Source organism: Heterodontus francisci, chromosome 1 (genome assembly GCF_036365525.1).
Source record: "Heterodontus francisci isolate sHetFra1 chromosome 1, sHetFra1.hap1, whole genome shotgun sequence".
Taxonomy (NCBI): domain Eukaryota; kingdom Metazoa; phylum Chordata; class Chondrichthyes; order Heterodontiformes; family Heterodontidae; genus Heterodontus; species Heterodontus francisci.
This window is the reverse complement of record NC_090371.1, coordinates 227,138,654-227,282,832: the sequence shown is the minus strand read 5'-3', so window position 1 is coordinate 227,282,832 and position 144,179 is coordinate 227,138,654. Positions and strand designations below refer to the sequence as shown.

At 44.6% G+C, this 144,179-nt stretch overlaps 1 protein-coding gene across 1 annotated transcript; it reads right to left on the bottom strand.

The window, feature by feature from the left end:
- Window positions 1-25,243: 25,243 nt before the first annotated feature.
- gucy1a1 (guanylate cyclase 1 soluble subunit alpha 1) lies at window positions 25,244-133,234 on the bottom strand. Its single transcript, XM_068034114.1, has 8 exons — window positions 132,977-133,234; window positions 130,132-130,193; window positions 127,113-127,172; window positions 124,183-124,879; window positions 97,402-97,887; window positions 62,071-62,214; window positions 40,483-40,637; window positions 25,244-25,370 (listed from the first exon to the last, which is right to left on the bottom strand). Exons 1-8 carry the CDS (start codon window positions 133,220-133,222, stop codon window positions 25,244-25,246), a joined length of 1,977 nt encoding a protein of 658 aa, XP_067890215.1. The 5' UTR covers window positions 133,223-133,234.
- Window positions 133,235-144,179: the final 10,945 nt, after the last annotated feature.

The window sequence follows — 144,179 nt, the reverse complement described above, 5'->3', positions numbered from 1 at the left end:
AGACTGGGCCTCGATCCTCAGGTTCGATTTATAGGCTTTGCTCTTGGCATTCTCCCCACAGGTCCTATCCGCTCCTCTCCACTTTGCTCCGGGAAGGTAAGAGAGTAGTGGTGAAACAGAGAGTAGTAGTGAATGGTTGTTTTTTAGACTGGAGGAAGGTGTATAGTGGGGCTCCACAGGAGTTGGTGTTGGGATCCCTGCTTTTCTTGATATATATTAATGACCTAGACTTGGGTGTACAGGGCACAGTTTCAAAATTTGCAGATGACACAAAACTTGGAGCTATTGTAAATTGTGAAGAGGATAGTGATAAACTTCAAGAGGAACATAGACGGACTGGTAGAATGGACAGACAAGTGGCAGATAAAATTTCAAGTCTGAAGTGATTCATTTTGGTCGGGGAAGTGAGGAGAGGCAATATAAAATAAAGGGTGCAATTCTAAAAGGAATTCAGGAGCAGACGGAGCTACGGGTATATGTACACAAATTATTGAAGGTGGCAGGGCAGGTTGAGAAAGCAGTTAATAAAGTATACGGGATCCTGAGTTTTATAAATAGAGACATAGAGTACAAAAGCTGGGAAGTTATGATAAACCTGTATAAAACACTGGTTCGGTCTCAACTGGAGTATTATGTGCAGTTCTGGGCACCACACTTTTGGAAAGATGTTAAGGCATTAGAACGCATGCAGAAAAGATTCACGAGAATGGTTCCAAGGATAAGGAATTTCAGTTGTACAGTTAGATTGGAGAAGCTGGGGCTGTTCTCCTCCGAGAAGAGAAGATGAAGAGGAAATTTGTTAAGGTGCTCAAAATCATGAGAAGGCTGGACAGAGTAGATCAAGAGCTCCTTCACTGTGGTTGGGTCAAAACCCTGGAATCAAGAAGGCAGCTCACCACTACCTTCTCAATGGCAATTAGGGATGGACAATAAATGCTGCCCTAGGCAGCAATGCCCACATCCCATGACAAATAAAAAAAAGGAGAAACTGTTCCTGTTGGCTGAAGGACTGAGAACTAGAGAACACTGATTTAAGGTGATTGGCAAAAGGAGCAACTATGACACGAGGAATTTTTTTTTTCTGCAGTGAGTGGTGAGGATCTGGAATGCACTGCCTGAGAGTGTGATGTAGGCAGATTCATTCATGGCTTTCAAAAGGGAATTGGATAATTATCTGAAGAGAAAAAATTTGCAGGGCTACAGGGAAAAGGCTGGGGGAGTGGGACTAGGTGAATTGCTCTTGCAGAGAGATGGCATGGACACGTTGGGCTGTTTGACCTCCTTCTGTATTGTAAGCACTTTATGATTCTACGATTCTGTACTCCATCCACCAAATTTTTGCCCACTCATTTAACCTATGTATATTTCTTTCCGGACTCTTTGTCTCCTCCTCACTACTTGCTTTCCCACCTATCTTTGTACCGTCAGCAAATTTGGCTACAATACACTCAGTCCCTTCATCCAAGTCACTAATATAGATTGTAAGTGGTTGAGGCCCCAACACTGATCCATGTGGCACCCCACTCTTTATGGTTTGCCTGAAAATTATCCATTTATCCTGACTCTACGCTAATATATTACTACCAACACTAAGAGCTCTTATGCAGTAACCTTTTAGGTGCAGTCACCTTTTGAATGCCTTTTGGAAATCTAAATACACTTCATGTGCTCATTCCCTTTAATCACCCTGCCTGTTATATCCTCAAAGAACTCTAATAAATTTGTCAAACACAATTTCCCTTTCATAAAACCACATTGACTCTACTTGATTGTATTGTGATTTACCAATTGTACTGCTACTAATTCCTTAATAATGGATACCAGCATTTTCTTAATGAGAGGATGTTAGGTTAACTGGCATGTAGTTTCTTGCTTTCCGTCTCCCTGCTTTCTTGAATAAGGGCATCACATTTGCAGTTTTCCAATCTGCTGAGACCTTTCATGAATCTGGTGAATTTTGGAAGATTACAACCAATGCATCCATGATCACTGCAGCCACTTCTTTTAAGACCCGAGGATGCATGCCATCAGGTCCAGAAGAGTTGTTAGCCTTTAGTCCCATTAGTTTGCGTAGTACTTTTTCTCTAGTGAAAATGTTTATTTTAAGTTCCTCCTTTCATTTTGCCCCCCGGTTTTCTACTCTATTTGGGATTCTTTCAGTGTCATCTACCATGAAGACAGATACAAAATATTTGTTTGAGTTCTTTGCCATTTCCGTGTTTTCCATTATTAATTCCCCAGCCTCATCCTCTAAGTGACCAAAGTTTACTTTAGCTATTCTCTTCATTTTATATATTTGTAGAAGCTCTTACTGTTTGTTTTGATATTTCTTGCTGGTTTACTCTCATAATCTCTTTGCTCCCTCTTTTTTTCAGTCATCCTTTGCTGATTTCTAAAATTTTCCCAGTCTTCTGGCCTACCACTGATCTTCACAACATTATATGCCTTTTCTTTCAATTTGATACCATCCTTACCTTCCTTAGTTAGCCACTGATGGTTCATCCTTTTTGTAGTCTTTCAGTCTCAATGGAATATATTTTTGTTGAGAGTTATGAAATATCTCCTTAAAAGTCTGCCATTGCTAATTGACCATCTTACCTTTTAATCTATTGTCCCAGTCCACTTTAGCCAACTCTGTCTTCATACCTTTGTAATTGCCTTAATTTAAATTTTAAGACACTGGTTTCAGACCCAAGTTTCTTGCCCTCAAACTGAATGTGAAATTCTGGGCTGAATTTTACAAGCCCCTCAATGCCGTGGGTCGCGGCGGGTGGGGGGGGGGGGCCCGTAAAATTCTGCGGGGAGAGGCCCATCTCGACCCCCAAGTTCGAGAAGGGTCCGCTGCATATTACATGGCAGCGGGTAGACCTCAGTACGGCCTTCGCCTAAATATTTAAATGAACATAAATTAGATGTCAATTTACTTACCTGCTGGCGGCGGCCATCCCAAGTCGATTTTACGGCCGCCAATCGCACCGCACGGGAGTTCTGGGTTCCAAGGCGAGAACCTGGTGGTGAGAGGGGAGGAATAACGTTTTCAGGACGGCAGGGGTGGGGGAGCGGGGAAAACAATTTTTATTGGCTGTGGGGATGGCGGGAAGGGGTTGAGGGTCAAAGGGAACAAATTTCGGGGGGGAGGGAAGTTCAGGATATCAATAAAGGTTTATTATGGAGGAGAGGGCAATTTATATAATAATTACCCATTGTGGGGTGGGAGACGTGATTTAGAGTTGAAAATAAAATTTTATTTTGATTTATGTTACTGAAGGGCTTGAAGCCCGTTAAAAATGGCGCCAGGTCCTGCGCGGTGGTGCAGACGCCATTGCTGGGGATGCGGTGTCCGCCCCCTCTATGTCATCGGAGGAGGTGGCTTCGCCTCCTCTATTTAAATGCACTCCGCGCATAATATCGCTGGGGCTTGGTGGCGGCACTTCCATGTCGGAAGGCAGCCCTCAATCTTCCTCTATCTTCCCTAGAGGGTCCTTTACTATGAGATAATTTATTAACACTGTCATATTACACATTAATATGCTCCTCTTGCTCTATGTGGGAAATCGGGGACGCTTGAGTGTCCCTGATGACCATGTGTGCAGGAAGTGTATCCATCTGCAGCTACTGGATACCCGCATTACAGAGCTGGAGCTGTGGGTGGATACACTGTGGAGCACCCGCGATGCTGAGGACGTCGTGGATAGCATGTTTAGTGAGGTGGTCACACCATAGGTAATGGCTGCACGGGCAGAAAAGGGATAGGTGACCACCATGTGGAGTAGTGGGCACAGGCATGTAGTGCAGGAGTTCCAAGTGGCCATCCCCCTCTCAAACAGATATATCACTTTGAATACTGTTGCAGGGGATGACCTCCCAGGGGAAAGCAGCAACAGCCAAGTTCGTGGCACCACGGATGGCTCTGCTGCACAGCAGTGGGGGCTGGGGGTGGGGGAAGACTGGGAGAGCCACAGTGATAGGAGATTCAATTGTAAGGGGAACAGACAGGCATTTCTGTGGCCGCAAACGATACTCCAGGATGGTATGTTGCCTCCCTGGTGCTAGGGTCAAGGATGTCTCAGAGCGGCTGCAGGACATTCTGAAGGGGGAGGGTGAACAGCCAGTGGTCGTGGTACATGTTGGTATGAGGTTATAAGGGATGAGGTCCTGCAAGATGAACTTAAGGAATTAGGAGCTAAATTAAAAAGCAGGCCCTCAAATGTAGTAATCTCGGGATTACTAGTGAATATAAAAACAGGCAAGTCATGCTGCAGCTGTACAGAACTTTAGTTAGGCCACACTTAGAATATTGCGTGCAATTCTGGTCGCCACACTACCAGAAGGACATGGAGGCTTTGGAGAGGGTACAGAAGAGGTTTACCAGAATGTTGCCTGGTCTGGAGGGCATTAGCTATGAGGAAAGGTTGGATAAACTCGGATTGTTTTCACTGGAACGACGGAGGTGGAGGGGCCACATGATAGGGGTTCTCAAAGTTATGAGCGGCATGGACAGAATGGATAGTCAGAAGCTTTTTCCCAGGGTGGAAGAGTCAGTTACTAGGGGACATAGGTTTAAGGTGAGAGGGGCAAGGTTTAGAGGGGATGTGCGAGGCAAGTTCTTTACACAGAGGGTGGTGAGTGCCTGGAACTTGTTGCCGGGGGAGGTGGTGGAAGCAGGTACCATAGAGACGTTTAAGAGGCATCTTGACAAATACATGAATAGGATGGGAATAGAGGGATACGGACCCCGGAAGTGCAGAAGGTTTTAGTTTAGGCAGGCATCAAGATCGGCGCAGGCTTGGAGGGCCAAATGGACTGTTCCTGTGCTGTACTGTTCTTTGTTCTTGTGCCACGTGTTAGTGAGTATAGGAACAGGAGAATAGACTAAATGAATGCGTGGCTGGAGAAATGGTGCAGGAGGGAGGAATTTAGATTCCTGGGACATTGGGACTGGTTTTGGGGAAGGTGGGACCCATACAAGCGGGACGAGTTACACCCAGGCAGGACCGGAACCGATGTCCTTGCAGGGGCGTTTGCTAGTGCTGTTGTGGGGAGGATTTAAACTAGAATGGCAGGGGGATGGGAACCTGAGCGGGGAGACTGAGGAGGAGGAAACAAGGATAGAAATGAAAGACAGGAAACAAAAAGGCAAAAGTGGAAGGAATAGAAATCAAGGACAAGAAACAAATAGGGCCATAGTGTGAAATAATGCTAAGATGACTAACAATGTTAAAAATACAAGCCGAAAGGCATTGTGTCTCAATGCGCAGAGTACTCGCAATGAGGTAGGCAAATTAACCATGCAAACAGATGTAAATGGATACGATATAGTTACGATTACGGAGACATGGCTGCAGGGTGACCAAGGATGGGAACTGAACATCCAGGGGTATTCAATATTTGGGAAGGACAGGCAAAAAGGGAAAGGAGGTGGAGTAGCATTGTTAGTAAAAGAGGAAATCAATTCAAGAGTGAGGAAGGATATTTGCTCAGAGAATCCGAATGTGGAATCTATGTGGGTGGAGCTAAGAAACACCAAGGGGCAGAAAACATTGGTGAGGGTTGTATATAGACCCCCAAACAGCAGCGGTGATGTAGAGGATGGCATTAAACAGGAAATTAGAGACGCATGCAATAAGGGTGCAACTGTAATTATGGCTGTCTTTAATCTACATATAGATTGAGAAAACCAAATTAGCAATAATACCATAGTGGAGGAATTCCTGGAGTGTGTACATGATAGTTTTTTTGGACCAATACGTTGAGGAACCAACTAGAGAACAGGCCATCCAAGACTGGGTATTGTGTAATGAGAAAGGATTAGTTAACAAACTTGTTGTGCAGAGTCCCTTGGGGAACAGGGAACATTACATGATAGAATTCTTCATTAAGATGGAGAGTGAGAGAATTGATTCTGAGACTAGGGTCCTGAATCTAAATAAAGGAAACTATGAAGGTATGAGGCGCGAGTTGGCTATGATAGATTGGGGAACGTTACTTAAAGGATTGACAGTGGATAGGCAATGGTTAGCATTTAAAGAGCGCACGGATGAATTACAACAATTGTTCATTCCTGTCCAGCACAAAAATAAAACAGGAAGGGTGGCTCAACTGTGGCTTGTAAAAGAAATTGGGGATAGTATTAGATCCAAGGAGGAGAAATAGAAAATGGCCAGAACAAGCAGCAAACCTGAGGATTACAATCAATATAGAATTCAGCAAAGATGGAAAAAGGGATTGATTAAGAAGGGGAAAATAGAGTATGAGAGTAAGCTTGCAGAGAACATAAAAACTGACTGTAAAAACTTCTATAGATATGTGAAGAGAAAAAGATTAGTGAAGACAAATGTGGGTCCCTTACAGTCAGAAACGGTGGAATTTATAAAGGGGAACAAAGAAATGGCAGACCAAGTAAACACATACTTTGGTTCTGTCTTCAGAAATGAGGACACAAATTACCTCCCAGAAATGTTGGGGAACATAGGGTCTAGTGAGAAGGAGGAACTGTATGAAATCAGTTTTAGTAGGGAAATGGTGTTCGGGAAATTGATGGGATTGAAGGCCGATAAATCCCCAGGGCCCGATAATCTATATCCCAGAGTACTTAAGGAAGTGGCCCTCAAAATAGTAAATGCATTGCTGGTCATTTTTCAAAATTCTATAGACTCTGGAACAGTTCCAACGGATTGGAGGGTAGCTAACGTAACCCCACTATTTAAAAAAGGAGGCAGAGAGAAAACAGAGAATTATAGACCAGTTAGGCTTACATCAGTAGTGGACAAAATGCTAGAGTCCATGGTAGAAGATGTAATAACAGAGCACTTGGAAAGCAATGACTGGATCAGACAAAGTCAACATGGATTTACTAAAGGGAAATGATGCTTGACAAATCTACTGGAATTCTTTGAGGATGCAACTCGCAGAATAGATAAGGGAGAACCAGTGGATGTGGTGTATTTGGACTTTCAGAATGCTTTTGAAAAGGTCTCATGTAAGAGATTAGCGTGCAAAATTAAAGGACATAGAATTGGGAGTAAGGTACTGACATGGATAGAGCACTGGTTGGCAGACAGGAAAGAAAGAGTAGGAATAAACGGGTCTTTTTCTGAGTGGCAGGCAGTGACTAGTGGGGTGCCACAGGGATCAGTGCTAGAACCCCAGCTATTCACAATATATATTAATGATATAGATGAGGGATTAAATGCAATATCTGCAAGTTTGCAGATGACACAAAGCTGTGTGGGAGTGTGAGCTGTGAGGAGGATGCAGAGAAGCTCTAGTGTGATTTGGACAGATTGAGTGAGTGGGCAAATACATGGCAGATGCAGTATAATGTGGATAAATGTGAGGTTATCCACTTTTGTGGCAAAAACAGAAAGGCAGATTATTATCTGAATGGCGATAGATTGGGAAAGGGGGAGGTGCAGCGAGACCTGGGTGTCCTTGTGCACCAGTCGCTGAAAGTAAGCATGCAGGTGCAGCGGGCAGTTAAGAAGGCAAATGGTATGTTGGCCTTCATAGCGAGAGGATTCGAGTACAGGAGCAAGGATGTCTCGCTGCAATTATACAAGTCCTTCGTGAGACCACATCTGGAGTATTGTGAACATTTTTGGTCCCCTTATCTGAGGAAGGATGTTCTTGCTATGGAGGGAGTGCAGCGAAGGTTCACCAGACTGAATCCTGGAATGGCAGGACTGACGTGTGAAGAGAGATTGGGTCGATTAGGCTTGTATTCGCTGGAGTTTAGAAGAATGAAAGGGGATCTCATAGACACCTGCAAAATCCTAACAGGACTGGACAGACTAGATGCCGGAAGGATGTTCCTGATGGCAGGGGAGTCCTGGACCAGGGGTCGCAGTCTAAGGATAAGGGGTAAGCCATTTAGGACTGAGATGAGGAGGGATTTCTTCACCCAGAGAGTGGTGAACCTGTGGAATTCTCTGCCACGGAAAGCAGTTGAGGCCAAATCATTAAATATATTCAAGGAAGAGTTAGATATAGTTCTTAGGGCTAAAGGGATCAAGGTATGCAGGGAGAAAGTGGGAACAGGGTACTGAGTTTGGATGATCAGCCATGATCGTATTGAATGGTGGTGCAGTCCCGAAGGGCCGAATGGTCTACTTCTGCTCCTATTTTTCTATGTTTCTATTATCTAAAATAGCCTGTTCCCTGGTTGTTTCAATAATGTATTGTTCTAAGAATATACTCTGTTATTTCTTGACTTATGCTCTGTCCTACAACGTGGCTGCTGTTAGGGCACATACACTCCCACCAGTGACTTTTTTCCCTTGCTATTTCTTATCCCCACCCAATTTGATTCTACATCTTCATCTTCTGAGCCAAGATCATTTCTCACTATCAGACTGATCTCATCCTTTATCAACAGAGCTGCCCCACCTCCTTTTTGCCTATCCTTCTGAAATGTCAGGTACTCCTGAATATTCAGTTCCCAGCCTTGGTCACCATGAAACCACATTTCTGTAATGGCTATCAAATCATACCTGTTTATTTCTATTTGTGCCATCAATTTATCTATCTTGTTATGAATACTGCATACATTCCGTTAAAGAGCCTATAATTTTGTCCTTTTATGACTTTTCCCTACTCTGATCCCATTTGCTGGTGCACTCTTATATTCATATGCTCTGTCCATTCCTGCCACAATCTGGCTATTCTATACTATTTCCTTGTCCTTTCTCTTTAACTTTCGAAATTTCCGCTCACTTGAACCCTCCTGCACTAATTATTTAGTTCAATTCATCTTTAAAAATTTACACCAGTAAATTAAAGGATGCCATGCTGAAACTGTCTAATGCTTCGGGTAGATTGCATCTTAGAGTCAATTTTCATTTGTTGTATTTCTCGTGCAGAGCTTCATTTGAATATGATAACAACATGTTTTATGACTGCGAGTCAGGCAGATAAGAAGATCTCTGGTGCAATGCTGGTGGAGCCTCGGCCTTTGCCCTTAACATAGAAACATAGAAACATCGAAAATGGGAGCAGGAGTAAGCCATTCGGCCCTTCGAGCCTGCTCCGCCATTCATTATGATCATGGCTGATCATCCAACTCAGTAACCTGTTCCCGCTTTCGCCCCATACCCTTTGATCCCTTTAAACCCAAGAGCTATATCTAACTCCTTCTTGAAAACATACAATGTTTTGGCCTCAACTGCTTTCTGTGGTAGCGAATTCCACAGGTTCACCACTCTCTGGGTGAAGAAATTTCTCCTCATCTCAGTCTTGAATGGTTTACCCCGTATCTAAATTATGACCCCTGGTTCTGGACTCCCTCACCATCGGGAACATCCTTCCTGCATCTACCTTGTCAAGTCCTGTTAGAATTTTGTAGGTTTCTATGAGATTCCCCCCTCACTCTTCTCAACTCCAGTGAATATAATCCTAACCGACTCAATCTCTCCTCATACGTTAGTCCTGCCATCCCAGGAAGCAGTCTGGTAAACCTTCGCTGCACTCCCTCTATAGCAAGAACATCCTTCCTCAGATAAGGAGACCAAAACTGCACACAATATTCCAGGTGTGGCCTCACCAAGGCCTTGTATAAATGCAGCAAGACATCCCTGCTCCTGTGCTCGAATCCTCTTGCTGTGAAGGCCAACATACCATTTGCCTTTTTTACCACTTGTTGGACCTGCATGCGTACCTTCAGCGACTGGTGTACGAGAACACCTGGGTCTTGTTGCATATTCCCCTCTCTCAGTTTATAGCCGTTCAGATAATAATCTGCCTTCCTGTTTTTGCTACCAAAGTGGATAACCTCACATTTATCCACATTATACTGCATCTGCCATGCATTTGCCCTTATTTAGCAGGTGCAAGTTCCTCGCTACCTGTGTGGATGAGGGCAAAGTCTGCAGGGTGAATGAGCAAATTGACCATGGGGTAGGAGGCCATTCAAGTGGGAGGAATGAAAAGGAATGTGGTAGTGGTAGGGACGGTGTAGTCAGAGGGATAGAGTTATTCTCTGTGGCCATGACCGGGAGTTCCAAGGATTGTGTTGTCTGCCCAGTGCCAGGATTGACACCACCTCACAGCTGGAGAATAATGTGGAGTGAGAAGGGGAGGAGCAAATTTTTGTTGTCCTTTTAAGAATTAAGTTGAATGAAGTATGAGGGAGTTTGAGAAGGAGGGTCAAAATTAATAAGAAGAACCTCACAGGTAATAATCTTTGGACTGCTACCTGAGCTACAAGCAAATTGACATAAGGTCAAACAGATCAGAAAGGTGAATGCACAGCTCAAAGAGTGGTGTGGGAGACAGGGGTTTTGATTCATGGGGCAATGCACCAGCACTGGGGCAAGAGTGAGCTGTTCCATTGGAACCGGCTCCACTTAACCTGGGCTGGGATTAGTGTCTAGGTGAATCGAATAACTAGGGCTATATATATAGGTCTTTAAACTAAAATGTGGGGGGATGGTAATGAGTGTTGCTTGAATGCACAGAGTGTGAAGTCGGGAATTTGATGAGTGAGGGAGTTCAGTGAAGAGGTGAACTATAAATTAATTAAAAACAATAAATTTAATGTAATTAACATAATAAAGATGGAAGGACAGATGGTGTGTCACAGCTGCAGCATGTGGGAGCTCCTGGATGCCACAGCAATCCATGGTAACCACATCTGTAGTAAGTGTCTGTGGCTTGAGGAGCTTCGGCTCGTAGTTAATGAGCTGTAGGCAAAGCTGCAGACATTGTGATGCATCAGGGAGGGGATAAGCGCTTTGTTCCAGAAGGCAGTCACACCCCATAAGATATGGTCATCTGATTTGGTCAGTGTTCAGGGACAGGAGGTGTGACTGCGAGTCAGGCAGTTAAGAAGATCGAGAAGGTAGGAGTGGAGGAGCCTCAACCTTGCAATTGAGCAGCAAGTTTGAGGTTATTTCTGCTTGTATGGACAAGACTGAGAGCTGTAGTGTGGATGAGCAGGCTGCTGACCATGGCACCATGCTAGTGGAAGCTATTCAAGTGTGGGGAGTTAAAAGGAATGTCATGGTAGTAGGGGAGAGTATAGTCAGGAGATAGACACAGTTCTCTGCAGCCAAGAGCGAGGGTCCAGAAGGCTGTGTTGCTTGCTCGGTGCCAGGGTTCAGAACATCTGCTCAGGGCTGGCGAGGAACTTGCAGTGGGAGGGGAAAGATCCAGTGGTCATGGTCCATGTGGGTACAAATGACATGGATAGGACTATGAAAGAGGTTCTGCATCGGGAATATGCGGAACTAGGCACTAAATTGAAAAGGAGAACCTCAAAGCTAATAATCTCTGGATTATTACCCGAGCCACGTGCAAATTGGAACAGGGTAAATAAGAACAGAAAGATGAATGCATGGCTCAAAGACTGGTGTGGGAGGAGTGTGTTCCAGTTTGTGGGGCACTGGCACCAGTATTAGGAAACGTGGTTACTGTTGGGGGATGGACTTCACCTGAACTGTGCTGGGACTAGTGTTTGAGTGTGTCATATAGCAAGGGAAGTAGAGAGGGCTTTAAACTAAATAAAGGGGGGAAGGGATCAGGTAGGGGAAGATTGACTAAAAATTAAAGGGAAATGACAAGGCAATAGATCGAGGAAGCAACAAAGGGAATGATGATCAGAGTATTGCAGGAAAGGACAGTGATTGCAAATTTAAGAGTGTGCCAGCAGATAGGGCCAGAATTTACAAAAACAGTAAAAAAAAAACTGCCTGCAGCAGTCGTAATAAGACAGATAAAGTGTCAGCTCAAAGAGAAATTCATATGTATGACCTAACAGCCATTACAGAGACGTGGTTACAAGGATACCAAAGCTGGAACCTGAATATCCAAGGGTATGTGACATTCAGGAAGGACAGGAAGCTGGGAAAAGGTGGTGGGGTAGCTCTGTCAATTAAAAAGGGCATTAGTACTGTAGTGACAGATGACCTTAGTTCTAAAGATCAAGATGTAGCATCAGTTTGGGTCGAACTAAGAAACAACAAGGGGCAGAAAACATTGGTGCAAGTTGTTGAGAGGAAGAAGGATATGTTTGGCAAGTTTCGGGAACCTTGGATAACGAGGGATATTGTGAGTCTAGTCAAAAAGAAAAAGGAAGCATTCGTAAGGCCTAGAAGGCTGGGAACAGACGAAGCCCTTGAGGAATATAAAGAAAGAAGGAAGGAAGGAGTCAGAAGGGCTAAAAGGGGTCATGAAAAGTCATTGGCAAACAGGATTAAGGAGAATCCCAAGGCTTTTTATACGTATACAAAGAGCAAGATGGTAGCCAGGGAAAGGGTTAGCCCACTCAAGGACAGAGGAGGGAATCTAAGCGTGGAGCCAGAGGAAATGGGCGAGGTACTAAATGAGTACTTTGCATCAGTATTCACTAAAGAGAAGGACTTGGCGGATGATGAGTCTAGGGAAGGGAGTGTAGATAGTCTGGGTCATGTCGTTATCAAAAAGGAGGAGGTGTTGGGCGTCTTGCAAAGCATTAAGGTAGATATGTCCCCAGGGCCTGATGGGATCTACCCCAGAATACTGAGGGAGGCAAGGGAGGAAATTGCTGGGGCCTGGACAGAAATCTTTGTATCCTCATTGGCTACAGGTGAGGTCCCAGAGGACTGGAGAATAGCCAATGTTGTTCCTTTGTTTACGAAGGGTAGCAAGGATAATCCAGGAAATTTTAGGCTGGAGAGACTTACGTCAGTGGTAGGGAAATTATTGGAGAGGATTCTTCGGGACAGGATTTACTCCCATTTGGAAACAAATGAATTTATTAGCGAGAGGCAGCATGGTTTTGTGAAGGGGAGGTCGTGACTCATGAAATTGATCGAGTTTTTTGAGGAAGTGACAAAGATGATTGATGAAGGGAGGGCAGTGGATGTTGTCTACATGGACTTCAGTAAAGCCTTTGACAAGGTCCCTCATGGCAGACTGGTACAAAAGGTAAAGTCACACGGGATCAGAGGTGAGCTGGCAAGATGGATACAGAACTGGCTCGGTCATAGAAGACAGAGGGTAGCAGTGGAAGGGTGCTTTTCTGAATGGAGGGCTGTGACTAGTGGTGTTCCGCAGGGATCAGTGCTGGGTCCTTTGCTGTTTGTAGTATATATAAATGATTTGGCGAAAAATGTAGCTGGTCTGATTAGTAAGTTTGCGGATGACACAAAGGTTGGTGGAGTTGTGGATAGTGATGAGGATTGTCAGAGGATACAGCATGATATAGATCGGTTGGAGACTTGGCAGATGGAGTTTAATCCGGACAAATGTGAGGTAATGCATTTTGGAAGATCGAATTCAGGTGGGAAGTATACAGTAAATGGCAGAACCCTTAGGAGTATTGACAGGCAGAGAGATCTGGGCGTACACAACGCAGGTGGATAAGGTAGTCAAGAAGGCATACGGCATGCTTGCCTTCATCGGTCGGAGCACAGAGTATAAAAATTGGCAAGTCATGCTGCAGCTGTACAGAACCTTAGTTAGGCCACACTTGGAATATTGCGTGCAATTCTGGTCGCCACACTACCAGAAGGATGTGGAGGCTTTGGAGAGGGTACAGAAGAGGTTTACCAGGATGTTGCCTGGTCTGGAGGGTATTAGCTATGAGGAGAGGTTGGATAAACTCGAATTGTTTTCACTGGAACGACGGAGGTGGAGGGACGACATGATAGAGGTTTACAAAGTTATGAGTGGCATGGACAGAGTGGATAGTCAGAAGCTTTTTCCCCGGGTGGAAGAGTCAGTTACTAGGGGACATAGGTTTAAGGTGAGAGGGGCAAAGTTTAGAGGGGATGTGCGAGGCAAGTTCTTCACACAGAAGGTAGTGAGTGCCTGGAACTTGCTGCCTGGGGAGGTGGTGGAAGCAGGTACGATAGCGACGATTAAGAGGCATCTTGACAAATAAATGAATAGGATGAGAATAGAGGGATATGGAAGTGCAGAAGGTTTTAGTTTAGACAGGCATCAAGATCGGCGCAGGCTTGGAGGGCCGAATGGCCTGTTCCTGTGCTGTACTGTTCTTTGTTCTTTGTTGTAATCAAAGAGCAGTGGTCATGTAAATCACAGTATAAATCAGGAAATTAGAGGTGCATGTAACAAGGGAACACAGAAATCCTGGGGGATTTCAATCTACATATAAATGTTATTTGTACTAATGTGGACGACAAATTTGTGGAATGTATGTGAGATGGTTTTCTAGAGCAGTTCATTGAGAAACCAACTAGTGAATGGATTATGTTTGGAAGACTTTACACAAATCAACGATTCTCGGAAGACCGCCATCATCAACAACAAGCTCAGTAGACTCAATGTGGACATTGCAGCACTTCAGGAGACACGCCTCCCTGCGAGCGGATCTCTAAGAAAGCAAGACTACACCTTCTTCTGGCAGGGTAGGGATCCTGAAGAACCAAGACAGCATGGAGTGGGCTTCGCCATCAGAAACTCTTTGCTTAGCATGATAGAGCCACCCTCAAATGGCTCGGAACGCATACTGTCCATCCGACTGTTCACCACCTCTGGTCTAGTACACCTACTCAGCATCTATGCTCCAACACTCTGCTCCCAACCTGAAGCTAAAGACCAGTTCTATGAGGAACTCCATAACATCAATTAGTACCATCCCAAACACCGAACACCTATTCCTGCTGGGGGACTTTAATGCCAGGGTTGGAGCCGACCATGACTCATGGCCTGCCTGCCTTGGGCGCTATGGCATTAGAAGGATGAATGTGAATGGACAGAGACTGTTTGAGTTGTGTACCTATCATAACCTCTGCATCACCAACTCATTCTTTCACACTAAACCCTGTCACCAGATTTCATGGAGGCACCCAAGATCACGTCGTTGGCACCAGCTGGACCTCATCGTCACAAAGCGAGCCTCTTTAAACAGTGTTCAAATCACATGCAGCTTCCACAGTGCGGACTGCAACACCAACCACTCCCTGGTGTGCAGCAAGGTTAGCCTCAAACCAAAGAAGCTGCATCACTCCAAGCAGAAGGGCCGCCCACGCATCAACACGAGCAGAATTTCTCATCCACAGCTGTTACGCAAGTTTCTAAATTCACTTGAAAAAGCCCTCCAAAACACTCCCACAGGGGATGCAGGGACCAAGTGGGCTCACATCAGAGACGCCATCTATGACTCAGCAATGACCACCTATGGCAATTGTGTGAAGCGGAATGCAGACTGGTTTCAATCTCACATTGAAGAGCTGGAACCTGTCATAGCCGCTGAGCGCATTGCACTGCTGAACTACAAGAAAGCCCCCAGCGAGTTAACATTCGTAGCACTTAAAGCTGCCAGAAACGCTGCACAAAGAACAGCCAGGCGCTGCGCAAATGATTACTGGCAACACCTATGCAGTCATATTCAGCTGGCCTCTGACACAGGAAATATCAGAGGGATGTATGATGGCATTAAGAGAGCTTTTGGGCCAACCGTCAAGAAGATTGCCCCCCTCAAATCTAAATCAGGGGACACAATCACTGACCAACGCAAGCAAATGGACTGCTGGGTGGAACATTACCTAGAACTGTACTCCAGGGAAAATGTTGTCACTGAGACCGACCTCAATGCAGCCCTGTCTCTGCCAGTCATAGATGGGCTGGACGTACAGCCAACAAAATCGGAACTCAGTGATGCCATTGATTCTCTAGCCAGTGGAAAAGCCCCTGGGAAGGACGGCATTACCCCTGAAATCATCAAGAGTGCCAAGCCGGCTATACTTTCAGCTCTGCACGAACTGCTTTGCCTGTGCTGGGATGAGGGAGCAGTACCACAGGACATGCGTGATGCCAATATCATCACCCTCTATAAGAACAAGGGTGACCGCGGTGACTGCAACAACTACCGTGGAATCTCCCTGCTCAGCATAGTGGGGAAAGTCTTCGCTCGTGTCGCTTTAAACAGGCTCCAGAAGCTGGCTGAGTGTTTCTACCCTGAGACACAGTGTGGCTTTCGAGCAGAGAGATCCACCATTGACATGCTGTTCTCCCTTCGCCAGCTACAGGAGAAATGCCGTGAACAACAGATGCCCCTCTACGTTGCTTTCATTGGTCTCACCAAAGCCTTTGACCTTGTCAGCAGATGTGGTCTCTTCAGACTACTAGAAAAGATAGGATGCCCACCAAAGCTTCTAAGTATCATCACCTCATTCCATGACAATGTGAAAGGCACAATTCAGCATAGCGGCACCTCATCAGACCCCTTTCCAATCCTGAGTGGCGTGAAACAGGGCTGTGTTCTCACACCTACACTATTTGGGATCTTCTCCCTGCTGCTCTTACATGCATTCAAGTCCTCAGAAGAAGGAATTTTCCTCCACACAAGATCAAGTGGCGGGTTGTTCAACCTTGCCCGTCCAAAAACGAAGACCAAAGTACGGAAAGTCCTCATCAGGGAACTCCTCTTTGCTGACAATGCTGCATTAACATCTCACACTGAAGAGTGTCTGCAGAGACTCATCGACAAGTTTGTGGCTGCCTGCAATGAATTTGGCCTAACCATCAGCCTCAAGAAAACGAACATCATGGGACAGGACGTCAGAAATGCTCCATCCATCAATATCGGCGACCACACTCTGGAAGTGGTTCAAGAGTTCACCTACCTAGGCTCAATTATCACCAGTAACCTGTCTCTCGATGCAGAATTAAACAAGCACATGGGAAAGGCTTCCTCTGCTATGTCCAGACTGGCCAAGAGAGTGTGGGAAAATTACGCACTGACACAGAACACAAAATTCCAAGTGTATCAAGCCTGTGTCCTCAGTACCTTGTTCTACGGCAGCGAGGCCTGGACAACGTACGTCAGCCAAGAGCGACGTCTCAATTCATTCCATCTTCGCTGCCTCCGGAGAATCCTTGGCATCAGGTGGCAGGACCATATCTCCAACACAGAAGTCCTTGAGGCGGCCAACATCCCCAGCATATACACCCTACTAAGCCAGCGGCGCCTGAGATGGCTTGGCCATGTGAGCCACATGGAAGATGGCAGGATCCCCAAGGACACACTGTACAGCGAGCTGTTCACTGGTACCAGACCCACCGGCCGTCCATGGCTTCGCTTTAAAGACGTCTGCAAACGTGACATGAAGTCCTGTGACATTGATCACAAGTCGTGGGAGTCAGTTGCCAGCAATCGCCAGAGCTGGCGGGCAACCATAAAGGTGGGGCTAAAGCATGGCGAGTCGAAGAGACTTTGCAGTTGACAGGAAAAAAGACAGAAGCACAAGGAGAGAGCCAATTGTGTAACAGCCCCGACAACCAATTTTATCAAGAGCACCTGTGGAAGAGTCTGTCACTCTAGAACTGGCCTTTATAGCCACTCCAGGCGCTGCTGCACAAACCACTGACCACCTCCAGGCACTTACCCATTGTCTCTCGAGACAAAGAGGCCAGAGAAGAAAGAAGAAGAAGTATTGTGCAATGAAAAAGGGCCATCCTTTAGGAAAGAGTGACCATAATATGTAGAATTTTACAAAAAGCTTGAAAGTGACGCAGTGCAATCAGAAACTAGAGTCTTAAATCTAAGCAAGGAAAGTATGACGGTATGAGGGGTAAATTGGCTATGGTGGATTGGGAAACTACATTAAAAGGTATGACAGTAGACAGTCAATGGCTAACATTTAGAGAACTACATAGTTTACAACAAAAATACATTCCTTTAATGCACAAAAACACAGCAAGGAAAGTGTTCCATTCGTGGCTAAGGAAAGAAATCACGGATTGTATTAGAGCAAAGGAAGAGGTACATAAAGTTGCCAAAAAAAAAGGTAAGCCTGAGGATTGGGATCATTTTAGAATGCTGCAAAGGAGGACCAAAAAAAGATTAAGGAAGGGAAAATAAATTCGAGTAATCTAGCTAGAAACATAAAAATGGAGTGTAAAAGCTTGTAAATAAAAAGGAAAAGATTAGCAAAAAATAAATGTAGGTCCATTACAAGTGGAGTCAGGAGAAATTGTAATGGGGAATAAGGAAATGGCAGAGAAACTAAACAAATACTTTATGTCTGTCTTCATAGAGGAAAATACCAAAAACCTCCCAGAAATAATGGAGAATCAAGGGACTGATGTAAACGATGAACTGCAAGATATTAAAGTTGGTTTAAAAAAAAAGTACTAGAGAAATTAATGGGGCTTTGAGTGGATAAATCCCCTGAACCCGATGATCTACATCCCAGTGGTGACTGTAGAGATAGTAGATTCATTGGTGGTCATCTTGGAATGGTTCCTGCAGATTGGAAGGTAGCAAATGTAACCCCACTATTTGAGAAAGATAGGAGAGAGAAAATGGGGAACTACAGACCTGTTAGTTCAACATCAGTCTAAGGGAAAATGCTAGAATCTATAATAAAGGATGTGATAACAGGACACTTGGAAAATAATGGTAGGATTGGGCAAAGTCCACATGGATTTATGAAAGGGAAATCATGTTTCACAAACTTGTTGGAGTTTTTGGAGGCTGTAACTAGCAGAATAGATAAGGGGGAACCAGTGTTGTGGTATAATTAGATTGTCAGAAAGCTTTTGATAAGGTCCCACACAAGAGGTTAGTAAACAAAATTGGAGCACATGGGATTGGGGGGAATATACTGGCATGGATTGAGAACTGGCTAACGGACAGAAAAGAGAGAGTCGGAATAAATGGGTTATTTTCAGGTTGGCAGGCTGTGACTAGTGGGGCACCACAAGGATCAGTGCTTGGGCCCCAGCTATTCATAATCTATATCAATGATTTGAACGTGGGGGCTTAAATGCAATATTTCCAAGTTTGAAGAAGGCACAAAACTAGGTTGAAGTGTGAGTTGTGAGGAGGATGCAAAGACGCTTCAAGGGGATTTGCAGAGGCTAAACAAGTGGGCAAAAGTTTGGCAGATGGAATACAATGTGGAGGTTATCCACTTTGGTAGGAAAACAGAAATACAGAGTATTTCTTAAATGGTTGGGATGTATTGAACTTCAAAGGGACCTGGGTGTCCTTGTTCTTGAGTCACTGAAAGCTAACATGCAGGTACAGCAAGCAATTAAGTAGGAAATGCCTTTATTACAAGGGGATTTGAGTATACGAGTAAAGATGTCTTGCTGCAATTATAAAGAGCCTTGGTGAGACCACACCTGGAGTATTGTGTCAGTTTTGGTCTCCTTACCTAAGGAAAGACATACTTGCCATAGAGGGATTACAAAGAGCCTTGGTGAGACCACACCTGGAGTATTGTGTCAGTTTTGGTCTCCTTACCTAAGGAAAGATATACTTGCCATAGAGGGAGTGCAATGAAGGTTCACCAAACTAATTCCTGGGATGGAGGGATTAAACAGACTGGGCCTTTATTCTCTAGAGTTTAGAAGAATGAGAGATAATCTCATTGAAACGCAAAATTCTTACAGGGCTCAACAAGGTAGATGCAGGAAGGATGTTTCTCCCGGTGAGGGAGTCTTGAAACAAGGGACATAGTCTCAGAATAAAGTCAGAATAGGCCATTTAGGACTGAGATAAGGAGGAATTTCTTCACTCAGAGGGTGGTGAATCTTTGTAATTCTCTTCCCCAGAGGAGGACTGATCATAATATGATAGAATTTCAGAGTTAAACAGTCACATATATCAGTCTAAAACTAGAGTATTAAACTTAAATAAAACCAATTACTTAGGTATGAAAGGGAAGTTGGCTGAAATAAATTGGTAAATTAAGTTAAAAAGTAAGATAGGAACATAGGAGCAGGAGTAGGCCATTCAGCCCATTGAGTCTGCCCTGCCAGTCAATATGATCATGGAAGATCATCCACTTCAATGTCTTTTTCCCACACTACCCCCATATCCCCTTATGCCATTGGTATTTGGAAATCTGTCAATCTCTACTTTAAACATACTCAACGACTGAGCCTCCACAGCCCTCTGGGGTAGAGAATTCCAAAGATTCACAACGCTCGGAGTAAAGAAATTTCTCCTCATCTATGTCGTAAGTGGCTTCCTCCTTATTTTGAAATTGTGTCCCCTGGTTCTAGACTCCCCAACCAGGGGAAACGTCTTAGCTGCATCTAACAACATGGTAGATAAACAATGGTAAACCTGGAAAGAAATTTTTTTTAAAAATTCATTCAGGGATGTGGGCGTCGCTGGCCAGGCCAGCATTTATTGCCCATCCCTAATTGCCCTTGAGAAGGTGGTAGTGAGCTGCCTTCTTGAACCGCTGCAGTCCATTTGGGGTAGGTATACCCACAGCGCTGTTAGGAAGGGAGTTCCAGGATTTTGACCCAGCGACAGTGAAGGAACGGCGATATAGTTCCAAGTCAGGATGGTGTGTGACTTGGAGGGGAACTTGCAGGTGGTGGTGTTCCCATGCATTTGCTGCCCTTGTCCTTTCAGTTGGTAGAGGTCGCCGGTTTGGAAGGTGCTGTCTAAGGAGCCTTGGTGCATTGCTGCAGTGCATCTTGTTGATGGTACACACTGCTGCCACTGTGCATCGGTGGTGGAGGAAGTGAATGTTTGTAGATGGGGTGCCAATCAAGCGGGCTGCTTTGTCCTGGATGGTGTCGAGCTTCTTGAGTGTTGTTGGAGCTGCACCCATCCAGGCAAGTGGAGAGTATTCCATCACACTCCTGACTTGTGCCTTGTAGATGGTGGACAAGCTTTGTGGAGTCAGGAGATGAGTTACTCGCCTCAGGATTCCTAAACCTCTGACCTTTTCTTGTAGCCACGGTATTTATATGGCTACTCCAGTTCAGTTTCTGGTCAATGGTAGCCCCTTGGGTGTTGATAGTGGGGGATTCAGCGATGGTAATTCCATTGAATGTCAAGGGAAGATTGTTAGATTCTCTCTTGTTGGAGATGGTCATTGCCTGGCACGAATGTTACTTGCCACATATCAGCCCAAGCCTGGATATTGTCCAGGTATTGCTGCATTTCTACACGGACTGCTTCAGTATCTGAGGAGTCACGAATGGTGCTGAACATTGTGCAATCATCAGTGAACATCCCCACTTCTGACCTTATGATTGAAGGTAGGTCATTGATGAAGCAGCTGAAGATGGGCCGAGGACACTACCCTGAGGAACTCCTGCAGCGATGTCCTGGAGCTCATGTGATTGACCTCCAACAACGCGGCACAGTGGCGCAGTGGTTAGCACCGCAGCCTCACAGCTCCAGGGACCCGGGTTCGATTCTGGGTACTGCCTGTGCAGAGTTTGCAAGTTCTCCCTGTGTCTGCGTGGGTTTTCTCCGGGTGCTCCGGTTTCCTCCCACAAGCCAAAAGACTTGCAGGTTGGTAGGTAAATTGGCCATTATAAATTGTCACTAGTATAGGTAGGTGGTAGGGAAATACAGGGACAGGTGGGGATGTTTGGTAGGAATATGGGATTAGTGTAGGATTAGTATAAATGGGTGGTTGATGGTCGGCACAGACTCGGTGGGCCGAAGGGCCTGTTTCAGTGCTGTATCTCTAATCTAATCTAATCTAAAACCACAATCATCTTCCTTTGCGCTAGGTTTGACTCCAGCCAGTGGAGGGTTTTCCCCCTGATTCCCATTCACCTCAGTTTTGCTAGGGCTCTTTGATGCCATACTTGGTTAAATGCTGCCTTGATGTCAAGGGCAGTCACTCTCACCTCACCTCTTGAGTTCAGCTCTTTTGTCCATGTTTGAACCAAGACTGTAATGAGGTCAGGAGCTGAGTGGCCCTGGCAAAACCCAAACTGAGCGTCACTGAGCAGCTTATTGCTAAGCAAGTGCCGCTTGATGGCACTATTGATGACACCTTCCATCACTTTACTGATGATTGAGAGTAGGCTGATGGGATGGTAATTGGCCGGGTTGGACTTGTCCTGCTTTTTGTGTACAGGACATACCTGGGCAATTTTCCACATTGCCGGGTAGATGCCAGTGTTGTAGCTGTACTGGAACAGCTTGGCTAGGGGCACGGCAAGTTCTGGAGCACAGGACTTCAGTACTATTGCCGGAATATTGTCAGGGCCCATAGCTTTTTGCAGTATCCAGTGCCTTCAGTTGTTTCTTGATATCACGCGGAGTGAATCGAATTGGCTGAAGTCTGGCATCTGTGATGCTGGGGACTTCAGGAGGAGGCCGAGATGGATCATCAACTCGGCACTTCTGGCTGAAGATTGTTGCAAATGCTTCAGCCTTATCTTTCGCACTGATGTGCTGGGCTCCCCCATCATTGAGGATGGGGATATTTGTGGAGCCACCTCCTCCAGTTAGTTGTTTAATTGTCCGCCACCATTCACGGCTGCATGTGGCAGGACTGCAGAGCTTAGATCTGATCCGTTGGTTATGGGATCGCTTAGCTCTATCGCATGCTGCTAACGCAGTTTGGCACGCAGATATTCCTGTGTTGTAGCTTCACCTGGTTGACACCTCATTTTGAGGTATGCCTGGTGCTGCTCCTGGCATGCCCTCCTGCAGTCTTCATTGAACCAGGGTTGGACTCTTGGCTTGATGGTAATGGTAGAGTGGGGGATATGCCAGGCCATGAGGCTACAGATTGTGGTTGAGTACAATTCTGCTGCTGCTGATGGCCCACAGAGCCTCATGGATGCCTAGTTTTGCATTGCTAGATCTGTTCGAAATCTATCCCATTTCGCACGATGGTAGTGCCACACAGCACGATGGACGGTATTCTCAAAGTGAAGCCAGGACTTCGTCTCCACAAAGACTGTGAGGTGGTCACTCCTACCAATACTGTCATGGACAGATTTATCTGCAGCAGGCAGATTGGTGAGGACGAGGTCAAGTATATTTTTTCCTCTTGTTGGTTCCCTCACCACCTGCCACAGAACCAGTCTGGCAGCTATGTCCTTTAGGACTCGGCCAGCTTGGTCAGTAGTGGTGCTACCGAGCAACTCTTGGTGATGGACATTAAAGTGCCCCACCCAGAGTACATTTTGTGCCCTTGCCAACCTCAATGCTTCCTCTAAGTAGTGTTCAACATGGAGGTTTACTGACTCATCAGCTGAGGGAGGATGGTAGGTGGTGATCAGTAGGAGGTTTCCTTGCCCACGTTTGACATGATGCCATGAGACTTCATGTGGTCCGGAGTCGATATTGAGTACATGCAGGGCAACACCGTCCCGACTGTATACCACTGTGCCGCCACCTCTGCTGGGTCTGTCCTGCCAGTGGGACAGGACATACCTGGGGATGGTGATGGCAGTGACTGGGACATTATCTGTATGGTATGATTCCGTGAGTATGACTATGTCAGGCTATTGCTTGACTAGTCTGTGGGACAGCTCTCCCAACTTTGGCACAAGCCCCAGATGTTATTAAGGAGGACTCTGCAGGGTCGACAGGGCTGGGTTTGCCGTTGTCCTTTCCGGTGCCTAGGTCCTTGCTGGGTGGTCCGAACAGTTTCATTCTTTTTTACTGACTTCGTGGCAGTTAGCCACAACTGATTGGCTTGCTATGCCATTTCAGAAGGCATTTAAGAGTCAACCACATTGTTGTGTCTGGAGTCACATGTAGGCCAGACCAAGTAAGGACAACAGATTTCCTTCCCTACAGGCCATTTGTGATCCAGATGTGGTTTTACAACAATCGACAATGGTTTCATGGTGATCATTTGACTAGCATTTAATTCCATATTTTATGAATTGCTTTCAAGATGTTAGGAAGCCTGGAGTGTCGTAGGATGAAAGTATCAGGTCAGCTGCCCGGGATTCATTTTGTGGTTGCACGTCTGCTGAGCATTGATGTAGTAGAAGCCCTTATGGCTGACATTACTCCTAGGTAATCTCTGGGCGCCTTGATTGCCATGTGCAGAGTAGCAGATAACACCCTGCACCTGTACAAAGCCAACCAGGAATGCAACCCTGAGCACCAACTCATTCTGACTAGCATCATTTCATGTAAAGTTGACATAATTGGCAGCCCCAATAAACAAGTCTGATGCATTTTTCTGCAAATGTCTACAAATGTCTCCAGTGGAGCCCTGGAAAGAGCCAGAAGCAAAAAAGTTGAGGGCGTTGGTGATTGTGACAACCACTGTTTCAGCTGGCAGCAGGACCTCTTCCAGCAGGCTGCAAATATCTGCCACCACTGTCGCGATACCCTGATCTTCTTGACACACTGCTGTTTCGACATGTCAAGGAAGTTTGTCCACTGCCTGTAGACCCTGTGTGCCAGGTATGGCTTTCAGTGAGCTGCACCTTTCTGCTTCTCCATTCTCTGCTGCTCCCTTCTCCTGTGAAGCTGTAGGTCTGTAACCAGCAGGCTGTTGCTGGTTGTACTGCTGGCACTGTTGCTAGTAATCTTGGTTCTTATCTGAGGTCCAACCTAAGTCAGCATAAGCAGCACCCATCCTGATCTGAGAGATCAGACCTCCAAAGTACCAATGAAACCTCCAAAATATTGAAGAAACCTGCAAAGTATACAATGTAAAATCTCAGCAAAAATACTGTGAGCAAATCCTTTCCTACTAGCATGTAAGAAAGCAACTATGAGTACTGTGTACTTATTGATATCTTTCCCTGAGATTGTTTTAGCCCCCTCAGGTACCACTATATAGTTGCCCTACTTACACTGGCGAGTTCCAAGAAGCCTGGGAAACCCATTGACCTGATATTAAGCACAAAATGCCAGGTCAATATTACTCTTACTGAGCAATTTACATATGTGGATTGGCAATCAGCTGCTCCTGAGGGGTTTGCACATCCATAACCTAACTCCAGTATAATGTGAAAGTTGGCAGGTGGAGCCGGCTTGCCGATGCACTGACATTTTTGCCAATTTTAGCTCCCCATTCGAACCCAAACACATGGGTATTCCTCCAGGTTAAAATTCTCCCCAAACTAAAATCCACAATTTTGGCACTTCGTTCTTTACTCTTAATGTGAGTGCAAGTTTCTATTTTTTAACTTATTTGTCTCAATTAGTTTGCATCATATACTCCAAACACATGATTAAAAGTAAGGCATGCCTTTAACGTAGAACAACAAGTACTTTATGCCATTGATAACTGTTCAAAAATGCTAATTCAGGGATAAATTATAGATTTATTTACAATTCTTAAATTCAAGTTTGATACATAGCCTGTCTATATAAAATACCAGTGAAAATAGGTGAACAAAATTGTACCTGTCACCAAAATAACATTCCTCGCTTTAACAGATTGCTTTTCAATTGATCAAATACAAAACCAAATCGGCAATCAGCAAAAGGCTTCACAAATTCTTTTGAAAGCTTCATCAAACATTGTTTAATAGCCGACCTACTACTTTGTGATTTTTCATGAAAACAGTGTTGTTTTGTTGCCAATGTCCTGTAATCCAATGAAAAAAGTTATTCCTTTGAAGGGTGGTAAGCATCCAGAAAGTAACAAGTTCCAGAAATATCATCAGGGAAGTTTGGAGGCAGGTCTTCTCTAGAACGTGGTGTGAACTTGAACCCAGGGTTGACCTTCAACAGCCTGAAACAAAAAAAGCTTGGAGAAGTAATGTTGTGCCTTTATTTAAGAAGGGCAGCAGGGATAAGCCAGGGAACTACAGGCCGGTGAGCCTTACATCAGTGGTGGGAAACTTATTGGAAGGGATTCTGAGAGACAGGATTTATATGCATCTGGAAAGGCAAGGTCTGATTAGGGATAGTCAGCATGGCTTTGTGCATGGGAAATCATGTCTCACGAATTTGATTGAGTTTTTTGAGGAGGTGACCAAGAGGATTGATGAGGGCAGGGTGATGGACGTTGTCTACATGGACTTTAGCAAGGCCTTTGACAAGGTCCCACATGGTAGGCTGGTCCAGAGGGTTTGAACACATGGGATCCAGTGAGAGCTAGCAAATTGGATACAAAATTGGCTTGGTGATAGGAGGCAGAGGGTGGTAGTGGAGGGTTGTTTTTCAGATTGGAGGCTGGTTACCAGTGGTGTGCCGCAGGGATCAGTGCTGGGCCCTCTGTTGTTTGTCATATATATTAATGACTTGGATGTGAATGTAAGGGGCATGATTAGTAAGTTTGCAGATGACACCTGACACCAAAATTGGTGGTATAGTGGACAGTGAAGAAGGTTGTCTAAGGTTACAACAGGATATAGATCAACTGGGAAAATGGTCAACGGATTGGCAAATGGAATTTAACACAGACAAGTGTGAAGTGATGCATTTTGGGAAGTTAAACCAGGGCAGGACATATACAGTTAATGGCAGGGCCCTGAGGAGTGTTGTTGAGCAGAGAGACCTTGGGGTGCAAGTACATAGTTCCCTGAAAGTGGCAACACAGGTAGACAGGGTGGTGAAGAAGGCGTATGGCATGCTTGCCTTCATTGGCTGAGGCATTGAGTACAAGAGTTGGGACGTCATGTTACAGTTGTACATGACGTTGGTTAGGCCGCATTTGGAGTACTCTGTGCAGTTCTGGTCGCCGCACTACAGGAAAGATGTGATTAAGCTAGAGAGGGTGCAGAAAAGATTCACAAGAATGTTGGTTGGTTTGGAGGGCTTGAGTTATAAAGAGAGATTGGATAGGTTGGGTCTGTTTTCCCTGGAACGAAGGAGGCTGAGAGGGGACATGATTGAGGTATATAAAATTATGAGAGGCATAGATAGAGTAGATAGCCAGAGTCTGTTTCCCATGGTAGGGGTGAATAAAACTAGAGGGCATAGATTTAAGGTGAGAGGGAGGAGGTTTAAAGGGGATCAAAGGGGTAAATTTTTCACACAAAGAATAGTGGGTATCTGGAATGATCTGCCTGAGGAGGTGGTGGAGGCAGGAACAGTAGCAACATTTAAGAGGCATCCGGACAGGGACTTGAATGAGCAAGGCATAGAGGGATATGGAATTAATGCAGGCAGATGGGATTAGTATAGATAGGCATTATGGTCGGCACGGATGTGGTGGGCCGAAGGGCCTGTTTCTATGCTGTACGACTCTATGACTCTAAGTAGGAAGATGCAATGCACAAGCATGAAGTACAGGCACTCCCAGGTATGAATCACTACCAAACATGGCATTGCATTCATTTATCGCAATATATTGCTAGCAATTAGAGTCATAGAATCACACATTTATAGAGGCATTATGGCACAGAGGAGGCCATTCAGCCCATTGACTCTCTGTACAGCAATCCAGTCAGTCCCATTCTCCCAATCTCCCCCCATAGCCTGTAACTTGCTGCCAGGGGAGGTGGTGGAAGCAGATACGATAGCGACGTTTAAGAGACATCTTGACAAATATATGAATAGGAAGGGAATAGAGGGATATGGGCCCCGGAAGTGCAGAAGGTGTTAGTTTCGGCAGGCATCAAGATCGGCGCAGGCTTGGAGGGCCGAATGGCCTGTTCCTGTGCTGTACTGTTCTTTGTTCTTGGTTCTTTTTATAGCCCTGCGAGTTTATTTTCATGAAATGACCATCCAATTTCGTTTTGAAATCATTCATCATCTTGAATTGCACCACCCTTGTTGGCAGCGAGTTCCAGGTCATTACCACTCGCTGCACCAAAAAGTTCTTCCTCACATTTCCCCTGCATCTCTTGCCCAAAGTCTTAATTCTGTGTCCCTAATCCTTGTACAATAAGCCAATGGGAACGGTTTTTCTTTGTCCACCTTCGCAAAACCTGTCACAATCTTGTACACCTCTATCAAATTTTTCCTCAATCACCTTTGCTCCAAGGACAGCAAAACTAGTTTCTCCAACCGAACCTTGTCGCTAAAATCCCTCTTCCCTGAAACCATTCTGGTAAATCTTGTCTGCACTCTCTTAAGGACCCTCACATATTTCCTAAAGTGTGGTGATTACATTAATTCATATTTTGAAGCTTATTTGTTTGAAATGGGCATGAGTTAAACCTGGAAGTAAAGTCAAAATGATTTTTAAACTGCAAAGTTCTAGAAAGGAATGCATCTTAATTTGCTGACAAAAATAAGAGTTGGTTTATCAGAAGCTCTAGCCGCAATGTTTCAATCCTCCTTAGATACAGGAGTGGTGACAGAGGAATGGAAAATTGCAAATGTTCAGAGAGATAAATCCAGCAGCTGCGGGCCAGTCAGCCTAACACAAGTGGTGGGGAAACTTGCAGAAATAATAATGCAAGACAAAATAAATTTTCACTTCAAAAAACATGGGTGAATCAATGACAGCCAGCAGAGGTCTGTTAAAGACAAATAGTGTTTGATTAACTTGATTGAGTTCTTTGATGAAGTAACAAAGAGGGTTGATGAAGGTTCCTGTTGTGTACATGAACTTTCAAAAGGCAACTGATTAAGTCCCACATAATAGACTTATTAGAAAAACTAAAGCCCATGGGACAGTGTGGATACAAAACTCTTTAAGGTACAGAAAGCACAGAGTAGTAGTGATATAGACTAAGAGATAGCAGAGCAGGTTGTGTGTCTCGACTGCAGTATGTGGGAGTTTGTGGACAGCGAGGCCATGCAGAGCGAACACATCTGCAGTAAGATGGCTCTGGCTCGAATCTCTCTGGCTCAGAGTCATTGAGCTGGAGTGCAAGTTGGAGACACTCTGACATGTAAGGGAGGGGAAGCGGTATCTGGACAGCTTACTCTAGACATTGGTCATTCAGTGTAGAGAGGTGCAGGTTCAGAATGGGGTTGGTGTGAGTGATAATGGAAAGATAAGATTGAGAACAAGGATTCACAGAAACTGATCCTATTCAACAGGTACAAAGTACTTACTACCAGTAAGGAGAAGGATAAAGACTGTCAGTAGAATAGCCAGAATTTGGACCTTGGCACCTTGGAGCAGGAGGCTGTCCAAAATGGGAAGGAAGAGGAGGAGAAAAAATGTGTAAGTTGTAGAAGATTCAATTTAGAAGGACAGATAGTATCCATTGTAAGCATGATTGAGAGCCTCACATGGTGTGTTGCCTGCCTGGTGCCAGGGTGAAGGACATTACAAACCAGCTTGAAAGGATATTGGAGAGGGAGGGGAGGATCCGGTCATGATGATCTATGTTGGGACAAACAACATAGGGAAAAGTCGGCAAGAGATCCTGTTGGAGTACTATGAACTAGGAGCTAAATTAGACACCAGGATCACAGGAGTTATAATCAATGGATTATTACCCGAGCCATGTGCAAATTATTGTAGGAATAAGCAGATTAGGGAAGTGGCCACATAGCTGAAAGCGTGTGTGGGAAAGGGAAGTTCCATTTTAGGGGACACTGGCACCAGTAATGGAACAGAAAGGAACTGTACCATTGGGATGGGCTCCATGTGAACTGGGCTGGGACCAGAGCCCAAGCGGAAAAGATAAATAGGATGCTCAAAAGGACATTTAACTAGAAAATGTGGGATGGGGTCCAAGTGGAAAAGGAAGTATTAATATTAGTTCAATAACAAATAAACAAATAACAAATGGGAACCTAAAATGTAGTGCCAGTGTACAGGATGTTGAGAGTAGTGAGGTCAGGGATAAGGTTACAAGGACGCAAGAGGGCACTGGCAAGCAAGAACCTGGTTTAAAGTGTGTCTACTTCAACGCCAGGAGCATCCGGAATAAGGTGGGTGAGCTTGCAGCATGGGTTGGTACCTGGGATCTCGATGTAGTGGCCATTTCGGAGACATGGGTAGAGCAGGGGCAGGAATGGATGTTGCAGATTCCGGGATGTAGATGTTTCAGTAAGAACAGCGAAGATGGTAAAAGAGGGGGGGGTGTGGCATTGTTAATCAAGGAGAGTATTACAGCGACAGAAAGGACGTTTGAGGACTCGTCTACTGAGGTAGTATGGGCCGATGTTAGAAACAGGAGAGGTGAGGTCACCCTGTTGGGAGTCTTTTATAGACCTCCAAATAGTTCCAGAGATGTAGAGGAAAGGATAGCAAAGATGATTCTCGACAGGGGCGAGAGTAACAGGGTAGTTGTTATGGGGGACTTTAACTTTCCAAATATCGACTGGAAATACTATAGTTCGAGTACTTTAGATGGGTCAGTTTTTGTCCAGTGTGTGCAGGAGGGTTTTCTGACACAGTATGGAGACAGGCCAACCAGGGGCGATGCCACATTGGATTTGGTACTGGGTAATGAACCTGGCCATGTGTTAGATTTAGATGTAGGTGAGCGCTTTGGTGATAGTGATCACAATTCGGTTAGGTTTACCTTAGCGATGGGCAGGGACAGGTATATACCGCAGGGCAAAAATTATAGCTGGGGGAAAGGAAATTATGATGCGATTAGGCAAGATTTAGGATGCGTAGGATGGGGAAGGAAACTGCAGGGGATGGGAACAATCGAAATGTGGAGCTTATTCAAGGAGCAGCTACTGCATGTCCTTGATAAGTATGTACCTGTCAGGCAGGGAGGAAGTTGTCGAGCGAGCCGTGGTTTACTAAAGAAGTTGAAGCGCTTGTCAAGAGGCAGAAGAAGGCTTATGTTAGGATGAGACGTGAAGGCTCAGTTAGGGCGCTTGAGAGTTACAAGCTAGCCAGGAAGGATCTAAAGGGAGAGCTAAGAAGAGCAAGGAGAGGACACGAGAAATCATTGGCGGATAGGATCAGGGAAAACCCTAAGGCTTTCTATAGGTATATCAGGAATAAAAGAATGACTAGAGTTAGATTAGGGCCAATCAAGGACAGTAGTGGGAAGTTGTGTGTGGAATCAGAGGAGGTAGGGGAAGTGTTAAATGAATATTTTGCGTCAGTATTTACAGTAGAGAAAGAAAATGTTGTCGAGGAGAATACTGAGATTCAGGCTACTAGGCTAGATGGGATCGAGGTTCACAAGGAGGAGGTGTTATCAATTTTGGAAAGTGTGAAAATAGATAAGTCCCCTGGGCCAGATGGGATTTATCGTAGGATTCTCTGGGAAGCTAGGGAGGAGATTGCAGAGCCTTTGTCCTTGATCTTTATGTCGTCATTGTCGACAGGAATAGTGCCGGAAGACTGGAGGATAGCAAATGTTGTTCCCTTGTTCAAGAAGGGGAGTAGAGACAGCCCTGGTAATTATAGACCTGTGAGCCTTACTTCGGTTGTGGGTAAAATGTTGGAAAAGGTTATAAGAGACAGGATTTATAATCATCTTGAAAAGAATAAGTTCATTAGCGATAGTCAGCACGGTTTTGTGACGGGTAGCTCGTGCCTCACAAACCTTATTGAGTTTTTCGAGAAGGTGACCAAACAGGTGGATGAGGGTAAAGCAGTGGATGTGGTGTATATGGATTTCAGTAAGGCGTTTGATAAGGTTCCCCATGGTAGACTATTGCAGAAAATACGGAAGTATGGGGTTGAAGGTGATTTAGAGCTTTGGATCAGAAATTGGCTAGCTGAAAGAAGACAGAGGGTGGTGGTTGACGGCAAATGTTCATCCTGGAGTTTAGTTACTAGTGGTGTACCGCAAGGATCTGTTTTGGGGCCACTGCTGTTTGTCATTTTTATAAATGACCTGGAAGAGGGTGTAGAAGGGTGGGTTAGTAAATTTGCGGATGACACTAAGGTCGGTGGAGTTGTGGATAGTGCCGAAGGATGTTGTAGGGTACAGAGGGACATAGATAGGCTGCAGAGCTGGGCTGAGAGATGGCAAATGGAGTTTAATGCGGAAAAGTGCGACGTGATTCACTTTGGAAGGAGTAACAGGAATGCAGAGTACTGGGCTAATGGGAAGATTCTTGGTAGTGTAGATGAACAGAGAGATCTTGGTGTCCAGGTGCATAAATCCCTGAAGGTTGCTACCCAGGTTAATAGGGCTGTTAAGAAGGCATATGGTGTGTTAGCTTTTATTAGTAGGGGGATCGAGTTTCGGAGCCACGAGGTCATGCTGCAGCTGTACAAAACTCTGGTGAGACCGCACCTGGAGTATTGCGTGCAGTTCTGGTCACCGCATTATAGGAAGGATGTGGAAGCTATGGAAAGGGTGCAGAGGAGATTTACTAGGATGTTGCCTGGTATGGAGGGAAGGTCTTACGAGGAAAGGCTGAGGGACTTGAGGTTGTTTTCGTTGGAGAGAAGGAGGAGGAGAGGTGACTTAATAGAGACATATAAGATAATCAGAGGGTTAGATAGGGTGGATAGTGAGAGTCTTTTTCCTCGGATGGTGATGGCAAACACGAGGGGACATAGCTTTAAGTTGAGGGGTGATAGATATAGGACAGATGTCAGAGGTAGTTTCTTTACTCAGAGAGTAGTAGGGGCGTGGAACGCCCTGCCTGCAACAGTAGTGGACTCGCCAACTTTAAGGGCATTTAAGTGGGTCATTGGATAGACATATGGATGAAAATGGAATAGTGTAGGTCAGATGGTTTCACAGGTCGGCGCAACATCGAGGGCCGAAGGGCCTGTACTGCGCTGTAATGTTCTAATTCTAAAAACAGAAGAGAGTAGAGTAACTGTCAGTGAACAGTCAGTAATAGTGAAAAGGATAGGGCCAGAAGCGGGTCAGACCAATGAAAAGAGCAAAGCCGGAAAAAGACCAGTGAAAAGGGCAAGGCTAGGAGTGGGCCAGTGAAATGAGTGAGGCCAGGATAAAAGTGGAGCAGTGAAAAGGGCGAGGCCGGGAGCAAAGCAGTGAAAAGGATGAGGCCGGGAGTGAAGCAGTAAAAAGTGGGAGGCCGGGATCAGAGCAGTGAAAAGGGCGAGGCTGGGAATGGGGTGAAGCAGTGAAAAGGGCAACACCGGAAGCAGAGTAAAGCAGTGAAAAGGGTGACGCCGGGAGTGGAGTGAAGCAGTGAAAAGGGTGATGCCGGGAGCGGAGTGAAGCAGTGTAATGGGCGTATCATGCACACCGGAAATGTGATGATACAACAATCATGGACTAACTCTGAAGAGTTATGAAAAAATGGACTTTGTCTTTAAAAAATTAAGCTTTAAGAAGTGAACAATGGTCCAAAATGGCCACTGAAGAAAAAGAGAATTGTCCTTTTGTGTATTCAAAATGTCTGACAAAGACAAAGGACACGTCTTCAAAGCTAAAAGGTGTTAATGGAGCCCATCTTAAACCAATACTAAAACATTCTATAATTGAATGTCTTTTTCCGAACCAAAGGTGGTGCGAAGTAGCCATGGCCTGGGCCATTGTGTGATCACCATGGGGAAGAAACATTCTATCTGAGACTTGCAACCATCTAGAACTTGATTTCCAAGAGAATTCAACAGGTTTATTGTAACCTTTCCCCCCACTAATAGCCACCTTCCATTTTCCCTTCTTTATCTGTTTCTTCTTGTGTGTGTGTGTGTGTGTGTGTGTGTGTGTGTGTGTGCGCGCGTGCGCGAATGAATACGTGAGTGGATATGGTTGTGTCAATGGCGGGATAAGGCATATTGATCAATAAACAACTGAATTTCTGTTTTTAAAACCAACAAGAAAACCTGTTGCTGTCTGTATATTTGCTGTCACCATGGCTGCAGATACTAGTGCTCAAAGGGGCTGCAGAGTCTCACAACAGTACAGTAATCTGTCCTCCAACAGTGTGACATCATTCATGTTCCCACCATTGCCACTCCACCAGTGCCTTTGCTGTTGCCTGTCAACCAGCCAGCCCAGACTGCTGCCTCCCATGTTGAGGTGGTGCAGTCCAAAGTCAGGCCTTCTAGGCCCAATATTACTCAAGAGTGCCCAGCAAGGCCATCTGTAGTCTTCACCCTAAAGGTCAGTAGCCTTCCACCAGCTATGCTGTAGCCACTGAGGCAGCACTGTGTAGGAGCACTAGGCCAGGCAAAGGTACCCAGAAGACAGGCACACAGGGAATGCATAAAGGTGACTAGTTGACTTTTGTATGAAATATTAAATGGTTTGTTCGATAAAGTTGGTTTGGAATGATTGTTTTGTGTAGGCTTTTATTTCAGCATTGTGGCCAAGAGGATGCCTTGATGCTCCATGAGAGAGGGAAGTTAAGGTGAGTTACTGTTGTTGAATGGGGAGTTCGGGTTGAGTTCATTGGTACTGTATCGGATGAACTGTCATGATCTGCCTATTCTGCATGCTTCTGGAGTGCACTCCCTGTGCCTGTGCTAATGCCTTCATGAAAATGGCATTATGCAACTGAGTTTTGTGGCCTAAATAGAAGAGATTATTTTTTCTACATAGCGTAGTGAGACTGTAGAATGCACTAATGGGGTTAGGGATTGAAACTGAGAACATGGGCTGGAATTTATGGTGGACAGGGTGGAGCTATCCACCGACACAAATGGTGGTGGTGATCCCGCCTCCAACGGGCCAGGGGATGCCGACTGGATTTTCCAGTCCCCAAGCCCTTAATTGGTCTTGGGCGGGACTTCCACCTCATTGAGGCAGCAAGTCCTGCCTAATGCAGCTGCCAGACAAACAGTGGCCGGCAGTTCATGGTCCCAGCAGCATCACCGAGAGGTGCCCACTCCTGGGACTGCAACCCAGCTCAAGGATGAAGAAGATGGAGAGCACCAGAAAAATAGTAAGTGGCAATCGGTCAGGCCCTGGCGACGCAAAGGGTTGGTTGAGGGGGGGGGTTGCGGGTGGTGTGTTGGGTGTTGGGGGCGGTGGCGCTTCGGGAGCGGCCCTCCATGGGGCACAAGGTGCCCGATCAGGAGGGTCCACCCCGGCTACCAGAGGACCGCCTAGACTTCTCTGAGGCCTCAGCCACCCGCCAGCTAACCATAAAATCCCCGTGGTGGCGGACGGAGGCCCTTAAGTGGCTGTTAATTGGCCACTTAAGGGCCTTGATTGCCCTGGAATGGGTGGGTCGTTTCTCGCCAGTGCTGCCGCGGGTAAATTAGCAGTGGAGGCGGGAGCGGGTCAGGAAGGACCCCACCACTGCCCTACCATCAGCCCAATCTTTTGGGGGGCGTAAAATTCCAGCCCAAGTCAACATTTTAGAGTAGGTTATATAAGCAGTGACAGGAAAAGGGAGATAAAGGAATTTGAGAACAAGAAATGTATAGAATTAGGACTACTTCTTATATGGACTGGTTTAGCCAAATGGCCTGTTTCCATACTATAATTTCTATGCAAGTCATTCTTTTCTAACATTCTGGAAGCAAAATTCAAATCCATAACTCTCCTTGGGATGTCACTACGGCACTTGAATTTGAGCCTACACTCATTGGAGTTTAGAAGAATGAGACGTGATCTTACTGAAACAGAAAAGATTCTGAGGATGCTTGACAGGGTAGATGCTGAGAGGATATTTCCCCTCGTGGGGGAATCTAGAACTTAGGGCATAGTTTCAGCATCAGCAGTCTCCCATTTAAGAGGGAGATGAGGAGGAATTTCTTCTGTCAGAGTATCGTGAGTCTTTGGAATTCCCTACCCCAGAGAGCAGTGGAGGCTGGGTCATTGAATATATTCAAGGCTGAGATACAGATTTTTGAAATATTGGGGAATAAAAGGTTTTGGGAAACAGGCAGGAAAGTGGAGTTGAGGTCAAGATCAGATCAGCCATGATCATTTTGAATGGCGGAGCAGGCGCGAGGGGCCATATGGCTTGCTCCTGCTCCTACTTCTTATGTTTTGATAACCCCTGGGAGTAGCTCACATGGCATATCATGTTGAGAAGGACACTTGCGTGGGCATCTCCTGCATGCAGCAGAACCAGCTGAAGCGGTGCTATCCTTCTGGCTGATGTGACGCCTAATTTCCAAATTTGGACCACCCAGGTCCATTGGACAAATTCACTCATCAAAGATCAAGCATTAAGCTGTAAGATAGGCCCAGCACAGGCGATATTTAAAGGCACAGGTACCCAACTTGCAGGTAAGGTAATTTTGAATAACTTCTGTTATTGCAAGTCTCTGGAAGTACTCTGCATTTTTTTTTGGAAACATTGTTGTGATTTCCTAGATTTGGAAGGACGGCATCCTCACAGGGAAGGCAGAGGATACTAAAGCAGTCCATGTCCATATGCAACAAGACCTGGACAAGATACAGGCTTGGGCTGATAAGTGGCAAGTTACATTCGCACCACACAAGTACCAGGCAATGACCATCTCCATCAAGAGAGAATCCAATCATCTCCCCTTGACATTCAATAGAATTACAATTGCTGAATCCCCTACTAACATCATCCTGGAGTTACCATTGACCAGAAGCTGAACTGTAGTAGCCATATAAATACCGTGGCTACAAGAGCAGGTCAGAGGCTGGGTGTCCTGCAGCAAGTAATTCATCTCCTGACTCCCAAAAGCTTGTCCACCATCTACAAGGCACAAATCAGGAGTGATGCAATACACCCACTTGCTTAGATGAGTGCTGCTCCAACATCACTCAAGATGCTTGACACAATCCAGGACAAAGCAGCCCACTTGATTGGCACCCCGTCCACCACCTTCAACATTCACTCCCTCCACCACAATTACATAGTGGAAGCAGTGTGTATCATCTACAAGATGCACTGCAGTGACTCACCAAGATTCCTTCGACAGCACCTTCCAAACCCACAACCTCTTCCACCTAGAAGGACAAGGGCAGCAGATGCATGAGAACACCACCACCTGCAAGTTCCTCTCCAAGCCACACACCATCCTGACTTGGAACTATATCACCTTTCCTTCACTGTCACTGGGTCAAAATCCTGGAACTCCCTTCCTAACAGCCCTGTGGGTGTACCTGCATCACATGGACTGCAGCGGTTCAAGAAGGCAGCTCACCACCACCTTCTCAAGGGCAATTAGGGATGGGTAATAAATGCTGGCCCAGCCAATGATGCCCACAGCCCATGAATGAATTAAAAAAAATTGGTTACCTGTCCATACAAAGTCTGCAACAAGTATTAGGGCTGCAGGTTGAGTGCCTCTGGGTGCAGCATGACAGGGAGATGGAGCAGAGACTGCGGAGCAGGGAAACTCTGATAGATGCCTTCTGCCAAATTGGAGCCAAACCCCTCCATGCTACTTGGCAGTGACAGGAGACTGTCTAGCAGGCCAGCAAATGGAACCAGAATCTCAGAGTGTATGTCCATCGGTATTCTCCTGTATGCTGCCCCAATGAGATCCTCATCTGAGTCTCCTGTAGTAGAACTCATTTGCGACCTTGCCCTCTGGTGAGTTGTCAAACAAACTATCCTGTACACAGCAACATAGGCCTCGCTGCAGCCTATTTGTGCCCAGTGTCTCACCACATGGTGATCCCAACTCTATATTACCTTCCAAGGTACATTCAGTACCAATATCTGAGCTGGAGGTTGCAAATGTCAGGGCAAACGACAGGGCATTGTGATCAGTGCTGTGATGTTACTTGCCCTCCTCCTTCTGTGGCTGCTGCGGCTGGACAGGCAACAGTTTTCAGGTGTCTGATGACAATGTTGAAAATGCTGCTCCCTTTAATTAACCAGGACTTACTTCAGAATTAATAGAGAGCAGGTGATGCTCTTGGCAGTTTGTATTTAAGAGCTGGGTTTTTCCCCAGTCAGGGAGTTACTTCTGGACAGGGAGTCAGTCCAGAAGGGAAGAGTGGAAACTGGTATTTGTACTGAACTGTGGATTGAGAGTAAAGCTGTTGTGGATCGGAGACTGTCTCCTGCTTCCTGATTTCGGTGAATGGATATCTGCCAACTGATCATCTGAAATCAGACAATCAGTAGAGGAAGAGTGGGGTGGAGTAAAAAGTAAGAGGTCCATGGTGACACCATCTGCAGCTTGCTAATCATCCAAGATAGCAGGTTGAGGGTGAGCTAGCAGTTGAGATGGGGCACAAAGCAGGAACAGACCATTATCCTGAATATTCTCAGCAATACCAGATGTCTCAGGCTCTTCTGCAGCTGGCCCCATGATGCTGAGAGCCATCTCCTCTGTGGGGCTCAGGTGATGCAGGCATCCCAGTCTCCTGCTGACTCTGCTCTGCTCCTTCTATCGTGTGTCACCTTGCCTTGCAAGAGAGGGGGACCGTTGTCAATGATTGTGCAGCACTGTGTTTGAGTGATGTGTGTGCCAAAGCTGAAAAGCCAGAGTATGTGCAGCAGCAAGAGGTGGGTGTGAGGCTGGCAGCATTGCTCAGCATGTAAAGCTGAGGTGGAGTATCTGCATGTTATTCTGAGTCCCAAGAGCCAGAGACTGATGCTGGGTAAGTGAAAGGGCTGTGATGCATTGAGCAGCATGAGAGGTTGGTGCAGTGATGGGTATAAGAGCATAAGAACTAAGAAATAGGAGCAGGAGTAGGCCATTCAGCCTCTTGAGCCTGCTCCACCATCCAATACGATCATGGCTGATCTGATTGCGGCCTTCACTCCACTTTCCTGCCTGCCCCCATAACCCTTGACTCCCTTCTGGATCAAAAATCTGCCAACTCAACCTTGAATATATACAGTGACCCAGCTTCTGTTGCTCACTGGGGAGGAGAACTCCAGAGATTAACGACACTCTAAGAGAAGAAATTCCTCCTCATCTCCGTCTTAAATGGGACACCCCTTATTTTGAAATTCTACTAGATTCCCCCACGAGGGGAAACATCCTCTCAGCATCTACCTTGTCGAGCACCTTCAGAAGCTTATATGTTTCAATTAGATCACTTCTCATTCTCCCAATGAGTATGGGCCCAACTTGCTCAATCTTTCCTCATAAGACTACCCCTTTGTCCCAGGAATCAACCAAGTATACCTTCTCTGAACTGCTGTCAATACAAGAATATCCTTCCTTAAGTAAGGAAACCAAAACTGTACTCAGTACTCTAGATGCAGTCTCACCAGTGCCCTGTACAGCTGTAGCAAGACTTCCCTACTTTTACACTCTATCCCCCTTGCAATAAAAGCCAACATTTCATTTGCCTTCCTAATTACTTGCTATACCTGCATGCTAACTTTTTGTGATTCAAGTACAAGGACACTCAGATCCCTTAGTACCACAGCATTCTGCAGTCTCTTGCCATTTAAACAATATTCTGCCTTTCTATTCTTCCTGCCAAAGTGGACAATCTCTTATTTTCCCACATTGGGCTGGATTTTAAGTGCTCAAAAAATAGTGGGCCGCACGCCAAAGAGCCACCGCAATCTTAAGCAGAGCAGCTCTTTTAAATAGCTGGGGTGGCCCACAAACCCCCCACCCCAATCTCGTGGAGGGGGCGGACTTTTCGTCCCCGGCAATGGCATCAGCTGCCTGTGTGCAGGCACTGGCGCCATTTTTAAAGGGCAGCCAGCCTTACCGCTTAATTTAAATTTTTAAACGCATACCCCCCAAAATTAAATAAATAAATTTCTTATGCCCCCTTTCCCACACCTCCCAATAACGATTACATTAACTATTTTCCCTTCCCTCCCAAAACACTTACCATTTACATCTGACCTTCCTCCCCCCCCCACAAACTGCACAAAGTTTGAAGTTCAATCCTTCCCACCTTCTCCTATGCCCATTATGTGCATTTGACCCCTTCCCTCCTTCCCACACTGAAAATCCTACCTCCTCCCCCCTCCCACCAGTGTCACGCCACTGTTCCCCGGACGGGAAATTGAAGGTGCAGGAGTGCCGGCTGCCACGCCGAAGATCAAGGAGGGCCCTCAAGATTGGAGGTGAGTCTATGTTAATTTACTCATTTTATTCATTTGAATATTTTCATTGAGGCCCCGTTGCCCAGCAGCTTGAGGCTGCCACAGAGCCTTGCTGCCGCCGGGAGGATCGGGTCAGGCCCTCCCGGTGTCGAAGTCATGACAGGCCTCATCCAGACCAATCTTCAGGCACCCCCCCGCCGCAAACTACGGATCCTGAAGACAATGGGTTGGTAAAATCCAGCCCATTATACTCCGTCTACCAAATTTTTACCCACTCACTTAAATTAAATTCATTACGTAGAATATACAGCATTGAAACAGGCCATTGGCTGGACCAGTCCATGTTGGCTTTTGTGCTCTACTCGAGCCTCTTTCCATCCTTCCTTATCGAACTCCATCAGCATAACCCATGTTGTATTCTCCCTTAAATGCATCTATACTAGTCACCTCGATCACTCCCTTTGATAGTGAGTTCCACATTCTCACTAATCTCTGGTAAAGAAGTTTCTTCTGAATTCCTTATATTCTTCTGAATTTCTTATTTGATTTCTTGTGATTAACTTATATTGATGGTCTCTAGATTTGCTGCTCTTCTGCAGAAGTGGGAACTGTCTCTGTGTCTGTTCTATTAAAGCATATCATAATTTTGAAGTACTCTATTAGATCACCGGTCAGTCTTCCCTGTTCAAGAGAAAAGAGATCCAGCCTGTTCATCCTTTCCTGATAGGTAGAATATTGCATTTCAGGTATCATCTCTGTAAATTTTTTTTGCGCTCTCGCCAGTGCCTCTAAAATGTTTTTTATAATATGGCAACCAGAACTTTACTCAGGAATCCCAAATGTGGTGTAACAAAGGTTCTATACAGGTTTAATATAACTTCTTTTTAATTCTATCCCTCTAAAAAAACCCTAGTGCTTGGTTTTTTTTTGATGGCCTTATTCACCTGTGTTGCTACGTTTAGTGATTTGTGTATTTGTACACCCAGATCCCTTTTGCTCCTCCATGGCATTTAGATTCTTATTTTCCCAGTAATATGTGACCTCCTTATTTTTCTTACCGAAATATATTGCCTAGCATTCCATATGAACATGTTTATACAATCAAAGTTACAAATGGTTATAGTTATAAGTAAACTAATATTTAACAAGCAAAAATAATAAGATTGCAAGTACAACAATCAACTTACATGTACGTTGTTGGACTGACATTTATTTTTCTTGGGAAGCTGGTTGACTCAAGCTTGTTTGCAAGAGTAACATTGTTTCCAAATAAACAGTATCGTGGCATTTTAACTCCAACTACACCAGCAAGAACAGTGCCAGAATGGAGCCCAATCCGCAGCTAAGGAAAGACAATTACAGGGAATATTTTTCAGAACATTTTCCTTAACATGCTGACTGGTACAAATGTACATCATCTGCCAAAATGACATTAACTAAACTAATTAATGTTCATTTGAAAAACACAAAGCCAATCAAATATCAACACTATGGATTATTGGTCCATATAAGCTTCCAAATAGCCTGCACTGCTATAAAATCAACGGGAATGTGAGAGAAGAACATTTTTTTAATATGGAACGGTTAATGTAAGCAGGAATGAGGTACTTCAATTAACTGGAGAGGCTGAAAAAGCTGTGATTGTTCTCCTCGAGCAGAGAAAGTTAAAGGGAGTGTTATAATTCCAAATTTATAAGGTGTTCTGATACAGCAAATAAGGAGAAATGATTTCATTGAGAAGTAGGTGGATAAACAGAGGCCATAGATTTAAAATATTTGCCAAAAAAAATTAGAGGGGAAATAAGGAGATATTTTTTCACACAGAGGGTTCTTAAGACCTGGAATGCATTACCTGAAAGGATGGTAGAATCAGATTTCATAGGACCTTTCAAAAGACATTTGGGCATGAATTTGAAGAAAACTAATTTGCAGGGTTATGAGGAAAAATCTGGGCTGTGGGACTAAATTGGACAGCCTTTTCAAAGCCGACAGGCCCAATTGCCTCCTTCTGTGCTGTCAGATTCTATGACTCCATGGATGCAACCGGTAAATCTTTGACACCTTTCAATGATAAAACCAGTTAAAGGGCTCCTAATGAGCGCCCCTGCAAATAAATTGTGAGTGCGACCTCAGTTAAAGTATTACATCCAATTCTGGGCACTACATTTTAGGAGGATGTCAATGTCTTGGAGAGGGCCACATGGCATCTTAAAAGGACTTTGCAGCGCAACAAATGGGCCATGCACAGCAAAGGGAAATTAAAGGAAGCATTGCTCCCCACCATCACTAAGAAAGAGATTATCTAGTCATTGCTGCTTGTGGGATCTTGTTGGAGTAAATTGGATAGTGCATTTCCAACATTACAACAATGACAAAAAGTAACTTTCAAAAGGGAGTTGGAAGTATACTTAAAGTGGAACAAAACTGCAGGGCTATGTGGAAAGAACAGAGGATTAGGACTAACTGGTACTGCTTTCAGAGAGCTAGTACAGGCATGATGGACTGAATGGCTTCCTTGTGTGTTATATGACTCCCTGAATCCACCAAGTAACCACATCCATTGCTTTTAACAACAATATTTTTACAACAATGTTTATTTTCCCCAAAGGAATATAAATCATAAATATGGTTATGGGGAGATGCAATCATTAGTTATTACTCACTCGTTCATCAGATTGTTGTTAGTAACTATTTAATAAGGCAGCATTGAGCAACTTAGTCATAGAGTCATAACGGCACAGAAGGAGGCCATTCAGCCCATCGAGTTCATGCTGGCTCTCTGTCGCGCAATTGAATCAGTCCCATTCCCCAGCTCTATCCCCATAGCCCTGTAAGTTCATTTCCCTCAAGTGCCTATCCCATTTCCTTTTGAAATCATTCATCACCTCCACTTCCACCACCCTCATGGGCAGCAAGTTCCACATCATTACCACTTGCTGCATAAAAAAATTCTTCCTCTCATCCCCCCACATCTCTTGCTCAAAGCCTTAAATTTGTTTCTCCTAGTCCTTGTGCCATCAGCTGATGGGAACAACTTTTCCTTGTCTACCTTATCCAAACATAACAGAATCTTGTACACCTCTATCAAGTCTCCTCTCAACCTCGTTTGCTCCAAGGAGAACAACCCCAGCTTCTATAACCTAACCTTGTAGCTAATTTCCCTCATCCCTGGACCCATTCTGGTAAATCTCCCCTACTGTCTCTCAAGGACCTTCACATCCTTTCTAAAGTGTGGTGACCAGAACTGGGTGCAATACTCTAGTTGTGGCCTAACCAGAGGTTTATAAAGATTCAGCATAACCTCCCTGCTTTTGTACTCAGTACCTCTATTTATGAAGCCCTAGATCCCATATGCTTTGCTCACTACTCTCTCAATATCTCCTACCACCCACAAAGATCTATGCACATAAACCCACAAGTCCCTCAGTCCCTGTACTCTCTTTAGAAATGTACCATTTTGCCTATATTGCCTCTCTGCCCCTTCTGCCAAAAAGCATCACCTCACACTTCTCCACATTAAATTCCATCTGCTACTTATCTGCCCATTCTGATTGCCTACCTATGTCCTGTTGCAGTTGATTGGTATCATCCTCACTGTTTACCACACCTCCAAGTTTAGTATCATTGGAAAATGTTACTATTGTCAATAAGACTGTACACAGTGGTGCAGTGGTTAGCACCGCAGCCTCACAGCTCCAGCAACCTGGGTTCAGTTCTGGGCACCGTCTGTGTGGAGTTTGCAAGTTCCCCCTGTGACTGCGTGGGTTTTTGCCGGGTGCTCTGGTTTCCTCCCACAGCCAAAGATTTGCAGGTTGATAGGTAAATTGGCCATTGTAAATTGCCCCTAGTGTAGGTAGGTGGTAGGGGATGCGGTAGGGAATATGGGATTAAATGTAGGATTAGTATAAATGGGTGGTTGTTGGTCAGCACAGACTCGGTGGGCCGAAGGGTCTGTTTCAGTGCTGTATCTCTCTCTTTAAAAAAAAGACCATTAGTACTTTCTGTCAATAATTTACACTATATAACACCTTTTGCATAGAAAATATGAAGGTGTTTTACAGAGGGAGGAGAAAGCATAAAGAATAGATAAGATAATGGATGCTGAACCATGGAGGCAGAGATTTGGAGGCATGACCTTGGTTGAAGATTTTGAGAAGGTCAACAAAAATGTGAAATAATCTTTTTCTTTTTTAGATGCTCATCAGTCTGCTCTGCATTAATGGCTGGGATTTTATGTGGAGAGCTGAGGAGCGGCTGCCAGTACTGGAAGTGGGTGCGGCTGGTTAATTACCTGCTGGCAGGTGGAGGTGGCGGGGGCTGACCATTCTGGGGATAGAGGTGGGCATTGAGGCAGCGGCTGCACTGCCAACACTTCCAGAATGCAGCTAAAGATTTCCCTAAAGGCCAAGGCTTTCCTTAAGGCCCAGCCTGCCCTGAGGACCCAATCTGCCTGGGAGACCCAGCAGCAGTCCAGGCCTGCCAGTATGAGAAGGCTGACTTGTCAGTGAAGCAAGCATTGTGAAGGCCAGAGGAATGAGGTACTTGTTAGCATGGTAGAAGGAAGATCCTGGTTGGTCCCATGGTTCAGTGTTGACTAGAGAACAGGCCATCCTAGACTGGGTATTGTGTAATGAGAAAGGATTAGTTAACAATCTTGTTGTGCGGGGTCCCTTGGGGAAGAGCGAACATAACATGATAGAATTCTGCATTAAGATGGAGACTGAGAGAGTTGATTCCAAGACTAGGGTCTTGAATCTAAATAAAGGAAACTATGAAGGTATGAGGTGCGAGTTGGCTATGATAGATTGGGGAACATTACTTAAAGGGTTGACAGTGGATAGGCAATGGCAAGCATTTAAAGAGTGCACGGATGAATTACAACAATTGTTCATTCCAGTCTGGCGCAAAAATAAAACAGGAAGGGTGGCTCAAATGTGGCTTACAAAAGAAATTAGGGATAGTATTAGATCCAAGGAGGAGAAATATAAAATGTCCAGAACAAGCAGCAAACCTGAAGATTGGGAGCAGTTTAGAATTCAGCAAAGGAGGACAAAGGGATTGATTAAGAAGGGGAAAATAGAGCTTGCAGAGCTCGTAAGCTTGCAGAGAACATAAAAACTGACTGTAAAAACTTCTATAGATATGTGAAGAGAAAAAGATTAGTGAAGACAAATGTGGGTCCCTTACAGTCAGAAACGGTGGAATTTATAAAGGGGAACAAAGAAATGGCAGACCAATTAAACACATACTTTGGTTCTGTCTTCACAAAGGAGGACACAAATTACCTCCCAGAAATGTTGGGGAATATAGGGTCTAGTGAGAAGGAGGAACTGTATGAAATCAGTATTAGTAGGGAAATGGTGTTAGGGAAATTGATTGGATTAAAGGCTGATAAATCCCCAGGTCCTGATAATCTACATCCCAGAGTACATAAGGAAGTGGCCCTTGAAATAGTAGATGCATTGCTGGTCATTTTTCAAAATTCTATAGACTCTGGAACAGTTCCAACGGATTGGAGGGTAGATAATGTAACCCCACTATTTAAAAAAGGAGGCAGAGAAAAAACAGTGAATATAGACTGGTTAGCCTGACATCAGTAGTGGGGAAATGTCCATTATAAAAGATGTAATAGCAGAAGACTTGGAAAACAATGACATGATTGGACAAATCCAACATGGATTTACGAAAGGGAAATCATGCTTGACAAATCGACTGGAATTTTTTGAGGATGTAACTAGTATAATAGATAAGGGAGAACCAGTGGATGTGGTGTATTTGGACTTTCAGAAGGCTTTCGATAAGGTCCCACGTAAGAGATTAGCGCGCAAAATTAAGGCACATGGGATTGGGGGTAAGGTACTGATATGGATAGAGCACTAGTTGGCAGACAGGCAACGAAGAGTAGGAATAAATGGGTCTTTTTCTGAGTGGCAGGCAGTGACTAGTGGGGTACCACAGGGATCAGTGCTAGGACCCCAGCTATTCACAATATATATAAATGATTTGATGAAGGAATTAAATGTAATATATCTAAGTTTGCAGATGACACAAAGCTGGGTGGGAGTGTGAGCTGTGAGGAGGATGCAGAGAAGCTCCAGTGTGATCTGGACAGGTTGAGTGAGTGGGCAAATACATGGCAGATGCAGTATAATGTGGATAAGTGTGAGGTTATCCACTTTTGTGGCAAAACAGAAAGGCAGATTATCTGAATGGCGATAGATTGGGAAAGGGGGAGGTGCAGCAAGACATGGGTATCCTTGTGCACCAGTCGCTGAAAGTAAGCATGCAGGTGTAGATGGCAGTTAAGAAGGCAAACGGTATGTTGGCCTTCATAGCGAGAGGATTCGAGTACAGGAGCAAGGATGTCGGTGCAATTATACAGGACCTTGATGAGACCACATCCTGAGTATTGTGTGTAGTTTTGGTCTCCTTATCTGAGGAAGGATGTTCTTGCTATGGAGGGAGTGCAGCGAAGGTTCACCAGACTGATTCCTGGGATGGCAGGATGTTGCCTGGTCTGGAGGGCATTAGTTATGAGGAGAGGCTGGATAAACTCGGATTGTTTCACTGGAACAACGGAGGTGGAGGGACGACATGATAGAGGTTTACAAAGTTCTGAGCGGCATGGACAGAGTGGATAGTCAGAAGCTTTTTCCCAGGGTGGAAGAGTCAGTTACTAGGGGACACAGGTTTAAGGTGTGAGGGGCAAAGTTTAGAGGGGATGTGCGAGGCAAGTTCTTCACACAGAGGGTGGTGAGTGCCTGGAACTTGCTGCTGGGGGAGGTGGTGGAAGCAGGTACGATAGCGACGTTTAAGAGGCATCTTGACAAATACATGAATATGATGGGAATAGAGGGATACGGGCCCCGGAAGTGCAGAAGGTTTTAGTTTAGGCAGGCATCAAGATTGGCGCAGGCTTGGAGGGCCGAATGGACTGTTCCTGTGCTGTACTGTTCTTTGTTCAGATGGTCAGATTTTCTGTCGTTGGAGATAGTCCTTGCCTGGCACTTGTGTCTCTTGAATGTTACTTGCTACTTATCGCCCAAGCCTGAATGTTATCCAGATCTTGCTGCATATGGACACGGATTGCTTCAGTATCTGAGGTGTTGGAAATGGTACTGAACACTGTACAATCATCAGCGCACATCCACACTTCTCACCTTATGAGGGAGTGAAGGTCATTGGTGAAGCAGCTGAAATGTTTGGGCCTAGGACACATCCCCGAGGAACTCCTGCAGCAATGTCCTGTGGCTGTGATGATTGGCCTTCAACAACCACACCATCTTCCTTTGTATGTCTCCAACCAGTGAAGCGTTTCTTCCTGTTTCCCATTGACTTCAGTTTGGCTACGTCTCCTTGATGCTGCACTCAGTCAAATTCTGCCTTGATATCAAGGACAATCACTCCCACCTCACCTCTTGACTTCTGCTCTTTCGTCCATGTTGGATCAAGGCTGTAATGAGGTCAGGAGACAAGTGGCCCTGACAGAACCCAAACTGAGCATCAGTGAGCAGGTTATTGCTGTATAAGTGCTACTTGGTTGCACTGTCGATGACACCTTCCATTATTTTGCTGATGATCGAGAGTAGACTGATGGGGTGGTAATTGACCAGCTTGGATTTGTCCTGCTTTTTGTGCTTTTTGTGGATGGGACATACCTGGGCAATTTTCCACATTGTTGGGTAGATGCCAATGTTGCAGCTGAACTGGAACAGCTTGGTTAGGGGCATAGCTGTTTCTGCAGCCCAAGTCTTCAGTACTCAGTCAGGATGTTTTCAGGACCCATAGCCTTTGCAGTATCCAATCCCTTCAGCCATTTTTTGATATCACGTGGAGTGAATTGAATTGGCTGAAGACTGGCATCTGTGATGCTGGGGACCTCAGGAGGAGGCCAAGATGGATCATCCAGTCAGCACCTCTGGTTGTAGATTGTCGCAAATGCTTCAGCCTTTCGTTTTGCACTGATATTCTGGGTTCTCCCATCATTGAGGATGGACATGTTTGTGAAGCCTCCTCCTCCTGTTAGTTGTTTAGTTGCCCACCACCATTCACAACTGGATGTGGTGGGATTGCAAAGCTCTGATCTGATCCATTGGTTGTGGGATCACTTAGCTTTCTCTACTGCATTCTTATAGACAAAAGAAAAATGCTTAGCAGTTACTGGAGGTAAAAAGTAAAATAAAAGTAGCATCTCCTTCTCCTTCTGCATCGACTTCCGAAGTGCACCATATTCCCGAATTTAGCACTCTGTTAACAAAGCACTCTTTCATGACAACTCTGTGCTCCACACTCTGTGCGGTAGCAAATAATGTTTATGGCTGAATATGATTAGAGCTGAAATTCAACCTCAACTCACTTTTCCCTCCCTTTTTCTCCATATCCCCGATTCCCTTAGAGTCTGTAAATCTATTGATCTCATCATTGAATATACTTAACAACTGAGCAGCCATCACCCTCTTGGCTAGCGAATTCCAAATATTTACAACCCTCTGAGTGAAGAAATTGCTTAAATATTGCTCAGAGATCTAATCCCAGGTATATGCCTGTGGTTTAGTTGGTCCCTCTACCACCATGGTGATAAGGATAAGAAAGTAAGATAGAAAGACAGACTTGCATTTATATAGCACCTTTCAGAACAACCAGATGTCTCAAAGTGCTTTAAAGCCAATTAAGTACTTTTGAAGTGTAGTCATTGTTGTAATGTAAGAAATGGCATCCCAGTGGGAGGCATTCAAAATCGAGATTCTACGGGCATAGTATAGACATGTCCCCACAAAGAAAAAGGGTGGTAGTGCCAAATCTAGAGCTCCCTGGTTATCTAGAAGCATACAGAAGATAAAGCAGAAAAAGAAAGCTTATGAGGGTCACAAAAAAAGTTAATGCTTTAGAAAGCATTACTGAAAAATACAGAAATGTTGTCAAAGCTTTTCGTCTTACACTCATCAGAACAATCTGCAAGAATAACCAATGTAAGGGAAAACAACAACTTATACTGCATGAGAAGAGACTGATGATTGGTTGGCAAGTGAACTCTGATTGGTAGAGGCATTGCCATGGAGAATGCAGTTTACAGTGACTGACAGTTAACTGCCGAGCTTTGTTTGAAATTTAATCCAGGCAGCTTGACTCTGATTGGTCAAGGCATTGCCCTGCGGAATGAACCACACGCTCTGACCATGTACTCTAAGAAAGTGAGGAGTTTGTTCTTGCGCATGGTTTCAATTTTGGTGTGCCTTCATCCCAAATTAAACGGGAAGAGGTATTTGTTGAGTTCTAACGCCTCTACTCCCAAATTTCCCGCCACAAACCAGTGTCCACTGAAGATGCTGAATCCTTGAGGGCGTGCCTCATTAATCTAGCGCACGCATATTGGTGGATTCCGAACGACATGTCTGATTTCCAGATGCAACGTGTATGTCTGACAGCGTTGCGAGGCCTTTAGACCAACCCGGACATACACATCAGTAAACCTGGCATAAAATGGGAATCCTTAACAAGTGTGATTATATCAACAAAATGCATACCATTGGACCTACCGTTCAACATGACCGGACTACCTTGCTTGAAAGGAAACTAAAAAAATGCTTGCTGGACTTATGTAAGAGCAATGAGCTGCCAGGTGATATATATCACAGGGTTCATCCTCACAGCTTTCTGCGTCCACGTATGTAAGGGCTGCCCAAGACACACAAAAGTGATGTCCCTTTATGCCCTATCTTATCTAGGACCCCAGTTCTGCACAACATAAATTGGCCAAATGGTTGGGCGAATTGTTACAACCAGTTTTGAGCATGTTCTCCACATTTGCGAAGACCATACAGGACTTGCATATCGATAGCAATGCCGTGTCCATTCACCAATGTACCACTTAAGGAAGCCACAGGTATTTGCGCTGCAGCACGATATCATGGCGATCAAGACCTACCACCATTGTGTGAAGCAGCTGCGCTGCTGATACGATGGAAACAAAGTCATTGATGAAGCAGCTGAAAATGATTATGCTGAGAAACTCTCCCTGAGGAACTCCTAAAGTGATGTCTGAGAATTATGATGACTAACCTCTGATAAACAGAGCCAATCATTTTCCTTTGTATCAGGTATGATTCTAGCCACTGGACTAGAGATCTTTCTCTTTTATCCCAAGTGATCTCAGTTTTGCGAGGGGTCGCATTCCATCAAATGCTGACTTGATGTCAAGGACACGTACATTTACCATTCATCTGGCCTTCACTTGTTTCCATACTATGATTATTTGTAAAAAGAAAGCTGTGGGAGAAGGGTTAAAAACCCCAAAATGTTTAATTTAAGAACAAAAGGATGGCAGCTTTTCTTTTATTCATTCCTGGGATGTGGGCGTCGCTGGTCAGGCCAGCATTTATTGCCCATCCCGAATTGCCCTTGAGAAGGTGGTGGTGAGCTGCCTTCTTGAACCGCTGCAGTCCATGTGGGGTAGGTACACCCACAGTGCTGTTGGAAGTGAGTTCCAGGATTTTGACCCAGCGACAGTGAAGGAACGGCGATATAGTTCCAAGTCAGGATGGTGTGTGGCTTGGAGGGAAACTTGCAGGTGGTGGTGTTCCCATGCATTTGCTGCCCTTGTCCTTCTAGTTGGTAGAGGTCGCGGGTTTGTAAGGGGCTGTCTAAGGAGCCTTGGTGCATTGCTGCAGTGCATCTTGTAGATGGTACACACTGCTGTCACTGTGCGTCGGTGGTGGAGGGGGTGAATATTTGTAGATGGGGTGCCAATCAAGCGGGATGCTTTGTCCTGGATGGTGTCCAGCTTCTTGAGTGTTGTTGGAGCTGCACCCATCCAGGCAAGTGGAGAGCATTTCATCACACTCCTGACTTGTGCCTTGTAGATGGTGGACAGGCTTTGGGGAGTCAGGAGGTGAGTTACTCGCCTCAGGATTCCTAGCCTCTGGCCTGCTCTTGTAGCCACAGTATTTATGTGGCTACTCCAGTTCAGTTTCTGGTCAATGGTAGCCCCTAGGATGTTGATAGTGGGGGATTCAGCGATGGTAATGCCATTGAATGTCAACGGGCGATGCTTAGATTCTCTCTCTTGTTGATGATGGTCATTGCCTGGCACTTGTGTGGCGCAAATGTTACTTGCCACTTATCAGCCCAAGCCTGGATATTGTCCAAGTCTTGCTGCATTTCTACACGGACTGCTTCAGTATCTGAGGAGTCACGAATGGTGCTGAACATTGTGCAATCATCAGCGAACATCCCCACTTTTGACCGTATGATTGAAGGAAGGTCATTGATGAAGCAGCTGAAGATGGTTGGGCCTAGGACTCTACCCTGAGGAACTCCTGCAGTGATGTCCTGGAGCTCAGATGACTCAAGCCAGCGGAGGGCTTTCCCCCTGATTCCCATTGACCTCAGATTTGCTAGGGCTCCTTGATGCCATACTCGGTCAAATGCTGCCTTGAGGTCAAGGGCAGTCACTCTCACCTCACCTCTTGAGTTCAGCTCTTTTGTCCATGTTTGAACGAAGGCTGTGATGAGGTCAGGAGCTAAGTGGCCCTGGCGGAACCCAAACTGAGCGTCACTGAGCAGGTTACTGCTAAGCAAGTGCTGCTTGATGGCACTGTTGATGACACCTTCCATCACTTTACCGACGATTGAGAGTAGGCTGATGGGGCAGTAATTGGCTAGTTTGAACTTGTCCTGCTTTTTGTGTACAGGACATACCTGGGCAATTTTCCACATTGCCGGGTAGATGCCAGTGTTGTAGCTGTACTGGAACAGCTTGGCTAGGGGCGCGGCATGTTCTGGAGCACAGGTCTTCAGTACTATTGCCGGAATATTGTCAGGGCCCATAGCCTTTGTAGTATCCAGTGCCTTCAGTCATTTCTTGATATCACGCGGAGTGAATCAAACTGGCTGAAGTCTGGCATCTGTGATGCTGGGGAATTCAAGAGGAGGCCAAGATGGATCATCAACGTGGCACTTCTGGCTGAAGATAGTTGCAAATGCTTCAGCCTTATCTTTCGCACTGATGTGCTGGGCTCCCTCCTCGATGTGAAAAATATAAAAGGGGCCTGGGGTATAAAGGCCACCTTAAAAAAAAAGATGTGCTGGGCTCCACCATCATTGAGGATGGGGATATTTGTGGAGCCACCTCCTCCAGTTAGTTGTTTAATTGTCCACCACCATTCACGGCTGGATGTGGCAGGTCTGCAGAGCTTAGATCTGATCCGTTGGTTATGGGATCGCTTAGCTCTGTCTATCACATGCTGCTTACGCAGTTTTGCATGCAGATAGTCCTGTGTTGTAGCTTCACCAGGTTGACACCTCATTTTGATGAATGCCTGGTGTTGCTCCTGGCATGCCTTCCTGCGCTCTTCATTGAACCAAGATTGGTCTCCTGGCTTAATGGTAATGGTAGAGTGGGGGATATGCTGGGCCATGAGGTTACAGATTGTGGTTGAGTACAGTTCTGCTGCTGCTGATGGTCCACAGCGCCTCATGAATGCCCAGTTTTGCATTGCTAGATCTGTTCGAAATCTGTCCCATTTAGCACGGTGGTAGTGCCACACAACACGATGGACGGTATCCTTAACGTGAAGGCGGGACTTCGCCTCCACAATAACTATGCGGTGGTTACTCCTACCCCTACTGTCATGGACAGATGCATCTACGGCAGGCAGATTGGTGAGGGTAAGGTCAAGTATGTTTTCCCCTCACCACCTGCTGCATACCCAGTCTAGCAGATATGTCCTTTAGGATTCGGCCAGTAGTGGTGCTACCAAGCCACTCTTGCTGATGGACATTGAAGTCCCCCACCCAGAGTACATTCTGTCCCCTTGCCACCCTCAGTGCTTCCTCCAAGTGCTGTTCAACCTGGAGGAGTACTGACTCATCAGCTGAGGAAGGGTAATCAGCAGGAGGTTTCCTTGCCCATGTTTGACCTGATGCCATGAGACTTCATGGGGTCCAGAGTCAATGTTGAGGACTCCCAGGGCAATTCCCTCCCGACTGTATCCCACTGTATCACCACCTCTGCTGGGTCTGTCCTGCCGGTGGGACAGGACACACCCGGTGATGGTAGTCTCTGGGACATTGTCTGTCAGGCATGATTCCGTGAGTGTGAGTATGACTATGTCAGGCTGTTGTTTGATTAGTCTGTGGGACAGCTCTCCCAATTTTGGGAAAAGCCCCCAGATGTTCGTAAGGAGGACTTTTTAGGGCCAGGTTTGCCATTGCCGTTTCCAGTGGTCCGGCCAGTTTCATTCCTTTTTATTGACTTTATAGCGGCTCGATACAACTGAGTGGCTTGCTAGGCCATGTAAGAGTCAACCACATTGCTGTGGGTCTGGAGTCACATGTAGGCTAGACCAGGTAAGGATAGCAGATTTCCTTCCCTAAAGGACATTAGTGAACCAGATGGGTTTTGACAACAATCAACAATGGTTTCATGGCCATCATTAGACTAACTTTTTAATTCCAGATTTTCTAATCAAATTCAAATTCCACTTTCTGCTGTGGTGGGATTTGAACCCATGTCCCCAGAGCAATACCCTAGGTTTGGGTTACTAGGCCAGTGACAATACAACTACACCACCGCCTCCCCTTAAGCTCTTCGAACTCAAAGTAAATTTCTAATATTAAAGGTATTTCACACAAGTGCAGAATTTTAAATATAAGCTATTTATACGTGATTTCATTTTGCTAATGCTATTTTTTAAATGCATTTAATCAATAATTAGTCCATGGCAGCCATTAGGGCTCTTGCATATGCTAAGAAGCGGCATAACTTCTGTTTTACAATTCCTGAGAAATTGAACAGCCCTGAGTCACTGGGACTACTCCGTTCAGAATTCTCTGGTATGAAAGTTGTCTGGAAATCATTTTTGAAAAATTCATCTGGAGCCAGGAGGAGCACAAGTGATTTTCCTGGCTCCACACAGCATGTCACTGCATTGACCCTCCTTCTGCTGGACTTCATTCTTCCTGGCACTGGCCTAATGGCAACTCTGGCAAGGTAGCAGCCTAAAGATTCTTCCTGTATCAGGGTTAACTGCATTGGGAGGTGTGATATGCTCTGCCAGCTAGCCTTGATCATTTAGTTGAGGCCAAAGGCCCAAATATGGGCCATCCTCCAGCCTCCTGATATTGCTGCCACATCACCAATCTGTGCCCACAACAAGGCACTGACAAATTTCTACCACAATGTTTTTAAGTCCGAGAGTGGAACATAAACCTTTAACCTTCTAACTCAGAATTGAGAGTGCTAATGACTGAGCCATGTTGACACAGCAAAGAATGCAATTTTACTCATTCAGTTATAACAGCTAAATACACGATTACCACTTCCAAGCTCTGCAGAAGCAGTAGCTAGAAGGCTGTAATTATATATATTTTTTTTTAAAGTAGAGCATTTTTCAAAGAAAGAGGAATTCATCAGGAACATGTTGGTTGAGGTTACATAGTCACATTACTTTCCAATGAAAACATAAATGCCTTGTTTGTCTTTTCTTTGTGCCTAAGCAACCTGAGAAGCTGGCTGTATCACAGTGAGACAACAGATCACAGATTCCATTTGGCAGATAAGTATGTTATAAAAGCAGATGGAAATACTTAAACCTCTGAATTTATATCTCATGTTTTACAGGAAACAAATAAGGCATTTTCTGTAGCTTAATAACTTAATTCCTTAATAACAGTGATAGCATATAAAATTAAAATATATCATAGTTTATGATCATTCGCCATAAAAGGTTACATTAGCTTCTGGAAAATAGATTTGTTTCACCATAACAGCTAAGCTATAAAATCCAGAAATAGAACATGAAGGGAAAATGGATCATGACTGACATGAGGGAACAATAAATCAAATTGCTCCAAGACTGTGTGAATTCTAAATTTGCTCAATAATATTACTGCTGGTATAATTGAGGAAAATAGCAATCACTGCAGAACTGAATCTGTATTCCCCCCACACCTCTTTCTCTGATACAATGATGACCATATTGGTGCCGGTTCCTGGCCTTTCCCGAAACGGGAAAATTTCATCAACTTTGCTTCCAGTTTTCACCCTTCTCTACCTTCAGTCCATGTCTGACTCGTCCCTTCGCTTCATTGACTTCTCTGTCTCCTTTTCTGGTGATAGGCTATCAATGAATATTCACCATAAGCCCACTGACTCCCATACCTACCTTGACTACACTTCCTTACACCCCACTTCCTATAAGGACTCCATTCCATTCTCCTAGTTTCTCCATCTCCATCACATCTGTTATGATGATGCAACCTTCCAAACAAGCACTTCTGATATGTCTTACCTTTCCTCAACTGAGGACTACCCACCCCCCCCCACTCCCTGCCCCCCACCGTGGGTGACAGGGCCCTTCACTGTGAGGATCTAATTTCCCAGTCTTCTGCTCTCACCCTTCCTCCTCCTTCCCAGAACCACGATAGGGTTGCCCTTGTCCCCACTTTCCACCCCACCAACCTCTATATTCAACTGATCATCCTCTGCCATTTCTGCCACCTCCAGCACGATGCCACCACCAAACACATAATTCCCTCTGCAATATCCTGTTCCATTCCTCATTCACTCAACATCCCCTCCCATTTCCACAGCACGTTCCCATGCAAGTGCAGGAGATGCAACACCAGCCCTTTTTACCTTCGCTCTCCTCACCATCCAAGGCCCCAAACACTCCTTCCAGGTGAAAGAGCAATTTACGTGTCCTTCTGTCAATTTACTGTACTGTATTTACTGCTCTCAACACAGCCTGCTCTGAACTGTTATGGTGAAACAAAGCTATTTTTCAGAAGCTAATGTAACCTTTTATGGCGAATGATCATAAACTATGAAATATTTTAATTTTATATGCTATCACTGTTGAAGTTATTAAGCTACAGAAATTGCCTTATTTGTTTCCCATAAAACTTTGGGAGACCAAACACGGATTGGTGACTACTTTGCAGAACACCTCCGTTAAGTTCGTAAGCATGACCCTGAGACTCTGGGCTCTCGTCATTTCAATTCTCCACCTTGCTTTCATGCTGACTTCTCTGTCCTCAGCCTCCTGTAGTGTTCCAGTGAAACTCAATGTAATCTCGAGGAGCAGCACCACATCTTTTGATTAGACACTTTATATTCTTGCAGACTCAACATTGAGTTCAACAATTTCAGAGCGTAAACTCTGCCCCCATTTTGTTTCCTTTTTCTTTGCAGGTTTCAGTTTTACTCTCGTTTTTCTCTTATTTTTGCTTGGCTGCGTTTGCTGACAATGCAACCACTAGGTGGCACAGTACTTGCATATGTGCAAATGCAGCCTCATGCACTGAAATGTCACAGTCTGCGACGTTCTTGGCATTTGCCAGTAGTAAAGATGGCGCTGCTCAATTTATCACAAAAACAAATGAAACCCAAGTCCCCACAGTGGCTGCGATCGTCACCTTCATCCCACCCCCAACAGTACCCCGCTCCCTCCTGCCATCGCGCTTCTCTTCACTGCTGCCTCCTGCATCCATTTTCTCGCCGCTCGCTCCCCACCTCACCACTTCTCCCTCCTCGGCCACTCACTCCACACTTCACCACCACCCCCACCTGTCGGTAACTCGCTCTGGGCTTCGCTGCTTCCTCCCCTCTGCTCTGCCACTGCTCCCCGCTCCCTCCCACTTCTGCTCCCTGCTCACTCCTGCTGGTGGTCTCTCTCCCCTCCCCTGCCTATCATGTCACTCTCTCTCCCTCCCAGCTTTCCCCGTGGGGGAAAGAGAGGCTGCAATCGTGGGAGGGACTGGGGAGAAGAAGTGGGAGGGAGCGGGAAACAGAGGTAGAGCAGAGGGGAGGAGGTGGCGAGGCCTGGAGTGAGTGGCCGACAGCTGGAGGTGGGGTGACGGTGAAGTGGGGAGCGAGCGGCCGAGAGGGAAGAAGAGGCGAGGCAGGGAGCGAGTGACTGACAGGTTGGGGTAAGGGAGGGGTGAAGCGGGGAGTGAGTGGCCGACACGTGGGGGAGGAGGAGTGAAGTGAGGAGCAAGTGGCGGACAAATGGTGGGGAGGGGTGAAGTGGGCAGCGAGCAGCCGAGAGGGAAGAAGAGGTGAGGCAGGGAGCGAGTGGCCAACAGGTGGGCGGTGCGGGGAAGGGTGACGCAGAGGTGGGGAAAGGCAGGACAGGGAGTGAGCAGCGAGCAGACGTTGCAGTACACAAGTTAGTCCTGGCAAGCCATACTGACAGCAACAGTCCGTTCTGCACATGTGCGAAGTTGGGAGTGCTCTGATGACATCAGTGCTGGGCTGCATTGTCAGGAGTTACTTTGTTTTTGCTTTTGGATGGCAGATGTTCATCATTCTGCTGTTCACACCTCCTCTCGCCACATCTTTTGTTTCTTTACTTGTCCCATTACCACTCCCTTTGCTCTGCACCATCAATTCTTTTGCCATTTAATCTCTTCAGTTTTCCACCCTATCACAGACCTTCCTTTTTGTTCTTTTTCCTGCCTCCCCTTTCACTTACTAAAAACATATTGCATTTCTAACTTTTACAGTTCTGACAAAAGGTCATCAACCTGAAACATCAGCTCTGTTTCTCTCTCCACAGATGCTGCCCAAACTGTTGAATACTTCCAGAATGTTCTGTTTTCATTTCAGATTTCCAGCATCCACAGCATTTTACTTTTGTATTTATGTTTAATTCACTGCCACTTCTCTTCCAGAAATGCCCACCTTGAAAAAATTCACTTCTCTCCGATGAGGTTTCCGTTTGCCTCTTTTACCTTGTCCGCCTTCATTGCTTTCTATTTCCCTTCTCGTGTTTGGACAGGTATCTACTGTCATGATTCCCTTGGAGACCACCAACAAACCAAAAGAACCAAATTCACCGACTGACCCCAATTTAACGAACATAAAACAAATGGACAAGATTTCACTTTTATAAATTTTGCTTTAACACTCAAACCAAAACCAACATTAAGTAAATATGAACTAACAGTTAAATCATGGTCAATATACATCTTAAAGATTACATGTTAACTATCCGATGCAACAAGGATGTATCTCACAAGTCCTTTGGCAATGCTATCAACGGGATGGCGACAAACCTTCACAAACCTTCAGGACTTTGAACTTTTCAAGTAGTTCTCAAGATCCTTTCTCCCAAGATGCAAATGCCGATTTCCACTCGATGGCAGTTTCTCTACAATCTGAACCCCACCGATACCATCTCCACCTATTCAGAACTTCTGTGGTTTTGCTCACAACAGTCCTGGTGGTGTAGCTTCACCGAAATTGCCTTACATAACTTTTTAAGGCATTGAAAACAATGGTAGAAATTTGCATTTTCCAAAGGTCAGCTCTCAGTCCAGGCTCCTCTGCCTGCAGTCAAAACAACTATTCCAGCCTCTTGCTTTTTTCCTTAGTAGTTTATCTGGAAGCACCAACATCTGCAGTTCTCAGCTTACCTCTTTAAACAACAACTCCCCAGCTTTGCAGCTGGCTTCAACACCCAGAGTCTTTTAGTAAAACTGAAATCTAAGCTCCAATCATGTCTCTGGTTTTAAAAAAAAGTCTGTTTGTTTAACCTGGTTCTGACCTCCCAGAACCTTGAAGCCTTTAGTTTAATTTTCAAACCAGGGTCTGTCTCAAAAAAACTTGCTTTTAATCCCACGCCACAGCACCCAACAGGCCAGCTGCACAGAACGCAGCCTGCACATGAAGACTCTATCAAACTATGAAAGCTCGCTTTTACAGCCACATCTCCTTCCTCAGCAACTGTCTTTAGCTCTGACCTATTCTATATGGATTCCAACTAAAATTGTACCCTTCGTGTTTCAGATCCACTGACAGCTACAGATATCTACTAAACATTCCGTGATCCTTGAACTGCTGTTCTCACTGCATCCTGAGATTCATACACAATCAATGTCCTGTGCTGCCACATGCACACTCTCGACCTCTCTCTTCAGTAGCACTGACTCACTCTATCTCAAAGCTGTCCCTGTCTGCAGTTTCATTTCATCCTTTGTCTCATTTGACGCTTTAACAAAAAACTTGTTTTCTTCCTTTCAGGTGCAAAGGATCGCAAGCTTCAACACCTCATGGGTAGCAACGCCACTCTGACTTTTCTTCCCCTTCACTTCCCCCTGACCCCATCCTTTCTTCTAATCTTACCCCTTGCCATGTATTCACAATATCCTCCAACCTTCCCCTCTCTGACCCAAAACAATCTACCCTCAGCAAACCTCAGCTTCATCCCCTAACCCCCCACCTCAATGAATTTTAAGCATGGTACGATGCTGAATTTTTTTTTAATCACCTTCACCTCTGTGACCACTTATTTCAGTAGGAATCCTCCACGGGACAGTAGACTCTTTTACCCATCTCCAGTATTCTCCCTCTACCTGGATCCTCCTTCTGGCCTCTTATCCTTTTTTTGATCTTTTCTTTAAGAACTGCTGCCATGACATTGGCCATCTCAATTTTTCTGCTCCCCTCATTTACCTCAACCTGTTTCCCTCTGAGCTTGTTGCATTCTGTTCTCTCAGGTCTAACCCCAACCTTGTCAAGAAACCTGTTGACAAGGCTGATGCTGTTGTTGCCTGGTGAACCAACTGCTACCTTGAAGAGGCCAAAAACCAACACTCCAACACAACCTCTGACCTCCCTGGACCATGGACCCCACCATCAAAAATCAAACCATTGTCTCCAGGTCTGTCACTGACCTCATCTCCTCTAGAGATCTTCCCTCCATAGGCTCCGACCTCACAGTCTCCCAACCCTGGATAGCCCACTCCTACCTCTTTCCCAGAATCCACAAACAAGACTGCCCTGGTAGACCCATTGTTTTAGCCTGTTCCTGCCCCACTGAAGTGATTTCTTTCAATCTCGATTCTATTTTTTCGCCCCTTGTCCAGTCTCTTCCCACTTACATTTGTGACTCTTCCAATGTCCTCTGTCACTTTAACAGTTTCCAGTTTCCTGGCCCATGAGTGTCCAATCTCTCTACACCTTCGTGCCCCAACAGGATGGTCTGTGGGCTCTCCGCTTCTTCCTTGAACAGAGGCCCAGTCTCCATCCATCACAACCCTCTTCCGTCTGGCTGAACTTGTTTTCATAGTGAACAACTTCTCCATACCAAAACTAAAATACTGTGGATGCTGGAAATCTGAAACAAAAACAGAAAATGCTGGAAATACTCAGCAGGTCTGGGAGCATCTGTGGAGAGAAAAATAGAGTTAACCTTTCCGGTCCTTGACCTTTCATCAGAATTGTCAAAAGTTAGAAATCTGATAGATTTTGGGCAAGTGAAAGGGGAGAGGGGGAAGACGAGCAAAAGGGAAGGTCTGTGATAGGGTGGCGGGCAGGAGAGATTTAAAGACAAAAGGTTTTATGGAAAAAAGCCAAAGGGAGTGGTAATGGGACAAGTGAAGAAACTAAAAATGTGTGTGGATGAGGTGTAAATGGCAGGGTAGCAGCCATCCAAACACAAAGTAAGGGATTAAGAAAGAAACAAGAGGGGGGAAGTCAAAAAAAAATGAACCAGCAAAAAAAAAACACAAAAAAAGAAAATCATTGGGGAAGATGTTATAATCTAAAATGATTGAACTCATTGTTGAGTCTGGAAGGCTGTGAAGTGCCCAGTAAAAAGATGAGGTGCTGTTTTATGAGCTTGTGTTGGAACACTGAAGCAGGCCAAGGATAGAAAGGTCAGAGTGGAGCGAGGTGGAGAATTAAAATGACAAGTGACAGGAAGCTCAGGGCCATGCTTGCAGACCGAATGTCATGTTGAACAACTTCTCCTTCAACTCCACTCACTTTCTCCAAATAAAATGTGTTGCCATGGGTACCCACATGGGCCCTAGCCAAACCTGCCTTTTTGTGGGATATGTGGAACATTTCCTGTTCTATCCTACTTGAGCCCCCTCCCTCACCTCTTTCTCCAGTACATTGATGACTGTATTGGTGTCACTTCCTGCTCTCGCCCTGAACTGGAAAATTTAATCAACGTTGCTTTCAATTTCCACCCTTCTCTCACATTCACATGGTCCACCTCCAACTTTTCTCAACTTCTCTGTCTCCATTTCTGGGGATAGGCTATCAAGGAATATTCACTGACTCCCACAGCTGCCTCGACTACAGTTCTTCTCACCCCGTTTCCTGCGGCGACTCCATTCCATTCTCCCAGTTTCCCTGTCTTCATCACTTCCTTTCAGATGATGCAACCTTCCCTTCCAGTGCTTTTGGTATGTCTTTGTTTTTCCTCAACTGAGGATTCCCCACCCACTGTGGTTGACTGGGCCCTTGACCATGTCCATCCCACTTCCCCAACTTCTTCTCTTACCCCTTTCCCTCCTTCCCAAAACCTTGATAGGGTTCCCTTGTCCTCATCCCACCAGCCTCCCTGTTCAATGGATCGTTCTCACCCCATCAGCCTCCCTATTCAATGGATCATCTTCTGCCATTTCTGCCACATCCAAGGTAATGTCACCACCAAACACATTGTCCTCTCCCCTCCTCTTTTAGCATTCTGAAGAGACCATTCTTCCACAACACCTTGGTGCACTCTTCAATCACCTCCAACACCTCCTCCCCTTCCCATGGTGCCTTTCTATGCAAGTGCCAGAAATGCAACACTTCCCTTTTTGCCTCATCTCTCCTCACCATCCAAGGCCCCAAACACTCCTTCCAGGTGAAACAATGATTTATGTGTACTTCTTCCAATTTAGTATACTGTATTCAATGATCACTATGCAGTCTGCTCTCCATTGGGGTCACTAAACACAGATTGGGTGACCTCTTTGTGAAACACCGCTGTTCAGTTTGCAAGCATGACCCTGAGCTTCTGTTGCCTTTGGTCGCCTGTCATTTTAATATTCCACTTTGTTCTTACACTGACCTCTCTGTCCTTGGCCTCCTGAAATGTTCCAATGAAGCTCAACGTACGCTCGAGAAACAGCACCACATTTTTGGATGAGGCACTATACAGCCTTGAGGACTCAACACTGAGTTCAACAATTTCATAATGTAATCTCTGGCTCCATTTTGTTTATTTTTTCTTTGCCGGTTTCAGTTTTATCCTCCTTTTTCTCTTGTTTTTGCTTTCAGGTGGTAGCAGTTCATCATTCTGTCATTCACACCTCCTCTGGAGTATCTTTTGCTTCTTTACTTGTTCCATGTCTACTCGCTTGGGCCTTGCATCACCAATTGTTTTGTCATTTGATCTCTCCTGTCTTCTACCCCATCACCCTTTTGTTCTTTTCCCCACCCTCCCCCCTTTCACTTACTTAAAGCTGATTACATTTCTAACTTTTTCAGGTCAGATGAAAGGTTAACTCTGTTTTTCTCCCCGCAGATGGAGTGGCACAGTGGCGTAGTGGTTAGCATCACAGCTCCAGCAACCTGGGTTCAGTTCTAGGTACTGCCTGTGTGGAGTTTGCATGTTCTCCCTGTGACTGTGAGGGTTTCTGCTAGGTGCTCTGGTTTCCTCCCACAGTTAAAGATTTGCAGGTTGATAGGTAAGTTGCCCCTAGTGTAGGTAGATGGTGGGAATATGGGATTAATGTAGGATTAGTATAAATGGGTTGTTGCTGGTTGGCACAGACTCAGTGGGCCAAAGGGCCTGTTTCAGTGCTCTATGACTCTAGATGCTTCCTTTTTTATTTCAGATTTCCAGTGTCTGCAGGATTTTGCTTTTGAATCTGTATCTTGTTTGGAACAAGGCAAATCTATTTCTGTAACTGAAATGTAACAAGTTAATTTATAATTTTAAAAAAAGAGTAAGTAGATTGCTGCTATGTATATCTATGTAGGTGGGTCTGACCTTGATGGGCTTTCCCTCTGGAGTCACCACCTGGTCTGAAATCTCCATCATTTTCAATGCCATCAAGGCAATCTGGACTGCATGGATTTTACTTTCTTTGTCCAATCCTCCAGCTACACAGTATGCGTCCCCAATGGTCTCTACCTGGTCATGTAATCCAATATACACAGGAGAATAAAAAAATAAATTATTATCCATATCTTAACAACAACTTGCATTTCTATAGTACCTTTAAAGTAGTAAAACCTCCCAAGGTGCTTTGAAGTCAGGGTAGATGATCAAAAACTTGGTCACAAAGGTAGGCTTTAAGGAGCATCTTAAAGGACAAAAAAAGGTAGAGAGTTGGAGAGGTCTTGGGAGGGAATTCCTGAGCTTAGGGCCTTTGCAACTGTAGGCACAGCCGCCAATGGCCAAGCGATTAAAATCATGGATGTTCAAGAGACCAGTATTGGAAGACTGCAAATACCTCAGTTTTATAGAGCTGGAGGAGATTACAGAGATAGGAAGAAGTGAAGCTATGGAGGAATTCAATATTAAGAATGAGAATTTTAAAATTGAGGCATTGCTTAATTGGAAGTTTATGTAGGCCAGCGAGTTTGGTGCAAGTTAGGACAAAGGTGGCAGAGTTTACGCAAGTTAGAATGTGGGAGACCAGTTAGGTGTACCTTGCAATAGTCAAGTATCGAGGTGACAAAGGTCTGGATGAGGGTTTCAGCAGCAGATGAGTAGAGGCAGGGATGGAGTCAGGTGATATTATGGAGGTGGAAATAGGCTATCTTCGTGATGGCGCAGATTTATGGTTCGAAGCTCATCTCGGGGTTAAATATGATGCCAAGGCTGCAAACATTCAGTTGCCAAGGAGAGAGATGCAGTCAGTGGCTTGGGAACTGATTTTGTGGCGACTGGAACAATGGCTTTGATTTCTCCAATATGTATGAGTTATGAGTGGCATGGACAGAGTGGATAGTCAGAAGCTTTTTCCCAGGGTGGAAGAGTCGGTTACTAAGGTACATAGGTTTAAGGTGTGAGGGGCAAAGTTTAGAGGGGATGTGCGAGGCAAGTTCTTCACACAGAGGGTGGTGAGTGCCTGGAACTTGCTGCTGGGGGAGGTGGTGGAAGCAGGTATGATAGCGACGTTTAAGAGGGATCCTGACAAATACATGAATAGGATGGGAATAGAGGGATACGGGCCCCGGAAGTGCAGAAGGTTTTAGTTTAGACAGGCATCAAGCTCGGCACAGGCTTGGAGGGCCGAATGGCCTGTTCCTGTGCTGTATAGTTATTTGTTATTTGTAAGTGGAGGAAATTTCTGATCATCTAATAATGGATGTCAGACAAGCAGCCTAATAATTTAGAGACAGTGGAGGGGTTGAGATAGGTCACGGTGAGGTAGAAATGGTGTTGTCAGTGTACATGTGGAAATTGCCCCTGTCTTTCAGATGATGTCGCTGAGGGACAGAATGTAGATGACAAATAGGAGGGAGCCAAGGAGGGAGACACTAAAGGTAATGATGCGGAAGTGAGAAGAGACGCCTTTGCAGGTGATTTTCTGTCTACGACTGGGTAGATAAGAATGGAACCAGGCAACCGAGGTTCTGTCCAGCTGGATGACAATGGAGAGGCATTGGAGGAGGATGGTGTGGTCAGCCACGTTGAAGGCTGCAAGTATGGTGCGAAGAAAGAGAAGGGATAGTCTACTTTGTCACAGTCGCATGAGATATCATTTGTGACTTTGATAAGAGCTGTTTGTTAATTGTATATTAATTGTGTTTAATTGTATGCAGGCTATGTGCATTAACTGGGGATTCATTTGTACTCCTACAAATTGGCACACACCCAAACTGTGGTGGTTGGGTTAGTAGGTGCATACTTGTAATGTGTAACTCTTGTAAATAAATGCTTCTGAAAGTGTGTAAGTATTGGCTCCATTTTCATCCCTCAACAACTGGCTTTCTGGAATATAACAAGGTATCAGAGGATGGTTGCCTCAAGGTGAAGGTTGGAAAGTGCACAGGTGGACATGCATTACCTGCCTACCAAGCAGGAAGCAAGGTATGCTCTTGGCATTGTCACTTCCTACAAGAAGTAAAATCAGAAGTAAAGTATTTTATGAGCTGGATGCCCATTGATTAGATTTTAGATTAGATTAGAGATACAGCACTGAAACAGGCCCTTCGGCCCACCGAGTCTGTGCCGAACATCAACCACCCATTTATACTAATCCTACACTAATCCCATATTCCTACCAAACATCCCCACCTGTCTCTATATTTCCCTACCACCTACCTATACTAGTGACAATTTATAATGGCCAATTTACCTATCAACCTGCAAGTCTTTTGGCTTGTGGGAGGAAACCGGAGCACCCGGAGAAAACCCACGCAGACACAGGGAGAACTTGCAAACTCCACACAGGCAGTACCCGGAATCGAACCCGGGTCCCTGGAGCTGTGAGGCTGCGGTGCTAACCACTGCGCCACTGTGCCGCCCATTGGGTGGAGTGCGATGAAGGTTTGGACCTTTTATTAGAGTTCTTGGCTGAAATCTACAAGAAAGGTGATCTGTTAAATGCTTATGAGGCATGGTCAGACTTTGATAGATTTCAGAAAATAGATGGGCATTCCATGGCAAAATCCATCATGGACTTTAACCGATTGTGTAAAAAATTGACAAAATTCAATTTGGGACTACCTGGATCATTACAAGCATTTAAATTGCTGGATTGTGCTAAGGTGTATCATATGGGCAGGCTACTGACTCCAACTGGTATTAGGTTCTCGGAGATGGAAACTGTTAGACAGGCTACGGCTCCAACTGGTGTTCAGTTCTTGGAAAGGGAGACAGTGGATCAGATGTCTGCTGCCTGGAAAAAATTCCTGGGGAAACAGTCATTTCCTTCGGCCTTCATAGAAAAAATGGGACATTCCATGGTGACACAAAGAATAGAGCTCTCAATCATTGCCAGATTTCAAAATGGTCCAGATACTGGGCACAGGCAGCAATACAAAGGAAGAATTAATGACAGATAGAATAGGATGAAAGGTTAGAAGATCTGACTTTTATAGCAGAAGACAGAATTGGAACAGCAATAATAGTGATTGGTTAAACTGTTACCTTGATTCACTAGTGAGGATTGACACAAGGTTAAGGAATATAAAAGTACTATTTGCTTTAGGATTGGTGATGACAACACACCGCAGTCACTAAAAGAGAATTGTAATTCCATGTAAAATAGCTGGCGTAAGCCATTTTTTAAGTACTGATAAAGTCACTAATGAGATACCTATGTTGTTGAGTAAATGTTCTATGAAAAAGGCACATATCAAAGTTGACATGGAACATGATAAAGCAATTATTTTTGTAAAGTCAGTGGATCTGCAGTTTACCCGGGCAGCACGTTGTTGTATCCCCTTAGCAAAATTTGGGATGGAATCTTGTGCTGGTGGGGGGGTCTCAATGTTGGGGGAAACTGATGCCGAGATACCCGTGCCGGCTCTTGTAGAGAAGGCCTGCCAAATTTAGTGCCAATCAGGCACTTAACTGGACATCGGCAGGCATTCCACATGAGTTAGGACCCCGCCACTGGAAGTCCCGGCCTTGCAGTGCTGCTGGCCAGTCATAGGCTGGCAACTGCAGTGCCACTGTGGAGGCGGTGGCTGCTGCTGTAGCTGCAGCTGCAGCCACCAGACACTGAGGAGTGGCGATGGAGCCAGGGTCAAGGTAGATCAGGGCAGGAGGAGGCTCGCGGGGTGGGAGTCGCAGAGGAGGGGGCTAGGGGAGTTGGCAGCAAGGGCAGGGGTTTGGCCCTCAGCGGGAACCCCTCTTCCCGATGCCGGGTCCCTCGTTCAGGCACTAAGTACCTTTGAATGACAGACATCCCCCCACAGCCGGGAAGCAGCCCACATGTTTTCTCGTGCCGTACTTTCTGGGTGGCAACAGGGCCGCCCCCCAGCATGGGTCATTGTGGCTGCGGCGCGAAGAGGCCCTTAATTGGGATTAATTACCCAGTTAAGGGACTAAATTGATGGCAGGGTGGGAACGCCTTCCTGCCCGGCCTAAATTTTGGCGTAGGCGGGCTGATGGCGGCATCCAGCCCCGGCACATCCCACCCGATGTTATGCTCTCCCTGCCTCCAAACCCACTGTGGGGGAGGGCATAAAATTTCAACCCTTGATGCTTCTCAAAGGGTTAACCAAGTATTAATGGCATCAGGTGATAAGAATGAGAGAGAAAAAAAAGCAAATAGTCTTTGGGTGGTGCAGTGGTTAGCACTGCAGCCTCGCAGCTCCAGCAACCTGGGTTCAGTTTTAGGTACTGCCTGTGCGGAGTTTGTAAGTTCTCCCTGTGACTGTGTGGGTTTCTGCCGGGTGCTCTGGTTTTTTCCCACAGCCAAAGACTTGGCAGGTTGATAGGTAAATTAGCCATTGTAAATTGCCCCTAGTGTAGGTAGGTGGTAGGAGAATGGTGGGGATGTGGTAGGGAATATGGGATTAATGTAGGATTAGTATAAATGGGTGGTTGTTGGTAAGCACAGCCTTGGTGGGCTGAAGGGCCTGTTTCAATGCTGTATGACTCTAAAGTCATCCTACTTGTCAAAGGCTAAAAAATCCCATTAAAAGATGCAGGTGTAATTGCTGAACAACATACAAGGCTAAAGAGGAGATGAATGAGAATTGTTAAATCTGTAAAAAGTATCAGAGGACACTGACACATACTATTTTAAGCCTTCCATTGGCATGTGACTTTTGTTACGACCAGGTGAGAAAGATATCTAGGGGTCCCTTTCAGCCTTCACCTGGTCTTACTGTAACAGGGTTTTATTTTCAAAACACACTGTGTTTTGAGCTTCACCGCTTTCCGATTATAAGGTAAAGAAATGAGCACTGGTAGGCTTTCTTAGGTTTAAAGAAGAAAGGTGACATTTATTAAAACTTAAACTTAAACTCTAATTCGGTTGATACCAATAGATACACAACGCATCCACGCTAGCATGCATATGTGAAACACACGTGCAAATAGCGACAGAAAAGAGCAGCAGAAAGATAAAGTGGAGAGGTTTGAGGCAGTATCATAAGAGTTTGTTGCGGTTCTTTGAGCTTAGAGTCCTTGCTTGTAGGTAATTCTTGATTTTCGTTGGGGCCCAGTATTTTTCTTAAACCTTGTTCACTGTCCAAGACTTTTCTCACCTGGGGTTCATGTGTCTTCAATGGATTCTAAAGCTGGTGAGAAAGAGATGGGAGTAGACAGGAAAGAGGTGTTCTCAATCCAAGAGCCAGGGGCTTTCTCTCTTCAAACACTCTTTCTCCAATTTAAAACTCTCAGTTCAAAATTCTGCAACAGCCAGTTAGCCATGTGACTAAACTGTCTGACCACATCTGTTCTGTGTATTGGGACCAGGGACCGGCTCCTTTGTGCCAACACTGTCTGCTAGTATGCGAAATTTCATTCTGGCTAGGAGCCTAGCAATTTCTTGTAACAAGCCCTCTATTCCTCCCAGCAACAATGTCCATGTGGCGAAATTAATGTGCCTCATTCTTGGCAGATGGAGGCCTGCTTGACATCTCCACACCCAGGGGAATGAAATGCAATTGAAAAAAAGGCACATTTCATTAAAAGGGTTGAAATATATATGATACAGAAACCCATGCATTTCTCTCATTCATTTCCATTCATTCATGAATCCTAAAGCTTATTAAAATTATATTTTCTGGGTGCCAGTGCTGCTTTAATTTCTTCTTTTTGGCATCCCAGTAGCCATGTGTTCTTTGGGGAAGCTTTTCTTCAGTTTGCCCATTGCCATGACTGCCTAGGGTCTTGGTTCCTATTGAGGTCATTTTTTTTCAGGAGAGTTTGTAGGAGGCGGGTCTACCCTGAACTCTCTTTCAGTGCTTTGCTGAGTCATGAAAAGGCTTTTGACTTCAGGGGATAGGTGGTTCCCTTTTTCTCTGTGCGGGGGATGATTCTTTGTTAATCTCCCCTTTGTTCTCTGGGACACCCCTGCCTGTGGGTATTTGTGCAGACTTGACTGCACTCCCCTGTGGCACTTCAACTAGGTGAGGGATCACCCTCATGGTTTTCCCTCCCCACAGGTCTCTCGTTGTCTCTACAGGTTCATGTAAATGCTGTTAACAACTCTGGTGATGTGCTTCTAGTGTCTGCATTTACGTAGCGGGATGTGGGGTCTAACGTTTCACGTTTTTTGGGGTTGGCTGACTGGGCAGTAGTGGTTTTCATCCAGGATTCCTCCTGGACTTCCTTTAACTTGCCCTCTTGGTCACTTTCCCCCTTCTCTTTCTAAACTTTTGCCAGTCGTTTGCCTGCATGTCCCCTTTTGTTCTCAGCGGGGGTCCCTTACAGGTCACCAGCCCTCTGCTGGAGGATCCTCCTAACACTGGTACAGGACTTAGGGGTGCAGGTTTTGCTGTAGGTTGGGGTTTTCCCCTCAACCTGGCACATGTGGCAACTCCTGCAATACTCCACCACATCTTTGTGGCGTTTTGGCCAGTCAAACTGCTGTCCTCTGCGAGCTTTGGTCTTTCATATACTGGCATGTACAGCCACTGTAGTCTCGTGGGCCCTTCTTAATATTTGTCTCTGGTACCTCTGTGGCACAACTAACTGGTGAACTACTGTTCACTCCTTGCCTTCAGGTCTGTGAGGAGAACTCCATTTCCTCATCAGTACCTCATTATTTAAATAGTAGCAAACAGGGACTTCTTCTGCTTCACTTTCAGACTGGGCAGCCTGTGCTAATTCTTGCAATACTGGGTCAGCTCGCTGAGCCTTAGCTAGGGAAAATCCATTTAATTCAATCCCTGGGTCTCCTAACTTTCGAAAGAAAGTCTTGGACAGGCAGACCTCATGGTCATCTGCCTGCCGTGCCAATGCAGTCTCCTCTGGGGGAGCTGGTTTGATCATGGCCTGATCCACTACACATTCAGGGAAACAGCAGGGGACTGTCTCCTGCCACTACCCTGTCTCTCTGACCTCCTGCAGTTTTTCTTTCACTACTGGGGGGGCTACCACCTTCACCCCCGCCAGACCATTACCAACCCCGTCCACAGGCAAACTAGGGACAATCCCGACTGTCACTAGTCCTGAAACTAGGTCGCACTACAGGTGCACCTGGTGTACAGGTACAGGCATATACTGTCCTCAAATACCATTCACCACCATTCTGGTGTTCACTGCACTCTCTGGGGGAAAGGTCAGGCCTTTTCTCAGTAAAAGGGATCTCATGGCCCTGTGACCCTGAGAATTACTATGGGCTTGCTGGCCCCACTCGACGGATAAGGGGTTACTTACCCTTCAAACACAAAACCCTGATAGCCTTCAGGAAACCTATTAAATTTTCCTGCATTTGCAGTGGTAGACTTCCTGGGTCTCACTCTTACTGCAGTTATAGCCACAGCTTGCTCTGCTGTGCTTTCCATCAGGGTCCCTTCTTCACTATACGGGTGTGCCCTGATTAGCCCTACAGGTTTTCCATTTAGTTTCCAGCAGTCAGCTTTAAATGCCCTGCTTTATTACAATGGAGGCACACAGGTCTCTGGATCTCACTCTTGCTCACAGTACCTTCCGTTTTGGCTAGAGCAAGGCCCCCTGTGACCCCTGCTTTCCTTTCTCTCCCAGGACTGCCTGGGCTTCTATCATCTCCCCACCCTTTGTCCTTTTCGGATTTATGGTGGTGATCAGGAAAGGTTCTCCCCTGGGAAACCGACTTATAAATTAAAGCAAATTCATCGGCCAGAACGGCCGCTCTCGGGCTCTCTGAACTCATTGCTCGTCTTCATGGGTCTTTATTGAGAGTGGGAGAGAGTTTTTAAATTTCTCTAACCGAACCACTTCCCTGATATTCTCATAATGAGCTGTACTTTAAGAGCCCTTAGCCACTGGCCAAAAGCCAGCTGCTTACTTCTTTCAAACTCCAGATAAGTTTGATTAACTTGCTTTTTGAGGGTTCTAAACTTTTGGCAATAGGCTGCGGGTAATAATTCATATGCCCCGAGGATAGCATTTTTGGTCAGTTCATAATTTGATGAGCTCTCATCTGGTAACAGGGAATAAACCTCATGGGCTTTTCCAGTTAGCTTGCTTTGTAGTAAAAGAGACCAGGTCTCAGCTGGCCATTTTAGCTGCCTTGCCAGTTTCTCAAAGGACACAATAAAGGCTTCTACATCTTCCTCATTGAATTTTGGGATTAGTTGAGCTGGTTTTAACAATTTTGTACCCAGCCCTCAATTATGCTCCTCCATATTGGCCATGCTTTCACTAGGGTTACTCTGTCACACCCTAGTTAACTTAAGCCCCTTCAACTCTCTTCACATTCTTTCTGGAATATTTTTTCTTTCTCTCTCTCTCTCCTCTCTCTCTCATCTCCTGTCTTTCATTTTCTCTTTCTCTTTCTCTGTCTTCTAATTCAAGTTTCTTTTGTTCCAATTGTATCTTTGTTAGCAGTACCCTGTCTGGGTCTACTTCTAACGAAGTAGAAGCTTTGAAAGAATATCGGGAATGTAGGACCAATCTGAAACGAGGAATTAAGAGGGCTAAAAGGGGTCATGAAATATCTTTAGCAAACAGGGTTAAGGAAAATCCCAAAGCCTTTTATTCATATATAAGGAGCAAGAGGGTAACTAGAGAAAGGATTGGCTTTCTCTCTTCAAACACTGTTTCTCCAATTTAAAACTCTCCAGTTCAAAACTCTGCAGCAGTCAGTTAGTCATGTGACTAAACTGGTCTGACCACATCTGTTCTGCGTATTGGGAGCAGGGACTGGTTCCTTTGATCCAACATTGTCTGCTAGTATGCAAAAATGTCTTTCCAGCTAGAGGTCTGGCAATTCCTTGTAAAAAATCTTCTTTTCTTCCCAGCAACATTTTGAAGTTTAACGTCCATGTGGCAAAATTAATGTGCCTCATTCTTGGCAGGTGGGGGCCTGCATGACACTTTAATGAGGTAGTTGCCATGGATTTAAAGGTTTGGGATAAAGACAGAAATATTTTCATTTTATATTTTGTAAATCTCACAACTAGATTTAGTCTTTCTACAATAATACTTAGTAAGGACAAAAAGGTTATTATAGACAAAATCATAGAAAAATGGATAGGGACCAGACTTGGGGCACCAGCGAAGTTTCTGACTGATAATGGAGGGGCATTTTCCAATTCCGAGTTCAGTGACATGTGTAAACATGAACATCATGGTCATAGATACCACAGCTGAAAGTCCTTCCAGTAATGGACACAGTGAAAGGAATTACGCAGTGATCGATAAAAGGCTGCATAAAATTTTAGCTGATCAACCAGATTGCAAGTTAGCAACTGCCCTGGCATGAGTGGTTCATGCACAGAATTCACACAAGATGGTTGGAGGATATAGTTATTATCAATTACGCAATGGGTGAAATCCCAAGTTGTCTTCTAAGCTGTGCGATAGTCCTCTTGCTCTGGAAGGCACTACAGTTAGTACAATTTTTGCATATTTGAATGCTTTACATGCAGAATGATGGGCTTTCTTCAAGGCAGAGGTCTTGGAGAAAATTCAGAGAGCACTGAGGTGTCGTATAAGACCATAAGAAATAGAAGCAGGAGTAGGTCATTTGGCCCCTCGAGCCATTCAATAAGATCATGGCTGATTTGACAGGGGCCTCAACTCTACTTTCCTGTGGCTCCCCACTTCCCATAACCCTCGACTCCCTTGTAGATCAAAAATCTATCTAACTCAGCCTTGAATATATTCAATAACCCAAATTCCACTGTGGTAAAGGATTGCAAAGATTACTGACCCTCCGAGAGGCAGGTAAAGGGACCAAGCAGACAGTAGTGGAGGAATTTGCAATTGGAAAACTGGTTTGAGATGCTCTCAACCTGTGTGGACGAAAGCGAGGGCTGCAAGGTGGATGAGCAGACTGGCCATGGCACTGTGGTACAGGATGACATTCAAGTGGGGGGAGCAAAAAGGAATATAATGATAGTAGGGGGATAGTATAGTGAAGGTGACTGACACTGTTCTATGCAGCCAAGAGCATGAGTTCAGAAGACTGTGTTGCCTACCTGGTGCCAGTGTTCGGGGTTGGGCAGGGACTTGGAGTGGAAGGGGGAGGATCCAGCTGTCCTGGTCCACGTAGGTACCAAGGACATAGGTAGGACTAGGAAAGAGGTTCTACTTAGACAGTCTGAGGAGCTAGGCACAAAATTGAACAGCAGAACCTCAAGGGTAATAATCTCTGGATTATTACCTGAGCCACATGCCAATTTGCCGAGTCGATAAGATTAGTGAAATGAATACATGGCTCAAAGACTGGTGTGGAAGAACTGGCTTTTGGTTCATGGGGCATTGGCACCAGTCCTGGGGAAAGTGGGGGTTGTACTGTTGGGATGGTCTGCACCTGAACTATCCTGGAACCAGTGGTTGAGCCAACCGCATAACTAGGGAAGTAGAGAGGGCTTTAAACTAAACAAGGGGGGGGGAGAGGAATCAAGCTTGGGTAGATCAAGCTTAGGGCGGCACAGTGGCGCAGTGGTTAGCACCGCAGCCTCACAGCTCCAGGGACCCGGGTTCGATTCTGTGTACTGCCTGTGTGGAGTTTGCAAGTTCTCCCTGTGTCTGCATGGGTTTTCTCCGGGTGCTCCGGTTTCCTCCCACAAGCCAAAAGACTTGCAGGTTGATAGGTAAATTGGCCATTATAAATTGTCACTAGTGTAGGTAGGTGGTAGGGAAATATAGGGACAGGTGGGGATGTTTGGTAGGAATATGGGATTAGTGTAGGATTAGTATAAATGGGTGGTTGATGTTCGGCACAGACTCGGTGGGCCGAAGGGCCTGTTTCAGTGCTGTATCTCTAATCTAATCTAAAGATGTAGCAAATCAAGGGGTAGAGTCAAGGCAGGAGAGCAGAATAGTAATATGGGAAATGAAGGTCAGAGAATGGCAGGAAGGGACAGAGAGAAAAACCCTAAAAACACACCAACAGTCAGGACTAGATGTTACAAAGATAACAAAAAGACAAAACTAAAGCTTCAGTATCTGAATGCATGTAGCATTCATAACAAAGTAGATGATCTGATAGCGTACAATGATGTAAATAAATATGATCTGATAGCCATTACAGAGATATGGCTGCAGGATGCCAAGGATTGGGTCCTGAATATTGAGAGGTATATGACATTCAGGAAGAATAGGAAGCTAGGTAAAGGTGGAAGGGTAGCACTGTTAATCAAGGATGGCATTGGCGCAATAGTTAGAGATTACCTTGGTTCAGGAGATTAGGAGGTAGAATCGATTTGGGTGGAGATGAGGGATAGTAGGGGAAAGAAGTCACCAGTGGGAGTGGTCTACAGGCCCCCTAACAGTGACCACAATGTAGGATGAAGTATACAAGAAGAAATATTGGGTGCTTGTGATAAAGGGACGGCAATAATCATGGGTGATTTTAATCTACATATAAACTGGAAAAATCAGATTGACAATAGTAGCCTGGATGAGAATGCTTTCGAGATAGTTTCTTTGAGCAGCACATTCTGGAACCAACCAGACAGCAGGTAATATTAGATTTGGTATTATGTAACGTGACAGGATTAATGAATGACTTCAAAGTAAAGGCACCTCTAGGTAGTTGTAACCACAACATGTTGAATTTTATATACAGTTTGAATGAGGGAAGAGTGAATCTAAGACTAGTATTTTAAACTTAAATAAGGGCAATTATGTGGGCATGAAAGCTGAGCTGGCTGAAGTGAACAGGGTTACTAGGCTACGAGATAGATCAAAAGAGAAGCAGTGGCAGACATTTAAGGGCATATTGCAGAATACTCAGGATGAGTATATTCCGACTGTAAGAAAAAATCTAAGGGGAGGACCCACGATCCGTGGGTAACTAAAGAAGTTAAGGAAAGCATTAAACTTAAGGAAAAAGCTTATAATTGCACAATGATGAGTGGCAGGTCAGATGATTGGTCAGAATATAAAGAACGGCAGAGAATGACTAAAAGGTTAATCAGAGGAAGGAAATTAGAGTATGAAAGGAAGCTGGCTAGAAATGTAAAAACCAATAGCATGAGTTTCTACAGGTATTTAAAAAGGAAAAAAGTCAGTAAAGCGAGAGTTGGTCTTCCAGAGAGTGAGAATGGGGAGTTAATAGTAGATAATAAGGAAATGGCAGATGAAATGAACAAATATTTTGCTTCTGTCTTCACTATCGAGGGTACAAAAACATTCCAGTAATAGCTGTAAATCAGGAGGTGGAAGGAAGAGAGGAACTTGGTGAAATTACAATCACCAAACTGATGGAGCTGCAGGCTGACAAGCCCCCGGGTCCAGATCGGCTTCATCCTAGGGTCTTAAAAGAGGTGGCTAGTGAGGTAGGAGATGCGTTGGTGCTAATTTGTCAAAATTCGCTGGACTCTGGAAAGGTTCCATCAGATTGGAAAGTAGAAAATATAACCCCTCTATTCGATAAGGGCGGTGGGGGGGGAGAACAGTAGCTAACTATAGGCCAGTTAGCTTGATGTCTGTCATGGGGAAGGTGTTAGAATTGATCATTAAGGAGGCTGTAGCTGGGCCCTTAGAAAAACTCAAGGTAATAGGGAATAGTCAGCATGGTTTTGTGAAAGGAAAATCATGTTTAACCAATTTACTGGATTTCTTTGAGGGAGTTCTCGGAGAAGACTCGGAGGGCGGAGTTCCGGACCGGTAAGTATAAAAAACTTACCTCGGGGATTCGCGGCCTACATTCTCGGAGAAAACTCGGAGGGCGGAGTTCCAGACCGGTAAGTATAAAAAACTTACCTCAGGGATTCGCGGCCAACATTCTCGGTGAAGACTCGGAGGGCGGAGTTCCGGACCGGTAAGTATAAAAAACTTACCTCGAGGATTCGCGGCCTACATTCTCGGAGAAAACTCGGCGGGCAGAGTTCCGGACCGGTAAGTTACCTCGGGTGGGGGAAAAAAAAACCTGAAAAAGTGACGTCACAGGAAAGCTGTGACCTGATTGGCTGGCAGGGAATTTGTACTGAATTTGAAAATAAAACTGATAAAAATTGATTAAAACCCTAATTAACTAATTAATAAGTAGAGTAACTAAACCAGAGGGAGGAGATTACTGTATTTAGTTAGCATTTAATATTTATAGTAGAAATCTAGCACCAGGAACCATATAGTTATAACAATTTAGTAAGGATTTAAGAAGTATTTATTTATTTTATATTAATTAACTAATTAGTGCTAGAAATGACAGTTAGAGGGGTGAAGTGCTTTACCTGTGAGATGTGGGAAGTCCGTGACGCTTCCAGCGTTCCGGATGACGACATCTGCAGAAAGTGTACCCAGTTGCAGCTCCTCACAGACCGCATGGATCGGTTGGAGCGGCAACTGGATGCACTTAGGAGCATGCAGGTGGCGGGAAGTGTCATAGACAGGAGTTTTAGAGAAGTGGTTACACCAAAGGTGCAGGCAGATAGATGGGTGACCACTAGAATGGGCAGGCAGTCAGTGCAGGAATCCCCTGTGGCTATCCCCCTCTCTAACAAGTACACCGTTTTGGATACCGTTGGGGAGGATGGCCTATCAGGGGAAAACAGCAGCAGCCAGAGCAGTGGCACCATGGCTGGCACTGTTGTTCAGCAGGGAGGGACAAAGCGCAGAAGAGCAATAGTTGTAGGGGACTCTATATTCAGGGGCACAGATAGGCGCTTCTGTGGACGTGAAAGAGACTCCAGGATGATATGCTGCCTCCTGGTGCCAGGGTCAAGGATGTCTCTGAACGGACAGGGGGCATTCTGAAGGGGGAGGGTGAACAGCCAATGACATAGGCAGGAAGAGTGATGAGGTCCTGCAGGGGGAGTTTAGGGAGTTAGGTAGTAAGTTAAAAAACAGGACCTCTAGGGTTGTAATCTCGGGATTACTCCCTGTGCCACGTGCCGGTGAGGCTAGAAATAGGAAGAGAGTGCAGCTAAACACATGGCTGAGCAGCTGGTGTAGAAGGGAGGGTTTCAGATATCCAGACCATTGGGCTCTCTTCAGGGACAGATGGGACCTGTACAAGAAGGACGGGTTGCATCTAAACTGGAGGGGCACTAATATCCTGGCTGCGAGGTTTGCGAGCGTCACTCGGGAGGGTTTAAACTAGTGTGGCAGGGGGGTGGGAACCAGAGCAGTAGGACAGCAAGTGAAATAAATGAGGAGGACATAGTAAATAAGGCCAGTAGGACTAAGAGGAAGAGCAGGCAGGGAGATGTTGCTGAGCACAGCGGGACTGGTGGTCTGAAGTGCATTTGTTTCAATGCGAGAAGTATAACAGGTAAGGCAGATAAACTTAGAGCTTGGATTAGTACTTGGAAATATGATGTTGTTGCTATTACAGAGACTTGGTTGAGGGAAGGGCAGGATTGGCAGCTAAATGTTCCAGGCTTTAGAAGCTTCAGGCGGGATAGAGGGGGATGTAAAAGGGGTGGGGGAGTTGCATTACTCGTTAAGGAGAATATCACAGCTGTACTGAGGGAGGACACCTCAGAGGGGTCATGCAGTGAGGCAATATGGGTGGAGCTCAGGAATAGGAAGGGTGCAGTCACGATGTTGGGCGTTTACTACAGGCCTCCCAACAGCCAGCGGGAGGGAGAGGAGCAGATATGTAGACAGATTTTGGAAAGATGTAAAGGTAACAGGGTTGTAGTGGTGGGTGATTTTACCTTCCCCTATATTGACTGGGACTCACTTAGTGCTAGGGGCTTGGATGGGGCAGAATTTGTGAGGAGCATCTAGGAGGGCTTCTTGAAACAGTATGTAGATAGTCCAACTAGGGATGGGGCCATTCTGGACCTGGTATTGGGGAATCAGCCCGGCCAGGTGGTCGAAGTTTCAGTGGGGGAGCATTTCGGGAACAGTGACCATAATTCCATAAGTTTTAAGGTACTTGTGGATAAGGATAAGAGTAGTCCTCGGGTGAAGGTGCTAAATTGGGGGAAGGCTAATTATAACAATATTAGGCAGGAACTGAAGAATTTAGATTGGGGGAGGCTGTTTGAGCGTAAATCAACATCTGACATGTGGGAGTCTTTCAAACGTCAGTTGATTAGAATCCAGGACCAGCATGTTCCTGTGAGGAAGAAAGACAAGTTTGGCAAGTTTCGGGAACCTTGGATAACGCGGGATATTGTGAGCCTAGTCAAAAAGAAAACGGAAGCATTTGTAAGGGCTGGAAGGCTAGGAACAGATGAAGCACTTGAGGAATATAAAGACAGTAGGAAGGAACTTAAGCAAGGAGTTAGGAGGGCTAAAAGGGGTCATGAAAAGTCATTGGCAAACAGGATTAAGGAAAATCCCAAGGCTTTTTATACGTATATAAAGAGCAAGAGGGTAACCAGGGAAAGGGTTGGCCCACTCAAGGACAGAGATGGGAATCTATGTGTGGAGCCAGAGGAAATGGGCGAGGTGCTAAATGAGTACTTTGCATCAGTATTCACCAAAGAGAAGGACTTGGTGGATGATGAGCCAAAGGAAGGGAGTGCAGAGTCTCAGTCATCTCATTATCAAAAAGGAGGAGGTGTTGGGTGTCTTGCAAAGCATTAAGGTAGATAGGTCCCCAGGGCCTGATGGGATCTACCCTAGAATACTGAGTGAGGCAAGGGAGGAAATTGCTGGGGCCTTGACAGAAATCTTTGCATCCTCATTGGCTACAGGTGAGGTCCCAGAGGACTGGAGAATAGCCAATGTTGTTCCTTTGTTTAAGAAGGGTGGCAAGCATAAGCCAGGAAATTATAGGCCGGTGAGCCTTACGTCAGTGGTAGGGAAACTATCAGAGAGGATTATTTGGGATAGGATTTACTCCCATTTGGAAACAAACAAACATATTAGCGAGAGGCAGCATGGTTTTGTGAAGGGGAGGTCATGTCTTACTAATTTGATTGAGTTTTTTGAGGAAGTGACGAAGATGACTGATGAAGGAAGGGCAGTGGATGTTATCTATATGGACTTTAGTAAAGCCTTTGACAAGGTCCCTCATGGCAGACTGGTACAAAAGGTGAAGTCACACGGGATCAGAGGTGAGCTGGCAAGATGGATACAGAACTGGCTCGGTCATAGAAGACAAAGGGTATCAGTGGATGGGTATTTTTCTGAATGGAGGGATGTGACTAGTGGTGTTCCGCAGGGATCAGTGCTGGGACCTTTGCTGTTTGTAGTATATATAAATGATTTGGAGGAAAATGTAGCTGGTCGTGATTAGTAAGTTTGCGGACGACACAAAGGTTGGTGGAGTTGCAGATAATGATGAGGATTGTCAGAGGATACAGCAGGATATAGATCGGTTGGAGACTTGGGCGGAGAAATGGCAGATGGAGTTTAATCCGGACAAATGTGAGGTAATGCATTTTGGAAGGTCTAATGCAGGTGGGAGGTATACAGTAAATGGCAGAACCCTTAGGAGTATTGACAGGCGGAGAGATCTGGGCGTACAGGTCCACAGGTCACTGAAAGTGGCAACACAGGTGGATAAGGTAGTCAAGAAGGCATACGGCATGCTTGCCTTCATCGGTCGGGGCATAGAGTATAAAAATTGGCAAGTCATGTTGCAGCTGTTCAGAACTTTAGTTAGGCCACACTTAGAATATTGCGTGCAATTCTGGTCGCCACACTACCAGAAGGACATGGAGGCTTTGGAGAGGGTACAGAGGAGGTTTACCAGGATGTTGCCTGGTCTGGAGGGCATTAGCTATGAGGAGAGGTTGGAAAAACTCGGATTGTTTTCACTGGAACGACGGAGTTGGAGGGGCGACATTATAGAGGTTTACAAAGTTATGAGCGGCATGGACAGAGTGGATAGTCAGAAGCTTTTTCCCAGGGTGGAAGAGACAGTTACTAGGGGGACATAGGTTTAAGGTGAGAGGGGCAAAGTTTAGAGGGGATGTGCGAGGCAAGTTTTTTACACTGAGGGTGGTGAGTGCCTGGAACTTGCTGCCAGGGGAGGTGGTGGAAGCAGATACGATAGCGACGTTTAAGAGACATCTTGACAAATATATGAATAGGAAGGGAATAGAGGGATATGGGCCCCAGAAGTGCAGAAGGTGTTAGTTTAGGCAGGCATCAAGATCGGCGCAGGCTTGGAGGGCCGAATGGCCTCTTCCTGTGCTGTACTGTTCTTTGTTCTTTGAGTAACATGTGCTGTGAATAAAGGGGAGCTTGTTGACGTACTGTACTTAGATTTCCCGAAGGCATTTGACAAGGTGCCACATAAAAGGTTATTGCGCAAAGTAGGAGCTCATGGTGTAGGGGATAACATATGAGCATGGATAGAAGATTGGCTCGCTGGCAGAAAAGAGAGTCTATATAAATGGGACGTTTTCTGATCAGCAGGATGTGGCGATTGGAGTCCTGTAGGAGCCTGTGCTGCAGCCGCAACTTTTTACAATTTAAATCAATGACTAAGATGAGGGGAGCGATGGCATGGTAGCTAAATTTGCAGATGACACAAGGATAGGTAGGAAAGTATGTTGTGAAGAGGACATAAGGAGATTGCAGATCAATATAGATAGGTTGAATGAGTGGGCAAAAATCTGGCAATTGGAGTATAATGTGGGAAAATGTGAAGTTGTTCACTTTGGCAGGAAGAATAAAAAAGCCGAGTATTACTTAAACGGAGAATGACTGCAGAATTCCGAATTGCAGAGGGATCTAGGTGTTCTAGCGCATGAGTCACAAAAGGTCAGTATGCAGTAGAGCAAGTAATAAAGAAGGCGAATGGAATGCTATCCTTTATTACGTGAGGAATTGAAAATAAAAGTAAGGATGTTATGCTTCAGTTATATAGGGCATTAGTGAGACAACATCTCGATTACTGATGCCGATTTGGTCTCTTTATTTAAGGAAGGATCTAAATACATTGGAGGCGGTTCAGAGGAGGTTTACTAGATTGATACTTGGAATGGGCTTATGAGGAAAGGTTGGACAAACTGGGCTTGTTTTCACTGGAGTTGAGAAGAGTGCGGGGAGACTTGATTGAAGTATATAATATCCTGAACGGTCTTGACAAGGTGGATGTGGAAAGGATGTTTCCTCTTGTGGGTGAGTCCAGAACTAGGGGGCACTGTTTTAAAATTAGGAGTCGCCCCTTTAGGACAGAGATGAGGGTACATTTTTTCTCTCAGATGGTTGTGCGACTTTGGAACTCTCTGCCTCAGAAGGTGGTGTAGGCGGGGTTGCTGAATATTTGTAAGGCAGAGGTAGATAGAAATGTAATAGGTTTTGAGCATGTGAAAGTGAAAAGATGAGGAAGAAGAACAAAAAGGGAACATCTGTGTTGGCTGGAGGGCAGGAGACATTAAATGATAAAAGATTTCATGGTAAAAAGCCAAGTACTGAAACAAAAGATGTGTCTGAATGAGTAGTAGATGGCAGTATAGCAGCTGCCTGAACACGAAGTAAAGGGATTGAGAAAGAAACAAGGTGGGGGGGGGGGGGGGGGGGGGGGGCAGAGGGTGGGGGGTGCGGTTAACTGGCAAAAGCAAAAAGAATGAGAAAAGGAAAGAGAAAATGGGGGCAGATGTTATGATCTAAAATTATTGAACTCAATGTTGAGTCCAGAAGACTGTAAAGTGCCCAGTCAAAAGATGAAGTGCTGTTTCTTGATCTTGTGTTGAGCTTCATTGGAACACTGTGGCAGACCAAGGACAGAAAGGTCAGAGTGGAGGCAAGGTGGAGAAATAAAATGAAAAGCGTGACCCCCAGCTTCCTGTCACTTGTCATTTCAATTCTCCACCTTGCTCCCGCACTGACCTTTCTGTCCTTGGTCTGCCACAGTGTTCCAATGAAGCTCAACACAAGATCAAGAAACAGCACTTCATCTTTTGACTGGGCACTTTACAGTCTTCTGGACTCAACATTGAGTTCAATAATTTTAGATCATAACATCTGCCCCCATTTTCTCTTTCCTTTTCTCATTCTTTTTGCTTTTGCCAGTTAACCGCACCCCCCACCCTCTGCACCCCCCCCCCCCTTGTTTCTTTCTCAATCCCTTTACTTCGTGTTCAGGCAGCTGCTATACTGCCATCTACTACTCATTCAGACACATCTTTTGTTTCAGTACTTGGCTTTTTACCATGAAATCTTTTATCATTTAATGTCTCCTGCCCTCCAGCCAACACAGATGTTCCCTTTTTGTTCTTCTTCCTCATCTTTTCACTTTCACATGCTCAAAACCTATTACATTTCTAACCTTTGCCAATTCTGATGAAAGGTGATCAACCTGAAAATTTAGCTTGGCAGTGGTGTGGGAACCAGGAGTTAATACAAGAGAGGAACACCAAGGTGCACAGAGAATTGGGAGAAAGAGATTGTGCTAGAGTAGGAAATAGTAAAGTATTAGGTGGGGTCAGAGTAAGATGTAAAGTAATAAAGTCTAAATGAGGGTTACTGTGCATGTATGTGGATGCGCAGAGTGTGGCAAATAAGGTTGGTGAGCTGCAGATGCAGGCAGCCGCATGGAAGTATGATGTTGCAGCGATAATGGAGATCTGGCTCAAAGAAGGCCAGCACTGGGTGCAAAATATTCCTGGATACAAGGCATTCAGGAAAGAAAGGAAAGGATGGAAATGGGGATGGATGGCAATTTTGATTAAGGAAAACACTGAAGTGCTGAAAAGAGAGGATGGCCCAGAGGGCCCAAGGACAGAATCTATTTCGCTAGAACTGAGGAACAAAAAGGTTGCAATTACAATGCCCGCTGTAGTCTATAAGCCAACAGCAGGAAAGATGTAGAGGGACAAATTTGCAAGGAAATTACAGAGAGGTGCAGGGATGATAGAGTAGTTACAATGGGGAACTTTAATTTTCCAAACATTGACTGGGATAGTGGTAAAGGGCATTAAGGGACAAGAGTTCCTAGAGTGTGTTCAGGAAATTTTCTACAGCAGTATGTTTCCAGTCCAATGAGAAAGGAGGTACTGCAAGACCTGGTTCTTGGGAATGAAGTGGACCAAGTGAATCAACTGTCAGTAGGGGAAAAATTAGGGGACAGTGATCATTGTATCATAAGGTTTAGGTTGGCTATGGAAAAGGACAAGGAACAATCCAAAGTAAGAATAATTAACTGGGGAAAGCTAACTTCAATGGGGTAATTTTTTAGATTAGAGATACAGCACTGAAACAGGCCCTTCGGCCCACCGAGTCTGTGCCGAACATCAACCACCCATTTATACTAATCCTACACTAATCCCATATTCCTACCAAACATCCCCACCTGTCCCTATATTTCCCTACCACCTACCTATACCAGTGACAATTTATAATGGCCAATTTACCTATCAACCTGCAAGTCTTTTGGCTTGTGGGAGGAAACCGGAGCACCCGGAGAAAACCCACGCAGACACAGGGAGAACTTGCAAACTCCACACAGGCAGTACCCGGAATCGAACCCGGGTCCCTGGAGCTGTGAGGCTGCGGTGCTAACCACTGCGCCACTGTGCCGTCCTACTGCGCCACTGTGCCGTGGTAGGGCAAACAAATCTAGAGCTCCCTGGATGACAAAAGAAATAGAGATTAAGATGAAGAAGAAAAAGTGTGCTTATGACAGATGTCAGATGGATAATATAACCAAGAACCAGGCTGAATATAAAAGATTCAGAGGGGAAGTGAACAAGCAAATAAGAGAAGCAAAGAGAGAGCATGAAAAGAGATTGGCAGCTAATATAAAAGGGAATCCAAAACTCTTCTATAGGCATATTAATAGCAAAAGGAGCAGTGGGGCTGATCAGGCACAAAAGAGGGGATTTATGCATGAAAGCAGGATATGGCTGACGTATTAAATGAATATTTTGCATCTGTTTTTATCAAGGAAGAGGATGCTGTGCAGGTCATGGTGAAAGAGGAGGTAGTTCAGACACTTGAAGAGTTTAAATTGAAAAAGAAGAGATATTGGATTGGCTGGCTGTACTTCAAGTTGATAAGGCACCCAGACTGGATGAGATGTAGCCAAGGATACTGAGGGAATTGAGAATGGAAATTGCAGAGGCCCTGGCCATAGTTTTCCAGTCTTCATTAAATTCAGGGGTTGTGCTAGAGGACTGGAGAACAGCAAATGTTACACCTTATACAAAAAAAGCCTTAGGATAAGCCCAGTAACTACAGGCCAGCCAGTTTAATCTTGGTGGTGGGGCAATTTCTAGAAACGATAATTCGAAACAAAGTTAATAGTCACTTGGGCAACTGCAGGTATTATCAAAAGGCAGCACAGATTTATGAAGAGCAAATTGTGTTTAACTAACCTGCTGGATATTTTTGCTAAGGTAACAGAAACTGTTGAGCAGGGTAATGCTGTTGATGTGGTGTACGTGGGCTTCCAAAAAGCATTTGATAAAGTACCGCACAACAGACGTGTGAGCAAAGTTATAACTCACGGAATAAAAGGGACAGTAGCACCATGGATACAAAATTGGCTGAATGATAGGAAACAGCGAGTATTGGTTAATGGATGGCAGGTGAAATTTAATGCAGAGAAATATGAAGTGATTCATTTTGGTAGGAAGAATGCAGAGAGACAATATAAAATAAAGGGTACAATTTTAAAGGGGGTACAACAGCAGAGGGACCTGCGGTTGTATGTACATAAATGATTGAAGTTGGCAGGACAGGTTGAGAGAGCAGTTAATAGATTCGACGTGTTCTAGGCTGCATTAATAGGGGCACAGAGCACAAAAGCAAGGAAGTTGTATTAAAATTGTATAGAGCACTGGTTTGGCCTCAGCTGGAGTATTGTATCCAGTTCTGGGCATCACACTTATGGTAGATGTGAAGGCATTAGAGAAAGTGCCGAAAAAATTCACGAGAATGGTTCTACAAAGAACAAAGAACAGTACAGCACAGGAACAGGCCATTCGGCCCTCCAAGCCTGCGCCGATCTTGATGCCTGTCTAAACTAAAACCTTCTGCACTTCCGGGGACCATATCCCTCCAATCCCATCCTATTCATGTATTTGGCAAGATGCCTCTTAAACGTCTCTATAGTACCTGCTTCCACCACCTCCCCCGGCAGCAAGTTCCAGGCAATCACTACCCTCTGTGTAAAGAACTTGCCTCGCACATCCCCTCTAAACTTTGCCCCTCGCACCTTAAACCTATGTCCCCTAGTAATTGACTCTTCCACCCTGGGAAAAAGCTTCTGACTATCCACTCTGTCCATGCCACTCATAACTTTGTAAACCTCTATCATGTCGCCCCTTCAACTCCGTCGTTCCAGTGAAAACAATCCAAGTTTATCCAACCTCTCCTCAGAGCTAATGCCCTCCAGACCAGGCAACATCCTGGTAAACCTCTTCTGTACCCTCTCCGAAGCCTCCACATCCTTCTGGTAGTGTGACGACCAGAATTGCATGCAATATTCTAAGTGTGGCCTAACTAAGGTTCTGTACAGCTGCAGCATGATTTGCCAATTTTTATACTCTGTGCTCCGACCGATGAAGGCAAGCATGCCGTATGCCTTCTTGACTACCTTATCCACCTGCATTGCCACTTTCAGTGACCTGTGGACCTGTACGCCCAGATTTCTCTGCCTGTCAATACTCCTAAGGGTTCTGCCATTTACTGTATACTTCCCACCTGTATTAGGTCTTCCAAAATGCATTACCTCACATTTGTCCGGATTAAACTCCATCTGCCATTTCTCCGCCCAAGTCTCCAACCGACCTAAAGCAGGATTGCTTTATCTCGCAATCCTCATCATTATCCGCAACTCCACCAACCTTTCTGTCGTCCGCAAACTTACTAATCAGACCAGCTACATTTTCCTCCAAATCATTTATATATACTACAAACAGCAAAGGTCCCAGCACTGATCCCTGCGGAACACCACTAGTCACATCCCTCCATTCAGAAAAGCACCCTTCCACTGCTACCCTCTGTCTTCTATGACCGAGCCAGTTCTGTATCCATCTTGCCAGCTCACCTCTGATCCCATGTGACTTCACCTTTCGTACCAGTCTGCCATGAGGGACCTTGTCAAAAGCTTTACTGAAGTCCATATGGAAACATCCACTGCCCTTCCTTCATCAATCATCTTCGTCACTTCCTCAAAAATCTCAATCAAGTTAGTGAGACACGACCTCCCTTTCACAAAACCATGCTGTCTCTCGCTAATAAGTTCATTTGTTTCCAAATGGGAGTAAATACTGTCCCGAAGAATCCTTTCTAATAATTTCCCTACCACTGACGTAAGGCTCACCGGCCTATAATTTCCTGGATTATCCTTGCTACCCTTCTTAAACAAAGGAACAACATTGGCTATTCTCCAGTCCTCTGGGACCTCACCTGTAGCCAATGAGAATAGAAAGATTTCTGTCAAGGCCCCAGCAATTTCTTCCCTTGCCTCCCTCAGTATTCTGGGGTAGATCCCATCAGGCCCTGGGGACTTATCTACCTTAATGCTTTGCAAGACGCCCAACACCTCCTTCTTTTTGATCAAGACATGACCCAGACTATCTGCACTCCCTTCCCTAGACTCATCATCCACTAAGTCCTTCTCTTTGGTGAATACTGATGCAAAGTACTCATTTAGTACCTCGCCCATTTCCTCTGGCTCCACACAGATATTCCCTCCTCTGTCCTTGAGTGGGCCAACCCTTTCCCTGGTTACCCTCTTGCTCTTTATATACGTATAAAAAGCCTTGGTATTCTCCTTAATCCTGTTTGCCAATGACTTTTCATGACCCCTTTTAGCTCTCCTGACTCTTTGCTTAAGTTCCTTCCAACTGTCTTTATATTCCTCAAGGGCTTCATCTGTTCCCAGCCTTCCAGCCCTTACAAGTGCTTCCTTTTTCTTTTTGACTAGGCTCACAATATCCCTTGTTATCCAAGGTTTCCGAAACTTGCCAAACTTATCCTTCTTCCTCACAGGAACATGCTGGTCCTGGATTCTAATCAACTGACGTTTGAAAGACTCCCACATGTCAGATGTTGATTTACCCTCAAACAGCCTCCCCAAATCTAAATTCTTCAGTTCCTGCCTAATATTGTTATAATTAGCCTTCCCCCAATTTAGCACCTTCACCCGAGGACTACTCTTATCCTTATCCACAAGTACCTTAAAACTTATGGAATTATGGTCACTGTTCCCGAAATGCACCCCTACTGAAACTTCGACCACCTGGCCGGGCTCATTCCCCAATACCAGGTCCAGTACGGCCCCATCCCTAGTTGGACTATCTACGTATTGTTTTAAGAAGCCCTCCTAGATGCTCTTTACCAATTCTGCCCCATGCAAGCCTTTTGCACTAAGTGAGTCCCAGTCAATATAGGGGAAGTTAAAATCACCCACCACTACAGCCCTGTTACCTTTACATCTTTCCAAAATATGTCTACATATCTGCTCCTCTACCTCCCGCTGGCTGTTGAGAGGCCTGTAGTAAACGCCCAACATCGTGACTGCACCCTTCCTATTCCTGAGCTCCACCCATATTGCCTCGCTGCATGACCCCTCTGAGGTGTCCTCCCGCAGTAAAGCTGTGATATTCTCCTTAACTAGTAATGCAACTCCCCCACCCCTTTTACATCCCCCTCTATCCCGCCTGAAGCTTCTAAATCCCAGAACATTTAGCTGCCAATCCTGTTGTTCCCTCAACCAAGTCTCTGTAATAGCAACAACACCATCGTTCCAAGTACTAATCCAAGCTCTAAGTTCATCTGCCTTACCTGTTATACTTCTCGCATTGAAACAAATGCACTTCAGACCACCAGTCCCGCTGTGCTCAGTAACATCTCCCTGCCTGCTCTTCCTGTTCATCCCTGTTCTCGGGATGAGGAACTTCAGTTATGTGGATAGATTGAGGAAGTTGGGACTGTTTTCCTTGGAGAGGAGAAGGTTGAGAGGAGATTTGATACAGTAGACAGGGAAAAATTGTTCCCATTGGTGGAAGGATCGAGAACAGGAGGGCACAGATATAAGGTAACTGGCAAAAGAAGCAATGGTGACAAGGAAAATCTTTTTCACGCAGTGAGTGTTTAGGACTTGGAATGCACTACCTGAGAGTATGGTGGAGGCAGATTCAATCGAGGCATTCAAGAAGGAATTGGATTGTTGCAGGGCTATGGGAGAAGGTGGGTGAGTGGCACTAGTTAATTGCTCTTTTAGAGAGCTGGCGCAGACACGAAAGGCCGAATGGCCTCCTTCTGTGTTGTAACAATTCTGTGATTCTCTGAAGATTACAGTAGAGTTTCAAATTGGGAGTCAGGCTAGTGGGGCTTTTAAATATATTGGTTCAGATATTAAGCAGAGTAGGGTCTGGATTTAATGGGCCAATGGAGATGGGCTAGGAGGCGGTGGGGGGAGCCCATAGAATTGCAATGGGAGGTGGGGTGGCGCACTGCAATTTATTCGGGGGGTATAGGCTGACGATGGCCTTCCTGCCCAGAGTCCAGTTGAGGCCCTTAAGAAGCCTATTACTGGCCACTTAAGGGACTCTTCCTGCCGCTGCTGGCATTAAGCCAGCGGTGGGTGGGCCTCTGGCACATGTTGAGGTTGCCCAGTATAATGATGCAGCCTCCCTGCTGACTTGGGGTGGGGGGCGTCACCTTCTCCAGGGGCAATCTGTCAGCACGCAACCCACCTCCCTGAACCTCCCTCTCCCTGCACTCAACGCCCACCATTCCTCCCCCCATCTCCAGGGTTCTGCCGGACTGGCCCCAGAGACTTCACTACTGAGCTACCAGCCCTCTGATTGGCTGGCAGCTCTTGAAGGCGGGAATTTGTCTTTAAATGGATGGCTGTTCATTTTCCTGGACACAGTTAAATAGAGCCAGGGAGGCTCCGAATAGTTGAGATGGGGTTCCCACTGCCTTTTCGGCAAACGCCCGGAGCCCCTCCGGCTCCACTAAATTCAGCTCTAGGTCTGGAACAACTTTAAATCAACAATGCTATTTCGAGAGTGTCACTCTCATTCTGGTTAATCGTACTAGGTCCTAACAGAAAGATGATGTTGATCTAAAAGAGACAGAGCAATTGCAAAGCTTGATTGGTCAGTTGAACTGGTTATGCAGTCAGATGAGACCAGATGCTAGTTTAGATGTGTTGGAGACTAGTTCTACAATGAAACACCCTGAATTCGAGAATGTTTTAAAACAAGCAAAACACTAAAATAAATGAATCTGGAGAAATGCTACTTAAGTTTCCATCCTTAGGTGACCAAAAAACATGGAGCTAGTGATTTGAAGCAATCCATTACCTGCTAATCTTATATAAAAGCAAAATACTGTGGATGCTCGAAATCTGAAGTAAAAACAATAAGTGCTAATCTTCCTGATGGGTATTCTAGTGTGGCAGGTTTCATAACATTTCTTATAGGTGAGAATTTTTAAAAATTCTTTTAAGGTATGCGGCCATCACTGGCAAGGCCAGCATTTGCTGCCCATCCTTAATTGTCCTTGACAACTGAATGGCTTGCTCGGTATTTCAGAAGGCAGTTAAGATTCAGCTACATTGCTGTGGGTCTGGAGTCACATGTAGGCCAGACCAGGTAAGGACAGCAGATTTCCTTCCCTAAAGGATCTTAGTGAACCAGATGGGTTTTTACAACAATTTATAATAGTTGCATGGCACCATTACTGAGACTATATTTCACTTTCAGATTGTATTAATTAATATTAATTGAATTTAAATTCCACCAGCTGCCGTGGTAGGATTTGAACCCATGTCCTCAAGGCATTAGTCTGGGTCTCTGGATTACTCATCCAGTTACATTACTACTCCTCCCCATGGATGGGAAATGTTGTCCTTTGCTTGGGAAGCCACGAAAATATAAAGGGTTGTGAAAGGTTCTTTGGCTGCTGAAAAACTGACTCTTGGGAAGGCACTGGATATGTGATTCTATCCGTCAAAAATTTTAAGTGAGATTCTGTAAATTGGGCATACTGAAGATAGTATACCCATTGAATGTTATGTAGATAGCTCTGCCTTGTGGGATAATGCACAGTGCAAAAAGTGTGTGTGAGAAAAGGTTACAGATTGACCTTGCTGGCTTGAAACAAATGCTGCAGAGAAAGGAAATCTCTAAAATTATATGGGTGGATGAAAGTGATCAACTGTCAGATTATTTTACAAAAAGAAATGCACATACCAAGAAATTGTTTGGGGTCCTACAGGAGGGGTGTCTCGCATGCAATACTTTGTACAAGAAAGTAAAACACACATAATTGGTGAAATTTTACTTACTACTCAGAGGGACCTGGAGGTGCATGTGCATTGATCTTTGAAGGTGGCAGGACATATTGAGAGAGTGGTTAGCAAAGAATATGGGATCTTGGGCTTCATAAATAGAGGTATTGAGTACAAAAGCAGGGAAGTTATACTTAACCTTAGTAAAGCTCTGGTTAGGCCCCAGCTAGAGTATTGCATCCAGTTCTGGTCACCGCACTTTCGGAAGGATGTGAGGGTCCTTGATAGGGTGCAGAGGAGGTTCGCCAGAATGGTTCCATGGATGGGGGATTTTAGTTACAAGGTTAGGTTGGAAAAGCTGGAGTTGTTCTCCTTGGAGCAAAGGTGTTTGGGGGGATATTTGATGGAGGTGTACAAGATTATGACAGGCTTAGATAAGCTACACAAGGAAAACTATTCCCATTAACTGATGGTACAAAGATTTGGGGACACACATTGATGGTTTTGGGCAAGAGATATGGAGGAATGTGAGGAAGAACCTTTTTACGCAGTGCGTGGTAATGACCTGGAACTCGCTGGCCACAAGGGTGAGCAAAAACAATGATTTCAAAAGGAAATTGTATAGACACTCGTAGGAAATAAACTTGCAAGGCTACAGGGATCAAGTGGGGAAGTGGGACTGACTGCTCTGCGGAGAGCTGGCATGGACTTGATAGGCCTAATGGCCTCTTTCTGAACCGTAAATGACGCTATGACTGTATACATACTTTCCACCAACTGCCAGTTTACTGCAAAATACACTGGGCTGCCTGTGATTGTAATTCTGCAACAGCTTTAAATTATTGTCCTGGACAGCACAGCATATTTGGTGAAATATTTGTGAAGAAATATATACTTGCCTCATCCTATTTCATACAAAACAATTAACATTGCTTCTATCATTATCTACAAATCAAGAAAAAATGACATAAACTACACCATTGTACCGAGTGATATCATGTATTTAGTTTATCATATTTTATGCCAAGATTATTGAGGTTTGGTGTTTTATAGTGATGGCGCTGAGTTCAGTGGAAGTAGAGTTTTAGATAACTGGTTTAGAGGATTTTTGATCACTTTAAAATGCAATAATCTCAAACTTGGGTTTGATTACCTTTCAAAATTATTTATTTATCTTAAGGATTGTTAAAACAAGTTTAACTTAACAATTCAAGCAAATAAGGTCCTGACTCCAAATCAGAAGATCACAAGCTCAAAAGGATAATTACTTGATCCCAGCTGGGCCACTAGAGGGAGCTTTGATTCAATAGGTAGCATTCACACCTCTGACATTTTTGACAAATTTATATAGGGCGAGAAACGCCCCGCCTGCCCCAGGCCAATCAAGGCCCTTAAGTGGCAAATTAAGTGGCACTTAAGGGCCTCTGCCAGCTGCCACTGGTATCTTACGCTTGACTGGCGGACAGCTGAGGCCTCATAAGCCCACCTGGTGAAACCAGGTGGCCTTCTTGTAGGCTGGGGAGATGCCCTCCTGATCGGCTGCCCCCGAAGCTTCAACTGCCCCCAATGCACAACACTCCCACACCCCCCGATTGTCCCCGGCGAGGCCCTAAAAAACTTACCTTCATTCCAGGGCCGTCCTTCATCTTCCTTCTGATAGCTGCCAGACTGCTGATTGGCCGGAAGCTCCATTAGGTAGGACAGGAATGCTCCCAGGGTTCGAAAGTTGCAGCTATGAGGAAAGATTGGATCGGCTAGGGTCGTTTTCCTTAGAATAGAGGAGGCTGAGGGGTGACTTAATAGGTGTACAAAATTATGAGGGGCCTAGACAGAATAGACATGAAGAGGCTGTTTCCCGTAGCAGACAGGTCAATTACCAGGGGGTACTATTTAAGGTGATTGGTAGGATTAAGGGGACATGAGGAAAAACTTTTTCACCCAGAGGGTGTTGGGTTTCTGGAATTCACTGCCAGGAATGGTGATAGGGGCAGAAATCCTTAATTCTTTGAAAAGGTACCTGGACATGCACCTGAAGTGCTGTAGCCGGCAAGGCTATGGACCAGGTGCTGGAAAGTGGGAGCAGATTGGTCAGCTAGTTTTTTCAGCCAGCGCAGACACAACAGGCTGAATGGCCTCCTTCTGTGCCATAATTTTTCTATGGTTATATGGTTCCTTCCTCAAGGAGGTGGAGGTCCCCCCCCCCCCCCACCAAGACCAAATAAGGGCCTGGGGAGTGTAAAATCTGGTCTGGCTTCCACGCTTGGCAGAGGCGGGCTCGCCATGGACTTTTCGACTGGTGGACTGGGCTCCCCAGCCCAACGGAAAATTCCGGCCCCTGCCTTTTCTCCCAGGTGGATATAAAAGATCCAATGGCATTATGTTGAGGAAGAAGAGCATCATTCTCCACAGAGTTCTGGCCAACATTTATCCCTCAACTAACCTCACTAAAAAAAAATGATTTGGTCATTATCTCATTAATGTTTCTAGTATCCAATTGTGTGCAAATTGGCTGCTGGGTTTCCTACATTGCTGCAGTCACAGCACTTCATTGGCTGTAAAGTGCTTTGGGATGCCCTGAGGCTTTGGAAGGTGCGACACAAATACAAGTCTTACTTTCTTATGCAATAGAGGAAGCAAAGAAGAGTGGAAGAGTAGTAGTCACAGGGATTTGTTAGTTAGGAGAACAGACAGGCGTTTCTGCGGCAGTCAGTGTGACTCCAGGAGGATGTGTTGCCTCCCTGGTGCTAGGGTCAAGGACGTCACAGAGAGGCTGCAGGACATTCTTCTAGGGGAGGGTGAACAGCCAGAGGCTGTGGTCCACATTGGTACCAATGACATAGGTAAGAAGGGGGATGAGGTCCTAAAAGCAGATTTTAGGGAGCTAGGAAGGAGATTAAAAAGCAGGACCTCAAAAGCAGTAATCTCAGGATTACTCCCAGTCCCACGTATGAGTGAGCATAGGAATAGGAGAACTGAGCGATTGAGCACGTGGCTGGAGGACTGGTGTGGGAGGGAGGGCATCAGATTTCTAAGACATTGGTACTGGTTCTGGGGCAGGTGAGACCTGTACAAGATGGACGGGTTGCATCTGAGCAGGACTGGGATGAATATCCTCGCAGGGAGATTTGCTAGTTCTGTTGGGGAGGGTTCAAACTAAATTGTATGGGGGATGAGAACCTGAGAGGGAGCTCAGATTGGAAGGAAGCAAAACTGGTAACTTGGCTGGGTGTGAGAACCAGGAGCAAGTATTAGAGAGGAATCCCAAGGTGCACAGAATACCGGGGGAGATAGATAGCACGAGAGTAGGGAATAGTACTTTATTAGGCAGGGTCAGAGTAAGGGAGAAAGTAATAAAGTCTGAATCAGGGTTAATGTGCATGGATGTGAATAATAAAACTGGTTAATAAAACTGGTAAGGCACAGATTACCATGTGGAAAAATGATGTTGGGCTATGATGCGGCACACTGGCACAGTGGTTAGCACCGCAGCCTCACAGTTCTAGATACTGCCTGTGTAGAGTTTGCAAGTTCTCCCTGTGACCGTGTGGGTTTCCACCAGGTGCTAAGGTTTCCTCCCACAGCCAAAAGCTTGCAGGTTGATAGGTAAATTGGCCATTGTAAATTGCCCCTCCAGTAGGTAGGTGGTAGGAAAATGTTGGGGATGTGGTAGAGAGTATGAAATTAATGTAAGATTAGTATAAATGGGTGGTCGTTGGTCGGCACAGACTCGGTGGGCCGAAGGGCCTGTTTCAGTGCTGTATCAATAAATAAATATAACAGAGACCTGGCTCAAAGAAGCGCAGGACTGGGTATTAAATATTCCTGAATACAAGGTGTTTAGGAAAGGAATAAAATGGGGAGGGGTGGCGGTATTGATTAAGGAGAGCATTGCAGTGCTGGAGAAAAAGGATGTCCCAGAGGGGTCGAGGACAGGATCTACTTGGCTAGAGCTAAGGGATTAAAAAAAATACAGTTACTGTGCTCTGTGTTGTCTATAGGCCATGGGAAAGACATGGAGGAATAAATTTGCAAAGAAATTACAGAGCGGTGTAAAAATTATAGGGTAGTTACAATGGGGGACTTCAATTATCCAAATTTTGACTGTGATAATAGTAGTGTATAGGGCAGTGAGAGGCTAGAGTTCCTGGAGTGTGCTCAGGAAAGGAGGCGCTGCTGGACCTGATTCTTGGGAATGAGGTGGGCCAAGTAGATCAAGCATCAGTAGGAGAGCATTTAGGGGAGAGTGATCATTGTATCATAAGGTTTAGGCTGATTATGGAAAAGGACAAAGAGCAATCCAGGGTAAGAATAATTGACTGGGGGAAGGCCAACTTTAATGGAGTAAGAGTGGAGCTGGGCGAATAAATTGGAGCCAAAAGCTGGCAGGAAAATCGGTAGATGAACAATGGGCTACCTTCAAAGAAGAGATAGTTCGGGCACAGTCAAGGTATGTTCCCTCCAAGGAGAAAAGTAGGGAAAACTAATCCAGAGCTCCCTGGACAACAAAAGAGGTAGAGATTAAGATAAAGAAGAAAAAATGTGCTTATAACAGATGCCAGGTAGAAAATACTATTGAAAACCAGGCAGAATATAGAAGGTGCAGAGGGGAAGTAAAAAAGCAAGACAAGCAAAGAGAGAGCATGAAAAGAGACTGGCAGCTAGCGTTAAAGGAAATCCTGAAGTTTTCTATAGGCATATATATAGTAAAAAGGTGGTAAAAGGAAGAGTGGAGCCGATTAGGGACCAGAAAGGGGATTTACACATGGAGGTACAGGGCATAGCTGAGGTATTAAATGAATACTCTGCATCTGTCTTTCCCAATGAAGAAGATGAAACCCAAGCAATGTTGAAAGAGGAGGTAAATCAGACACCAGAGGGGTTTAAAATTGATAAAGAGGAAGTGTTAGATAGGCTGTCTGTACTTAAAGTAAATAAGGTACCAGGGCTGGATGAAATGCACCCAAGGATACGGAGGGATGTGAGGGTGGAAATCGCTGAGACACTGGCCATACATTTTCAGTCTTCCTTAGACTCTGGGATTATGCCAGAGGACTGGAGAATTGCAAATGTTGCACCCTTGTTCAAAAAAGGGTGTAAAGATAAGCCCAGCAACTACAGGCCAGTCAGTTTAACTTCAGTGGTGGGAAAACTTGTAGAAAAAATAATTCGGGACAAAATCAATAGTCACATGGACAAATGCGAGTTAATTAAGGAAAGCCAGCATGGATTTCTTAAGGGAAAATTATGTTTAACTAACTTGCTGGAGTTTTTTGAGGAGGTAACAGAGAAGGTTAATGAGGGCAATGCTGTTGATGTGGTGTTTATGGACTTTCAAAAGGCATTTTGGATAAGGTAGTCAAGAAGGCATTCGGTATGCTTGCCTTCATCAGTCGGGGCATAGAGTATAAAAATTGGCAAATTATGCTGCAGCTGTACAGAACTTTAGTTAGGCCACACTTAGAATATTGTGTGCAATTCTGGTCGCCACACTACCAGAAGGATGTGGAGGCTTTGGAGAGGGTACAGAAGAGGTTTACCAGGATGTTGCCTGGTCTGGAGGGCATTGGCAATGAGGAGAGGTTGGAAAAACTCGGGATTGTTTTCACTGGAATGACGGAGGTGGAGGGGCGACATGATAGAGATTTACAAAGTTATGAGTGGCATGGACAGAGTGGATAGTCAGAAGCTTTTTCCCAGGGTGGAAGAGTCAGTTACTGGGGGACATAGGTTTAAGGTGCGATGGGCAAAGTTTAGAGGGGATGTGCGAGGCAAGTTCTTTACACAGAGGGTGGTGAGTGCCTGGAACTTGCTGCCGGGGGAGGTGGTGGAAGCTGGTACGATAGCGACGTTTAAGAGGGATCTTGACAAATACATGAATAGGATGGGAATAGAGGGATACGGTCCCCGGAAGTGCAGAAGGATTTAGTTTAGACAGGCATCAAGATCGGCGCAGGCTTGGAGGGCCGAATGGCCTGTTCCTGTGCTGTACTGTTCTTTGTTATTTAATACAGTGCCACACAACAGACTTGTGAGCAAACTTGTAGCTCATGGAAGGGACGGTAGCAACATGGATACAAAATTGGCTATGTGACAGGAAACAAAGTGTAATTGTTAATGGAAGTTTTTCGGGCTGGAGGAAGATTTGTAGTGGAGTTCCCCAGGGATCAGTGTTGGGACCCTTGCTTTTCCTGATTTGTATTAATGACCTAGACCTAGACAGGGCACAATTTCAAAGTTTGCAGATGATAGGAAACTTGAAAGCATTGTGAGGAGGATAGTGTAGAACTTCAAAAGGACATAGACAAGTTGGTGGAATGGGCAGACGGGTGGCAGATGAAGTTCAATGCAGAGAAATCTGAGGTGATTCATTTTGGTAGGAAGAACATGGAGAGACAATATAAAATAAAGGGTACAATTCTAAATGGGGTGCAGGAGCAGAGGGACCTAGGTGTATATATACACAAGTCATTGAAGGTGGCAGGACAACCAAGAGAGCAGTTAATAAAGCATACAGTATCCTGGGCTTTATTAATAGAGGCATGGAGTACAAGAGCAAGGAAGCTATGTTGAACTTGTATAAGACAGTTCGTCATCAGCTGGAGTATTGCGTCCAATTCTGGGCACTGCACTTGAGGAAAGACGTGAGGGGATTGGAGAAAGTACAGAAGAGATTCACAAGAATGGTTCCAGGGATGATGGATTTCAGTTATGAAGATAGTTTGGAGAAGTTAGGACTGTTTTCCTTGGAGAAGAGAAGGCTGAGAGGTGATTTGATAGAGGTATTCAAAATCATGAGGGGTCTGAACAAGTAGATAGAGAGAAACTGTTCCCACTTGTGAAAGGATCGAGAACGAGAAGGCACAGATTTAAAGTATTTGGTAAGAGAAGCAAAAGTGACACGAGGAGAAACTTTTTCCTGCAGCGAGTAGTTAAGGTCTGGAATGCACTGCCAGAGAGTGTGGTGAAGGCAGGTTCAACTGAAGTATTCAAAAAGGAATTAGACAGTTATATGAAAAGGAAGAATGTGCAGGGTTATGGGGAGAAGGCAGGGGAATGAAATTGAGGGAGTTGCTCTTTCAGAGAGCCAGTGAGGACATGATGGGCCGAATAGCCTCCTTCTGCACTGTAACAATTCTGTGATTCTGTGAAGAGTCGTGAACAAGAGGACACCAATTTAAGGTGAATGGTGCAAGAACCAAAGGAGACATGAGGAAAAACTTTTTTACTCAGCAAGTGAATATGATCTGGAATGCACTGCCTGAGAGTGTGGTGGAGGCAGTTTCAATCACGGCGTTCAAAAGAGAATTGGATAATTAGTTGAAGAAAAAAATCTGTAGAGCTATGGGAAATGGAGGGGAGGGGTAGGACTATCTGAATTGCTGTTGCAGAGAGCCGGCACAGACTCGACGGGCTGATGGCCTCCTTCTGAATGTGACCATTTCATGATGCTACGATTCTGTAATTGCTTGCCAAATGTTTGTTTACCTCTGCAAGGGAGGGTACTGGCAGGTGTGCCCACTGATTCTCCTCTTCTTACAAACATGTCATATAAGGAAATAAAGATCCTTGGGATAAAAATTAAAAATCAATACCTTGCATACTCCATAATTAATAAGCGGAAATTCTCACCTGTTTTAGGCATGTCCTGTACATGTTTTTCCCACCAGAGAAGTATATATGATGTACAAAATGGATGGAGATTTTGCACATTTCTGGCCGTTGTTCCAAATGTGTGGATCTGATTGGAAAAGCCAGGATAATATATCCTACATATAGGCACACATTGCTTTACAATACAACCATGCTTCTAAAGTAATTTACTGGATAATCAACACTTTGGGACATACTGATATGCCACGTAAGTGCTCCTTCTTTCCTCACACCTCAATAGGCCAATTGAGTACATGCAGAAAAGTACCGTTAAGATCTTTTATATGCTTATTTATCTTTTGAAGAAGGAAATATTCCAAATTGGTTCAAAAAAACCGCAAAACACTCCAGAGATGATAATTTTTTTTATGTTTCTCAAACTTTCAGATCTGAACATTAGGTAAGAACTAAGGAAGTAGTTACCCTTCAAATCTGGAATTTTATCTGAATTTCTGTAGTATATTTGAAATCTGTATCGTACCAGATGGCTTAGATAAGCTTGTCAATCACTTCCAGTAAATTAGAGACGACTACCTATATCAGCAATACTTTACCTTGTACACATCCAACTCTCCACAATGGTAATCAAACAAGGTGTATAGCTTATTCAGCATGGTGATGACCTGCATTGGTGAACAGCACTCACAGACTGAAGTGAAGCTTACAATATCTGAGAAAAGCATGGTGACATTGTCAAACTTCTTGGCCTGAACTGATTGTCCCTGCCACAGCTGCTGGGCTACTTTTCCAGGAAATATAGTGAACAAAAGATCCACTGTTCTTTTCTTTTCCTCTTCAAGTTCCTGGTAAACCTTCTCAAGGGCACCTTTCAATTTACTCAATCTTTTTTTCAAACCATCTTGTGCTTTGTGTTGCTCTCCAACAAGGATGACATCTCTTAATGCATTATGGATAGGGATATCTGATAGGTACAAGCCACGTCCTGTGAACTCTTCGAGCTTATCGACACACGGTGATCCCAAAAACAATATGCTGCTGGAGTCATGCACATAAATCATTTGGCCCCTGATGTCCATAACCTGTAGAGGAACACAATATTTAAATGACAGATGGAATTACCCAGCAATTCCAAAGCAGATCTTGAGATCAGATCTTCAGTTGAAAACTGTAATATTCTTGCATTAGAATTTCACTAATTATTGCAGAATGTTCATGTGTTGATAGCTTCGATTTTCTAGTCAAACTGCAACTGGTGTAAAGCTAATTTTAAGAAGTTATCAGACAGTCCATGAACTTTCCATGAACTTTGACTTTTTAGTTTCATCCATACATAATAACAGTGACTACACCCCAAAAGTACTTAATTTTCCTGTAAAGTATTTTGGGACATCCTGAGATCCTGAAACGCACTATACAAATCTTGTCTTCTTTAAATAAAATTGACATTTGGCTTTGTTGTACAGTATTTATAAAACAATAAATTTGCACATTGGCATTGTTGTTCTGATTGTTCACAAGGTGGGAATAAAAGATTGTTTGGGGACCAAGATGATTTGGCAATAATTACTGTGTGCTTAGCTGGATTGGGCAATATCAAAGTCCCACGTAGAGAGAGATTTTGGTCAGTTAGTTCTTTGTGGTACTTCAGGAAAAGATTGTTGTTACTTGTGGCCTCATTTTGAGTTAGCCTATTCTGTACTGCTGTAATCTGCACTCTATTACCATCAATACATTGTATAGTTGACCCTAAAGTTGCCGCTCAGATCTTGAAAAGACTAAGGGATTTCAAATCAGATTCAGCAACTGCTCCAGATGGTTACCCAATGTTGCTTAAAGAAATGGGAACAGTACTATGTGAAACCATGCTCATATATTCAATAGTTTGCTGTCAGATCCAGGAAACTATACATCCATTAACTTGATACCAGTTGTAAGAAAGTTGCTAGAAGGGATAATTAAGAATGTCCCAGCTGGCTACCATGACAGGGAAGGGCTTATTAGGGGCACACAACAGGCTTTCTGGAACAGATGGTCATGTCTTGTCAACCTGGGTAAATTTTTCAAAGAGGTTACCAGATTGATGGAAGACGATGAACAATGCATATTTGGATTTGCCAAGAGCTTTTAATAAGGTGCCTCATATGCCTCATGTGTGACTGGAGGGCAGACACTGAGTTCAATAGGGAATAGGTTGCATTCCTGTAGACAAAGCATTGTTATTAAAAGCAGGAGCTCCACATGGAGAGCAGTTACTCAGGTACTCGTAGAGTCCAGCAGGGATTGATGTAGGGGCTGTTATTCGACATAACATATATCAATGATCTTAATGAATGTAGGGACACCACATTCTCTGGTGGTGTCAGAACCCCATGAAGAAGAAAAACATTAGTTTGATCTAAATCTGATGTAGGAACGGGCCCATACCTGGCAGATGATATTTAATGATGATAAATGTAGCGTGATGCATGTTTGTAGCGCTAATGCCAAAAATGTCTGCACCATGTTATGCTCTGAATTAAAGTCTGCTAAAAGGGAAAAAGACTTAGGTGTCATAGTGCATTAATCTCTAAATGTCCACAACCAGTGCTGAGAGGCTATAGAGGAAAAAAAGGGGTGTGATAGTGTATTGTTAGGATAATACAAAATCAGACAATAGAACCATAGTGCTCCTGTAGAAGACCTTGATTAAGCCCTATCTATTATACTGTGTCCCTTTCTAGTCATCTTATCTTGCATTATGGGAAATATGAAGGCTCTAGAAAAAGGTCGAAGTTGGGCCACTAATTAATACCTAGGGGCTGAATCTTGTGGTCCCACTGCTATAAAAAATGGTGGCCAGCACACAGGGGCTACGCGCCGCCACGCCTCTGCAATCTTGAGACTGGCGGCTGATTATCACATGCAGGGCAGCCACCCCGCTCACTCACATGGCAGGGGCAGCCTCAGCGATGCTGTGAATTGAGTCAACCGTTTCTGCGCAGGCGCTGGCGCCATTTTTAAAGGGCTGCCAGCCCTGCGAAGAAACTGCAGAGCTGCCCCTGTGACCCCACCAACTACACGACCGATGCAGACTTGACCCCTTTGTCCCCCCACTACACAACAAATGCAGTGGTTGCCCCTTCCTCCCCCACCCATGGCTACATAACAAATGCAGAGTTCACCCCTTCCCCCCTGCCCCAATACACTACACTACAAATGCAGAGTCCCCCCTTCCCCTTTTCGGTAGCGCCAGCTTTCCCTGGACAGGAAGGTGAAGGCAAATGAGTGCTGCACTTTGCGCTGAAGATCTGAAACTGCAGGTAAGATCACGCAGGTTTTCATTTTAATTCATGCAAACAGGTAATTTAAATATGTAAAGTTGGGTCCCGTCGCAGAGCTTCCCCACCTCCGGGAAGATCGGGCCCTGCAATCCCAGCGTCCGTTTCTGTGGCAGGCGGCTGCCGCTCTGATCTTCCGCCAACTCCCCCCACCCCCACCACGGAGCCCGACGTCAGGAGGAGAACAAGATCCCGTCTCTAGTCTGAAATGGCTTAGCAATCATGATAGGCTCAGGGACCTGGGTCTCATTACTCTAGTACACGTTGGTGAGGCTTACTGGAGTATTTAAAATAATGAAGAGACTAAATTGCGTACCTATGGATAGAAAATTTGCATTAGATAAGGTGGTCAAAATGAGAGGACCTGTGTACAAGTTGTGTATGTACAACTGCCAATTCTGAAGAAGGGTCACTGACCTGAAACTTTAACCCTGCTTCTCTCTCCACAGATGCTGCCAGACCTGCTGAGTATTTCCAATGTTTCTTGTTTTTATTTCAGATTTCCAGCATCCGCAGTATTTTGCTTTTATATTTGTGTATGCATAGAACTAGATTGGATGTTGGGAGGTAGCTTTTTTTTCAATATGATTATTGATCTTTGGAATAGGGTGCTTGTAATGAGTTCCTGTTATGTTGTCTGATGCAACAAAAATGAGATCCATGGAGTCCAGCTGTTTTTTTTTAAACGACTAAACTATTACATACAGTACAGAGCTAACTATTTACAGGATCTCACTTGAGGTGTTACAGTTGCAGAGTGAGTCCAGCTTGTAGTCACATGACTGTGTCCCAGTAATTAGCTCATTAGCATACTAAGATCTTAAAGGGACATCACTCTTAAAGGCAATCACACTATGTCCCCTTTCATTCCAAAGATAAGTCTTATATGCTAAAAGTAAAAACACATAACATTGGATAACATCAAAATTATTTATCCATGGATAGAGATTGTGCAATTTACAAATATAGATGCTCAAAAGTCCATATATCATCTCGGTGGTTTGACAACTCTTGCTCGGGGAATTTGCATCTCATCTGTTGCTGTTCTTTCTGAAGTTTTTCCCTCTCTGCATTCAGTTTCTGTTGCTCTGCCTTCAGCCTGCAAACATACTCTCTTGCTTTCCTCAGGATGACCACCTTGTCAGCCTTGTCATTCTTGGAAAGTTCCAGCGCCTCATCACGAAGAGCCAACAGACAATGCTTCAACCCATGCTTCCTCTGCCTCCTCAGGACATTGCGTGTCCTTCGCCTCTCCTGATCCTCTGCGTCTGAAGGCTTGTGGCTCAAGGTAGAGGACTTGTTGGGGGAAAAGAACTTGGCCTCGTGGAGGTACCTGTCCATTCTGGCTCCTTGTGATGCTGGCAGTTCTCTGGATAGCAGAGGTGAAGGCGCTGCATATTTGTGCTATCGTTGGGTTTCCAGACTGCACCATTGGATGCTGGCCGGAGTCTGCGAGTGGGTTCCGGTCCTTGGAGATTTCCTCTTGGTCTCTTCTACTGTAATAGGTACCTTGGTTACCTCATGGATGGTTATGATGTTGAGTCCTTCCATGCTGGTAGTCTGCCACTGCTGGTCTGTTCCTGTCTAGTAGGTAGAATATTTGTCTTTTCCATGCCAACTTGCCGTATCTGCATTGCATTGTTAATGTGCCACTGCAAGGGATGGGTGACCTGTTGTATGCAGATAACTTAGCAGCTGTCAGTTGTATCATTGATTTCCAATTACTCCAGGGCATATCTTTGAGGATTCGGACTGGTAGGATATATGCACTAACACTGGTGTCAATCTTGACCCTGAGTGTATGTTTGCCAGCTTTATTTGGGCAGATGATGTTAATAGTGGTGAAAACTTCCAGTTGTTTGACTTCATCAACATGATGTGTCAGGTTCCTGTGTAAAGCCTGTTCATCTTCTGGCTGAAAATTACTTCTCTCTGGGTTTAGTCTCAAGTCTTTTTTGCTGTGGATCCCATGTATTGACTTGTGTTTATGCAGATCTCTGATGCTGTCATTGCTGCTGTTGCCCTTTTGCTGTGCCTGTCGTCTGTATGTGCCATCCTGTGACTTCTGGCTGCGTCTTTGGAGCTAGCCTCAGAGATTTGTGGAGGCTAGGTCACTAAATGTATTTAAGGAGGAGGTAGATAGATTTTTGAAATCTCGGGGAGTCGAGGGTTAGGCAAAGCAGGCCCGAAAGAGAAGTTGAGGACTGGGACAGATCAGTCATGATCTTATTGAATAGCGGGGCAGGCTTGAGGAGCTGAATAGCCGACTCCTGCTCCTATTTCTTATGTTCTTGCATAGGCAGGCCCAGTGTCCTTTTGCACCGCACGCCGTTCACAGATCTCGAAATGCAGGAGAACTTTGCAGTGAGTGGGAACAACCACACAGCTTGCATGCTCTTTTCAACCTGGTTATGGTGCCGATACTGTTGGCTGCACCTAGTGCTTGCAGATGCTGTTGTCCAGCTATGATGGCTTCATATTTCCTGTCATCTTTCAGCAATGCATCCATGCTATGATCTTTCTGGAACGCTTCAATGGGTGTTGATAAATCACCAAGTCCATTAGTCACTCTGATATCTCAGTTGCTGAGAAATCACATTCATTGCCCTTACTACGGCATCTACTGACAAACTGGCCTATTGATTCCTGTGGCTGTTGTCTGGAGGACATCAATTCCAGGCGGTGAATTGAAAAATTCACTTGCAATCGGAGCTGATCTTCTAGCATTCTCCATATCTTTGGGATCTTTCTGGTCTTCTTCAGATAATCTGGAGGTATTGATTCTGTGTAATCCCTCATTTCCAATTGCTATTAGTATTTTTACAGCCTGTTTTTCAAGTTCTGCAATTACTTGATCTCTAAAGCATAATTGCCTTCGTTGTTGGAACAGTTTGAACTCAGATTGGATATCAATGGCCTTTCAGTTCATGCTGGGAAATTTGGTATCCGTTTTTCTACTACTCTTTTGCTTTACAACGTCCTTTGAGACTTGTTCTATGACTCTGTTCTGTCTTCCCTTAAAAAAACTTTCCTGCTTTATTGACAGGAGCAGGTATTTAGCAATGCTTGTCTGTTTACCTAGCTTCTAGCACTTTTGTCTGTCTGTTTACACAGCTGTGCAATAGGCATTTCTAGTGCTTTTTCTCCCTCTCTGCCGGAGTTTATTTATACAGCCATTTAATAGGCAATTCTTCATGCTTGAGAGGTTTTATGGGTTTTTTAAAGCTTTGGCTGAGTGAATGAAATCTCTTCATGCTTGAGTGATTTAATGTTTTTTTATAGCTTCAGCTGCAAGATGTGTGAATGGAGGATTCCCGTTCTTTTTGCTGTCGGATGCCTCCTGTAATGGCGCCAACTTTGATCAGCCTGGGAGAGTTGTTGGGTCTTTCCTGTTTTTTTTCAACAGAGGCTTTGAAAAAAATGATTTTTTTTTAAGAACTTGAAAGCTTTTTATGTTTTTTAAACAGTATCCCTTGACTGTCGGCACAATGACTTACCTGATTTACTTGCAGCCTGTCGTTCTGAGCTCTGTCTTCTACAGTTTGAGCTAACTGCTTTCTTCTTTCCCTGTTTGGGCCAGTATTTTTTTTAACTTTTTCCCTTCTGGTTGTAGGAAAGGTATTTTTCAGAGCTGTTTGAGCTGTGGTCTTAAAGTCATAGACTCTAAGACCACAGCTCAAACAGCTCTGAACTGTGGTCTTAGAGTCTATGACTCTAAGTCTTCAATCTTCAACTTTGTTTTCTCACCACAGCTGCCACCATATAATGAGTTATTGTTATGTTGTCTAATGCAACATAAACGAGATATTTGGAGCCCAATTGGGTGAAGATCTCAAACAGGTTTATTAAAAAACTGAACTATTATATACAGTACAAAGCTAACTATTTACAGGACCTTACTCGAGGTGTTACAGTTTCAGTGTGAGTCCAGCTTGTAGTCACATTACTGTATCCTGGTACTTAGCTCATTAACATACTAAGATCTTAAAGGAACATCGCTCTTAAAGGCAATCACACAACAGTGCTGGCTCATGCAGTACATGCAGATTTGCTGTAAAATATTACAATGGAAACTGGACAAGTTCTTAGTGGATGCCTAAAGAAAAGTTAGGTGGGAAATTGGATAATTTACCCCATGGTCATTGGCTCCTGGAACTCTTTTTGAGGATCAGACAGATTTTTCTCAGAATTCTTTTCCCCGCAAATTCACCTCCCTTGCCTTTCCCAGAATTCATGGCTGCTGCTAGGTAGGGATTATTAGGGGTTGTTTTGCTTTGTTGTGACATGACAGGGAAAGTCAACTGTCAAATGGAGTGAGTTGCAAAACAGAGTGAGGTCCTTAAAATGGGATTCTGATGAAAGTGAGAATTAGGTGCAGAGGGCAAAGGAGATACTAAATAGTTTAAACCAAAAGACAACAGTAAATATATAAATAAATAATCACAGTAATTAATTAAAGTTAAAAGGATAAAATTAACTAATCAGAGGATACAAACAGTAAAAGGATCTGAATTGCATTAAATAAAAATCTGGCATACATAAATAATAAATAGGAGTTGTGGGGTACCAAACTAAAGCATTTATATATAATGTATATACAAAACTTAAGCAAATAGACTTTTAAGTAAATGATGGGGCAGCTGAGACGTATTGCTTGCAATTGCTGTGCCCTATGGGAACTACAGGATGTTTAATGCGTCCGTTTTAACCACATGTTTGGAAGTACAATCAATTGCTTGAGCTTGAACTCAGGATTCTGAGCTTGATGAGCAGCTGGTGATATACAGATAGAGAATTTCCAGGGTTGCATGTTACAGGAAGTGGTCACCTCATAGCCACACAGAGTTCAGGAGGATAATAAGTGAGGGGCTAACAAGGAGGTCAAAAAGAAAAGGCAGGCAGTGCAGGAATCCTCTGAGAGTGTGGTGCTCACAAACCAGTTTTCAGTGCTGAATATCAGTAAAGGTACAACACCTCAAAGGGGTTCAGTCCAGAACACAGCACCATAGGCAATTGACTGCACAGGGGGACACAGTGAGGTGTAGCAATACAGTGGTCACAGGGATTTCAGTAGTCAGGGGAAGTCAGGTGCTTCTGCAGCCGCCAGCATGAGTTTCACATGATGTGTTGCCTCCCTGATGTCAGATAAAGGACATCACTGAGCTGGTGCTGGAAAATAGCAATAGCATTCTGCTGGGAAAAAGCAAACAGCCAGACGTCGTGGTCCATGTTGGAACTAATGACACTGGAAGGAAAACGGTTGAATCTTGCAGTTCCAGTTTGAAGGGCTATGGAGGAAGCTAAAGAGCGGGATCTTGAAGATGGTAATCTCTGAATTACACCTGGTGCTATGTCTTTGTCAGTATTGGAATAATACATGCTGCAGAAATGATGCAGAAGGGAGGGCTTCAGCTTCCTTGGACACTGGGACAAGTTCTGGGCAGGAGGGATCTGTACAAGGTGGATGGATTGCACCTCATCAGGGCTGGGACCAATGTTCTTGTGAGGTGGTTAACTAGTGTTGTGGGAGAATTTAAATTAATTTGGCTGGGGAGGCATACCAGAATGAAGCATAAGGAAGCGGAAATAAGGTGCACAGAGGACTGGGAGAGACAGCCAACATTAGAATAAAAAATATTTTAGAAATGAGAGGAATCAAATGGCAGCTAGTCCAAAGTCATTACCACTCGTTGGGTTAAAACGTGCTTCCTCACACCCCTCCTGCACCTCTTGCCCAAAACCTTAAATCTGTGTCCCCTAGAACTTGTACTATCAGCGAATGTTCATCGTATCAAAACCTGCCATAATCTTGCACACCTCTATCAGATGTCCTCTCAATCTCTTTTGCTCCAAGAAAAACAACCCCAGCTTCTCCAACCTAACCTTGTAGCTAAATTCCCTCATCCCTGGAACCATTCTGGTAAATCTCCTCTGCACCTTCTCAAGGAGCCTCACATCCTTCCTAAAGTGTGGTGACCAGAACTGAATGCAATACTCTAGTTGTGGCCTAACCAAAGCTTTATAAAGGTTCAGCATAGCTTCCCTGCTTTTATACACAATCCCTCTATTTATGAAGCCCAATCCCTATGCTTTGCTAAATACTCTTTCAATAAGCCCTACCACTTTTAAAGATCTCACAGAATCACAGAATTGTTACAGTGCAGAAGGAGGTCATTCAGCCCATCGTGTCTGCACTGGCTGTCCGAAAGAGCGATGCCCTCAGTTCCATTCCGCTGCCTTCTCCCCATAACCCTGCACATTCTTCCTTTTAATATAATGGTCTAATTCTATGACATGAACTTCCAGGTCCCTCTGCCCCTGTACGCTCTTTAAAACTGCACCATTGAGTGTATATTGCCTCTCCCTATCCCTTCTACCAAAAAGCATCACCTCACACTTCTCTGTATTAAATTCCATCAGCCACTTGTCTGATCATTCTACTAGCCCATCTATGATCCTGTTGCATCCTCATTGTCTGCCATGCCTCCAAATTTCATATCATCGGCAAATTTTGAAATTTTTCTCTGTATTCCAAGATCCAAGTCATTTATATATATCAAAAAAACAGTGGTCCTTGTCGTGGGACATGTAAGTGCACCTGTAATTGAAGGTCACCAGAGGAAGTGATGTCACGTCACACATAGGAAGGAACATAGAAAGATAGCAGCAGGACTAGGCCATTCATTCCTTCAAGGCTGCTCTGCCATTCTAGATCATGACCGATCGTCTACCTCAAAGCCATATGCCTGCACTGTCCCCATATTCCTTAATGTCATTAGCAACTAGAAATCTATTGATCTCTGTCTTGAACTTACTCAGTGACTGAGCTTCCATCACCCTCTGGGTCACAGAATTCCAAAGATTCACCACCCTCTGAGTGAAGAAGCTCCCCCTCATCTCAGTCCTAAATGGCTTGCCCTTTACTCTGCGATGTGTCCCCTGGTTCTAGATGCCACAGCCAGGGGAAACATCCTTTCTGTATTATCCTTTCTATCCCTTTAAGAATTTTGTAAGTTTCTATGAGATCGCCTCTCATTCTTCTAAACTCCAGAGAATACAGGCCCAGTCTCTTCAATCTCCCCTCATAGGACAATCCCACTATCGCAGGAATCAGTCCGGTGAACCTCCACTGCACTCCCTCTACGGCAAGTATATCCTTCCTTAGGCAAGGGGACCAGAGCCGCACACAATATTCCAGGTACAGCCTCACCAATGCTCCATACAATTGAAGGAAGACCTATTTTGCTCCTGTACTCAAATCCTCTCGCGTTAAAGGTTAACATACCATTTGCCTTCCTAATTCCTTGCTGCACCTGCATGCCAGCTTTCAGTGACTTATGAATAAGGACACCTAGATCCCTTTGGACATCAACACTTTTCAATCTCTCACCATCTAAGAAATACTCTGCACCTCCGTTCCTCCTACCAAAGTGGATAACCTCACACTTATCCATATTATACTCCATTTGCCATGTCCTGCCCACTCACTCAGCCTGTCCAAATCCTCTTGAAGCCTTTTTGCATCCTCCTCACAACTCACATTCCCACCAAGTTTTGTGTCATCCACAAACTTGGAAATATTACAATTGATCTCCACATTCAAGTCATTGATATAGATTGTGAATGGCTGGTGCCCAAGCACTATTCCTTGTGGTACCCCACTGATCACAGACTGCCAACCAGAGAATGACCCATTTATTCCTACTCTCTGTTTTCTGCCCGTTACCCAATCGTCAATCCAGGCTAGTATATTACCCCGATTCCATGCGCTTTAATTTTGCCTGATAACCTCTTATGTGGTACTTTATCAAAAGCCTTCTAAAAGTCCAAATACACCACATCCGCTGGTTCCCCTTATCCACTCTGCTAGTAACATCCTGAAAAAACTCAGACCAGTTCGTCAAACATGATTTCCCCTTCATAAACCCATGCTGACTCTGCCCAATCCAGGCCATTATTTTCTAAGTGTCCAGTAATCAAATCCTTTATAATAGATTCTAGCATTTTCCCTACTACTGACATCAGGCTAACAGGTCTGTAGTTCCCCATTTTCTGTCTCCCTCCTTTCTTAAACAGTGGTGTTACATTTGCAACCTTCCAATCTGCAGGCACCATTACAGAATTTATAGACTTTTGAAAGATGATCATCAATGCATTCACTATCTCTGTAGCAATCTCTTTCAACACTCTAGGGTGAAGATCATCGGGACCCAGGGATTTGTCAACTTTCAGTCCCATTAATTTTTCCAAGACTACTTTTTTACTAATCCTAATTTCTTTCAGTTCCTCATTCTCACTACACCCTTGGATCTCAATTATTTCAGGCAGACTTCTTGTATCTTCCTCCATGAAGACAGACTCAAAGTAATTATTTAGTTTCTCTGCAATTCCTCTATTTCCCACAATAAATTCTCCTGTCTCGACCTGTTACAGACCCACATTTGTCATTGCTATTTTGTTTTCCTTTTTACATACCGATAGAAGTTTTTACAATCCGCATTTATATTTCTTGTTAGTTTATATTCATATTCTATTCTCTCTTTCTTAATCAATTTCTTGGTCCTCCTTTGCTGGATTCTAAAATTCTCCCAATCCTCCAGCTTACAACTATTTTTGGCAACTTTGTAAGCCTCCCCCTATGATCTAATACTATCTTTAACTTCCTTTGTTAGCCACGACTGTCTCGCTTTCCCTATTGGGCTCTTTTGCCTTAAAGGAATGTATGTTATTTTTGAAAACCATATATCACCTCTTTAAATACTAGCCATTGCCTATCTACCATCAAACCTTTTAATGTGTTTTTCCAATCCACCACAGTCAACTTGCTCCTCATACCTTCATAACTGCCCTTGTTTAGACATAAGACTCTATTTTTGGAGTGAACTACATCTTTTTCAAACTTAATGGAAAATTTTATCATACTATGGTCACTTTTCCCTAAAGTTTTTTTCACCACCAGATTATGAATTAGCCTTTCTCATTTCATAATACTAGATCCAAAATAGCCTGTTCACCAGTTGATTCCTCAATATATTGCTCCAGAAAACCATCTCGGACACATTCCAGGAATTCTGCTTTCACAGCATTGGTGTTCGTTAGATTTACCCAGTCTATATGTAGATTGAAATCACCCATGATTACTGCATTGCCCTTGCTACATGCACTTTTAATTTCCTGATTTATATCATGCCCTACATTACTACTACTGTTTGGTGACCTGTAAGCTACTCCTACCAATAATTGTTGCCCTTGCTGTTGCTTAGCTCCACCCAAACAGATTCTACCTCCTGTTCTTCCGATCAAAGATCCTCACTCAGTAATGCACTGATCCCACCCCTTATTATCAGCACTACCCCACCTCCTTTTCAGTTTTGCCTGCCCTTCCTAAATGTTGAATATCCTTTAATATTCAGTTTCCAGTCTTGGTCACCCTGCAGCCACATCTCCATAATGGCAATTAAATCATACCTATTTACTTCTACTTGCACCATCAACTTACCTACCTTGTTGTGAATGCTGTGTGCATTCAGATCGAATGCCTTTAATTCTGCCTTGTTAACACTATTCTGTATTTTGATCCTGGTTCATTTTAGCATTTGTTTCTGCTGCTTTCCACTTTCATTCACAGCTTTTCACCTTCCCTTAACCAGCTTTGTTTTTCCCCTATCTGAATTCCCTCACAGGTTTCCAATCCCCTGACAAGCCAGTTTAAACCCTCCACAACAGCACTAACAATTCTCCCTATGAGGATATTAGTGCCTGTCCTGTTAAGGAGTAACCCGTCCATCCTGTACAGTACCCACCTGCCCCAGAACCAGTCCCAATGCCCCCGGAATCTAAAGCCCTCCCTCTTACACCATTTTTCCAGCCACATGTTTATTCGCTCAATCTTTCTCTTTCTATACTCACTAGCACATGGTTGCGGGACTAATCCTCAGCTAACTGTCTTAAATGTCCTGCTTTTCAATCTCCTTCCTAGATCCCTAATACTGCTTTCAGTGCCACATCCCTCTTTCTACCTATATCATTGGTGCCAATGTGGACCACGACTTCTGGATGTTCACCCTCTCCCGAAAAAATGTCCTGTAGCCATTCTGTGACATCCTTGACCCTGGCACCAGGGAGGCAACATACCATCCTGGAGTTACATCTATGGCCACAGAAATGCCTGTCTGATCCCTTAACTATCAAATCGCCTACCACTATTGCTCTTCCACTCTTCTTTCTCCCCACCTGTGCAGCTGAGCCCCTTGTGGTGCCACAAACTTGGCTCTTGTGACATTCCTCTGACAGACCATTGCCCTCACTAGTATCCAAAATGGGAAACTGGTTAATGAGTGAGATAGACTCAGAGGACTCCTGCACTACCTGCCTGGTCTTTCGAGCAGTCACCCATTCCCTCTCTGCCTGCACACTCTTAATCTGCGGTGCGACCACTTTGTTAAGTGTGCTATCCACACAGTTTTCAGTTTCATGGATGCACCACAGTGACTCCAACCTCCGCTCGTGTTCCAAACTGTGGAGCTCAGGTTTTTGCAGCTGGAGTCATGTCCTGCACATGTGATTGTCTAGGCCACGTGAAGCATCCATGACTCTCCACATGTCACAGGGTGGGCATTCCACACAGTGAGCTGGCCTGCCATGCCTTAAGTTTGCTTTCAGATTATTTACTTTAAACTGACGACTGGAAAGTGAAAAGCAAAATTACTCACCAATCAGCTTCTTCTGTGTGTATAAGGTAGGAACTTAAGAGTTCAAGAAAAAAAACTTTTACCTTCTTCTACCTTTTCTCCATAATCCAATTATTAACCCAACTTTCTTAAAAGTATTGAATGTGTCAAGCTGTTTACAAACAGACACTTACACTAGATACTCACCAACCAATCAGCTGACGACTTTGCTGTGATGTTACAGATTTTTTTTCAAATTTAGCAGGCGCTAATTCCAAGGAGCTCCTGTGTGTGCCTCTCCAACTCCCAGGTCCCATGCCTCAAGCCTCGGTCCCAATTTACAGCCCCTTGCTCCAGGCTGTTTCCTCACAGGTCCGATGCCTCTCCCATGAGGTTTATTCCCTGTTCTTCCATAATTTCTCATCATAGGCAGAGCAAGGGAGTATAATAACCTGATACCAAAAAGCTAGGATACACAACTCATAGTAAATCGGAGGAGCGTAAATCTGGTGCCGGACATTGGGATCCAAACAGGTAGACCCAGCGCACAGTAAAAAGCATGAAGTACTCTTAAATCCTGATCGCAATTCATGAAAAAAGATTGTTCTCTGATTGGAAAATCTGGGCCTTTGCCTCATGATCCCTCAGGACTACCTTGCTGGCTTTCTAGAGTGAGTATGATCTTTTTTAAAAAAAGTAAATTTGATGTTGGTGAACAGCCAATTATGTTCGACTCTTTCCAGACATTAACAATGTGGAAAGTGGTGGCAGATGTCCTCTAATCATGTGCATGCAGAGCACTGCTTTGCTTGGCTTGAGAGCAATTTATCTGTCCTTCAAAATTCTACACATCGACCTAACAGATTCCAGCAGCATCTATTCTAAACAGATAGTGATGCAACTCCTATGATACAACATGGTTCAAAAGTCTCAGCTTTTTGTACATCATTATCACTCATAGTTTTCGGGATGGAATTGTACACCATTGCAGTTCGTTCACCAAAAAGGAAGAGTTGGAAGATTGCCAGTTTCACTGGTGATCTTGTTCAGAACGCAGCTACGCAGTGGGAACATGAGGAAGGGAATTGTGGAAGGAAAGGTAGCAGAGAGAACAGGGAGAAAGCAAATAACAAAGAAAAATGTCATGCAGGCCCTCACCTGTCAAAAATGAGGCACATTGGTTTTGTCATCTGAACATTGATTTTCAGCTGTTGCTGGAGTGAGGAAATGACTTGTTAAACAGATCAGGTATGGCTGGAAAAAAATTTACATACTAACTGACATCGAAGGTGAGGAAGCGCATTCCAGGGCCTGCTAAGGAGGATACAATCCATAAGGGCCAGGACTGGTGAGACCAGCTAGTCAAATGACTAAGTGGCTGTTCCAGGGTTTTCTTTTGAATTGGCCACATAGAGTTTGAACTCTGAAAGACTGTTTGCTCCTAGACTGAGAAGACTCTCCTGTCTGCTCCCATCTCTTTCTCACAAGCCTCTGAATCCACTGAAGACACATGAATCCCAAGAGAGAAAGTCTCCTACAGCGAACAAGGTTTAAGAAAAATACTGGGCCCCAGTGACTCTACAGTGAGCTCGAAGAACCGTAACAAAAACTCTTCAGATATTGCCTCAAACTTTCCACTTTATTTTTCTTCTGCTCTTTTCTGTCTCTGCATGTGTGTATCACATATGCATGTGGCGTGGGCATGTCGTGTATCCATAGGCCTCAACCGAATTACAGTTTAAGTTCAAGTTTAATAAATTTTAACTTTTCTTCTTTAAACCGAACAAAACCTGTTTGTGCTGGTTCATTTGCCTTATAATTGGAATGCGGTGAACAAGGATTCACCAAGGGGGAGCTAAAAACATGGTGTGTTTAAAATTAAACCCTGTTACAGTAAGACCAGGTGAAGGCTGAGAGGAACCCCTAGACACCTTCCTCACCGGGTTGTAACAGAAATTTGGGTGTTAGCGTCTGGAATTTTACCCACAGACAAACGAGAGAAATTGGAAGTGGGAAACCAAATTGTTCCCAATCAAAAAAGAGCAAGATTTCAATACAGGTTTTCTTGTGGTTGCTTGTGCTTGAATACTAATATCTCAGCAACTGAAGTTAGTGGCTTCCCAAGCCAGGGTGAAGTAACTTGGGATAAGTTAAAAGCACTGTCTATAGAGGAGCTGAGAAAAATGGCTGAGCAGTGTGGGATCACTGTACGTGGCAAGGCGAGGATGTTTGAACTCCTAAGACTAGTGGCCAACCATTTTTCCCTTGAATCTGAGGAAGCAGAAGCAGGGTTAGAAACAGACTCCGACAGGGTATAGCGAGCAAAGCTACAATTGGAACAGAGGAAACTTGAATTAGAGGGAAAAGAGAGGGAGAGAGAGCCTTCCAGAAGGAATGTGAAGAAAAAGAAAGACAGGAGAAAGAAAGAGAGAGGCAGGAGAGAGAGAGAGAAATAACCTTCCGGAAAGAATGCGAAGAAAGAGAGCTAAGGTGGCTTGAGTTAACGAGGGGGCGACAGAGTCACCCCAGTGGCCAATATGGAGCATCATAATTCAGGGCTGGGTACAAAATTGTTAAAACTAGCTCAACTAATTCCAAAATTTAATGAGGAAGATGCAGAAGACTTTATTGTGTCCTTTGAGAATCTGGTAAGACTGCCAAAAAGGCCTGCTGAGACCTGGCCTCTTTTAATACAAAGCAAGCTAACTGGAAAAGCCCATGAGGCTTATTCCCTGTTGCCAGATGAGAGCTCATCAAATTATGAACTGACAAAAAATGCTATCCTCGGGACATATGAATTAGTACCCGAAGCCTATCGCTAAAAGTTTAGAACCCTCAAGAAGCAAGCTAATCAAACTTATCTGGAGTTTGAAAGAAGTAAGCAGCTGGCTTTTGGCCAGTGGCTGAGGTCTCTTAAAGTACAGCTCAGTTATGAGAATCTCAGAGAAGTAATTCTATTAGAGGAATTTAAACACTTCCCCCCACTCTCCGTAAAGACCCATGAAGAGGAGCAACGGGTTCAGAGAGCCCAGCAAGTGGCCGTTCTGGCTGATGAGTTTGCTTTAATTTATAAGTCGGTTTCCCAGGGGAGAACCTTTCCTAATCACCCCCAAATATCCGAAAAGGACAAAGGGTGGGAAGGTGATAGGAGCACAAGCAGTCCTGGGAGAGAAAGGAAAGCAGGCGACATAGAGGGCCCTCCTCCAGCCAAAAAGGAAGGTGCTGTGAGCAAGAGTGAGCCCGGAGGCCTGTGTGCTTCCATTGTAATAAAGCAGGGCATTTAAAAGCTGACTGCTGGAAACTATAGGGAAAGCCAGTAGGGTTAATCAGGACACATCCGCTCAGTGAAGAAGCGAACCTGATAGAAAGCACAGCAGAACAAGCTGTGGCTTTAACTGCAGTAAGAGTAAGACCCAGGAAACTTATGGCTGCAAGTGCAGGAAAGTTTAATAGGATTCCTGAAGGTTATCAGGGTTTTGTGACTGAACGGAAAGTAACCCCATACCCCTCAAGTGGGGCCAGAAAGCCCATAGTGATTCTCAGGGACACAGGGGCCACTAGATCCCTTTTACTGGGAAACGGCCTGACCTTTTCCCCAGAGAGTGCAGTAAACACCAGAATGGTGGTGAATGGTATTGGAGGGCAGTGTATGCCTGTACCTGTACAACAGGTGCACCTGGATTGCGACCTAGTTTCGAGACCAGTGACTGTAGGGATTGTCCCTAGTTTGCCTATGGACAGGGTTGACTTGCTCCTAGGTAATGATCTGGTGGGGGTGAAGGTAGTAGCCCTCCCAGTAGTGAAAGAAAGACTGCAGGAGGTCAGAGAGACAGGGCCGTGGCAGGAGACAGTCTCCTGCAGTTTCCCTGAATGTGTAGTAGATCAGGCCATGATCAAACCAGCTTCCCCTGAGGAGACTGAATTGGCAATGCAGGCAGATGACCAGGTCTGTCTGTCCGAGACTTTCTTTGGAATGTTAGGAGACCCAGGGAATGAAGTAAATGGATTTTCCCTAGCTAAGGCTCAGTGAGCCGACCCACTATTGCGAGAGTCAGCACAGGCTGCCTAGTCTGAAAGTGAAGCAGAGGGAGTCCCTGATTGCTACAATGTAAAGAATGAGGTTCTGATGAGGAAATGGAGTTCTCACAGACCTGAGAGCAAGGAGTGGACAGTAGTTCACTAGTTAGTGGTGACGCAGAGGTACCGGAGAGAAATATTAAGAAGGGCCCACGAGACTACAGTGGCTGTACATGCCGGTATACGAAAGACCAAAGGCCACATAAGACAACAATTTGACTGGCCAAAAGATGTGGTGAAGTACTGCAGGGGTTGCCACATGTGCCAGGTTGAGGGAAAACCCCAACCTAAAGTGAAACCTGTACCAGTGAAGTCCTGTACCCATGTCAGGAGGACCCTCCAGCAGAGGGCTGGTGAAGTGTAAGGGACCCCCGTTGAGGAGGGACAGGCAGGCACAAGGCTGGCAAATAGTTAGACAGGGAAGGGGAAAAAGTGACCAAGAGGACAGGTTAAAGGAAGTCAGGGAGGAATCCTGGATGAAAACTCCTACTGTCCGGTCAGCCAACCCTGAGAAAGGTGAAAAGTTAGACCTCACATCCTCCTACATAAATGCAGACACTAGAAGCTGAGTTGCTAACAGCATTTACAAGAATCTGCAGAGACAAAAAAAGACCTCGAGGGGCAATGAAACCATGAGGTTGATGCCTCACCTAGTCAAAGTGCCGCAGGTGAGTGCAGTAGAGTCTGCACAAATACCTGCAAGCAGGAGTGCCCTAGAGGACAAAGGGGAGATTAGCAAAGAATCCTCCCCCACAGTCAGAAAAAAAGCAAACACCCTGAAGTCAAAAGCCTTTGCATGACTCAGCAAAGCACTGAAAGAGAGTTCAGGATAGACCTACCCACTACTGACTCTCTTGAAAAAAAAAATTCAACTCAGTGTTAATTAAACCTAACCATCTCAAAGACCCGAGGCAGCCATGGAAATGGGCAAGCTGAAGAAAAAGCTCCCAAAGAACCGCATGTTTACTGGGATGCCGAAAAGGGGGCAGTTAAAGCAGCACTGGCACCAAGAAAAGACAGGCTGTAAAAAGTTTTAGGATTGATGAATAAATGTGAAAGAATGAGAGAAATGCATGGTTTTTTCTGTATTGTATATTTTCTCTCAACCCTTTTAATGAAATGCGCTTTTCTCAAATTGCAGATCATTCCGCTGGCTGTGGAGGTGTCATGCAGGCCCCCATCTGCCAAGAATGAGGCACGTTGGTTTTGTCATAAGAACATTGATTTTTAGCTGTTGCTGGAGCTTGTTAAACAGATCAGCCGTGGCTGGAAAACTTTTTTTACATACTAACAGACATTGAAGTGCATTCCAGGGCCTGCTAAGGAGGATACAATCCACAAGGGCCAGCTGGTGACATGACTAACTAGCTGTTCCAGGGTGTTCTTTTGAACTGGCCACAGAGAGTTTGAACTCTGAAAGACTGTTCGTTCCTGGACTGAGAAGATCTGTCCTGTCTGCTCCCATCACTTTCTCACAAGCCTCTGAATCCAATGAAGACACGTAAACTCCAAGAGAGAAAAGTCTCCTACAGCAAACAAGGTTTAAGAAGAATACTGGGCCCCAACGAAAAGCAAGATCTACCTACAATCAAGGACTCTACAGTGAGCTTGAAGAACCGTAACAAAAACTCTTCAGATATTGCCTCAAAATTTTCCACTTTATTTTTCTTCTCTTTTCTATCTCTATTTGCATGTGTTTATCGCATATGCATGCTAGTGTCGGCGCATCGTGTATCCGTAGGCGTCAACTGAATTAGAGTTTAAGTTCAAGTTTAATAAATTTAAATTTTTCTTCTTTAAACCTATGAAAACCTGTTTGTGGTGGTTTCTTTGCCTTATAATTGGAATGCGGTGAACATGGATTCACCAAGGGGGAGCTAAAAACACGGTGTGTTTAAAATTAAACCCTGTTACGGTAAGATCGGGTGAAGGCTGAGAGGGACCCCTGGACACCTTCTTCACTGGGTCGTAATAAAAAGGAGAAAGGAAAAGAGAATACAAATTAATTGAAATGGAAAAGACAAGAAAAAAATCATGAGACAGAAGAAAAGAACAATAAAATGAAAGAAGTGTCCATAGTATACAGTTTTGGTCACCTTATTTAAGGAGGGATATACTTGCAGTGGAAGCAGTTCAGAGAAGGTTCACTAGGCTGATTCCTGGGATGAGGGGTTTGTCTTATGAGGAAAGGTTGAGCAAGTTGGGCCCAAACTCATTGGAATTTAGAAGAATGAGAGGTGGTCTTATTGAAACAGAAAAGATTCTGAGGGGGTTTGAAAGGGTAGATGCTGAGAAAATGTTTCCCCTTGTGGGGGGAATCTAGAACTGGGGGCACAGTTTCAAATTAAAGGATTTCTCATTTAAGTCAGAGAATTTCATCTTTCAGAGGGCCGTTAGTGTTTGGAATTCTCTTCCTCAGAAAGCTGTGGAGGTTGGGTCATTGCATATATTCAAGGCTGAGCTAGACAGATTTTTGATTGACAAGGGAGTGACGGGTTATCGGGGCAGGCAGGAAAGTAGAGTTAAGGCCACAATCAGATCAGCCATGATTGAATGGCGGAGCAGGCTCGAGGGCCAAATGGCCTACTCCTCTCCTATTTCTTATGTTCTTCTAGAGGGAAAAAAAAGGCAGGAAAATGAAACTGCCACCAGTGAGAAAGAGGTTACAGGACATGTTGGAGGCATTCACCACAGCAAATGGACACTGGTATGTCTACACTGTTCTGTGTTGCAAGCAAGATTATTTCTGCTTGCTATGCACTATGGTTCTGTTCCAGATTTCCTGTTTGGTATTCCCAAAGAAAAAGGTTTGTCATCAATACCCAACATAGAAAATCCTCATAAATATGTTTACAATATTATCTACACATAGCAACTAGTAGAATTTTTATCTCATAATGCTGATATGAAGGGTTCATGATCAATGTAAAGAATCAGCAGCTAAATATAACAGGGTATCGAGAACCATTCAGTACACCATTCTGTCATTTTACAGGTAGTTAGTTAGACTGCATCTGCAACAGTGCATCCAGTTTTGGTCCCCTCAGATAGTGGATGATATAGAAACACAGGAAAATAGGAGCAGGAGAAGGTCATTCGGCCCTTCGAGCCTGCTCCGCCATTCAATACGATCACGACTGATCATCCAAACTCAGTAACCTGTTCCTGCTTTCTCCCCATATCCCTTGATCCCTAAGAAATATATTTAACTCTTTCTTGAATATATTTAATGATTTGGCCTCAACTGCTTTCTGTGACAGAGAATTCCTTCCACAGGTTCACCACTCTCTGGGTGAACAAATCTCTCCTCATCTCAGTCCTAAATGGCTTACCTCATCCTTAGACGGTGACCCCTGGTCCTCGACTGCCCTGCAATCGGGAACATCCTTCCTGCCAGTCTGTCTAGTCCTGTTAGAATTTTGTAGGTTTCTATGAGATCCCCTCTCATTCTTCTGAACTCTAGCGAATACAAGCCTAATCGACCCAATTTCTCTTCACACGTCAGTCCTGCCATCCCAGGAATCAGTCTGGTGAACCTTCACTGCACTCCCTCCATAGCAAGAACATCCTTCATCAGATAAGGGGACCAAAACAGCACACAATACTCCACATGTGGTCTCACCAAGGCCTTGTATAATTGCAGCAAGACATCCTTGCTCCTGTACTCGAATCCTCTTGCTATAAAGGGCAACATATTATTTGCCTTCTTAACTGCCTGCTGCACCTGCATGCTTACTTTCAGCGACTGGTGCACAAGGACACCCAGATCTCACTGCACCTCCCCCTTTCCCAATCTATCGCCGTTCAGATAATAATCTGCCTTTCTGTTTTTGCCACCAAAATGGATAACCTCACATTTATCCACTTAATACTGCATCTGCCATGTATTTACCCACTCACTCAACCTGTCCAAATCACACTGGAGCTTCTCTGCATTCTCCTCACAGCTCACACTCCCACCCAGCTTTGTGTCGTCTGCAAACTTGGATTTATTACATTTAATTCCCTCATCTATATCATTAATATATATTGTGAATAGCTGGGGTCCTGGCACTGATCCCTGCCGTGCCCCACTAGTCACTGCCTGCCACTCGGAAAAATACCCATTTATTCCTACTCTTTGTTTCCTGTCTGCCAACCAGTGCTCTATCCATGTCAGTACCTTACCCCCAATCCCCTGTGCTTTAATTTTGCATGCTAATCTCTTATGTGGGACCTTATCAAAAGCCTTCTGAAAGTCCAAATACACCACATCCACTGGTTCTCCCTTATCTATTCTACTAGTTACATCCTACAGTAGTCTTGGAAATAGTCCAGAGATCTCGGAGAAGGAATCCTAACTTAAAGGATCTTAGTTAATCATTTAGGCTTAAAGAGCTAGATCTATTTACACTGGAACAGCATACACTTAGAGACAACCAGATAAAAAGGTTATAAAATAATGAAAGTGCTGAACTGATGCAGGTAGCTTTCAAACTTTGTGCTGCCTGATAATTACAATGATTGTGGAGGGCAGCTAGTGGTTAATGTGCTGCTGAGTGGCTGCAGGCCTCAGCAGGAGGCCCCAAGTTCATGCAAAGCTAGCACCACTTGAAGATAGCTTGCACTACTTAAAGCCAGACTGTGTCTCTTAAAGGTGAGGTGCATTCTGGCTGCAGCAGGGACTGGAGTTACTTAAAAAAGTTTTGAAGACCAGGAGGAAGCTACAGAGATGGTGCAACAGGCCAGACAGCTTGCCCCAAGGTTCTCGGATGCCACACTGGAGGCCTAGGTGCATGAGGTTGATAGGAGGAGAGAGGTCCTCTTCCCTCAGGGAGCGAGGAGGTTCTCCAGATATGTATTGAGAAAGTAGTGGAAGCTGGTAGACATAGCAGTCAATGCCAGCAGTCCAGCCCCAAGGACCTGGATACAGTGCTGAAAGAACTTTAATGAGCAATCAAGGTCAGTGAATGCATTCTCATATACCACATCCTACCAGCTGCACCACTAGCCTTATGCACTGCTCCATTCACTACACCTGCTCAGTCACCTACCAATAATCTCGATCAACCATGACTCAAATCTCAGATTCATATACTTTACCTCCCCCCACACACTATTCTACTGTGTCAGGCACATCACTCAAATACATTACACCACACTCACTGACAAACATTCTTCTCTCTCGCAGAACAAGGTAGCCCAGCATAGACAACAGCAGCAGCTAACTGCTGAGGGCAGGTACAGCTGTATGTGCTCACCTCCATGGATGAGATGGTGCTAGGAGTAATTGGAGAGGCCTTTAGTGGTGCCATGGCCAGTGGCATGCAGAAACCATTGAGGATGATGGTATTTTCCTGCCAAATGCACCTTCTCAAATCCCACTTCACCCTCATCCCACAAGCTGTTATGAGGTACAAGCTGCAGATGAGGTAATCATGCACCTCTTTCTTTCACCCATTTCTCTCACCCCAAGCCTGCCCACATCCCTTTATGCTTTCAAATACCGAAGAACTGTCGCCTGGTGAGCAAGTATTGCAGGAGGCTGAAGAACTAGAGGGAGAACAGACTAAGGAGGAAGAAATACTGTCACTCAATCTGACACTCGCAGCCACCAGCTCAGATACTGGCACTGTGCAGACTTTAAAGGCGAGATCTAAAATGGTGAGACAACGGGCATGAGTGGCTGGCTGCAGCCAGCCCAGGAAAAAGAATTATGTGGCTGCCAGCTTCTCAGAGGGCGAGGTTGCGCACAAGTTCTGCTGTAGATGACTCAGACTAGACTTTGATGGGGCAGCATATAGAAAAAGGCTGATGGGCATGGACACAGAAATGCTTGGTGCATCGGCATGCCTACCAGAGACCCTGATGTCACTGTCATGAAGCATGGAGGAGCCCTGGTACAAATCTTTGCACAGAGTTTGGAGTCCATCATTTTCAGTGTGGAAGTGGTGTCGAACTCCACAAGAGCACCTGTGGACTCAACCATCATGCAGCATCTGGCCCATGTTTGCAGCACAAACAGAAGCCACCAAATGCCTGAGTGTTGCAGTGGAAGCTCAGACTGAGGTCATGAGATCCATGCTTGCTGCCATGCATGCCCAGCTTGGAACCATGGAGATTCAAGCTGCTGCTATCATGACTGTGGATACCAGTGCTGAAAGGAGCTTTTAAAGTCTCACAGCAGATTACTTGGAAAGTTGAGTGGCTGCCCCAGGGGAAGGGCAATGGCTCTGTGCAGCATGAACATGCTGTCTTCTCTCAGGATGACAACATTTTTGTTCCCACCACTAACACTCGGCCATGCCCTTGCTGTTGCCTGTCAGTCAGCCAACTCAGACAGCTGCCGCCCATGCTGAGGTACTGCAGTCCGAACCCAGGCCTTCTATGCCCGGAGCTGCTCAAGGATGTCCCGCGAGTTCATCTGCAGTGCCACCCCACTAAAAGTTAACAGCTTTCCACCAGCCATTCAGCAGCCACTGGGGTAGCACTGCACAAGACCACTAGGCCAGGCAAAGGCACCCACAAGATTAGTTGAGTATTGTATGGAGCATTGGATAGTTTGTTAGGTAAAGTTGTTATGAAATGGTTCCTCTGTGCACAAACAGAAGCCACCACATGCAAGATTGAGGCCAAGGGGATGCTGTGATGATCCAAAACAGAAGGATGGTGAGTTGTGGAACTGTTGAAAATGGGGGTCTGGGGTTTCATTCAGGGGAACGAAAGTCTAATGATGTGCTTACAGTCAGCCCATCTGGAGCATGGATGTGCTGGCTGCCTCCTCCCTTCTGCTCCTCCTCCTTCCTGCTCCCTGCTCTCTTCCTCTTCCTCCTCCTGAGGTGCTTGCCGAATCCATGGTGGCAAGGGGAATTCACTCATGATGGCCAGATAGTGGAGGAAGCAACAGATCACCATATTTTGGGACCCCTGCTCCAGTGAGTACTGGAAGGCTCCTCTGGAAGAACCAGAGAACAATAGAAAGATTACAGCACAGGAGGCTATTCAGCCCATCGTGTCTGTGCCGGCCGAAAAAACTAGCCCCTCAATCTAATTCCACCTTCCAGCACCTGGTCCATAGTCTTGCAGGTTACAGCACCTCAGGTGCTTGTCCAGGTACCTTTTAAAAGAATTGAGGGTTTCTGCCTCCACCACCATTCCTGGCAGTGAATTCCAGACACCCACCATCCTCTGGGTGAAAAGGTTTCTCCTCATGTCCTCTCTAATCCTTCTACCAATCACCTTAAATCTGTGCCCCTTGGTAATTGACCTCTCTGCTAGGGGAAACAGGTCCTTTCTGTCTACTCTACCTAGATCCCTCATAATTTTGTACACCTCAATTAAGTCACCCCTTAGCCTCCTCTGTTCTAAGGAGAACAACCCTAGCTTTTTAAACCTTTCCTCATAGCTGCAACTTTCAAGCCCTGGCAATATTCTTGTAAATCTCCTCTGCACTCTCTCCAGAGCAACCATATCCTTCCTGTAATGTGGCAACCAGAACTGTATGCAATACTCCAACTGTGGTTGAACCAGTGTTTTATACAGTTCCAGCATTACATCCCTGCTTTTGTATTCTATACCTCAGCCAATAAAGGAAAGCATTCCACTTTATCTACCTGTCCTGCCACCTTTAAGGACCTGTGGACAAGCACTCCAAGGTCTCTCACTTTTTCTACCCCTCTCAATACCCTCCTGTTTATTGTGTATTCCCTCACTTTATTTGCCCTCCCCAAGTGCATTACCTCACACTTCTCCGGATTGAATTCCATTTGCCACTTTTCCATCCACTCAACCAAACCATTGATATCATTCTGGAGTCTACGGCTCTCCTCTTCACTGTCAACTACACGGCCAATTTTTGTGTCATCAGCAAATTTCAGAGCGGTTGATGCAGTGGAACCTTTTCTTTAGTACCCCAATCATCAACTCAGTGATCTTCCTCATGTCAGCATGTTTGTCATTATATGAGTGCTGGTCACATATGGTCAGATCGCAGAGGGGAGTCATCAGCCAAGTGTAGAGCAGATAGCCCTTGTGGCCGAGCATCCACGCTCAGGTACAATGTAGTGGCTGAAAGATTTGGAACAACAGACTGGTGCAGGATGAAAGCATTACGTCTGCTGTCAGGATTACAGGCATTCACCAGCATATGTGCAGAGCACGGTTGCACACTAACTGCACATTGAGTGGTAATCTTTGCAGTTTCAGTATATCTGACCATCGAGATGCAGCACCCACAAAGCCACATGTGTGAAGTCGATGGCACCCTGCACCATGGGGAAGCCTGCTATCCTGGTAAAACCACATCTGTGCTTCTCCTGCTTCTCTCTGTTCAGAAAAAAGACAATGAAGTCCCCTCTCCTTTCACATAGAGCCTCTATCACCTCTCAGATGCAGCAATGGCTGGTGAACTGTGGAATGTTGGCTATGTCACCTGTTCCAGCCCGGAAGGCTCTGTTTGCGAAAAAAATTCAGGACCTGTTCTCGCCCAGCTCTGAGACTGCAGATCTGGTTCCAAGAGGTAGCACAGTTTTGTAACCACCTCCTTGGTGAATCATTGCTGCAGAACACATTGCACCTGTCTTAGGTGGAGGTAGCAGAAGTGCTCTTGGAAGATCTTAAGTGGGTAAAGCCTCCTGTAGAGAACTCTCCTCCCACTCCTCCTCCTCCTGTGTAAGCAGCTTGTCATCTTTGCTGTCCATCTACCTCTGATGCTGCAGCCCAACGGGGATCTGTACTAAAGCCCCCATGACTGGGTGGGGTCCCTTGTGCTGCTGAGCACATGTTCAGTTCTGCGTGTTTAAGAGAGGGTGTTAACTAGAGTGACGAGTTTGAAAATGGCAGGTTGCACATTTAATCAGTGTTAGACACTGGCTGATGTCACAATCTGCCTACTCTGCAAACTTCTGGCAAATACACATACTGCCTGTGCTAACATCCTCTACGAGATGACTTTCAGCACGTTTCATGCTGAAAGTGAGCAAAAGCAGTGCCGACACAATTTTTCTTCAAAATCAGCACCCACAGCAAAAAAAATACTGGCAATAAAGAGCCAAGTTTTGCAGCTTATAACTCCACTTGGAATAATTGTACTTCCCTAACCCAGACCCTTGGAGTAAAACTGTAGTTATGAATAAAAGTAAATTGTACCTTAAAAGTCCAACATATGGACATAATTGAATTTTAAACTGATAGAGGAAAAACAACTTTTGAGAAAAGGGAATCTTTTGCAGCTCAACCCAAATACAAATCATTATTGCAAATATGTGGATCATGATCAACTATGAGAGGGAAAAGACTGTTATGTTACAGTTTGAAATAATGAACATCTCACCTTTTGTCGCCCCTCCGTAGTGTGGTCTTGTTTTATTCTTATAATAAATTGTGTGTTTAACATGGACAGTATACCACCAAATGAGCTACTGACAGGAGGGGTAATAATCTGAAAATGCTCATTAAAGTTGGGTATTATTTGACAGTCTCTTTTGTTCAGGTGTCTTCTCAGACCATCTCCAATTTGCAGCAATGACATTCCTTCATCAAAAAAGAAATGAAATGGGAAAGTTTTGCAGAATATAGGCATAGAGACATTGGCTGCTGCTGAAGAAATGTTCAGTGGCACATGAATGTTAGGTTTTTCCTTTTTGTGAGTAACAAAGTACAAGAGGTAAGGACAGTTCTGAAAGACTCGATCCTCCATGTAATTCTCCACCAACTCAACTCTCATCTCAATTTCATATAACATTTGGGCAGCTGCCTTAATCAGGCCAGGAAGTATAAATCCAGTAATTTCATTTGGGAAGAAGCAATAAACTTTCAAAGTCCCAGTATTTTGATCAAGGCAAAGAATAGATGATTCTTGTATACAGTCTTGTTGCCCAACCTGCTCATATTTCAGGAGAGCATTAAAACTGTTTAAGAAGTCTTTAAGTGTTGCACTAACCAACCTGAGGATTTGCTCATCTTCTTCGAAACAAATTTTGAAGAGTTCCTCCCCAACTGAGTCACGAAGCAGCTCCTTTTTAAGACCTGTGGTTAAGACCAAATACATTATTATTATTTTGAAAAATAATTGAGTAAAGTTCAACAATACAAAATTGAAAATTGGATATCATTACCCAAGTCACTAGAATATGCACTGAGAATTTGTGCAAAACCTTCAGCATTCTCCTTTTCCAAACACCGGCCACACAGACTTTCAGAATTGCCAGGGGCAACACTGCAAAGGAAATAACACAGATAGGTAATGAGATTGAGGTGAAGTATAGCTCTGCTTTGATCATAAAGCATTAAAAATTGAATGTCGATATGAAGCTAGTTTTCCTTTTAACCCTCACGGTAAAATAAGTCTGTAATATAAACAGAGAAACAGAGAAAATAGGAGTAGGAGTAGGCCATTCGGCCCTTCGAACCTGCTCCGCCATTCATTATGCTCATGGCTGATCATCCAACTCAGTAACCTGTTCCAGCTTTCCCTCCATATCCTATGATCCCTTTCACCCCAAGAGCTATATCTAACTCCTTCTTGAAAACATACAATGTTTTGGCCTCAACTGATTTCTGTAGTAGCGAATTCCACAGGCTCACCACTCTGGGTGAAGAAATTTCTCCTCATCTCAGTCCTGAAAAGTTTACCCCGTATCTAAATTATGACCCCTGGTTCTGGACTCCCCCACCATCGGGAACATCCTTCCTGCATCTACCCTGTCAAGTCCTGTTAGAATCTTATAGGTTTCTATGAGATCCCCCTCACTCTTCTGAACTCCAGCGAATATAATCCTAACCGACTCAATCTCTCCTCATACGTCAGTCCTGCCATCCCAGGAATCAGTCTGGTCAACCTTTGCTGCACTCCCTCTATAGCAAGAACATCCTTCCTCAGATAAGGAGACCAAAACTGCAGACAATATTCTAGGTGTAGCCTCACTAAGGCCCTATATAATTGTAGCAAGACATCCCTGCTCCTGTACTCGAATCCTCTCGCTATGAAGTCCAACATACCATTTGCCTTTTTTACTGCCTGTTGCACCTGCATGCTTACCTTCAGTGACTGGTGTACGAGAACACCCAGGTCTCGCTGCATATTCCCCCCTCTCAGTTTATAGCTGTTCAGATAATAATCTGCCTTCCTGTTTTTGCTACCAAAGTGGATAACCTCACATTTATCCACATTATACTGCATCTGCCATGCATTTGCCCACTCACTCAATTTCTCCAAATCACCCTGAAGCCTCTCTGCATCGTCCTCACAACTGACCCTCCCACCCAGTTTTGTGTCATCTGCAAATTTGGAGATATTACATTTAGTTCCCTCATCTAAATCATTAATATGTATTGTGAATAGCTGGGGTCCTAGCACCGATCCCTGGGTACCCCATTAGTCACTGCCTGACATTCGGAAAAAGACCCGTTTATTCCTTCTCTTTGTTTCCTCTCTGCCAATTAATTTTCTATCCATCGCAATACATTACCCCCAATCCCATGCGCTTTAATTTTACACGCTAATCTCTTATGTGGCTCTTTGGCAAAAGCCTTCTGAAAGTCCACATAAACCCCATCCACTGGCTCCCCCTCATCAACTCTACTAGTTACATCCTCGAAGAATTCTAGTAGATTTGTCAAGCATTACTTACCTTTTGTAAATCCATGCTGACTCTGTCCGATTCTACCACAGTTCTCCAAGTGCTGTGCTATAAAATCTTTGATAATGGACTCTAGAATTTTCCTCACTACTGACATCAGGCTGACTGGTCTATAATTCCCTGTTTTCTCTCTACTTCCCTTTTTAAATAGTGAGGTTACATTAGCTACCCTTCAATCTGTAGGAACTGTTCCAGAGTCTATAGAATCTTGGAAGATGACCACCAATGCATCCACTATTTCTAGGGCCACTTCCTTAAGTACTCTGGGATGTAGATTATCAGGCCCTGGGGATTTATCGGCCTTCAATCCCATCAATTTCCCCAACATCATTTCTCTACTCATGCTGACTTACTTCAGTTCCTCCCTCTCACTACACCCTGTGTTCCCCAACATTTCTGGTATGATATTTGTGTCCTCCTTTGTGAAGACAGAACCAAAGTATGCATTTAGTTGGTCAGCCATTTCTTTGTTCCCCATAATAAATTCCCCTGTTTCTGACTGTAAGGGACCTACATTTGTCTTCACCTTTTTCTCTTTACACACCTATAGAAAGTTATACAATCAGTTTTTATGTTCCCCGCAAGCTTACTCTCGTACTCTATTTTCCCCTTCTTAATCAATCCCTTGGTCATCCTTTGCTGAATTCTAAACTTCTCCCAATCCTCAGGTCTGTTGTTTTTTCTGGCGAATTTGTATGCCTCTTCCTTGGATCTAATGCTATCTCTAATATCCTTTTTAGTCATGGTTTGGCTACCTTTCCCATTTTACTTTTGCGCCAAACAGGAAAAAACAATCATTGCAATTCATCCATGCTCTGTTTGAATATTTGCCATTGCCTATCCACCGTCATCCCTTGAAGTAACATTTCACAATCGATCAAAGCCAACTCGCGCCTCACACCTGCGTAGTTTCCTTTATTACAATTCAGGACCCTCGTCTCAAAATCATCTACGTCACTCTCCATCTTGATGAAGAATTCTATCATATATGGTTGCTTATCCCCAAGGGGTCTCGCACCATTAGATTGTCAATTATTCCTCTCTCATTACACAATACCCAGTCTGGATGGCCTGTTCTGTAGTTGGTTCCTCAACATATTGGTCCAGAAGACCATCCCATATACACTCCATGAATTCCTCCTCTACGGTATTGTGACTGGTTGCCCAATTTATATACAGATTAAAGTCACCCATAATTACAGATGTTCCTTTATCGCATGCATCTCTAATTTCTTGTTTAATGCCATTCCCAACATCACCACTACAGTTTGGGGGTCTATATGCAACTCCCACTAAAGTTTTTGCCCCATAGTGTTTCTCAGCTCTACTCATACAGATTCCACATCGTCAGAGCTAATATCCTTCCTCACTATTGCGTTAATCTCCTCTTTCACCAGCAATGCAACTCCACCACCTTTTACTTTTTGTCTGTCCTTCCTAAATATGAATACCCCGGATGCTCATTTCCCATCCCTGATCACCCTGCAGCCATGTCTTTGTAATCCCGACTATATCATACCCGTTTAGATCTATTTGCGCGATTAATTCATCCACTTTATTGCGAATGTTCCACGCATTAAGGCAGATTTTAATTTTCAAAGTTAATTTTAGAGGCTTTGGTATTTCTCCTCAAAAAATAGAAATAGCAACATGAAAACAGATTGAACCGATAACCTGCAGACAAATAGCTAACAATTACATGATAAAACTTTTGCATGGAAAATGTTCCATTTTTCCTATTTGCGCATCCACTTTGGAAATTAATTGATCTTTTCTAATTTGCACTTCTTGACTTAACTGTATATGTACAAGGCAACAAGTAATGGGCAAAAATGTGTCAGCTGAAGGGTGCTGGAAGAAGTCTGACTAACAGCATATGCCATGAGATTCTCCTCTCCAGCTTAGGGCCCGTGGTCTGATATTTTGTTGGGTCACTTACAGCTCTGTTTACAGTGGTTTTCCAGCTGCCACCATCTTAAGGAGGACCCAGAGATCGGTAGCCACAGCGCCCGTCTGTTTCAGGCAGAAAGACACATGTAATATGCAAAATCAAAGTCCTGTGATGTATATAGGACTTCGATTGCAATTTTGAGATAAGATTGGGTGGAGTGAGTGCTTCACTCATTTGTATCAGGCAGTCAGTGGCCTAACTAGCAGTCCTTAAATTATATAGATTATTTCCAGATTTGCTAAAATAATGTATTTTAAATTATGTGATATTGATAAACATGGATATACATTTCCAAATGGCAAAAACAGTAATCTTATCTTCTGCTAATACATGCACCACAAACAATAAATCTTTTTTTTTACTATTTTCTAGAATTAAACTACTTATAAATGAAATATACTGAATGGAGCTCACAATAAGAATAGAAAATGGGATCAGCAGAAAAGTTAATGTAAATTTACAAATCTATGACGTAATTTTCAAATGTTCACCACGATCTCAGACTGAATGAAGAATCCACTGCCACACCCAGTAATTCTTGGTTCAATTTGCCTCAATTAACGAACCTGTTATACTGAAGTAATTCATGGTATAGCTAATGTGAACGGATAGAATTAGGGATATTTGGATAGATCGTGCTAGAAAAATAATGGTGCGTTAAGTGATAATTGCTGTTATTAATGTTATTAATATCAGTCAGCATTTTCAGGGGATGAAAAGATACACCATGTGCTGTGAATATACAGAACTTGTTGGTTGATGTACATAAATCTGCCATTTGCTTTGCACACATAATATCTCACCCTAGCTGGCTATTTTTAAGTACTTGCTGGATTTGCACATTAATTGATCATTAAACTCGCAAAGAAAGTTAAGTTTAGTAATTAAGAGTGCACATACCTTTTTAACGTGATAATTGTTAATGCAATGCCAACCAACCTCTCCTCCCAAGGATGGAAATGCAATGCCTATCAACTTCCCTTGCCAAGAACAGGAACAATTTAAAGTTTTAAATCTCATTCCTTCATATAGTCAGTTGTTACTAGAGATTTTAAAAAGTCAAGTTTTAAATGTTTGTATCTTTTTGTTACTTTTCTTTTGTCTCTTCTCTCTCTCCCTTCATACAATGTTTTCCCCCTCTCTTTCTGTACCTTATTTGACTCTAACACACTCTTACTTTTCATTGTTCCTTTCTCAAACCTTAAATCACATAATGTGATACACTTTGGCTGTTAACAGATGCCCTGTTGCCCTTGCCATGCCATTAGAAAGTTGCACTTCCGGCAAGTAATGGCACAAAAAATTTGCAAACTGAAGGATGTTAGAAAAATTCTGATGAACAGCGTATGCTGTGACATTCTCCACGCCAGCTTTCAATCACAGCACGTGGGCAGTTGATGTGTTGGTGAAATGCATTTAGACTTTCCTATACAGCGAAATGCCAAGTTTAACTTAATATTACTCACACTAAATCTGTAAATTGCATGAATGAAGTCCTGAAGGAAACCCCATTGTGTAGTTTATTGAAAGAGCTTTACAATTTACAAAATGCACAAACATTGTAAGTGCTGGAAATTTGAAACAGGAACAAAACATAAATGTTGGACCATTTATTCGGTCAGTCTACATCTGTGGAGAGAACATACCAGTTAATGTTTCAGGAGTGGATCCATCATTATTCAAAATGTACCTTTTCTCCTTTTCTGTATATTTTTCCACAGTTCTCTGTAATGCAAGGTGCAATCTGTGAAACTGTAGATAAAAATAAAGCACATGTTACTAATTGTCACACTGGAACTAATTGTATTTCTTAGGCATAGACATAGTTGGCCTCAAAGATCTCCCCTTTCCTGACAAGAGTTTGATTTGAGCACCAAGTCAAGGGTGTCAGGCACCCAGCAACAATTATGTCCTAATCATGATAAGCAGCCAATTGCATTGAATTATTCTCACTGACAGAAAACCAGGAAATAAAAACCACTGCATTTTCCACTTTAGAATTAAAGTTTTACAGAGAGTAAAATAAATGATTGGAACATGCACGAGATTAAGGTAGAAACTGAAATATCATAAACACTCTTAAAATTTTAAAACTGTTAAATGTTTTTATCATAATGGAAAAATTTGACATTCCACAAATACAAAATTAGTTTTTTCAGGTACATTGAGCAATAATCATGAACTTTTCATCATTAAAAACTCATTCAACAAGGTGTAACTTTATCTGCAGTTTTTATAGCAGGACTAATAGCTTAAAAGGGCAAGTTTTCGGCACGCCAGTAATTTCTATTTGATTGCAGTCTTCAACAGCACACATTGTTTGGAGGCATAGAATCACGGGCAGCAACAGGATTTCTGGTTGTGTCGACTCCAGAAGTTGCTGTCAGTTTCAGAGGAGCAATGAGGGTGAATGCTGATAGTTTCACCATTATTATTACAAAATTAGATTAGATTTTAGATTAGAGATACAGCACTGAAACAGGCCCTTCGGCCCACCGAGTCTGTGCCGACCATCAACCACCCATTTATACTAATCCTACACTAATCCCATATTCCTACCACATCCCCACCTGTCCCTATATTTTCCCTACCACCTACCTATACTAGGGGCAATTTCTAATGGCCAATTTACCTATCAACCTGCAAGTCTTTTGGCTTGTGGGAGGAAACCGGAGCAACCGGAGAAAACCCACGCAGACACAGGGAGAACTTGCAAACTCCACACAGGCAGTACCCAGAATCGAACCCGGGTCCCTGGAGCTGTGAGGCTGCAGTGCTAACCACTGCGCCACTGTGCCGCCCTAAATCTGAGCCATTAAGTGACTAAACCAGATGGAGGTGTGAATGTCAATTTGCATTTTAGTACTTTAGTTCGAAATCGCCATGCCTGTCATTTCATTCAGTAAGGGTCACTGCGCCCAACGCTTACTATACCAGATTTATGTAAAGGAATCTGATTTTTTAAAAAATTAACACCATTTTGATTTCTAAGATTAAATTCTACTCCTATTAGTTGGGATTTATTTTATCACCATGTAAGTACTTATCGAGGCGACTTCGGAGCTGTTTCTATTAATGGCAACTGTTATGACCAGGTGAGAAAGGGATCCAGGGGTCCCTCTCAGCTTTCACTTGATCTTACCGCAACAGGGTTAAACACACCGTGTTTTAGCTCCCCCTTGGTGAATCCTTGTTCACCGCTTTCCAATTATAAGGCAAAGAAACCAGCACAGCCAGGTTTTTTAGGTTTAAAGAAAGGGTTAAAATGTCTTAAACTCTAATTCGGTTAACACCTATGGAAACACAATGTGCCCAAGCTAACATGCATACGCAATATACACATGCAAATAGAGACAGAAAGGAGCAGAGAAAAGAAAAGTAGAAAAGTTTGAGGCAATATCTGAAGAGTTTTTGTTCTTTGAGCACACTGTAGAGTCCTAGATTGTAGATAGATCTTACTTTTCGTTAGGGCCCAGTATTCTTATTAAACCTTGTTTGCTGTAGGAGAATTTTCTCTCTTGGGGTTCATGTGTCTTCACTGGATTCAGAGGCCTGTGAGACAGAGATAGGAGCAGTCTTTCCCAGTTCAAACTCTCTGTGGCTAGTTCAAAAGACCCTGGAACAGCCAGTTAGTCATGTGAACAGCTGGTCTAACCAGTCCTGGTTTGTATCACCTTGGCAGACCCTGGAGTGCTCCTCTTTCACACAATACCTGGTGATCAAGGTCCATTGTGGGTTGAATGTGTCAGGGTCCTTTGTCCTTCCAAGCTCTGTCTGTTAATATGTATTTTCCAGCCATGGCTAATCTGTTTAACAAGTCGTTTCCTCACTCCAGCAACATTTTAAAATCAACGTTCATGACAAAATTAATGTGCCTCATTTTTGGCAGGTGGGGGCAAGTGTTGAGTGCAGTGACCCTTACTTGCATGACAACACAGTTTCGACTGCGATGTCAGACGGATTCAGCACATTAAGATGTATACAACCTCAAAAAGCTCGGAAGCAGATCCTTAAAAGTGTTCTAAAGCTATGAGGGGGCGGCGGCGGGGGGACAACATAGAAGAAAGAACGAACCATGCATTTTAATGGATGTTAAATGTTTTTATTCTTGTACAGAAGTTATATAGCTCGTCATCAAAGTAACGGCATCCCTACCCTTAACAGAACTTTCGCAAAATCAATTTAAGACGCTAAACTTTTTTTTACTTGGGATCAGTTAGAATTGCTGCCGTGGAATGTCTACATTGGCCGGTTAAAAAGCACTATCCAGATAAGTTGGAGAAAGTGTGGAAACCTTTGAGCAAAGCTTCGGGTCTCCCCAGTTGCGTTCTTGCTCTAAAGCACTGATCGTTGTGTACAAGGAGAAGACCACGCGAGGTCGGGAGTTCTTTCCGATCACAGCTCACTTAATTTCTCTCAAATCCGCGCGCTGTGATTATCATGAAGCAAATGACCTGAAAAGTTGCAATATTATATATGAAACGCCACGCCTGGTGACTTTTCTCAGCCTAATATTTCAGAAGATTAACCGTTACCTCAGGGCAGATGAGTTTGCGGATACTGGCCCCCAGTGTGTGTAGGCTGCTCTTTCTCCTGCTGCTTTTTGCACTGGCCGGACTCAGGAGAAAGTCAGCACCCTGTCCGCAAAAAGCGCTTTCCTGACAGACACTGTTCTCTGCATACAGCCCTGGCTCCAGATCTCTGCTCCTCCTGCCGACTGGGCTGCTGGCCAGCGAGCACTCGGTGGAGCTCTTCAGCTCAGCCACTTTATCACTGAACATATTTAAGCTGCCAATTTTGCTTTCAGGCCGACTGTTCCTTTCCACTCTCTCTCTCTCTCTCTCATTCCTCGGCATGAAGACTTTGTGAAGATTCCATTGGTCACTAACCAGAACGCTATACAGCCTTTTTAAAGACAGTTGGCCATCGTTGGCATTGCAATATTCCTAAAGCATGTGGTGGTATGGAACGTTTATGTACCAAATCTGTGAGCCACGATTCGAATTTTTGTGTCTTCTGCCTGCACAGCGAGAGAAGACGTGGTACTGGTTAAACTGCTGCTTCCTGAGGTACTCTAGCAGCAAAAAGACAAGCTACTGTTTACAAGCAATCTTCAACCAATCGGAGTCCCCTGACATTTGGAACAAGCAACACAGTTCGTCCACCTCCCGTTTATCCCATAGAGCGTTCGAGTTCAATCGCCCAGAAAATACTTTTGCAAAATATGCAAATAAACATTGAAGTCGAATATGATTTATTACAGAATCTTACAAGATCCTCCAGGACTAATGGTAAACAGTTATTGGATAATTTTTGGGCGGAGCCCGATGTCGAATTTGGTAAAGAAACACCACACTGTCAAATCTGTAGACTGGTGAGAATCAGCTAGCAATTAAAATTGCAGTGTCCATTCTATGATTCTATCACAACGATAGCTTGGCACTTGTTATGAAAAGTTTTTAACATATCATTTAAGTGGGATGGCCATTTACTATCACAACACAAGAGCAAAATACTGTGGATGCTGAAACAAAAAGGAAAAATTCTGGAAATACTCAGCAGGTCAGGCAGCATCTGTGAAGAGAAACAGAGTTAATGTTTCAGGTCTGTGACCGTCCATCCGAATTGGAAAAGTTTGAAATGTAATAGGTTTTGAGCAAGTGACAGGGTGGAGGGTAGGAGAGATTAAGCGACAAAAGGTTTCAGGGTACAAAGCCTAAGCAGGTATGAATGGGACAAGTAAAGAAAGAAACGATGTGTCTGGATGACGTGTAAATGATAAGATAGCAGCCCTCTGAACACAAAGTAAAGAGTAACAAGGGATGGTGGAAAAAAAAGAACCAGCAAAAAAAAAACACTAAAAAATGAAAAAAAGGGGGCAGAGGTTATGATCTAGAATTATTGAACTCAATGTTGAGTTGGGAAGGCTGTAAAGTGCCCAGTCGGAAGATGAGGTGCTGTTCCTCGAGTTTGCATTGAGCTTCATTGGAACACTGCAGCAGGCCAAGGACAGAAAGATCACAATGGGAGCAAGGTGGAGAATTGATATGACAAGCGACAGGAAACTGGGAGTCCTGCTTGCGAAGTGAATGGAGGTGTTCCGCAAAGTGGTCACCAAGTTTGCATTTAGTCTCCCCAATGTAGGAGACCACATTGTGAGCATCTTTCGACACAGACCTTCGCTTTTGTTCTTCTTCCCTCCTCCCCCATTTTCACTTGCTCAAAACCAATTCTAACCATTTCCAACCATTCTAACTTTTGCCAGTTCTGATGAAAGATCACTTAGACCTGAAATGTCAATTTTGTTTTTCTCTCCACAGATTTTGCCGGACCTAGTGGTAGAGGCCTGCTTTAGGTCGGAAAAAGAACCCGACACCAACCGAACGACAGCAGACCCAAACCTGACGCCACCCGAGTCCCTCCGATTTTGCCCCGAGCCCAACCTGACCTGAACCCACCATTACTCAATCCGACCCGAGTCCGACCCGACCATCCCTTTACTTAACTTGCTGGCACGGAACCTGCAAGAAGCTGCAGTGCATGTGCGATGACATCACAGTGACATCACTCGCTCACTGCACAGACTCAGTTTCGTCCCGGACTCCCAGCTCAGGTAAGGTTTTTAAAATTTCAATACTTACCAGCAGAGCACTTACCGTGTGTGTCCAGCCCGACCTGACCCGGCCCGACCTGGACTTGGCCCGACCTGACCCAAGCCCGAAAGCTGGCCCCGAAAGATGGGCCCGACCCGACCCGACCCGACACGTCGTCGGGTCCCGTCGGGTTCGGGTCAGGTAGCAGGCCTTTACCTACTGGGTCATTTACCATTCCTAGTTAATCTACCATGGTGTTGTTTCACATGCATCATTACATAAGGAATAGAGTATCATCACATATAATACAGTATTATGCAACAGAAGAAAAACATCACCTAAGAATATGCTTTGCAGAATTTAGCAAGAAATAAAATAATAAACGTACACAAAAATAATACAAATGCAGAAAACAGACAAAATTAAAGTCCCTCCACCCTCTCGTTGAACAAAAAAAATATTCTTTGAAAAGATTCATCCAGTGACATTAAAGTGAAGCTAAAGAGTTGCTTGGAAAATAAACTGTGAAGTAATGCTTTTGTTAAAGGAAGAAAAATATTACAACAAAATCATGAGAAGAGGGAGCACAACAAATATTCCCATCCTCGATTATGGTGGAGCCAGCACATCAGTGCAAAAGTCAAGGCTGAAGCATTTGCAACCATCTTCAGCTGGAAGCGCTGAGTGGATGATCCACCTTGGCCTCCTCTTTAGGTCTTCATCATTACAGATGCCAGTCTTCAGCCAATTCAATTCAATTCACTCCACGTGATAACAGTGCCATGCTATGGGCCCCAACAACTTTCCAGCTGAAGACTTGTGTTCCAGAACCAGCCATGCCCCAAGCGAAGCTGTTCCAGGGCACTACAACACTAACATCTGTCTGACAAAGTAGAAAAGTGCCCAGGTATGTCCTGTCCACAAAAAGCAAGGCAAATCCAGTCTGGCCAATTATATCCCCATCAGTCTACTCTCAATTATAAGCAAAGTAAAGGAAGGTGTCATCGACAGTACTATCTAGGGGCACTTACTCAGCAGTAATCTGCTCACCGATGCTTAGTTTGAATTCCATCAGGACCACTCAACTCCAGACCTCATTACAGCTATGGATTAAAGAGCTGAATTTCAGAGGTGAAGTGTGAGTGACTGCCCTTGACATCAAGGCAGCTTTTGACCGAGTGTGGCACCAAGGGGTGCTAGTAAGATTAAAGTCAATGAGAAAGAGGGGGGAAGCTGTCCAGTGGTTGGAGTCATACCTAAAACAAAGGAAGATGGTTGTGGTTGCTGGAAGCCAAACACCTTAGCTCCAGGACATTGTTGCAGGAGTTCCTCAGGGTAGTGTCCTAGGCCCAAACATCTTCAATGATCTTCCTTCCATTATGGGGTCAAAAGAGGGGATGTTTGCTGCTGATTGCACAGTGACCAATTCCATTTGCAACCCCTCAGATTCTGAAGCAGTGTGTGCCTGCATGCAGCAAGACATGGGCAACATTCAGACTTGGACTGATAAGTGGCAAGTAACATTCACGCCACACAACTGCCAGGCAATGACCTTCCCCATCAAAAGAGAATCTAACCATCTCCCTTGACATTCAACAGCATTGCCATCACTGAATACCCTGCCGTCAACATCCTGGGGGTCATTATTGATCGGAAACTTAACCGGGCCAACCGTATAAATACTGGGACTACAGAAGCAGGTTAGAGTTGGAAATTCGGTCATGACTAACTCATCTTCTAACTCCCGAAAGCCTGTCCACAAGGCACAAGTCAGGAGTGTGATGGAATACTCCACACATGCCTGGATGAGTGCAGCTCCAACAACATTCAAGGAGTTTGAGGCCATTCAAGGCAAATCAGCCAGCTTGATTGGCACCCCACCACCACTTGAAACATTCACTCCCTCCATGGTGGCTGCAGTGTGTACCATCCTCAAGATGCACTGCAGCAACTTGCCAAGGCTCCTTTGACAGCACCTTCCAAGCCCACAACCTCTACCACCCAGAAGAACAAGGGCATCAAACACATGGGAACACTCCCACCTGCAAGTTCCCCTTCAAGTCACACAGCATTCTGACTGGAACTATATCCCCACTAATTCACTGCGGTTGGGTCAAAATTCTGAAACTCCCTATAAGAAACAGTTGTTTTATACAATCATGCATGGATCTAATCAGGCAGCAGCAGCAGCAACATGAATAAAAGAGAGAGAGAGTTAGGAATAGTGCAGACCTAATCAGTGTATTTACAAAAAACGCAAAGTGATGTCAGAGGACGGCAGGTGGGTGATTAGTTGTTTATTATTAGGTTTTTTTAAACTAGGGCAGTGGTTTAAACTAGGACTGGGAAACAATAAGGTACTGTATTAAGTTTATAGCTTAACTTGTTAAATTAACAAATAAAAATTCAATTGGGGTAAGTATACAATAAGGGAATTTGTACTAAGAATTTGAGTTTTAGCACAGAGCAGGTCTAGAGCCATTAATTAAAATTAATAGTTTATACAGGATAGTAACTAGATCATGGATGGGCAGCTGAGATATGCTGCTTGCAATTCCTGTGCCATGTGGGAATTTCAGGATACTCATGTGTCTTGGGTGACACAGAACATAGAACATAGAACAGTACAGCACAGTGCAGGCCCTTCGGCCCATGATGTTGTGCCGAACCTTTAACCTACTCTAAAATCAAACTAACTACCTACCCTTCATTCTACTATCGTCCATGTATCTATCCAAGAGTCGCTTAAATGCCCCTAATGTATCTGCTTCTACTACCACCGCTGGCAGCGCATTCCACGCACCCACCACTCTCTGTGTAAAGAACTGACATCTCCCCGAAACCTTCCTCCAATCACCTTAAAATTATGCCCCCTGGTGATAGCCCTTTCCACCCTGGGAAAAAGTCTCTGGCTATCCACTCTATCTATGCCTCTCATCATCTTGTACCCCTCTATCAAGTCACCTCTCATCCTTCTTCGCTCCAATGAGAAAAGCCCGAGCTCCCTCAATCTTTCTTCGTAAGACATGCCCTCCAGTTCAGGCAGCATCCTGGTAAATCTCCTCTGCACCCTCTCTAAAGCTTCCACATCCTTCCTATAATGAGGCGACCAGAACTGAACACAATATTCCAAGTGTGGTCGAACCAGGGCCTTATAGAGCTGCAGCATAACCTCGCGGCTCTTAAACTCAATCCCCCTGTTAATGAAAGCCAACACACCATACGTCTTCTTAACAACCCGATCAACTTGGGTGGCAACTTTGAGCGATCTATGGACATGGACCCCAAGATCCCTCTGTTCCTCCACACTACCAAGAATCCTGTCTTTAAGCCTGTATTCTGCATTCAAATTCGACCTTCCAAAATGAATCACTTCACACTTTTCCAGGTTGAACTCCATCTGCCACTTCTCAGCCCAGCTCCGCATCCTGTCAATGTCCCGTTGCAACCTACAACAGCCTTCCACACTATCCACAACTCCAGCAACCTTCGTGTCATCGGCAAACTTGCTAACCCAGCCTTCCACTTCCTCATCCAAGTCATTTATAAAAATCACAAAGAGCAGAGGTCCCAGAACAGATCCCTGCGGAACACCACTGGTCACCGAGCTCCATGCTGAATACTTTCCATCGACTACCACCCTCTGTCTTCTATGGGCCAGCCAATTTTGTATCCAGACAGCCAACTTTCCCTGTATCCCATGCCTCCTCACTTTCTGAATGAGACTATCATGGGGAACCTTATCAAACGCCTTGCTAAAATCCATATACACCACATCCACTGCTCTTCCTTCATCAATGTGTTTTGTCATATCTTCAAAGAATTCAATAAGGCTGGTGAGGCATGACCTGCCCCTCACAAAGCCATGCTGACTATCTCTAATCAAACCATGCTTTTCCAAATAATCATAAATCCTGTCTCTCAGAATCCTCTCCAATAATTTGCCCACTACCGACGTAAGACTGACTGGTCTATAATTCCCAGGGTTATCCCTATTCCCTTTCTTGAACAAGGGAACAACATTTGCCACCCTCCAATCATCCGGTACTACTCCAGTGGACAGTGAAGACACAAAGATCATCGCAAAAAGCGCAGCAATCTCTTCCCTCCCTTCCCGTAATATCCTTGGGTATATCCCGTCTGGCCCCGGGGACTTATCTGTCCTCATATAATTCAAAATTTCCAGCACATCCTCCCTCTTAACCTCAGCCTGTTCGAGCATATCAGCCTGTTCCACGCTGTCCTCACAAACGACCAGGTCCCTCTCACTAGTGAATACTGAAGCAAAGTATTCATTTAGGACCTCCCCTACCTCCTCCGACTCCAGGCACAAGTTCCCTCCACTATCCCTGATCGGCCCTACCCTCACTCTGGCCATCCTGTTGTTCCTCACATAAGTGTAGAACGCCTTGGGATTTTCCTTAATCCTACCCGCCAAGACTCAAATCCTCTTGCAATGAAGGGCAACATACCATTTACCTTCCTAACTGCTTGCTGCACCTGAATGCTTGCTTTCAGCGACTGGTGTACAAGGACATCCAGGTCTCGTTGCACCTTCCCCTTTCCCAATCTATCACCATTCAGATAATAATCTGCCTTTCTGTTTTTACAACCAAGTGGATAGCCTCACATTTATCCACATTAAACTGCACCTGCCATGCATTTGTCCACTCACCCAACTTGTCCAAACCACATTGGAGCCTCTTTGCATCCTCCTCACAGCTCACATTCCCCCCCAACTTTGTATCATCTGCAAACTTGGAAATGTTACATTTAGTTCCCTCACCCAAGTCATTAATATATATTGTGAATAGCTGGGGCACCAGCACTGATCCCTGCGGTACCCCACTAGTTACTGCCTGCCACCTGGAAAAATACCCATTTATTCCTATTCTGTTTCCTGTCTGTCAACCAATTCTCAATCCATGCTAGTATATTACCTCCAAACCCATGTGCTTTAATTTTGCACACTAACCTCTTATGTGGGACCTTATCAAAAGCCTTCTGAAATCTAAATACACCACATCCAATGGTTCTCCCTTATCTATTCTACTAATTACATCCTTAAAAAACTCCAGTAGATTTGTTAAGCATGATTTCCCTTTCGTAGACCCATGCTGACTTTGTCCAATCCCATTTATGCTTTCCAGGTGTTCTGCTATCACATCCTTTAAAATAGACTCCAGCATTTTCCCCACTACTGATGTAAGGCTAACTGGTCTGTAATTCCCGGTTCTTTATCTCCCTACTTTTTTAAATAGTGGGGTTACATTTGCCACCCTCCAGTCTGTAGAAACTGCTCCAGAGTTCATAGAATTTTGGAAGATGACCACCAATGCATCCATTATTTCCAGGGCCACTTCCCTTTCGTACTCTGGGATGTAGATTATCAGGCCCTGGGGATTTATCATCCTTTAACCCCATTAATTTCCCTAGCACTATTTTTTTACTAATACTGATCTCCTTCAGTTCCTCCCTCTCATTAGACCCTTGGTTCCCTAACATTTCTGGGAGGTTACTTGTGTCTTCGTTTGTGAAGACAGAATCAAAGTATGTGTTTACTTGTTCTGCCATTTCTTTGTTCCCCATTATAATTTTCCCCGTTTCTTACTGTAAGGGCCCTACATTTGTCTTCACTAATCTTTTTCTCTTCACATATTTATAGAAGCTTTTCCAGTCAGTTTTTATTTTCCCTGCAAGTTTACTCTCATACTCTATTTTCCCCGCTTAACCAACCTCTTTGTCCTCCTTTGCTGAATTCTAAACTGCTCCCAATTCTCAGACAAAGAACAAAGAACAGTACAGCACAGGAACAGGCCATTCGGCCCTCCAAACCTGCGCCGAACTTGATGCCTGTCTAAACTAAAACCTTCTGCACTGCCGGGGTCCGTATCCCTCTATTCCCACCATTTCGTGTATTTGTCAAGATGCCTCTTAAACGTCGCTATCATACCTGCTTCCAGGCACTCACCACCCTCTGTGTAAATAACTTGCCTCGCACATCCCCTCTAAACTTTGCCCCTCGCCCCTTAAACCTATGTGCCCTGGTAACTGACTCTTCCACCCTGGGAAAAAGCTTCTGACTCTGTCCACTCTGTCCATGCCACTTATAACTTTTTAAACCTCGATCATGTCGCCCCTCCACCTCCATCGTTCCAGTGAAAAAAATCCGAGTTTATCCAACCTCTCCTCATGGCGCAGATTGCTGCTTTTTCTGACAATTTTATATGCCTCCTCTTTGGATCAAATTTCTTTTATAAGCCACGGTTGAGCCACCTTACGGGTTTTATTTCTGTACCAGACAGGAATGAATAATTGTTGTAATTCATGCGCACGTTCTTTAAATATTATCCATTGCCTATCCACCATCAATCAGCCCTTTTAGTAAAATTCCCCTATCTATCATAGCCAACTCGCACCTCATACCTTCGTAGTTTCCTTTATTTAGATTCAGGACCCTAGTTCCGGATTCAACTACTTCACTCTCCATCTTAATGAAGAATTCTATTATGTTATGGTCGCTCCACCCCAAGGAACCCCACACAACAAGATTGTTAATTAATCCGTTCTCATTGCACAAACCTAGTCTAGGATAGCCTGTTCGTACACACTCCAGGAAATCCTCCTCCACAGTATTATTGCTAATTTGGTTTGACCAATCTGTATGCTGATTAAAATCACCCATGATTATGGTTGTACCCTTATTGCATGCATCTCTAATTTCCTGTTTAATCCCATCCCTTACATCTGCAGCACTGTTTGGGGGCCTATAGACAACCCACACCAACGTTTTCTGCCCCTTGGTGTTTCTTAGCTCCACCTATACAGATTCCACATCATGATTTTCCAAGCCAATATCCTTCCTCACTATTGCATTGATTTCGTCCTTTACTGACAATGCTATCCAACCTCCTTTCCCTTTTTGCCTGTCCTTCCTAAATATTGAATACCCTTTTTGGATGTTCAGTTCCCATCCTTGGTCACCCTGTAGCCATGTCTCCGTTTTCGCAACTATATCATAACCGTTTATATCTATTTGTGCTGTTAATTCATCTACCTTATTGCGAATGCTCCGTGCATTGAGACACAATGCTTTTAGACTTGTCTTTTTAACATTATTAGTCATCTTAGTTTTATTTTGCACTGCAACCCCATTTGTTTCTTGCCCTTACTTTCTCTGCCTTTCACTTTTGCTTCTTACCTTTCTGTCTTTCATTTCTATCCTGTTTCCCTCTCCTCTGTCTCCCTGCTCAGATTCCCATCCCCTTTCCATTATAGTTTAAACCCTCCCCGACAGCGCTAGCAAATGCCCCCCCAAGGAAATTGGTCCCTGTCCTGCCCAAATGCAACCCATCCAGCTTGTACTGGTTCCACCTCCCCCAGAACCGGTCCCATTGTCCCAAGGATCTGAATCCCTCCCCCCTACACCATTTCTCGAGCCACATAGTCATCTGATATATCTTGCTATTTCTGCCTTGCTAGCACGTGGCACTGGTAGTAATCCTGAGATTACTACCTTTGAGGTCCTATTTTTTAATTTACGTCTTAACTCCCTATATTCAGCGTGTAGGACCTCATCCCTTTTTTTACCTATGTCGTTAGTACTGATATGTGCCATGACAACTGGCTGCTCGCCCCCCCCCCCCCCTCAGTATGTCCAGCAGCCGCTCAGAGACATCCTTGACCCTGGCACCAGGGAGGCAACGTACTATCTTGGAGTCTCTTTTGCAGCAGTCGAAATGCCTGTCTGTTCCCCTTACGATTGAATCCCCTATCGCTATAGTCCTGCCACTCTTCTTTCTTCCCTCCTGTGCAGCAAAGCCACGCATGGTGCCATGAACTTGGCTCTTGCTGCTTTCCCCGAGCCATCTCCCCCAAAGCGGTATAGCTGTTAGAGAGGGGGATGGCCACAGGGGACTCCTGCACTACCTGCCTTCCTCTACTCTGCCTGGTGGTCTCCCATTCCCTTTCTGCCTTTGCAGCATTTGCCTGCGGTGGGACCACCTCGCTAAACATGCTTTCCACAATGATCTCAGCATGTGGAGGGCTCCGCAGTGAAGCCACCTGCAGATCCAGCTCCGTAATGTGGGTAGCCAGTAGCTGAGATGGATACACTTCCTGTAGACATGGTCTTCAGGGACACTGGAAGCGTCCCTGATTTCCCACATCGCGCAGGAGGGGCATATCACCAGTGCGAGATCTCCTGCCATGACTTAACTTTAGATTACTTAGTTACTCCCTTTAATCAAAAAATACTAATTACACTAGGGGCCTTGTTCTACTCCAAACACTACCCACAATAATCTAAACCTTTACTTTTGAAGCTAATGGACTGCATAGTAGAAAAAGTAGACAAACTCACCTGAACCTACTAACCAATCAGCTGCTTCCCTGCGCCTGCATCACATTTTGAATCCTGACGTCACTTGGAACTTCGCCGCTGAAGGTCACGAAGGTATGCCTCTCCTCAGCTCCTCTCGGGTCTCAGCCTCTCTGCCTCTGTTCACGCCCTTTATCTCTCTCTCTTTCTCTGCCTCTCCTCAGCTCCTTTCGGTTTTCCCCGAGTTGACCTGTATCCTCACCCGCACGGCGGCTGTCTGTTTCCTGCTCCCACTGTTGATTAGGTGGGTTGAGTAGATTAGGATTATTTTCATTAGAAAGACGGAGGTTGAGGGGGGACCTGATTGAGGTGTACAAAATCATGAGAGGTATAGACAGGGTGGATAGCAAGAAGCTTTTTCCCAGAGTGGGGGATTCAATTACTAGGGGTCACGAGTTCAAAGTGAAAGGGGAAAAGTTTAGGGGGGATATGCGTGGAAAGTTCTTTACGCAGAGGGTGGTTTGTGCCTGGAACGCGTTGCCAGCGGAGGTGGTAGACGCGGGCACGATAGCGTCTTTTAAGATGTATCTAGACAGATACATGAATGGGCAGGAAGCAAAGAGATACAGACCCTTAGAAAATAGGCGACATGTTTAGATAGAGGATCTGGATCGGCGCAGGCTTGGAGGGCCGAAGGGCCTGTTCCTGTGCTGTCATTTTCTTTGTTCTTTGTTCTTTGATTGTGATGTCACTCTGATGTCACTTTTCGATTTGATCTTTGTTTCCCCGCTCCGCTCTCCCACTCTCTCTGACTCCCTCTCCGGC

Coding starts and splice junctions, on each gene's coding strand:
- gucy1a1 (XM_068034114.1), bottom strand. CDS start 133,222: ATGTTCAGTGATAAAGTGGCTGAGCTGAAGAGCTCCACCGAGTGCTCG. Junction 127,173..130,131: donor TATACAGAAAAGGAGAAAAG/GTACATTTTGAA, acceptor CAAATTCGCCAG/AAAAAACAACAGACCTGAGG. Junction 62,215..97,401: donor GAGAGTTGGATGTGTACAAG/GTAAAGTATTGC, acceptor TTACATGACCAG/GTAGAGACCATTGGGGACGC.